Source organism: Myxocyprinus asiaticus, chromosome 1 (assembly GCF_019703515.2).
Source record: "Myxocyprinus asiaticus isolate MX2 ecotype Aquarium Trade chromosome 1, UBuf_Myxa_2, whole genome shotgun sequence".
Lineage (NCBI taxonomy): Eukaryota > Metazoa > Chordata > Actinopteri > Cypriniformes > Catostomidae > Myxocyprinus > Myxocyprinus asiaticus.
Window position 1 is genome coordinate 5,683,348 of NC_059344.1, and position 144,179 is coordinate 5,827,526.

At 40.1% G+C, this 144,179-nt stretch overlaps 4 protein-coding genes and 1 pseudogene across 8 annotated transcripts; 4 read left to right on the plus strand and 1 right to left on the minus strand.

Annotated features, from left to right (window-relative positions):
• Window positions 1-790: 790 nt before the first annotated feature.
• Window positions 791-11,171, minus strand: LOC127445721 (uncharacterized; annotated as a pseudogene).
• An 11,180-nt stretch (window positions 11,172-22,351) lies between these two features.
• Window positions 22,352-42,381, plus strand: LOC127441586 (coagulation factor XIII A chain-like). 2 transcript variants are annotated; one of them, XM_051699168.1, is made up of 15 exons: window positions 22,352-22,516; window positions 26,401-26,616; window positions 28,182-28,370; window positions 30,855-31,103; window positions 32,220-32,338; window positions 32,729-32,836; window positions 35,399-35,576; window positions 35,688-35,826; window positions 36,659-36,762; window positions 37,102-37,190; window positions 37,312-37,468; window positions 38,720-38,995; window positions 39,091-39,251; window positions 40,842-40,978; window positions 41,811-42,381. In XM_051699168.1, exons 2-15 carry the CDS (start codon window positions 26,436-26,438, stop codon window positions 41,974-41,976), a joined length of 2,253 nt encoding a protein of 750 aa, XP_051555128.1. In that variant the 5' UTR covers window positions 22,352-22,516; window positions 26,401-26,435; the 3' UTR covers window positions 41,977-42,381. The 2 variants fall into 2 exon arrangements, with proteins under 2 accessions (XP_051555128.1, XP_051555136.1); XM_051699176.1 differs by having other exon boundaries at window positions 22,360-22,516; window positions 26,377-26,616.
• A 764-nt stretch (window positions 42,382-43,145) lies between these two features.
• Window positions 43,146-61,980, plus strand: LOC127441512 (protein mono-ADP-ribosyltransferase PARP14-like). 4 transcript variants are annotated; one of them, XM_051699033.1, is made up of 15 exons: window positions 43,146-44,247; window positions 44,430-44,557; window positions 46,874-48,397; window positions 48,505-48,741; window positions 50,528-50,749; window positions 50,914-50,971; window positions 51,197-51,340; window positions 51,455-51,514; window positions 54,493-54,669; window positions 55,094-55,276; window positions 55,395-55,825; window positions 56,720-56,957; window positions 57,083-57,219; window positions 60,436-60,616; window positions 60,731-61,980. In XM_051699033.1, exons 1-15 carry the CDS (start codon window positions 44,079-44,081, stop codon window positions 61,009-61,011), a joined length of 4,170 nt encoding a protein of 1,389 aa, XP_051554993.1. In that variant the 5' UTR covers window positions 43,146-44,078; the 3' UTR covers window positions 61,012-61,980. The 4 variants fall into 4 exon arrangements, with proteins under 4 accessions (XP_051554993.1, XP_051555002.1, XP_051555010.1 ...); XM_051699042.1 differs by having other exon boundaries at window positions 44,478-44,557; XM_051699057.1 differs by lacking the exon at window positions 43,146-44,247 and adding an exon at window positions 46,640-46,686 and having other exon boundaries at window positions 44,491-44,557.
• Window positions 61,981-81,485: 19,505 nt separating this feature from the next.
• Window positions 81,486-94,079, plus strand: LOC127420828 (uncharacterized). Its single transcript, XM_051663425.1, has 5 exons — window positions 81,486-82,131; window positions 82,236-82,332; window positions 82,571-82,679; window positions 90,720-90,821; window positions 91,688-94,079. Exon 5 carries the CDS (start codon window positions 92,057-92,059, stop codon window positions 93,680-93,682), a length of 1,626 nt encoding a protein of 541 aa, XP_051519385.1. The 5' UTR covers window positions 81,486-82,131; window positions 82,236-82,332; window positions 82,571-82,679; window positions 90,720-90,821; window positions 91,688-92,056; the 3' UTR covers window positions 93,683-94,079.
• A 15,139-nt stretch (window positions 94,080-109,218) lies between these two features.
• LOC127421218 (permeability factor 2-like) lies at window positions 109,219-112,868 on the plus strand. The gene is made up of 4 exons (XM_051664121.1): window positions 109,219-109,357; window positions 109,513-109,639; window positions 112,152-112,220; window positions 112,679-112,868. Exons 1-4 carry the CDS (start codon window positions 109,291-109,293, stop codon window positions 112,731-112,733), a joined length of 318 nt encoding a protein of 105 aa, XP_051520081.1. The 5' UTR covers window positions 109,219-109,290; the 3' UTR covers window positions 112,734-112,868.
• The last annotated feature ends 31,311 nt before the right edge of the window (window positions 112,869-144,179 follow it).

Below are 144,179 nucleotides of genomic sequence, written 5' to 3' on the forward strand. Positions count from 1 at the left end.
TCTCTGAACATTTCTATTTCTGTCTGTTTTTCACTAATATTTTGCTCAATGTGTTCATTTATTTCTCTTTCACCAGATCTGTTTGGCTTAATTTGCCTATTTCATCTTCTTTTACCTTGAATTCATCCTGTAACTGTTTCATTTGAGATGCACTTTCCTCAATAATTGCCTGAATGCTCTCTTTCAACGTTTCTATGTCTTTCTGTTTTTCACTAATGTTTTGCTGCAGGGTGTCTATTTCTCTCTCTTTCTCCTGGTCTCTTTGTTTTAATTTGGCTATTTCCTCTTCTTTTCGATTCTTCCTCTGAATGTTGCAAGTAAGCTGCACTTTCTTCAATATTTGCCTCAATACTACCTTTCAAATTTTCGGTGTTTTTTCTCAATGAGTCCATTTCTCTTTCTTTCTCCAAGTCTCTTTGTCTTAACTTGGCTATTTCTTCTTCCTTTTCCTGTAGTTTCTCTTGTGTTTCAACATTTCAATGCAGCTCCTTTTCTTTCTCTGTTTTTGTTTGCTCGTGCTCCTGCCTCATGGCAGCTATTTCTTTATCTTTCCCTATGAGTTTATCCATGAGTGTGTTGTATTTCTCCACAACATCTCCATGCAATTCTTTCTCCACTTCTGTTATTTTCGCTTGCTCTTGGTATGATATCCGTAGCTGTTCCATCTCTTTTGTCATCATCTCTATCATGTCTCTCAGTTTGTCCATCTCTTTCTCTCTCTTCATCTCTTTCCTTCCATCTCTCACATTGTTCTCTTTCCCTGCTCTCAGCCTGCTGAATTTCTATTAGAATGTTTTCTATTTTATTGTCCTTATCTTTCAGTTTGCTCTCTGTGTCTTTCTTTTCTGTTCGGCCAGTTCTTCATACTTGTGTTGCGATGCATCCACCTCTTTCTGCATTTCTTCAGCTTTTCTTTTTATCATATCTTTCTCATTTTCTGCATCCACCAGTTTGTTTCTTAATTTATTTGTCTCATCCTGGTGCACTCGTTGCAATTCTTCCCCTCGCTCCTTTCATTCTTGCTCTTTTAAAACACCCATACGTTCCACTTCCAGCAGTTTTATTTGAAGTTCATCCACTTTTTCTTTAATTTCTTACCCCTCTCTGTCTCTTTCCTCTAATCGCATTACCAGTTGCTCTTATTCTCTAAGTCCCTGATTGAAAGCCGCAATGACTTTGCTTATTTCAATGGTCAACTCTTGTATCTCCCTCTCCCTGTTTTCTGTCAACCACGCCATCCACTCCTCCAATTCACCCATCATGCTTTTCCTATCATCTTCACCCTTGTATGGCGCCTCTTCCCTTTCGGTCTTCCCAGGGGATTGTACTTTGTCTTTTTTCGTCTTTCAAAAAACCACCTAATGCTCCTCACCTCTCTCTCCTTCATTTTCTTTAGTTCTCCTTCCTGCCGTTGAAGCTTCTCGTTTAACTCCTTCACCTTCAGTTGGAATTTCTCATTCTTTTGTCTCCCTAACTACTGAGTCTCATGTACTAGTGGCGACAAGGCCTCGCACCCCTGCCTGAGTCCCTCCTCAACCACCACCCCTCAGCTGTTCTGTTAAAGGCAAGACTGATAGGTAATGGGATTGATATGTAATCATGTAATCCCTAAAAAATTAAGTATCTGATTACACACCTTAAATTTTTTTATATAATCTAAATACAAGTACTTGATTTTTGCAATCTGATTACATCATCCAGATTACATGTAGTGCATTACTTTTCAACACTGATTTCTAAGGCACATTTACCAAAAGTATTGTTATCTAAGTAGCACATTAAAAACTGTTTTCTAAATTAATAAGGGCCTCTGACCCCTTGTATATTAATTTTTTGCTATTTGAATGTATCTTTCTTGCATTTTTCACGGTTTATCAGAGACAAAAGGACATTTAATAAATACTGTAATGTCAACATATTTTGATCATTGGAAAGTCATTGTACATTATTACTGAGGATAAAAAAAGTGTAAAAGAAATGGTATTTAAAACAATAGGCAGCATGATAATCCTAAATTTACAGTATGGTATACTATTATGTTGGCCTTCTTTGATAAAAAAAAAAAATACTATAATGACAATAGAGATATGATATGTTCTTATAAATCATATACAGTAGATTTCACAAGAAGACATATGTGACCCTGTGGTTTAAAACAAATAAATAGACCTAAATAAATAAATGAAATATCTGTAACAGAGGACATTAGAGTAAGAGTGTGCAATGAGCGCTTTTCTCTCTCTCTTCCTCCCTTGTCCTCCTCTTTTACCTTCCTCCAATGGCTGGTTTTAAATCTGCTCAAAAATGTCACAAATTGCATGTTGCATAATGGCTGTGTGCATCTGTTAAGTTTCCATCTAAAAGAACAAAGCTATAGGCTAAGTGAGAGCCCCTGATTCACATCATGCGCAATCACATTATATTAATCTTCTTGGGACACTTTCATTAATCTCTATAAAGCTGAGCATCAGTACATCTGAAACCCCGTCTTACCAGAACCATCTGTATTTCTTTTAGTAAATTTATTAATAGTTAATAATTTTCAGTACCTCTGCAAGATTACATACAATTTTGGCAGTATTTTGTCAACAGTTTGGCAGTATTTCCACACTACAACTCCTGTAACGAAGCACTTAAAGGAGACCTATTATTGTTCTTTTTACAAGATGTAATATAAGTCTCAGGTGTCCCCAGAATGTGTCTGTGAATTTTCAGATCAAAATACCCCATGGATCATTTATTATACCATGTTGTAAATGCCTCTTTTTGGGTGGAATCAAAAACACGCTGTTTTCGTGTGTGTCTCTTTAAATGCAAATGAGCTGCTGCTCCCCGCCCCCTTTCTGGAAGAGGGCTGTGCCTTTACAGCTCGTGCTTCGGATACTACAGCAACAACAAATCAGAACCAATATGACTGACACTGTAAATACCGGAGTTCAGCCATATATGTAAAAATAACAACATAGCTCTGTTCTCCGTGAATACAATCAGAGACAATGGTAACTTTAGCTGCATTAGCCGTTGAATCAGCTAACAAGCACATTCGGAAAGGTGATTTGCAAAACATTCACAAAATATAAAGTGCGATACTTACATCTTCAGGATATAAAGCTGGAACACGAACAGTTGGTACTGATCCATGCTTGAGAATCAAATTTGTGGAAAATCCTGCTTTATATTGACCCTCATTCACAAAGCAGTCCGGTGTAAAATGATTTGCACAAACATACACGAATTTTGGTATGTTTTGAGGCACATTTGCTTAAAAAAAAAAAAAAATGAAGATGCTTATGTTCACTTTTACAGCCAACAACAGAACACTTATGATGCTTACGAAGCGGAGACATTATTCTTCTTTTCACCGTAGCTGCTCCAGTCTGAAAAAAATGGCGGACCGTGTGTAGATCACTCAGGGGAGGATCTATGATAATAGGGTGGAGTCCATCACCAGTCATGGGCGAGGCCTGCTCTAATGTGATGTCAGGTTAGAGCAGAAACGAAAACCAATCATTTTGAGCCACTGTTTTAGATGAATAGAAATATAAGAAAGAGGAGTGGGTTGACTTTTAACATTGTAGGGTGGTTATGTACACACACTGCCGACTCACATTTATGTTCAAACACCATGTAAAAGTGAATTTTGCATAATAGGTCCACTTTAAGTTGTACTGAATAATGAGTGATCTATCTACGTACTGGATTGGGAAACAAGCATTACTCCAATAACATACAACATTAATTAAGATGATCTTAAAAGCACAAGTTGCAACATTATTGGGAAACTCAGCCTCATTCTGCTTTCTAAAGTCTGGTTGGTATGAAAGTTATTTTAATCTCTAGACAGCCATAAAAAAATAATATTTTATTTATGTCAAAGTGTTCATCTCTTTTAGTGTTATTTTAGCTTTATCTCACTGTTCCGCTTTGGATCAAAATTTAATTTAATGTGCTTCTCTTCAGGTTTATACGTTCAACATAACCTAAATAGGTGGTAGAAAATAAAAACAGTCAACTTTTCAAGATTTCCCAGGTAATATTTTAATAATTTCTTTGGCTTCAGTACAATGAAATTATTAGATAATCTATTTTAACATGTTGAGTTTATAATATCACACCATTTTACTCACAGTAGAAATGGTTCTTCATACATGAAAATATAAAGCTGCCTTTATAATTTAGGAAAAATGTCGCTTGCAAAAGGATCATCATACAGTATTTGGGAGTCCTTGGCATTAAAAAGTTTGAAAACCCCTGGAAGAGACATATCTAGTATGGAAGCAGGCCGCTTTCTCTCCACAGAGTATTTAGTTATTCGGCCGGGGCCATTTAAATGCTCAATATATGCGCCGGGGAAGGTGTTCTTTTCCTATCCTAATCTTTCAGATGGAAAAGACCCCGCAGAGACCACATCCTGCCCGGAGGGGAGGTAACATGGGGCAAGCAAGTCATGTGGGCTTAGAGCCACACATGGAAGAGGCGCGGTGGTAGGTCCTGCCTGAAAGGGGAGGAGCTCTACAAACACGGCGACTGGGACAGAGAGGGCTCTGTCAAAGGGAGATGCAGGTCTGCCAACAGGGAGACCATACTGTGGAAAATACATCACAGGGGGTTACCTGAGTAACCGGCACCTGTGGAGCACCTACCTCAGTAAGGGCATATTAGCACACATACTGGTTCAGCCGGTGAAATCCTCATGGGAAAAGAAGCACACATCTTCACCTCTTTGGAGGAGAAAGGCACTATACGCAAGCGATACACTCAGCCAGCTGTCCATATTCCCGAACTTACCTGTTCATACCTGACAGAACACGGGACGAAACTGGCTCAACCAGGAGATTGTAAAATCTCACGAAGGTGTTGGGTGTCGCCCAGCCCGCTGCCCTGCAGATGTCTGCTAGAGAGGTGCCACAAGCCAGTGCCCATGAGGATGCCAGACTCCTTGTGGAGTGTGCTCGTATTCCCGAAGGGGCGGGCACGGCCTGGGCCTGGTATGCCATAGCGATGGCATCCACGATCCAGTGGTCAAGCCTCTGTTTGGAGACAGCATTCCCTTTCCGCTGTCCGCCAAAGCAGACAAAGAGCTGCTCAGAGCGCCTAAAGCTCTGCATGCGATCCAAGTAGATGTGCAAAGTACGCACCGGACACAGCAACGACAGAGCTGGGTCTGCCTCCTCCTGGGGCAGCACTTGCAGGTGCGATGTGTGCCGTGGCACCATGCCCATCTTGGGACTCGAGTCTGAAGCCAGTGCTGAAGCGGTCTCATATGCATCAACCCTAGTGGTGTGACCGGCGCCGAGGATGCCATATGCCCCAGGAGCCTCTGAAAGTGTTTCAGTGGGACCGCTGTTCTCTCCTTGAACGACTTCAGGCAGTTCAGCATCGACTGTGTGCACTCACTCGTGAGGTGTGCTATCATCGAGACTGAGTCTAACTCCATGCCAAGAAAAGAGATGCTCTGAACCGGGGAGAGCTTGCTCTTTTCCCAGTTGACCCGAAGCCCTAGCCGGCTGATGTGCCTGATCACGAGGTCCCAGTATGCACATAGCAACTCTCGAGAGTGAGCTAGAATCAGCCAGTCATCGAGGTAGTTGAGTATGCGGACACCCACTTCCCTTAACGGGGCAAGAGCTGTCTCTGTGACTTTCGTGAAGATGCGAGGGGACAGGGACAGGCCAAAGGGGAGGACTTTGTACTGATATGCACAGCCGTCAAAAGCAAACCGTAGGAAGGGTCTGTGTCGAGGTAGAACCGAGATGTGAAAGTACGCGTCCTTCAGGTCTACTGCCGCGAACCAATCTTGACGCCGGACACATGCCAAAATGTGCTTTGGCATCAGCATCTTGAACGGGAGTCTGTGCAAGGCCCGGTTCAGAACTCGCCGGTCCAAGATTGGCCGCAACCCACCGCCTTTCTTCGGTACGATGAAGTAAGGGCTGTAAAACCCTTTCTTCATCTCGGCTGGAGGGACAGGCTCTATCGCACCCTTGCGCAGAAGGGTCGCGATCTCCGCATGCAAGGTGGCGGCGTTCTTGCCCCTCACCGAAGTGAAGTGGATGTCGCTGAACCGGGGCAGGCACCTGACGAACTGAATCGGGTTGAACCACCGCGACAGGTTGGAAAGCGCTAGCCACGCATCCAAGCTCCGGGCAAGGGGCACTAAGGGGACGATCATGTTTAACGTACCTGTGGGTGGGGCCTCGCAGTGAGAGGGAGCAGGGGATGCCACGTCAAGGAGCCTCGCTTCACCTCGAACTCGTGGCTGCGCTGAGTGGACCCTCGAAGCACTTACCTTGCTCCATGTACCCGCCGTCGGGGGGGTCGGTGATGGGGGAGGAGGGACATTTTGACCGTCCTTGTAGTCCGTCACAACCACCTGGCCATGGGTGTGAGTGTGGTGCGACCAGACGTGTGAAGGTCCACGTTCACGGCGTCTAAGTCACAGGTGCGTAGTGCCCGGTTGCCATGATAATGGCGGTCGTAAACACTGGCTATGTGACCCAGGGAGTGAGGAAACCGCTCTTTTGAGAACGTGGGTACTGCAGCCCATTCGGGGTAGAAAAGGAAACTAAGGATTTACCTCCCGGCCCTCCACCGGGGGATGGAGTGGTCTGGATACCAGCTCAGGGTTTGCAGCAGACATCTCGCTCCCTGCGTCATCTGTCTCAGGGGCGCTTAGGAGCCTTCCTGGTCCTCGTGCCGGCCCGTGAGGCGGGGGCGTTAGCTTCCTGCGGGGGGCTCTATGCTGGGGCCGAGAACTGGGCTCGGGCTGAGGCGGAGCCGCCTGGGCTTTTGTTGCCGCAAGGGGATGCTGGCGAGCAGACGGGATACGGGATCTTGAGCCGCGCTGGGGCAAGATGTGTTGTATAGCCTCCATCTGCTTCCTTACTGGCGAGAACTGCTGGGCGAAGTCCTCGACGGTGTCGCCGAATAGGCCGATCTGGGAGATGGGGGCGTTGAGAAAGCGAACCTTGTCCGCGTCCCTCATCTCGACCAGATTCAGCCACAGGTGGCATTCCTGGACCACGAGGGTGGACATCGCCTGACCGAGTGCTCGCACCGTGACCTTCGTCGCCCGGAAGGCAAGGTCAGTCGCTGAGCACGGCTCCTGCATCACATCGGGATCAGGACTACCCACGTGCAGTTCCTTTAGTGCCTTGGCCTAGTGTACTTACAGGAGGGCCATGGCATGCAGGACAGAGGTGGCCTGACCAGCGGCGATGTAGGCTTTGGCCGTCAAAGACGACGTCGTCCTACAGGCCTTGGAAGGGAGTGCCGGGCGATCCCGCCAGGTGGCTGCACTTTGCGGAGGCTGCACTTTGCCTTATCCACCTGAGGGACCTCCGTATACCCGTGGGCCACCTTGCCATCGAGGGTAGTGAGAGCGGACGAGCTGGGAGGTCTGTTTCGGTTAGAAAAAGGTGACCTCGTCAGCTCGTTGTGCCCTTCCGGGAAGAAAGGGACCGGGGGGCGTGGCTGTGAGCAGCGCCCTGAACCCAGGAACCAATCATCTAGCCGTGAGGGCTCAGGGGAGGGTGGAAGGTTCCACTCCAACCCGACACATGCGGCGGCCCAGGCAAGCATGGCGGTCATCTCACTGTCAGCGTCAGACTGGGCAGGCTGACCCGAAGGTGGCAGCCCAGTCGAGTCCTCAGCATCTGACATCGCCAGTACGTGCTCCGATGCAGTGATCGAGCACTCATCCCACTCCAGAGCTCCGAAAGGGATACTAAGCTGGCCCTGGGTCGAGCTGGTCTCCTCTCGGAACTCACCGGGGGCAAACGAGTGTGCTGGGGAATGGGAGGTCCGCAGGGATTTACCCAGCGGAGCCACGCCCATTGAAGCTCCCAAATCGCCTCCAGTGCCAGCAGGGCCGGCCTCGTACCCAGAGGTAAAAGGCGAGGTGCAGGGGGCGGCTAGAGTGGCTTTCCTCCGCAACGTTGCCATGGTCATATTCTTGCAATGAGAACATGAACCATCCACGAACACTGCCTCAGTGTGATCGCTGTCCAGACACGTGAGGCAGCACCCGTGGCTGTCGGAAGCGGAGAGATAGCGACCGCATCCAGGAATCACACAAAGACAGAAAGGCATCTTTAGTGACAGAAGGGGAACCAAACACACCCAACATCAATAACTAAGCAAGCTTAAACTGTGCAAACAAACAAGTCAATTTATTTTAAAGGATAAAGCTTTAAAATGCAAGTTTACTAGCACAGCTTAACTGCTTCAGAAGCACAAAAATAAAAGAATATAATTTTTTTTTAACTAACCAAACACACCAGTCACATGCACAAATTAATAATTAACTTTAATGAAATTTCATTTCTCATTCAAATGAATAAGAAAGAATTAAATTACCAAATTAAGGTGTTATTTACATTTCTTGAGAATAGTGGTGATGAAACGCACCTGAATTGTCGCCTGATGGTGCCTAGTCACTCCTGTCATTAAATGCTGAGCGCAGCTCTAGAGAGAGTGACAAATCTCTTCCCTGTGCAGGCATCACGACCCTTGCTCTCCACCGACCCGATGCCGAGCCGCTGAAGAAAGCCCCCACCCATGCGCCCTACTTCAACCAAACCCTTCACTGTGCAACCCAACGTTTAGTGAGCCCCCTGATCGCCGTGAGGACATCGTGTTTACTTTCAGTTCATATCACCTAACACTTAGATTTTAACATTTTTTATTTAAATGATTGATTAAATGATGATTATATAATATATTTATAGTTTTGACAGGTTCTATTGAACTTTTGACATGCATATAGCCGGGCTGTGTGGCCAGTGCTTTATACACTTTAGTGCAAATAATTATTTGGCCACACTGAAGCCGTGGTAAGGGGCCCTCTGGTGGTCGCGGGGGCCCTATGCAGCCGCTTATGTTGCTTAATAGGCAAGACCAGCACTGCTCGTGTACTACATTTCAAGTCTTCTGAAGCCATACAATAGCACCAATGTGTGATCCCACACTGCCTTGCCCAAAAGCTCCAGGTGCTCTTCAGTCTGCTGATGGTAGTCCGCTGTCACTGAGGTATAGGATTATACCACTAGAAGGACAACATAGGGGCCTGGTGGACACAAGGACATACTCCACATCGTCTCTCTCCTTACCCAGCCAGGAGTACCATTAACGGGGTAGTACCATTCCCAACCAGGGTCATCCACAACTGTAACGCGTCTTCCTGCTACATCGGCATGTCTCTTCACACATTCCTCGGTTGGTTTAACTCAAACACCCGGTCAGGCCTATAATAATGGTATTGCCAACAGAGCTCTTCCCAGCACCTTTGCGGCCTAGTATAACCAAGCGGATTTCTGGAAGAGGTGTAGGCCAGTGACTAAGGCTTTCTCCAGTGCCATCAACCTCCTGTTGTCTCCTCCCTGTGAAAGATAATCAGCGTTTGAATACATTTATGGAGATCTACAGATTTGCAGTTGTTTCTTTCCTTGCGCATAGAATTGTCTTCATGCTTTCATCATCTTTAAGTCATGTTAAAATATTTCAAGATTGGACACAGTGCACTAAGCTGCGTTTTCATCAGTGGCGAATTCTCAGGGCCAGCAAAGCCTTCTCTGCTGGCCTAACATGCCAAATAAATAAATATTTTTCATCCTTTCATTCTCAATCACCCTTTTGCCTATGTATTTTTAATCGCTTTGAACTCTTAATTAATCTACAAACAAATAGAGAAAAACGTATTCCTTAAATGTATTCCTTGATGCTTACAAGCAAAGTGTGACAACTGTTTCACAAATTGCATGCCCGAAGCTGAAGCAGCGTGTGAGTTTGTGCTCCACCCCCTCAGGCCTTCAGAATTTCTTCAGAATCCCTCAACAGTGCAAATGAATGGGCAACTAAAGTCAGACTGACAGATTCATCAGCCAATCAGATTGATTTATTTGTTCTTGGTGGGTGTGATCTTTAGGATGTGTCCCGGTCGAGGCCTACTAGCTGGTCTTGAGTGACGTAAATACGCTTCAAGTGATGTACATAATTCAAGGGCGAAAAGCATAAGATCAAGCTGTTTGAGTCCGCTGTCATCACTGCTGGTATCGCCATTGAGAAAGAGATCCTTATGGATTTAAAAACACGAGATGTTCTGCATGACCGTGTGATTGCTTAATTTATTAAACAGGAAAGGACTGATTTTCACTTCAAGTAAATTGGTATGTGCTTTTTGCATTGTTATAGCAGTTAAAATTAGGCTTGCTTGAGCATTAAGTGTCATTTCAAGTTCTGGCTTTCGTGTGTGGATGTGTTTTTAAAATGTCTTATTCATTGTGAAACTGTTTTCTTAAAGGCCTAGACTTTAAATGCACGGCCCGCCACTGGTTTTCATCATCTTGTGAGATGTGGCCTGATCAGAGGCCCCTAAAAGTGTCTGCACACATAATCCACACCTAAAAATACATGAATATGTTTGCATTACATAACAAAAATATCATACAAAATGTCATTTATTTTAAAGATAGAACAAGCACACTTTTCAAGCACACAAAAATAAGTTCAATAAACTCAAACTGCATAATCGCTATGGGACACGTCTGAGTGTCACGTGGTCTGAAGCCCTTATACAATCACGGCAATTTATTGTGATGGCTCTTAAGCGGCGCCTCTAGGGAGCTATGTCACGGGCTCCACAAAGGCACTCGCTTTTGCGCCATCGAGTCATATTTTCAGTTTTTCAGTGCATGATCTCGTCTGGCCCATGTTGAACTAGCGACTCAAGTCGAAGCAAGGATCATTATTATTCTCCCTTTTGAGTGGCAACACAGGATGGAATTTAAAAAGTGCTTACCTACATGCACACAGTTTATCATCGATTCAAATGACGTGTGTTGCTTGTCTGGGGTTTCGCCATGCGGAGACCGCATTGGAGGGTTTGGATTGCCCGCAGTGCGATTTAATGGACGTCAGGATGCTCCACGAAAGACTTGCCTCCTTTGGAATTTCGGTGAAGCCGTGTGCTGGTGCGGGCCACTTGACCCGTGGGAGGCTGACGCGGATGCCGAGGTGATGGGAGCTGAGCAGCAGGTCGACCTACGGTTCTCTCTGTCGCTCTTGCCGGATTCGGCTCGATGTTCTCCTATGGAATTTGCATGCGGGTACTTGCGTCCTAGCCATGAGGCCCGCACAATAGTTTCCTTCGGCGCTGAGGATGAGGACACCATGCCTAAGGCTGAAGCCTTGCCTCCTAGCGGTCAGATTTCCAGACCTTTGGTAACCATTTGACCCTGCACTCTGACCCCAGCCTAGCTGGGATATGTGAAAAAAGAAGAATTTCACTGTATATGTGCAAAATGTATAATGTGTGATGAATAAAGATAAATTAATTATAAATTATTATATGGAGTTGCTGGAGGTTATTACACGTGCAGTGGAGAAATAGCACCTGGACTGGCTGGATGAAACGCAGTTGGAGGATCGTAAATTGATCTTGGATGACTGTTTTTTAGCGAGCCAACACACAGCTATGACTTGTAGGCACTTCCTTTTTCCTTGCAACAAAATGCATGGATGTGGCTTTGATGCCCTTGAGGCTTCAAGGTATCCGCGTTTTGAATTATCTTGACAGTTGATTGGCTGCCCAACATCGAGATGTCGTTCTCAGCCATTTGAGCAATCTAGAGCTGCGTGTAAACCTAGACAAGAGTGTTCTGTTGCCAGTGGAACGGACTCTGTTTCTAGGGGTGGAGCTGGATTTGCGGGCAATGCAGGTGCATCTGTCTCCAGCTCACGTTCTGTCTTTTTGCCATTGTCTAGCAATGTTGCATGCGAGACCTTTTCAGTGCTGGATGAACTCCACAAAGGGACTTCAAAGTGACACATGGGTGCTACCAAACTCTGTTACCATGGAAATGGACCCAACTTCTGATATCGGGCATTCCGTTAGGACAGGTGTGTTGCCACAAGATTATCACAACAGACGCCTCCTCCACGGGTTGGGGCGCTGTGTACGAGGGTCATCCAGCCTATGGGGTTTGGACAGGCCAGCTGCAATATTGGCACATAAATTGTCTGGAGATGTTCAACGTACTGCTGGCATTAAATTTTTCTTCCTGGAAACTCAGGATAGCCATGTCCTCGTCTGGTTGGGCAACAGGACGGTGGTGTCCTGCATCAATCGCCAGGGAGAAATGCGCTGTCATGCCATGCTGAGAATGGCAATTTGCATTCTTCTCTTGGCACGGGACAATGTGCTGTCTCTACAAACCAAGTTTTTGATTCAAAACGGCCCTGCTAGTGATAGTTTGTGATTTGCATGCCCTGTAGATCAATCCTTTATGTATGGATTTTGCACCAGGGTGTTCAAGGGTTGTGTTAAGACCTCATTTGGGCTTCTTGCCCAAGGTTATTTTGACGCCATTTTGCTTGCAGACCATTCATTTTCAGTCTTTCTATCCTCCCACATTTGATTTGGTGGAGCATGAAAGGTTACATATGCTTTGTCCAGTTCGAGCACTGCGAGTTTATGTTGACCATACTAGCCAGTGGCGTAAGTCAGAGCAGTTGTTTGTGTGCTTTGGTGGCCACAACAGGGGTGTTTCGGTGTCCAAGCAAAGACTGTCTCACTGGCTTATTGATGCAATTTCAAGTGCCTACAAAGCATGCAGTTTACCTTCGCCTTTGGGTATTCGAGCCCATTCTATGAGGAGTAAGGCATTCTCATGGGCTTTGGGTAGAGATGTGTTCTTGGAAACATTTGTATGGCAGCAGGGTAGTCCTCTCGCATACATTTGTTAGATTTTATAATCTTGGCGAGGGTTTGGCTCCTGCTTACCAGATTCGCTCTGTTGGAACAGAAGTAAAAAATTATAATTCCTTATTTTTATTCAGATGCTTTAGCTCACTTGTGCACCACTATATGCTTTCCACATGGGCTTGGACAGTTCGCATTGCGTGAATGTATATCATTCCCATAGCGATTACGCAGCTAAAGTTCCCACAAAAGGGAACGTCTTGGTTAAGTGGAACGTAACCCTGGTTCCCTGAGTGGGAACGAGATGCTGCGTAGCTGGCCATACTCTCTAGCAACTGCAAAGGCTTGTGCCTTCCTGCAGAAAATCTGACTCAATGGTGCGATAGCGAGGGCCTTTATGGAGCTTGTGACGTAGCTCCCTAGGGGCATCACTTAAGCACCAATCAATTAATTGGAGTGATTGTATAAGGGCTTCAGATCACGTGACACTCAGATGTGTCCCATAGCGATTACGTAGCATCTCGTTCCCCCTCCATGTAATCAATACTTTTTTTAGGTTTTAAATGGTAAAACAATACAGTATATATCAGTGCGGCTGGTGGGTAAGCACAAACTATAGACAAAATAGCCGGGCCTCCAGGTGGGACAAAAATACATTTGATATTTTCCTCTTGATAAACAGGTCATCATGCTAAGACGTTTGAAAACCACGTCTTAGTGCAAAGTTTAAATTCAGTTCCTGTATTTGCTGTTTGGAGATTCCACCAGAAGGTGGCAATAAATGTAATGTCAACATCAAATTATGTCCCTGACGATCAGAGTTGTAGCCGTCTTACGAAACAAAAAGATTTGTGAGATTTGTGTTAAACTATCTGTAGGTCATGATTTATTTTTCAATTAGTATTATTATGTTTAAATTTACAATTGTATTTATGATCTAATTTGTAATGGTATTTTCCACCTGTTGTCATATAGAGTGATTTTTATTTATTTATTTTCCCTTTTTAATGCCCAATTCCCAATGCGCTCTAAGTCCCCATGTGACTCTACCCTCCCTATCAACTGGGCCAATTTGGTTGCTTAGGAGACCTGGCTGGAGTCATTCAGCATGCCCTGGATTTCACCTCACGAATCCAGGAGTGCGAGGGTGATTTCGTCAAACTTACTTGCGCCCAGACTTAGCTCATGCTTGCACGAAAATACCTAAACTTCATGGCAATGCCCACTGACTTTGCGCTTATGACTTATGGCATAGTGCTGCGCTTAGTGTTAATGCTCTTAAAATAGGGCCTGATGACTGAAAGCCCAATGTCCACTATGCAATCAGATGCCGATCCAATGCAAATAACGCTCATGATGGCGAAGTACGGTGTCTGGGCATTTAAAGCCTCTATTCCAATGAACATCAATCAATTGCACCTAAATTGGAAAGGTAAAGGTATCAGACTTAGACTCCCCATAGGGCTCTAGTTCTGCATTTCCTATGAAATTGTATGGGGTGACTGGCACCATGTACATATGCAGCTGCTGTCAACCAGCTGCTTTAAGATTGTGGTTCCTCTACAATCACAATCAAATGCAGCTTACCCAAGAAGGAGGAATTTTCTCTCTGTGTTTCCATCTCTGTCTTTCTGCCTTTCGCACAAACTTTGTTCCTCTTCCTCTTGTTTTCCTTGAGTTATACTTTTGATTACAGCATCGTTTTACCCTTCAGTAACTCCTAAAAGTAATCTGTTCACTTCCTACCAATGCACGGAGCAACAGTAGAGCGGAACAAGGTGCTGAATGTGGAAGCTTGTTCACGTGACTAGCCTGTGGTTTTTTTGGGGATCTCGCAGAGGAAACAGCATGTACTCTTGTGTCTTATTTGCATGGGTATGTCGGAAATCAAAAGGGAGTTTGTGGTCAGAGTTTTGCTCTTTTCATATCGCCGCCAGTATCGGAGAGTATCACTATCATCATTGTATTGGTGATCATTGTTTATTTTTGTCTAACACATATCTTCATGTAAGGGAAATCAGCTGTCTTGTTCAGATAGAATAAAATGCTCATCTCAGATCTCAGGTCTGTTAGCATGAAATTCACAACCCATTTTACTTTGGTAATTTAATGTATGTCTGAGTGAAACAGGATATTCAATGAGAAAACTTGATTTTACCCATGAAGAATTGATTGAATAGTGAAAAGTGCCATCATGCCAGAATGACTACTTCATTTGTTTCTGTCCACAATGTGGCTGAAAAAGGCTAAAGGGAGACAAAGTGAAATTTGCATCCTTCTGCATAAATTCAGTCATTATAAGATTATCATATTTCCCTGCAATAAGTTTTGCTTTCCCTCGTAATAGTTTGTATTCCCTTGCAATAAATTAACTGTTTTTACTACAGTAACCATAGCTGAACTATGGTATTTGTAGTAAAACCATAGTTACCACAAAATGTACTAGTCATGGTTACTATAATATTATTATAGCAAAACTATGGGTAATTATGTCCAAATTATGGTTTCTGCCTAAAAAAACCCCCCAAAAAACATGGTTACTACTAGGGGTTGTACGACTACTGATTTTTAATAGTCGACTAGTTGAACCCATTAGTCGAGCCAAATTCGACTAGTCGTATAGTCATCCCAAACCGCCACCACCCATGTAATGGGTTTAGTTAGTTATATGTAATGAAAAAATAGCAACGTATCTACATGTTATCTAGCAATAGTGCCTGGGTTCCTATAGGTTCTGGGAAAAATTATGATTGACGGTCTGAGAAACGTTTTGTATATGACCGGATCTGATGGAATAAACTTCAACCATAATGTTATATCCTCGTATAAGCACCTTTTTACTAGAAATATGCAACCTATAGGACCCCAGCAAACATTGAGCTGTAAAGTTATAGAGTTAACATAAGTATCGAAACATATTTTAGTGTAGCCTGGACTACCTGTAGCTGCAGGCAGTTCCCCCTCCTCTTGCAGTCACATGTTCAGATGATTACGGATGGGCACAGGATCTAGCAAGCAGGATGGGGATGCATGCTGTTATGTCATCATACTCCAACTTGAATTGCTTTTCTAATTGTCGCCAAATCGCATTCTTGAAGGAGCAAACAGCAACCAGATCAGATGTCCAAACACACAAAGTTGTGCTGATCATGTTGAAAATCACTAACTAGCGGTAGCGGGTGCCTTTTTAAATGATAATGCATAACCTAGTATTTCTAAGTCACTTTGCATATATTGCAGGTTACTGTAGCATTTTTGTCATCTTCAGCAAAGTACATTTGAGCCACTTCACTTTTTCAGTGCAGAGCCATCAGCCTTGACACCTGCTGGCAAGTTTCTGAAATGAAGGATGGCAAGCGATAACTAATTCAAAGATTCAGTATGGTAATATTCAACAGGAAAGCACTACCTGATTAGTCAGAGAAACGCTAACCCAACCCCTAAACCAAACCCTAACCAATCAGGTATCCTCATTAATATGAATGAGTCTTTCCTTGCCTTCCTAAGTTTCGGAAATCCGCCACACGCGGAAAAAAAAATCTCTCCCTGTCCTCCAAGGGGATCCGTTGGCTTGTGATTAAGGCTATGTCCACACTAATGCTTTTCGTTTGAAAACGTGTCTTTTTCTCTACGTATTGGCTTTTCTTCCACACTGAGACAGCGTTTCTGACAGCTTTTATTTTGAGCTTTTAGAAAACACTCTCCCAAGATAAATTTAAAAATGCTGTCTTGTCGTTGTAGTGTGGACTGGAAAAACAGAGCCATTGGAAAACGATGATGTATTTGTTGTCATGTGATGCAGTCGTTTGATGCATTCAACCCAAAACAATTAAGATGGCGGCACGTGTTGAAGCGGCATTGTTTTGCCTGATATACACTTTGATAGCATTTTGGCAATAGCAGAGGTGTCTTGGGCTCCCAAGAGTGACCCCTAGTGTCACTACATCGACACAACGTCGAGTGAGTGACAGATAGGGAACAATAATTTTTTTCCTACTATGAAAAGACACTAAATTTTGTGGGATCATATCTCCCAATCAGAATAGCATGGGAAGCTCAGTAAGGGAACTTTTCATATGTTTCAGTGTGGTTGAGCAACTTTTCGAAAACATTTGAAAACAGCAGTGTGTACGGCAGGGTTGTGCACCATTCAGAATTGAATGAAGAATGCCAATTCAACTCCAGAATTTATACAGAATTTGAACTGAGGTAGAAAAAAGTATGTAGAATTGCAATTCGAATTTGAATTTAAGGAAGTAGAAATTAATTTGACTTAAGTTTTTTTTTTTTTTTTTTTTTTTTTTATAATACGTTTGATTTTTCAGTATAACATGTAACATTGAAACAACAACATTGAAAGGTTTAGTAGAATATGAAAACATTGAAAGGTTTAGTAGATTATTGTAGTTTTTGCTTGGCAACTTTCAGGAATGCATAGCAGGGAGTTGGATCAATGCATTTTTTAAGTTCAGATTGGTCAACACAAAACGTTTATATGGTTCAGTCCCAATTTGTTGATTGTTACCCTTGTCATGTTTAACATACCAGGTTTTGAGTTCTGTGTGTGCCATTTTAAAAATACTTTATATGTTTTTTATTTCTCATAAGTGTTTGTGTGATGAGTAAAGATGTGATATTATTGTTTTAAGACAGCAAGCACATTACTTTTATACCATGTAAATAAAGGAAGTAATTTTCACAGGACTTAGCTGAGTTTAAGAAATCTACTTAAAGTTACTTAATATAATCTCACATACTTATTATTATTCTTCTGTACACTTTTTCGGCACCTAACTCCTCCCACATCATTTGTCATAGACCCACAAATGAGGTGTCAAATTGACCGGCCTATTTACGACACATGTGCTATGACTTTTCTAAGGGATGGGGGGTATGGTGCACCCATAGGGGGCAAAAAGCATCCTGAAAAATCCCATAGACTTTGCATTGTGACGAACTTTGACGGACCATATCTCCGGATCAGAATCTCGTAGAGACATGTGGGTGGACTCATTTCATACGGCCTAGCAAGCCATTTTGGAGTATTACATGAGATTGGTGGTAAAATGTGTCCCTGTGGGGTAAAACCAGCCCAAAACGGCCACATAGGCATACTATGGCAAGGGTCTCGCCCATGAAAACTTCCTAGTTACTTGCGTAACCTCCGTTACCTGATGGAGGGAACGAGACGTTGTGTCGATGTAGTGACACTAGGGGTCACTCTTGGGAGCCCGAGACACCTCTGGTCTTTGATAAAAGGCCTCGTAGCCAGCACACCAGGCCGACACATAACCTCCCCCAACATAGTTATGAGTGTCGAACAGCCCTTTGGGGGCAAGTCGACTACCCAAAAGATAGAGACAGGCTAACCCATTCATGGCCTCTTTTCCCCTTCTTTTTTTCCACTCCCTAAAAAAGAAATGGGATTATCCGACTGGGCCGCCAAGTCTTGTCGGGGGGTGTCCCTCCCAAGGGGAGGACACCGCGGAGACCACACCTCACCCAAAGAGAGGGGGGGATATTTAAGTGGAAAAAAATACGTCACATGGTCTTGACGACCATGTGGAGAGTCTCAAGGTAGATCCTACCCAACGGGGGAGGAGTTACTACAAACATGGAGACTGGGGCAGAGGGGCTCTGCCCAAGGAAGACGCAGTTTGCCAACAGGGAAATGAATTAGCGGAAGATATCTATCGCATGGGGTTACCTTACAGGGACACTCATAAATATGTTGGGGGAGGTTACGTGTCGGCCTGGTGTGCTGGCTACGAGGCACACAGAGGTCTGCCTGTCACACACTGCCAGTTCGCGTAACACAGTTCAGCCAGTTGTGGCGTTTCGTATAGGGACCCCTAGTGTCACTACATCGACACAACCTCGAGTAAGTGACAGATTAGGAATGTCCTGGCTACTTGCGTAACCTCTGTTCCCTGATGGAGGGAATGAGACATTGTGTCCCTTCTGCCACAACGCTGAACTACCCACTGAAATGGCCAGACCTTGGCTCGGCTCCTCAGCATAAAACCTGAATACCAGCTCCTTTTATACCCGTATGTCCGGGGGAGTGGCATGCAAATACCACTCGCCAATTATCATTGGCCTTTTATCAAAGACCAGAGGTGTCTTGGGCTCCCAAGAGTGACCCCTAGTGTCACTACATCGACACAACGTCGAGTGAGTGACAGATAGGGAACAATAATTTTTTTCCTACTATGAAAAGACACTAAATTTTGTGGGATCATATCTCCCAATCAGAATGCCGTAGAGACATGGGGATGGGCTCATTTCACTCGGGCTACCAATCAGTCTTTAAGTATCATCTTGGAAATGGCATACCCATGCCCTAGAAACCATTTACGGCACCCAAGCAACCTCCCTCATAGACTTCAATTCAAAATGGCTCAGAAGGATATCTTCAGAACAGAATGTCGTAGACACTTGGGGATTGGCTCTTGAGTCAGGTTAGTAATCAGCCAATAAGAATCACTCTGGTCACTGGCTAGCCACGCCCTAGCAATTATTTAGAGAACCCTAGCAACCAGCCCTATTAACTTCCATTCAAAATGGCTGAGAGTGATACCTTCTGATCAAAATGTCCTAGAGACATGACAGTTGGCTTGTTTTACTTGGGTGAGCTATCAGTCTTCAAGTATCATCATGGAAACCCCATTGACTTCCATTCAAAATCGCTTAGATCGGTATGTCTGCACCAGAACTTAGTAGAAACTTCCTGTTCGGCTCGTTTGACTCAGTCTAGCAAGGAGCCTTTTAAGTATCACCCTGGTAACTGCCTAGCAACCAGATGGGGTTACCCTAGCAACCAAGTAGCAAAACATATACACTATATTGCCAGAAGTATTCGCTCACCCATCCAAATAATTGAATTCAGGTGTTCCAATCACTTCCATGGCCACAGGTGTATAAAATGAAGCACCTAGGCATGCAGACTGCTTCTACAAACATTTGTGAAAGAATGGGCCGCTCTCAGGAGCTCAGTGAATTCCAGCGTGGTACTGTGATAGGATGCCACCTGTGCAACAAGTCCAGTCGTGAAATTTCCTCGATACTAAATATTCCACAGTCAACTGTCAGTGGTATTATAACAAAGTGGAAGCGATTGGGAATGACAGCAACTCAGCCACAAAGTGGTAGGCCACGTAAAACGACAGAGCGGGGTCAGCGGATGCTGAGGCGCATAGTGCGCAGAGGTCGCCAACTTTCTGCAGAGTCAATCACTACAGACCTCCAAAGTTCATGTGGCCTTCAGATTAGCTCAAGAACAGTGCATAGAGAGCTTCATGGAATGGGTTTCCATGGCTGAGCAGCTGCATCCATGCCATACATCACCAAGTGCAATGCAAAGCGTCGGATGCAGTGGTGTAAAGCACGCCGCCACTGGACTCTAGAGCAGTGGAGACGCGTTCTCTGGAGTGATGAATCACGCTTCTCCATCTGGCAATCTGATGGACGAGTCTGGGTTTGGCGGTTGCCAGGAGAACGGTACTTGTCTGACTGCATTGTGCCAACTGTGAAGTTTGGTGGAGGGGGATTATGGTGTGGGGTTGTTTTTCAGGAGCTGGGCTTGGCCCGTTAGTTCCAGTGAAAGGAACTCTGAATGCTTCAGCATACCAAGAGATTTTGGACAATTCCATGCTCCCAACTTTGTGGGAACAGTTTGGGGATAGCCCCTTCCTGTTCCAACATGACTGCACACCAGTGCACAAAGCAAGGTCCATAAAGACATGGATGAGCGAGTTTGGTGTGGAAGAACTTGACTGGCCTGCACAGAGTCCTGACCTCAACCCGACAGAGCACCTTTGGGATGAATTAGAGCGAAGACTGTGAGCCAGGCCTTCTCGTCCAACATCAGTGTCTTACCTCACAAATGTGCTTCTGGAAGAATGGTCAAAAATTCCCATAAACACACTCCTAAACCTTGTGGAAAGCCTTCCCAGAAGAGTTGAAGCTCTTATAGCTGCAAAGGGTGGACCGATGTCATATTAAACCCTATGGATTAAGAATGGGATGTCACTTAAGTTCATATGCGTCTAAAGGCAGATGAGCGAATACTTTTGGCAATATAGTGTATCTGCACCAGAACATGGTTGACACTTCCGGGTTGGCTCATTTGACTTAGGCTGGCAAGGAGCCTTTTAAGTATCACACTGGTAACTCCCTAACAACCAGATGGGGTTAACCTAGCAACCATAGAACAACACCAATATCTTTGCACCAGAACATCCTACTGTCATGGGGGTGGCATCTTTCAACTTGGGGCAGTTGGTGGGATATCGTGGTGACAAATATTGCCATGGCAGGCACCACTCACATTTTCTTCTAGTTTAAATATGTTATTGTTAAATATGTAAAATGAATATGTAATATGTAAGGCTAATTTGTAAAAGTCATGGCAGGTTGAAATTTAAAGTTCAGTTAATTTTATTTATTTAAAAGCAATGCAAACGTAATTTAAGTTTTACAAATACATCACTGTTTATACCATTTATAATGAATAATAAATATAATAAAGCGTAATACTGTTTAAAATGCCACCTATAGAAATTTGGATTGCTTTTATATTTAATACATTTTCATTTTATAGAAAAACAATTCATTTCCAGTGTGCTAATTTGCTCAATATATTAAACAATCAATAGATCCAAATTTGAAATTATTTTTATGAAGTTATCTGAAAACAACTTGGTGGACCATTTCTGGTGCTGTACAGCCAAAACAAAATCTTTTCATGGCTATGTTTGTTTGTTTTTGTTTATTTATTTATTTATTTTTAAAGAGAAATTGCATGTCTATAAGTAATAAAAATAAAATAATTCTACCTATTAGGGAATAAATAGGTATACTTGGTCAAAAATTATAATGTAGTTATCTGTCACAAAATGTGTCTTGGACTAATAAAATTGTGTAGTATGACTGTGCTGAATTTGTTTTAATTGCAGTTCAGTAAATTCCACTTCCGATTCAACTTCCTGAGGGGCGTGGCCAATTCAATTCAAAATTCCAACTCATGAGTTGAAAGGGTGTTAATTCTAAAATTCTGAATTTTGCATAACCCTGGCGTACAGAGAGCGTTTTTAAAACTAAAATGCTATGTAAAAGGATCTTAAAATGAGTAAAAAACTGAATGACAGTGTCATTTATAGGGGTGAATGTGGGCAAAGTGGGACACTTTTGAAATTGTACTTTTCCTGGCACTTTATGATCCAAATGCCAGTGAGCTGACATTATACCTTTATAGAAAGCCTATGATGTAATGCCGGTTAAAGCTGTCTATTTCAGCAGAGATGCTGAACTGCTTAGCTCTCGACTGCCAGACAGAAAATATGGACATGGCACATTCCACACTTGAACAGAAATGTGACTAAATAATCAACACAAGCCTCCTGTTTTACAGATACACACTCACACAGATATGCACTACTAGTTTGCACTTCCACTCTAATCTCACACATACACACCCAAGCATACACTCACTAGAATTGTAGGCGGGGTGCATTCTGTGGACACGCCCATTTGCTTTCATTCTAATCTGCATATATGGTTACGCCCACCTTGATGCATCACATGCATGATGTTACTCTTAAACACAAAAACACTTTATTTTTAACTGTCACATGTGTGCACGTGCACACACACACACACACACGCACACGCACACACACACACACACACACACTGGTTTATTCCTACCCCATATATAGGGGAACGCAGAAGGCAGAGGCACGCCTGAAGTGATCCTAGACTCCAGGTTCCAGTCTCTGCAAACAAGTGAAGCCTTTCTACCTAATAATAAACCAGGTTAGTGCACAATGACATGTTTAATATTAAAAGTTCACCCTAGAAAACAGTATAGCTAACTGTATAAGGCATTTTTATTTATTTTTATTTTACTGAATTCATAATGGTAACACTTTACATTAATGTTCCCTTTGTTAAGGTTTATAAAGGGGTTCATTACTGACTAATAAGTCATTTAAAGTACATTATAAATCACTGATATGCAGTTATAACAACATAAATAAAGAGCAACTTTGATGCAATATTTGCAAAATAGTACGTATTTTAACTTACAGGTTATCATTTCTAATGAATACACTTTTTTATATTTTATACTTATTTTAGTCAAAAACATAAAATGCCCTATTTAATGATTTATGTCACAATGGAGCAAAAGTATTTTAGTGAGATGAAAATGAGGCACTGTCATTTTGTTACAGTCCGCTTTGTATTTTTGCTCATTTCTGTAATGACTTGACTTGTTTTGTCACTTTCCTTTTCACTTTGATGTCAAAACAATAGTGCTACGCCGAGTGCTGTTGTCTTAGTTTCCTAAAGTCCTCTGCAAAAACACTTTTCAGCTCTTTGTGTTCAATCACAGCATATAATAAAGTCTGATGACAATTAAACCATATTTAACTTTATGTAAATGGGTTACAAATGTTGGCAACTTCTTAATAAATACTTCATATGTGTCCACTTTACATTAAGGTACATTTTCATAGGTTGTTAATGTTCAATAGATGTTAAGCATTTATAACATGTGAGGTAAATTGACTCTATGGCTATTTTGCAGGAATGAAAGTTGTCCTGTTTGTGCATGTTGTCACAAACACATGTTAATGATGTATAATGCATTTAAAAATGAATTATTAGTCATAAATGAACCCCTTTAAAAACCTTTAACAAAGGACACATTAATCTATAGTCGTATCTACATAATATACCGTTACTGCGCTCTTTGCAAAAAGGTTTCAGCCAAATGCAGTTGACGCACTTGATGCTTCTGAAGAAATTGCCATTGGCAATAGCTGTTTAGTTGTAGGAGTGTTTAAAATCATTATTTTACATTCAGAATAACTTTTTCAATGTGTTGCACTTCCATTGTATATTAGGATTTATTTTAAGTTATTGTTTACTTGCGATGTTGCATATAGTGTGAATTTGAGTGTTTGAGAGTGTGTTTGAGAGAGTATGGTTCGTAGTGGTACATTACATGTGGAGCCAACTTACTAAAATGTGGGACCATCTGTTTTACATCCATTTGGTATCCACAGCCACAGAAAAAAAATCTATAAAAAAAAAACTGTGGCAATGTGTGTTCAACTTGCCAAGATAAAGTGTGGAAAATGTGTGAACAGCAGTGGTTGGCAATCTTTAAATGGTAAGGAAACAGAGGCTTCACTGTGTTCATGATATTACTCACAAGTCCAGTGGGACTCATTGGGCCAACATCACCCAAAACTTTACATCTTATTTTAGGAGACGCCCATTATGTAATCCATCAGGCAGTTGTTTGTGTGTCTGTGGTGATGTATTTTTTACCATATTTGGAGAAACCAAACAAGGAAAACATTTATCCAAACAGGGAACAACACACAAGAGGAGCAGACCGACTGAAGCACGAATGAAAACGAACAAGCAAAGAAACTAGCCAGACAAAATGAATAAAAAATGGAGAAAATCAGGCCTGATAATAAGGGAGACAGGTGGAAATTATTAACAGAGAACAAGGCAAAGGAGGAGAGCATAAGGAGCAAATAGAACAGAAGTTCAGGACAACAGTGTCAGGATCCTGCCACTAAAGTACAGCGAAGATGATCCTGACAATTGAGTGGAAAAATGTCCGCTGCCAATTCCCTTCAAGTTGCTTTAACAGGGACTGACAGAGGTGTTATTTAAATACTCAAGGTATACCTAGTCATAAATTTGTATGTTTCTTGTTTAAAATATAGGAAACTTTTATATTGCGCAAATTATTTTTGACTATTTTTGCAATTAAAATATTTTAAAAGTGGCAAGTAATAATGATCACATCCTTGGTATTTAATTAGAATTCTAAGTGATACTCAGGTGAGTAATTAACTAAAAACAGAACTGGAGCCTAGAAGGCATATTTCCTAATAATTGACTAATTTAATTTAGTTAGCTAATTGTTATATGCACCGTTACAGGGTTATCAATCCATACAAAAAAATAATTAATTAATTACATGACATGTCACTTAATTAATCGAATTAATCGCATATATCATTATTTGCTGAAAGGCCCCCAAATAAAGGTAGTTCAATATAAATAATACATAATTAAATACATACTGAAATAGAATAAATGGGCCTATAATAAAAATAACTATTCATTATTGTGGCAGATGATTAAAGCATTGATTAAACAATACAAAAAGTGTCATTAACAGTCAATAAACTGTTTGTTTAATTCCCATATCATTGAACAGCGCGCAGCCCGGACAAACCCTTCATACGACCACTGCCCATCACGAGCCACTCAATGCGTGACACACATCAGGTTTAGCAGTGCTGCAGTGGAGGGTCGCATGAGTAAACTCATCTGTTTTGAGTTGGTCGCGCTGTGTGGTTGAGCAGATGACAGCCTGCTTCCAGAACAATAGCTTACTTGCCTGGTTTAAATAAATAGTTACCTCCTGAGATTATCAAGCTGGCATACACGGTCCTTACCGTTCCACACACACAAGACGGTGACTCTCAAATCAACCTAATTCAAGGCACACTTAGTCATTGTTTTCCTCATTACACATTTTTACTCTATGAAATCAACAGTAATTTTAAAATATATGTATAAAATTGATCACTCACTTGAGATGAAGACTCCATTTTAGTAACCTTATAAAAGTTGTTTTATTCTGCATGGACAGGGTCTGTCTGTCTGTCTGTCTGTCTGTCTATCTGTCTGTCTGTCTTTTTCTTTCTTTTTGGAGGAGGTTTGGCACAGGGATTAACAGGGGAAATTCAAAATGTCACTTCATGTCAAAAATGTTGCAGACCCCTGCTGAAAAGACCAGCTAAAACCAGCCTAAGCTGGTTGGCTGGTTTTAGCTGGTCGCCCAGCCTAGCCAGTTAGCTGGTTACAGAGGTTGTTTGAACACCTTTTCGCTGGTCAGGCTGGGAGACCAGCCTGACCAGCCAAGACCACCCTGACCAGCTAAGATCAGCATTACCAGCCTGACCAGCTAAAAAAAGTGTTCAAAACCCCTTTAAAACCAGCCTAACCAGCTATGTCCAGGCTGGGCGACCAGCTAAAACCAGCCAACCAGCTTATGCTGGTTTTAGCTGGTCTTTTCACCAGGGCAGCATTTAATGATTATTTCAATGGCTTTGCAATGGAAACATCATGAAGTACGTTCATACAATAATATGGTAGCCTACCATACACATTTTTATAGGCATAAAATGCAACACTCAATTTTATACTATATGTAACAGGGGTCCCGGCTCTGTCTCTCTACCCACCAAGGGGTCCTTGGCCTGAAAATGATTGAAGACCCCTGGTCTAACTGATTGAGTTGTCTGTCAGTGGCAAAAAGTCAACTTTTCATTTGAAAATAAATTAGATTATGGGTATAATTTATTAAAAGACTGTCAACACAATCTACTATTCATAACTAAAAAGATTCTTGATCAGAGGTCAACACTGAAAAAGAAAGCAAACAAGAAAGTGGTGCATACTCATTCTAGCCTTGCAAGCATACTGTAGCTTTGTTTTATGTTTTGGACTCTTCAAATGATGCAATACATTAATGGTAGAAAGGCAAAACACAGAACACCACATCCTGCAATAAAACAGCACTGCACCACATGCATTGGATTTGTCTTTATGAATCTGACATCATCAATATAAAACAGATGCCACTGGTGTATCATATGCAGAAGCGGTGAAAGTGATCAGCCCTCTGGTAACTGCAATGGATGATCAAGAGACTCGAGAGAACCCGACTCCTGCCGCAACACCTGCCGTACGCCCTAAGCGAGTGTCCTACCATGGACGCACTGCGGGAGCCAAAGCCCTTTCTAATAAAGAAGAGGTGAAAGTAGAAGAGTTTGAACCCTTTATGTTGCTTCCCAGAGGACCCCCACCACTTACTGGTGAGCAGATTGTGTGTATGTGCTTGCATGTGAGTCTTTAGGTGGTATACAAGGACATTTTTTTTTAGGTTACAAACTGGTAATTAAAGGGTATTATGCTATAAATGTGGTTTATGAGGACATTTCTAGTGTCCCCATAATTCAAATCGCTTAAACATACTAAACAATGTTTTTTTTTGAAAATGTATAAATGCAGAAAGTTTTTTGTGAGGGTTAGGTTTAGGGTTAGGGTTAAGGGATAGAATCTATAGTTCGTACAGTATAAAAATCATTATGTCTATGTAGGGTTCTCATAAGGATAGCTGCACCAACGTGTGTGTGTGTGGATGCATGAGTGTGTGTATTTAGCAATTTATGCTAAAATGGAGGGGATTTATTTTTGTTAAGTTTACTGCTGAATTTTCAAGAAATCATATTTTCCCAACTTGAGCCTTGGGGGACCAGCACAGGGTGATGCATCCTCCCCAATATTCAGGGGTTGAATGTTACAGGTTATTAAAAAGTGCAATAATGCCCAATAACAACCTTAGCTAGAACATGTATTTGTACCAAAACACATTATTTAGTCAATATTCTTGAGCTTTGTGCCAAGAACAATATTTTTTTCTGTTAAAAAATTGGTAGAAGAAAATTAGGTAGAAATAACTTTATTTTTCTATGTAACCCATTAAAATATTATCAAGTCAATTATTTGTATAGTACTTTTCAGGACATATATGTCAAAGCAGTTTTGCAGATAGTAATGCCCCCAGTAATCAAGCCAAAGATGACTGTTGCCTGGTGGAAAAAACTCCCCATGTTGTTTACAAATGGAATATTACAATAAATGTTTACATGCCAAATATATGTAGTTACACAGTATGTGAAATACTAGATAAGTTTTGGCAAATATTTATTTATTTTTGCAGTGCACACTAAACAAAGTAAAATCTAAGTCATAGCACACACACATGCCATTGATTCCTGAGAGTGACCCATGTGTTTGTGTGCGTGGGGTTGCAGTAGTGAGGGGAAGCTTTGTTTACAAAAAAATTTGCTTACTAGGCTTTATTCAAACAAAGCTCTTTACTAAAATGTTAAGGTCAAAGGTGATATAATGTTCATTGCAGGAATCCTCTTTCTTCCAGAAAATAAACTATTAATGTGAAGAAAGTGAGAGATTAGTTTCCTTTGGCACAAGCCCTGTCCTACGGTTCAGATGATGACAGCAGGGGAGAGGAGCTTACCCCTTAGAGCAGAGCAGAAGCCAAACCGGTGGTAATGGGGAGGTGGTGGGAGAAAACAATGGCGGCATAACAAAGCGATTAAGGATCGCTTTAAAAAGCAGAACTATCCATATACTGTAACTATGAATGAATGGCAGAACTATCGCTTTAGCTTCCATTTCCTTCAAACCCTCGAAGATAAAGAGAGGAAAGACATATTTTGTGAGACAGGGTCATGGCGCCGTTTTTGTAGATCTCAACTGCATTGAGAGTTGTTGACTGGGAGGTCTTATTCATAATTGAGCCTTTAATGTCTTTAGTAAATTGTACCATGTTGACAGTCATAATTCTGTTCCTCAGAATTCCTTGATATCCATGATGTTGATGTGCTCAAACAACCTCAAGAGATCAATAAACAGCAGCACCACACACACCTGTATTCCAGTGACTTTCTCATTGTGCGTCGGGCTCAAGAGTTCCAGATCAAGATAACATTTAATCGCCCCTACAAACCGGCTGAAGACAAGTTTGCTGTTCTTTTTTTCATTGGTGAGTTGTCTTGATACAGACAATTATTATAACTCATTATCTGGACCTCAAGGTCTCTTATTCAGTAGCACTTGTGTCTGGTACCACAAATGAGTGTAGAGTTTGGCCTGACAATAATAATAATTTAAAAAAAAAGGTAGACATGTTCAAGTCCAAGTCAAGTCTTGAGTCCAAGTCAAGTCTTTAAAGGAAAAGTCAATGATGTCATGCAACAAGAACCCATGAGGTTTGGATTACAGTACTTTATTAATTATTTGATTTGATTTAATGCTTTTAATTTGACTCAAGTCTGAGTCGAATTGCCATTTCTACATATTACAGATGGATTTGATATGGTACTGTGTATATGGTTACCACCAGGGGTGTCACTAGGGCAAATCATTTGCCGTGTACGTTGTTCTAAATGTTTTGGAGTGAAACTGAAGCGGGAGTTACAAAGTAAATGTTGGTTATTTTTACTCAGCAAGTTGTTATTTCAAAAAGACAGATTGTTGACTGGCTATCATAATTATCATAAAATAATTTCTATCGCCTGTTTAGAATGAGAACTAGCGATGCCCAATTCATGAAGGAATCACTCTTTTCAGTTGGTTCTTTTCAATTAATTGCTCAAGTGGGTGCAAAGTGGTCTGAATCATTTGGACGCCTCCAGCACAGACTGAATCATTTGGAGTGGTTTCTATGTAACACAGTAATGGGATGATTTAGAGCATTAAATACCAATATTATTTTGCCCCTGATGTTTTCAAATCCCAGTTCCCAAATCCCCTATTAGTGCAGTGAAACCTTTCTCAAATTGGTAAACCAGATGCTGCCCTGTTTTATTTTGAAGCATGTTTGCGGAAGGCTATCTTTCCCCTTTTGCAGTTTCTAGGAGTTATTTCATGAGGCAAATTACCTAGCACAGCAATATAAGTAATTCAATGTGCATTTTCAGCACATATTTGATACTGAAATTTCACAAGAGATGCCAGTCTTTTGCAACTTCAGGGCACCATAATCACTTTCCCTTCTCTTTGACTCACTTCCCTTCATTGCCATTACTTCCTTCTGCACTTCCTTTTTTCTGATAATATATTAGACATCCAGTTTTAACACAGGCATTAAATAATTTAAGGAAACTAAGCACATGATTTACTTGACTTCTTTGATGAATGAGAACCAGTTGTTGCATAAGTTGCTTTTGGAAAAGTACACGATTCTTACTTAAACAGTCAAGACCAGCCTCATCTCCATACATTATTTGACCATGGCAAAATTTTTGCAAAACGAAATTACGTGTTTCTGTAACCGGTACTGCTCGACCCGGCATGGGAAGTGGGCACGCTAACGAGGAGGCTTAAGGCTACAGCCTCAAGCGTCAGTTGCTAGTGTGCCTCTTGAGGCCATGGAGTGAGGTTTACACACTGCACAGCTATCACGTACCAGCTGTCAACCGTTACACTCACCCCCCTAAACCTCACTCCCATCCGGGTCACGGCACCACTGTAACTGGTACTGCTCGAACCGTCATCAGCCAGCCTGGGAGGCGGGCACACTAATGAGGACGTTAAAGGCTACAGCCTCTAACGTCAGTCGCTAGTGCGCCTCTTGAGGCCAGGGAAGTGAGGTTTTACACACTGCAAATTTATTACATACCAGCTGGCTACCGTTACTCTTCATTTCACATTTTCACACAGTTCCCTAGTGAAATGTCCAGTGGGGGGTGCCAAAAGTGAGTGAAATGGTGTCGTAATTGGACAAGGTTTTAAAGGTGAATGTTAGATAAAGGTTTTAATGAGTAAGACATACCTCCCTAGCCTAAAACTTCAACCTAATCTTAACCAATAGTGATCTAAAATAAAAACAAGAGGTGAACAAAACAGACATCCTTACACTAAACAACACCTAAACCTAACCGATAATGTCCTAAAAGCGCAACACGAAAAGCAAATTTTCGGAAGAAATCAGGTACTTTTGTGTCGCTTCTAAAACACTTTTGTCTCACGTGTCAGCTTGCGTGCTTGGCTGGGCTCAAACTGCAATCCAAAGTCCAACACTCTATCAGGTGAAGCTAAACGCATTGGAATAAGTGTGTAAATGTGGGTCTGTAATACAAGCATTACAATATGTTGTTTTTTGTAAAAGTGTTTCAAAATCACAAGATAGCAGTTTGCGAGTAATAGTGCGAAAAGTAAATGCTTATAAAGTCACAATCAGCCATTGTTCCGGTGATTTGTGTGAAAGTGAATAAAACGCACAGTTGTTGTAACGCGTCGTCTAGTGTTCATTTGACCAGGAAACTGCAGTAAAAAGTAGAATGCGGCATATAAAAATCATTATGCAAAAATATAGTTATAGTAACGTTAATTCTTTGAGACTAGGTTGGTCAAGACATTCGTTGCGAGAAAACCAAGCTGGTCAGGATACACATTGGTATACATCTGTAACAATTATGCAGTTCTGAATACAACATGTTGATGTGTAATTGGTTGTGTCCAACAGGGCCCAGTCCTCAGTACAGCAAGGGCACCTACATTCCTGTCTTCCCCACTGAGGACCGACAGAGTATTTGGCGAGGTCGGATCATTGAAACCAATGACAATGTTGTCACCATGGGTATCACAGCCTCACCAGAGTGCATTGTGGGAAAGTACATGATATATATTGGTGTGGAGACCCCCTACGGTGTCCGCAGGACCAAAAGGAATCCTAGCACTGATATCTATATCCTCTTCAACCCATGGTCAGCAGGTCTGAACTTTCTTCTTTTGTCCATTTCATTCATTTTATGTTCAATATTAAGTATTAAGCAAGGCAAGCAACGAAGCAATGCCTTTTTTATGTCTTGTAAAGGCATATCAACTCTCATTGCACAATGGTGGAATCATCAAACCTATGCATCCTACAAATTGCATCATAAATTTGGTCCAGTGACACTCTAGAGGAAACAATGAAATGTTATTTGAATGTTTCTCTTATTCTAATAGCCTCTCAAGCAGGGCCTTTGTCAGGGAGGACAGCCAAACATTTATTGCTGGACTATTGCTTGATGAGGTGTAGGGCAAATGGCTTTAGTAAGGGATAATGTACAGTCAGCGGGTCATTATCATAAAACCCCAACAGGGTGATCAGACTCCGTTGCGAAGTGGTTTATTTTGCAATAATGACCAGCTTGCTGTACATTAACACACTTTTTACACGGCTACATACCATGCAAATACACTGTAAAAAAAACAAAAAAACATCTTGTTTCAACTTTTAAAAAAAAGTATGTGTTTGTGCTGCCATGAAATTTTACGTTTTGTCAACTCGAGATGGTATGTTGTTTAAACAGAGCATAAAATTGGCTCGATGGTATATAATGTGTTAAATGAACATAATAATGTTGTTTTAAGTTAACTTGATTTTCTTAGATATATCAATTTTATCCTAAATCTGTTCAAAACTGATTATTGAAGTTCAATTATTTTTACCATTAATTCATTGCATTTATTGCATAATGTATTCATGCCACAGTGCATGCTGAGAATCTGAATACGTAAGCAAGATGTCCGTAGTTCTTTTGAGTGATATTTTTTATTTCAGTGAAATTCGTAGAAAGTTTTTCTACGTTTGATAACTTAAACTCGAATAGTTACATCAACAACATCAATCCAGGGCAGTTATTCTAACTCATTTTAAGTTATGATTACATTTTAAGTTATGATTACTAAGTGTGTGGACCCCTCAATGTCTAAGGTGTCAGTCTTAGTCGATCCTGTAGTATAGCTCACTTTTTCCGCATATGAGACATTCCAGTACACCTTCAAATTTTGTGAAATGAAAGAAGGTTCAAGCCTCGACACCTAACTGCTATACCTCTTGAAGCTGATCCTGTGTTCTTGGATGATGATAAGGAACGCGAAGAGTATGTTATGAATGAGCTGGGTATCATCTACCATGGATCATATGACGATGTGTCTGAACGGGCATGGAACTTTGGACAGGTACAATAAGGAGATTGCATTTTTGTTACAAAATGTGTCCGATTTTTGACATTAGTGTGTTTAAAAACATACACATGACATTTGCTGTGGATTCTTTATGTTCTTTAAATCTGTTATGGTCCCATGTTAATTTCTAAGTTTTGTGTAGATGATTTGTTATGCATGGCATTAAAGTAGAAACTTTTTACAGTTTAAAAATATATGGTTTGATATGATTTAATTGCATATTTTTCGAATTTGTGGAACACAGTTCAAGAATAACAGCATGACTTCCTGCAAAAAGAATTTGTTTTGCATAACTCATGAATGAACTCCATTGTGGAAAATAGTATTTTAATGAGTAGAAATTTTGTAGTTTGCTGTACTTTTGTTTCTGTTTGTTACTTCCAGTTTGAATATGGTGTCCTGGATGCCTGTTTGTTCATTTTGGATAAAGCAGAAATGCCACTGTCCAACCGTGGCGATGTTATCAAAGTTACCCGCATAGCCTCTGCCATGGTAAGATACTGAAATACTGACACAGTAACCAGAGACTGCAAACCAGAATTTTGTTGGTAGATGGGTGGCCCCACACACATTGAGATCTCATTGGTCTCTCGCGTCACAAAACATGATGTTAAACATCAGATATGTTTTAAATTGCCTGCGATTTTGTCACTACATGCAGAATTTGCGCTTTCAGTGAGGACATTTACGCATTTGGTAGATGCTTTTATTTGAAGCAAGTATATACATTCAAGGTGTACATTTTATAAGTATGTGTGTTCCCTGAGAATAAAACCTGTGTCCTTGGCATTGCTAATGCCATGATCTACCAGTTAAGTTGCAGGAACTTTACAGGACTGAAAATGTTGATGCTAGTAATTTGTTGCACTGATTAAGGCACTGTGTGGTAACACTTTACATTAATGTTCCCTTTGTTAAAGAGAAAGTTCACCCTCATGATATCCCAGATGTGTATGGCTTTCTTTCTTCTGTTGAACACTCAGCTCTGTCTCAGCTCTGTAGGTCCATACAATGCAAGTGGATGGTGATCAGCATTTTTTATATATATATATATATATATAAGATATATTTTATAGATTTACATTAAGAGAAATATGTGCTTATTAGTCTACATTGGGAACTTAGATATTTTCATAACAATTTAATAATTTTGTGATTGTTACCTGCTCTATCATTTTGAGTTGCTTTGACCCAGAAACACATTTTGAGCTTTATGCACTGAATTAAAAAGAAAGTCTCAGCTTTTTGATTATATAATTATTATGTTTCTAATCATTATCTATATTTAATTATTTAAATAGTGCCATCATAAAAACTTGTTTTTGAGGAAAAGGAAATTTTTTTTGACATTTGACAGAATTAGGAGATTTATTCAAACATAGGTTACATTGAATAATGTATAGGCATCAATCACAGGTAAGTAAAAATATTATGCATATATACAGTATATTATTCGGCATATATTAATAATGTATTTGAAATTTTAGCTAAATGCTCCTCTATAGAGTTCATTTTTCTTGCAAACTAATCAGCTTAGGACATTATAGGCCTACCTTTGTAAATGTAACGTTAGGTGACAGGTTGTTCACAAGCTTTTTTTATTGACGTCTTCTCACAGTTGAAACGCAGATTGGGCGATTACACGAGAGACAATAAATTAATGTCAGTTGTACTGTATCTTTCAATATACCCTCCGATGTTCATTCATGTTTTATTTTGTGTTATAACTTGTATTAAAGAGCAGAAATTTGTATGCCTTAACTAATGCATTTTTTATGTAATGTTTTGTTTTGAAAATTATTACAATATGACAAATTATAAAAATTGTAAATACGTTTTTGGTGAGTTCATAATGTAATACATTTCTCATATTGTAATTACCTATTACATTTGGGGGAAAAAAAAGTTATTGCATTATGTGCTCTTACATAATGTAATAATTATTACTTTTTGAGAAAATTATTACATTATGAACATTTATTACATTTAACATGTTACATTATATGCAGTTATTATGTTATGAGTTGCTACAGGGTGAGAAACAGATCAATACTTAAGTCCTTTTCACTATAATTGTTTATTTCTGGTCGCTCTCCTGTGCGCGTTCATGAGGGGATGCAGTTCACGCAGCCTCTTGCGTGATGTAAGCGCGTTGGCATGTTCAACTGAAAGCAAAACCAATGAAGCTTGTGAACAAATGATTAGAGAATTTCCATTTATGGGTGAAGTATCCCTTTTAAGTGTTTTTAAAAGGGTTCATTAATGACTAATAAATGCAATACAAACGCATTATAAATCACTGATGTTGATATGCAGTTAAAAACATGAAAAAGGGCTGTTTTCATGCAGTACTTGGCAAACAGTGAGCATTTTGACTTACATGTTATAAATGCTTATAAATGCACTAGTCATACTTATAATCAAAAACAGAAATGATCTAATTCATGATTTGTCACAATGCATAAAAAATATTATTATAGATGAAAAGGAAGGAGTATTTATTTTTACTGTCTGCTGTGTTTATATTATTAACTATATTGGTGTCCCAGCTTACCTAGTCCTACAGGCCTTCATGCACATTCACAGCATATATCATATAATAAATCCTGATGACTGTTTAACCACACTGAACTTTATGCACACAATGTACTAAATAACTGTGATAAATGTGTCATATGTGTCTACATTAAGGTACATTGTCATGGGTAACTAATGTTGAATAAGTTAAGCGTTTATAAAATGTAAGGTAAAAAGGCTCACTTTTTGGCAGGTATTGCATAAATGTCATCTTGTAAGTTATAAATAATGCATTTGTAAATAAAATATTAGTCATTAATTAACCCTTTTATAAACCCTAAACAAAGGGAACATTGATGTAAAGTGTTACCCACTGTCTTATACTCAATGACGAAGCATTTCTTATCACATTTTGAAAGAACTCCAACACAGTTTTTAAACATCCAATTCACATTTTTGTTCTTGCATGTGTGCTATTGGCGAATAGTAGCTTTTTCAACTTTTTGTTGAATCCACCTCTGTTCTGGGCTTATACAGCTGAACTCCCGTGATGATGATGGTGTGTTGGTGGGAAACTGGAGTGGAGACTACACACACGGTGTTCCTCCAACATCTTGGACTGGCAGTGTGGAGATCTTCCTGGACTACGCGGGGAGCAAAGGCCAGCCGGTCGGCTATGCTCAGTGCTGGGTCTATGCTGCCGTCTTCAACACCTGTGAAATATTTTACCAGGACAATTCTTAATAAATAATACTGTAGGTCAAATGACCATTGATCATCTGATTAATTAATGTCAACCCCACCCCATCCCTCTTCGTCTCCACAGTCTTGCGTTGTCTGGGAATCCCTAGCAGGGTCGTTACAAACTTCTTCTCAGCCCACGATAATGATGGTAACTTGAAGATGGACGTTATTCTGGATGAAAATGGAAAAGTAGACAGAGACCGCACCAAGGATTCCATCTGGTTAGTGCCATTTTATGGAAACAACACAAATGAGACAATGGAAGTGCAATTGTGCCATTATAATTCTAGAGTTTGAACATGCCCTTTCATTGCTCCTGCTGGTGGAAATCCCAAACTGCAAATACACGGACTGAGTTCAGACTTTGCACTGAGAATGGATGTGGTCCTGGGATGTCTTACTTGTTTCTCACAAAAATAGCAGATTAGGCTTTACGCCACTTCGTTTACATGGACCTCCCATATGCCGACATATAGTGCGAACACTCCACCCACACCCAGTTGCACATTGCCCATGCACAAAAACTGCACTTCGATTTAGTGCTCTCAAGAAAATTGGATAAGATAGCACACGGTAATTGCGCAGAACGTTTCGCCTAACACGGGTAAGAAAATAGAACCCTAAAGCCCCATTCAAACCGCCAGCGGCATTGCGCAACATAGCGACATGATCCCATTAATTTGTGTGTGTGTGTGTGTGTGTGTGTGTATGTATGTGTAAGAGTTACAGAGATAGTGACACTCTTGACTCAAGAGAATCTTCACAGCTGCATTGAAAACCAGCAGTATTTACCTCGGGTCAGATTTGACCCGAACATAATAGGTGTAGGCGAAAAGTTTTACATTCCATAAATATAAACAAATATTATAAAAACCTAAAAGAAAAATTCTTTCAACTTATTCATTTAGTCAGTGTTGAGGATAACTCAAAAGCATTTTGACCAAATACTGGTATCGCCAGCATTTCCCAATAATCTACCCTTTGCAGATTATTGTTACGTAGTATCAGATTCCTTAGTGACTTGCTTTAACTTCATTATCTTCAATGTTTCAGGAATTATCATTGCTGGAACGAGTGTTACATGGCAAGGCCTGATCTCCCTCCTGGCTTTGGAGGGTGGCAGGTTGTGGACGCTACTCCACAGGAGACAAGTGATGGTAGGCTTACATGATGCTCCTTTTAAACTAGTTGACTTGTCTAGAAAAGCATTCAATATTTACCTTACAGTATGTACTGAAGATGACTCAACATATGGCATGCAAAATCAGCATGTTAATTGAGAGAATGCACTTCAAAAATATTTTCTTATACAGTTTTTTGGACTTGTCAGTTTAGTTGAGATACAATAAAGATAATACGACTTGTTTCCAGAGATTTTTACTTGAAAGAAGTTCATTTTACTTACCCCATTGGCAATGTTTTTTTCTTGTTTTAAGCACAAACCTCACATAATTTTGTTTGATTTTGGCCTGTTAGTGAGGATTGTCTTCTGTCAGGTATGTACAGGTGCGGACCTGCATCGGTAAATGCTATAAAACATGGCCAGATCTGCTACCCATTTGATGCCCCTTTTGTGTTCGCTGAGGTATTTTGCAATGTCTTTTGGCTTTTAAAAAATATTGTTTTCATTTCTAATATAAGAAATAAATGAATATACATGTAAAGCAATTGCCTGTACACCTCTTTCTATCTATCTGTTACTACAGGTGAACAGTGATGTGGTCTTCTATCGTAGACGTATTGTAGATGGCACTTATGAACCGGTGAGGGTGAATACCAGTCATGTGGGCCGCATGGTGCTGACTAAAAATGTGTTGAACGATGGACGCCAGGACATCATCAGTCAGTACAAGTTTCCTGAGGGTAGGAGATATTAAAATCTATTGCTCGCTGGAAGGAGTTTTTAGATCTCTTTATTTAAAGGGATAGTTCAACCAAAAATACAAATCTTCTCATCATTTACTCACCCTCATGCCATCCCAGATGTGTATGACTTTCTTTTTTCAGCAGAACACAAATGAAGGTTTTTAACATAATATTTCAGCTCTATAGGTCCACACAATGCAAGTGAATGGTGACCAGAAGTTTGAATTGCCAAAAAGCACACAAAGGCAGCATAAAAGTAATCCATATGACTCCAGTGGTTAAATCCATGTCTTCAGAAGTGAAAAGATAGATGTGGGTGAAAAACCAATCAATATTTAAGTCCTTTTTTTTTTTCATAAATCTCCACCTTTGACCAGCCCCTATCAGTAGGTGGTGATACGCACGAAGAATGCAATCGCCAAAAAACAAAAGAAGAATGTGAAAGTGAAAGTGGAGATTTATAGTGAAAAATAACTTAAATATTCAACTGTTTCTCACCCACACCAATCATATTGCTTCTGAAGATATGGATTTCACCACTAGAGTCTTATGGATTACTTTTATGCTGCCTTTAGGTGATTTTTGGACCTTCAAAGTTCTAGTCACTCACTTGCATTGTATGGAACTACAGAGCTGAAATATTCTTCAAAAAATCTTCATTTGTGTTCAGCAGAAGAAAGAAAGTCATACACATCTGGGATGGCATGAGGGTGAGTAAATTATGAGAAAATGTTCATTTTTGGGTGAACTATCCAGCATCAGTCCTGCTCATTCAAGATTAAAAAAGTTGGCACACATTTGCTCCCATATACTGTACTTTTAGTTTTACTGATATTTTAATCTCACCATATGTGATATTTTAACCCGAGAACTTTCATCATTCATTTGGCTCAGAACATCACACCTGCGGTGAGATTAAAATTCCAATTTTACCATTGAAAACACTGTGCTGGCTTTTTATGATTTAATTAATTTCAGTCTTAGTAAAGCGGACAATTGCGTGGATTTCACATGGGCGTGCATTACATTCATTTCTAAGTAGAGGCACCAGATGACCTGAAGAGTTACTGACATCACATGAAAAGTTTTTTGAAAAGTAATTTGTAAAGTGATTTCTTGTCCATGAAGTAATGAGTATTGTAATCGAATTACAATTTTTAAAGTAGTAATTAGTCATTTGGATTGGATTACTTTGTTGAGTAACTTACCCAAAACTGCGCATTGTCTCATGAATTTCTCTTTTCTCAGGGAGTCCAGAGGAACGGCGGGTGCTGGAGAAGGCAGAGGAGTTTGGCTGTCAGAGGGAAAAAGCCTCTCTCCCTGAGGATGATGTGGATGTGGAGATCCCTAGTCAGGAAGTTCTAGTGGGGGACACATTCGACCTGATAGTGCAGTTTAACAACCGCAGTGACAAGCGCCGCACTGTGAATGCGTACATCACTGGGAGTGTGGTGTATTACACTGGGGTATCCAGAGCTGAGGTTGTGTTTAAAACTCAAAAAGTGAAATTAGAGCCTCTGCAGGGTGAGGAAATGTATGGGAGAGTGTATGCATGTGTAATTATGTTTTTGCATTGCAGTGTTTGAGTAGGTCTGTCTTTCTGTCCCTGCTGGTGATAGGTAAGGAGGAGAAAGTGGTGGTGCACGGTGAGGACTACATACATAAACTGGTGGAACAGGGAAGCATCCACTTCATCACTACAGGGAAGGTTAAGGAGACAGGACAGATCATCACTGCAATGAAAGTCATCACAATGCGCAACCCCAAACTGATCGTGAAGGTCTGACATTCATCTTTACTGTTAGATCTCTCACTACAAAATACATAATAACATAGTACCATTATAGTTTAACATTAGTAGAACTTTTGAAAAATTGAATGCCAGAAATATACACATTTATTCCATTATCTATTTACCTTATTTTTCAACTAAATTTGGGTGCGGCTATTTTCCAACTTGAGTTTCTAATTTCTAGTTATTAATTCATTCATTAATAATGGCATATCGGACGTGTCACAGATCAATTTGAATGGAGGTTCACTTGGAGACACTCAAATACTGCATCGTTGTGCTCTCCTTGAGTTTTAAAGTTAGAAGCAAGTTTTATTGTATCCGGTGAGTTGAAAAGAATCAACACGGTTATACAAAACTATATTTGGGGGGTTTAATCTGATGGCTGTTTAAACAACAACAACAAAAACAGCGGTTGGTGGGGCCATATTGTATTAAAAAAAAAGAAAGAAAATACAAAAAAATGAAATACGGTACAATGAAATACGGTAGAGGCTAATATTAAATGAAAACGCATACAGGGCATTAGCCTACACATAGATCACCTTAATACATGCATTTTATGCATTTAAGTACTTGCTTAAATCACTCAAAGCATTTTATGCATTTTTAACCAGGCTTTAAGAACGTGTATGACAGTTTCAACAATACCACTCATATTTTCACATATAACACATATTACACTTATTCACTAAACTGGAAAACACTCTGGGCAATAAATCATTAAATAAGATATGAATAATTATAAATGTACATACCCAGTCCTCGCATGTGCACAAAACGTGGTCAAACTCCACACATGCAATCCATATGCATCCTTCAAAAATGATCCATTACAAACACTAAATTTTAACATATGACTGTTCTGAACACATATTTAATGCAATTTATATGCATTTTGTGTAAACTTTGATATTTACCCAATAATTCTCAACCGATGAACAAAACTGGGAGCTCTCTTGCCCAATACACATTCTCACGTTTCTAACCAGCACACAGGCGCAACATAAAAGAGTGCCGGAAAGCGGGTGTCGCAAAACTCCGGTTCTTAAAGGGGCCACGTCCAATTTATGTCTAGAGTTACATTTCATGAAATTTCTCCACTTGGCGAAATTATTATCATCTCTGTTGTCTCTTGCTTTAACACCGTAGAGCCATGTACAATTCTGTACATGCAACACAGGGCAATAAGGAAATTATTTAATTACTTTAATAGCCTTGTATAAATGCAGTCACTTGAAAATCATCCTATATTAAGATTCATGCTAACATTTTATTCTGCTGCACATTCTGTGGTTGTGTGACTGTTTATAGCCCCACACCAATACATTAGGGTATCATTCTCTTTGTAGTTATTTACCTTGCGGCTAATGATAACTGAACTTTCTCAGACTCGCCAGAAATTCAACCACTTTCTTTATTCCGCATTGCAAAATAAGGTAAATACAAGAAAAGCACGGCAGTGTTGTGGCATTTGATATCTACTGCTGCCCTTTTCTGTGATTTTCGAGACTTATCCAGTCTTTTAGACTTCATTGTTTCTATCTCTTGTCTCTTTCCGACTCTCTCTTTCTGTAGGTGACAGGTTCTCCAAGAGTGAGCGAAGAGATGCTTGTGTCTGTTGAGTTCACCAACCCATTTAAATTCAACCTGGAGAATGTGGTTCTGCGTATGGAGGGTCCTGGAATCATGCCCTTAAAACGCCATGAATCTAGGTGAACTCCGTCAGACACTTTTATGCTAAAATTTATAAAAGACTTGCTCTGTATTGCACTGATTTTAAAGGAATAATTAGCCCAAAAAAGACAATTCTATTATTATTTACTCAGCCTCATGTTGTTTCAAGCCTGCATGAAAACACAAATAAATTGTAAAGACGAATGTCCAAACTGCTCTACCTTAAGTCTGAATGATAGTTGCGAGCAATGGCAGAGGGCAATATTTATGATTTGCGAATAACGATGAATTTTGTGAACATTTGTGGGAGCAAAACATACAAACATACAGCTGTCAAGAACGCATCCTGTGTGACCTGCTCTTATTCCGTGTCTGTGCTGCTTGCGAGGTTTGTTGAGGCGCACTGACTGCCCCCTGCTGACGCGGCTCGTGAAACACAAAGTTTCATGTACTTCAAGCTGATAGGAAAATACTTTTAATAGGGATTTACATTTGGGTCAGGAGGTATGACTAATTGCATAAGTTTTTCAACAGGTTATTTTCTATATAATAAATCAGACAAAATAAACACATTAAATCGACAGCCTAGTGTTTATGTGTTATTTCAGTATTTGTTGTATTTCCTTTAATATATGATGATTTATATTCCTCAAAAGTAAAACATGTGGATGCATTACAGTAATGGGGGGGGGGGGGGGGGTTGAGATTCACCCTCCTCAGTTGCCTCAGCTCAATTGGTACACTTGTGCAATGCATTTGCATTTTCATTGTCTTGATCACACCTAAAAATGTACTTACATTATAAGAGTCTTCCAGCTGTACACGGTTTGTGTCATACTGATTTGTGTGTGTGCATGTGCTGTTTTTCAGTCTGATTTCTCCAGGCAAGACTTTAATATGGACAGAGGCATTCAGACCACAGCGGGCCGGCTCTACTAGACTGATGGCCAGTCTGGACTGTGCTGCACTCAGACATGTTTATGGAGAAGCAGAGCTCATCATCCAACCAGAGAGTGACACGAGAGTAGGAAGTTAAGAAACAGATCTCTATAAATTTAAGACATAAAAGATCCCATGTAAACTTCAGCACATCATATATACTCTAGAAAGATATAATAAAGCTTGTTACCTTTGTGTTAGAGTTCACTACTATTACAACCTGACATGATTTATCTGCCAGTGGTAGCAGAAATGCATGACATTGTTTAGTCAGAATTATTGATTACTGTTTCTTCTATCCAAGTTTCTACAATCCATGTTTTTCTTCAATGTAAAAGAAGTGTAGTATGTCCCAAAGAAATAAACAAACAATTTCTTTTTTTCAAATTTTTTTATTTTTGTTGTTGATCGTAAGCAAATGTTTAAGAGAGCAAAGAACATATCTTTAATGGAAAGTCAATTCCACAACACCAGTTGTGGAAAAAAAAAAAAAAAAAAAGAATACTTTCAAGATGTGCTGTTTTTTTTTTCTTTTCTTTTTTCTAATGTGCTGTATTTTTTTGGTTTTTCTTATGAATTAAAATTCACTTTGTGAAAAGTTAAGAAATTTTGTCAAATCAAATACAAACAAGTGATGTTTAAAAGGTTGTCACCAGGATTTACATTTCAAATGAATTTTGTATGCCATGTATCATCTGAGAAAAAAAAAAAAAAACACTAGAGGATTGCACAGCTAATAGTTCAGCCAACAGAATAGTTCATCTAAAAATAAAAATTCTCTCATAATTTACTCACCCTCATGCCATCCCAGATGTGTATAACTTTCTTTCTTCTGCAAAACACAAATTAAGATTTTGAAGAATATTTTTGCTCTGTAATTCACAATCCAAGTGAACAGTGATCAGACCTTTGTAGTTCCAAAAATCACATAGGAAACAAAAAAGTAATCCATAAAACTCCAGTGGTTTAATCCATGTCTTCAGAAGTGATATGATGGTGTGGGTGAGAAACAGATCAATATTTAAGTCCTTTTATTTTTATTTTTTTTATTTTTTATTTTTTATCTAAATCTCCACTTCACTTTTACATCTGAAAGTCACATGTGGTGTCTATTTAGTTTCACTTTCACATCTTAAAGTGAAATTTAAAGTGGAGATTTAGAGTAAAAAAGGACTTAAATATTGATCTGTTTCTCACCCACACCTATCGTACCACTTCTGAAGACATAGACTTAAACACTGGAATTGTATGGATTACTTTTGTTTCTTTATGTGATTTTTATGTTTTTTTTTTTTTTGAGCTCCAAAGGTCTGGTCATCATTCACTTACATTATATGGACCCACTGAGCTGAGATATTTTTCTAAAAATCTTCAGTTATGTTCTGCTGATGAAAGTAAGTCACACATCTGGGATGGCATGAGGGTGAGTAAATGATGAAAGAATTTTCACATTTGGGAGAACTATCCATTTAAGTGATTTTATCACACTAAAATCATGTTAAACGTATATTGTTTATGACTTGTGGCTATAATTTCAGAACAGTGAATATTTTAACATTTGCAAATTGGCCCCATTCACTTCCACTGTACAGTAAGTGCCTCACTGTAACCCAGATTTTTTGTATTTTTTTTTGTATTTTTTTTTTAAAGGAGGGACAAGTCAAAATTAATTTCTGTGGTAATCAACATTATGCCACAAATTTACAAACTTGTACAATTCAAAACTTGTATTGAACACAGAATATTCATTTAAATATTAATATGATTCTTTATACTGTAAATATTTTAGGGATTTGCACAACAGCAGTAGTAAAATCATATTTTCACATTTGTATTATTTTGTTTCACAATGCAGAATATTTTAAACACAATAGTTCAGTGATAATTATTAGGTAGTGTTCCCTGTCAAAAAAGAAGTGTGCGCAATGTGTCTGCTTTCAAATGCTTCTGGGGAGCGCCATTAAAATAAGTTAAATATCATTAAAGTTTCAAAACATCTCACCAGGTATCTCACAGTCAGCTTTTGCAGTTGGTAGTCCATAGTTGAGAATGATCTCTTTGAGTTATGGTAATGGTATAGATAAATGTTTTTGTGCCACAGCACTATTTTACAGAATCAGGAGTAAGTGGGAGGTGTGGCCAAAGAAACTGGTATGAACTAAAAGTGAAAGTAACTCAGGGACTGTATTCAGATTGAAGATGGAAAACTACCAGCATGCTCTGTTTTTTGAAGCAAAGAATCTTTCAGATGCTTCACTTAAACAAATAAAACTGCACTTTCAAATCAGGAGAAAATCTGGAGGGGGTGAGTGTGAAGTCCAAAAAGTGGGTGACAGTATCTACAAGATATGTTTTAGGAAGAAAGAAGGTGAGCAGCTTTATATTTATTTTATTTAGTGTACTTTCATCTTTCTTTCAACCAGGTCATAATTGTTGGCATATTGACATACAGTAGTTTGCATAATCTCAATCTGTAGGATTAGTACTGTAATATTATTAAACTTATTATTATGACAATTCGTACTCATCAAAATGCATTTGAATTCAAAGCCCAGGAAAGAGTACTAAGCCAAAAAGATCACTTCATCCTTCTACCAGGACAAGAGGAAATTTGTGTTTCGTTAAGCCGTGATAATGTTGCTGAAAGCAACAAACAACCCAAAGCATCTGATCAACAGGTTCGTTGCACAGTTGTAAAACAACAATTATATTTAGATTTGCTTACTGTGATAATTCATTAGCACTGCTATACTTGGTGATGATACAATGTGGACAAACCTGTTTCCCCAGAGGGCATGAGAGAAAGAGACTTGCTATGTGTTTAAAGTAAATGGCTTCAACATTTCTCGGAAACCACACATATGGAGCAGAATGCCACATTTAAATGCAGTCATTACAGAGGAACTATGTTAAATTCAATAAACTCAAAACATTGATTTTCCTTAACAACTTGTGGAAATTGTGTCACAATAAAAAGCACAATTATTCTGTATTTTTATACAGAATACATCTTCACTGAAAAACATTCAGTGGGGATATTTAAAGAATAAAATGCTGAATTTATGCCAGAATGCAAAATGTATTCCACACAGCTGTATTGCATTCTATTGAGTGACACTTTACACTATTTGGAAAGTTAAATGTTAAAGGGATAGTTCACCCAAAAATTATAATTCTCTCATCATTAACTCACCCTCATGCCATCCCAGATGTGTATGACTTACATTCTTCTGCAGAACACAAATGAAGATTTTTAGAAAAATATCTCAGCTCTGTAGGTCCATACAATGCAAGTGAATGGTGATCAGAGCTTTGTAGCTCCTAAATTCACATAAAGGAAACATAAAAGTAATCCATTAGACTCCAGTGGTAAAATCATGTGTTCAGAAGTGATATGATAGAATTGAGTGAGAAACAGATTAATATTTAAGTTCTTTTTTTACTATAAATCTCCACTTTAACTTACAGATGTGAAAGTGAAAATAAACAGGCACTACATGTGAATTTCAGATGTAAAAGTGAAAGATAAAGTTGAGATTTAGAGTTAAAAAGGACTTTAGTTTTGATCTGTTTCTCATCTACACCTACTGTATCATATCACTTTTGAAGACATAGATTTAACCACTGGAGTTGTATGGATTCATTTTATGTTTCCTTTATGTGATTATTGGAGTTACAAAGGTCTGATCGCCATTCACTTGCATTGTATGGACTTACAGATCTGAGATATTCATGCTGAAGAAAGAACGTCAAACACATCTGGGATGGCATGAGGGTGAGTAAATGATGAGAGAATTATCATTTTGGGGTAAACTATCCCTTTAACTTCAGGTGCGCCTCATCACACGTTGCCCAGCAAGGATCGTTTTTGCACCCCTCTTCACTCATATTCGCTCCAGTTGGGAATCTATCTTGCCTAAAGGAATAGTTCACCCCAAAATTAAAATTCTCTCATCATTTACTCACCCTCCTGCCATCCCAGATGTTTGACTTTCTTTAGTCTGCAGAACACAAATTAAGATTTTTAGAAGAATATTTCAGCTCTGTAGGTCCATACAATACAAGTGAATGGTGGCCAGAATTCTGAAGGTCCAAATATAACATAAAGGCGCATAAAAGTAATCCATTCATCTCCAATGGTTTATTCAATGTCTTCTGAAGCAATCCAATCAGTTTTGGGTGAGAACAGACCAAAATGTAACTCCTTTTTTACTATAAATCTTGACAGCAGTCTCCTTGGCGATCGTGATTTCAAGCTTGATTACACTTCCTATAGCGTCATCTAGTGCTCTGTGCATGCAACAATGCTAGTGTAATCGAGCTTGAAATCATGATTGTGCTTAGAGACTGTAATGGCAAGATGTACAGTGAAAAAGATGTTATATTTTAGTTTGTTCTCACCCAAAACCGATTGGATCGCTTCAGAAGACATTAATTAAACCACTGAAGATGTATTGATTACTTTTATGATGCCTTTATTTAATATTTGGACCTTCAGAATTCTGGCCACCATTCACTTGCATTGTATGGACCAACAGAGTTGAAATATTATTCTAAAAATCTTCATCTGGGATGGCATGAGGGTGAGTAAATGATAGGAGAATTTTCATTTTTGGGTGAACTATTCCTTTAAGATGAGCATTAGAAGAGATGGACCGATGCTGATGCGAGAGAGAGGCGTTCGTTCCATTACACTATCAATACTTTGCATCTTGCAATTTTTTTACTGAAATATGAATCATCCTATGACATTACACCAGATGGTTGAAAATCTTCAATGGGGTTCCAACATCCCTCACCGATTTCAGTAAGTGATTACCTCTGACTAGTTGTTTTGAGTGTATTGTATTTAACATTATTAATTTTAACACGGCATGAATTCTGTTCCATACACACGCTATGAACTGCTGTGACAGAATTGTCCTGCTTATTCATTATGAAGCATTATGTACATACCATTCATAAATGTCACCATCATTTGTTCCTTCATTTAGACACATGCAAGTGCTAAAAATGTGGAGAAAGTTTTTAAACTGGAGCATTATCTTCTACGCTACCTCATTGAATGCACAAAGGTGTCTTCAGACTTGGAGCAACGACTCTCTTTGCTCTCCAGCACCTTCCAGATCCACACTGACTCTGAAGAGATAGTGGTAGTAAGGGACCAGACAGCTCAAGACAATTGTCCCCTTAAAAAATGGGAGTTTTCAGTGGAGCAAGTGCTTGAGGAGCTACAAAACCGATACACTATCTACTTTGAGGTTGAAACAGACAGATTGGCAATTTTACAAGAAAACTCTTTCCTCTTCAATGAGACCCTAAAAATCTATCATGAAGAAGAAGCGTGTTTAGCTGTTGTGGTTGGAGAGCGTGACCAGGTGGAAAAGATTTTAAAATTTGTAGATGCCTTGCAGGCCAAACAGCAGGTTCAAACAGAGTGTGCCATATCTGAGAAACAATTTGCCCTTGTGAGAGAACCGTTTGAAGAGATCAGAAAGTCTAATTTCCCTGCGATTATGATCAAACAAGAAAGGCCAGGCATTCTGACTTTGGAGGGTCCAGAGAAAGAGGTCCATGCTGGAAAAAAGGATCTTTTAAACTTAGCAAGAGGAGTTAAAGAAAAGAGAATCCTGTTGCATCACAAACAAATTAACTTCTTGGCATCAAGTGATGGAGTACAGCACTTCCAAAACCGATTTCAGCAGAGCCTCCGCAGCCCAGTTATGCTTGAGACCGCAGGTTCAGATCTCCTTCTGTTGAGTTTGTCAGACGGAGCGCTACAGGAGGCAGCTGCTGCCATGCAGACAGAACTGTGTTTTGAGACTGTATCTCTGGAGCAGACTGATAAGCAGTCATCTGGATTTACTACACTGAAGGAGGCTTTGAGCGAAGCCGTCCAACAAGCCAATCGTGGAGGTGTTAAAGTGGAGCTTAGCTATCAGCGCAGCTCGATTTCTGACCCCAGAATCGATGCGCAACTAGTGGGCTACACTACTGAAGTTCGTAGGCTGAAGAACATCTTGTTAGAATACAAACAAAACCATGAGAACACCCATCACTGCCTGCCTCTTCCCATGACAGAGATGGTAAAACACTTCTCTGAGATTCTGTCGCTAGTCGGAGTGAAGAAGAGTACTGTGGAAATCAATCCAACATGTACACCTTCCCCATGTGTCCACCTCACAGGACCTCGTTGTGAAGTTGAATGTTTGAAGGAAAACCTTGAGTCAGGCCTACAGAAACTTTTCACTAAACGATTTGTGGTAAATGGACCTGGAGTTCAACCATTTTTTCAAGGGGAAGGTATGGAGACCTTGAAACTAGCACAGGCTTCTTTTATGGTTCGGATACTGCCCATTGATGAGGAACAAGAAGGTGGTAAAGTGACGAAAGACACAAGTTTTACCAGTCTCCAGAACTTACCAAATACTGCATCTATACCACAACCAACGCAGACCAATTACTCTGACAAAGCGATCCACATTAAACTGGTGATTGGTGGTCTTGAGGAACAGCAGGTAAGACTTATGAAGACCAGGTACTAATTTCAAATGAATTAGCCTGAGTAAATAACCTCCCAAGCACCCATTCTAAATAAATTGTTTTATTTCCATCATTAATATAGGCTGATGTGTTTGTTGCTCCAATGGTACAAATGAACTTAACCTCAACCATGGTTGGATCTTGCCTATTGCAAAAAGCAGGACAACAGCTTCAGAGTAATTTCAATAGTGCCAAGGGACAGCGTACACTTAGACCTGGAGATGTGCTGGAGGTTGATGGGACACCAACGTTGGGATGCTCTAAGATTTTCTTCATGGAATGTGTGCCCAAAGGTGGAAAAAAGTACAACAGTGGACAAGTAAGAGACAGTGGGCTCTATTTTCATACCCACTTTAATAAACATGACATTATGTGTTATGACAGTGTGCTATGTCTTATCCACTTTTCGTGAGAACGCTTAATCTAAGTAAAATGTTTGTGCCTAAGCAATGCGCTACTGGGCGTCAGTAGGAGTGATCGCGCTATCTGTGGGGGTGTGTGTGCAAACAGTGGGGAGATTTGTGAAAATATATGCGAGGACCATGTTAATTTAGTGCCACAAAGTTTTACTTGCTATTTTTTGAGAAATAGGTAATTGCGCTTAAGACATCTAAGAACCATGTCTACTCTCAGCGCAAAGTCTAAACACAGTCTGTGCATTAGCATGTTGGGGATGTTCCTGACAGTTAATGCCAGCCATGGTGTTCTATGTCAGTAGATCAATATGATTAACCAGGTAGGTAAAGTTTTTCAAGAAAGAACAAACTTTGATGTTGGTTTGACAAAGCCTTGTCCGAAAGTTTAAAATAGTTTAAAACTATTTTTAAATTTAAAGGTAATACAGGCCTTGCAGTCAGATTTTTGGGAAAACTCCAATCAGTTAGAAAAGATACAGTATAGAACACAAAGTCAGAACAGTCTGAAGATCTGTGCCGAGTTTTGTGGATGTAGAACGTTCTAGGAGGAGTTACAATTAATTATTTTGGTTTTGGTTTAGGGATTTTATTAAAAAGCCTGAACAATGTCTTAGAATAACAGTATGTTGGTTATACTTACATTCTCTATAATGTAGGAGTCCACATCCAATTAGCCTTGATGCACACCACCTCTTCCACACCTAAAGAGCATGTCTTGATGTAGAATTATAACGTAAGACACAAACGGTCTATATTTGTGTTGTTCACTTGCTCCAACGTCTTATGAATGGACTGCCTTTATTTATATCACATGTGCTTTGCGTGTACAATTTCACCAACCCACTTATGCCTATAGTTAGCAAATGCATGAAAATACCAAAACTTCATGGCCATGCCCCCATACGTAGAGTGGCCTTAGAACAGGGCCCATAGAATGGTATTAAGAAAGAATCAAGGATGTGTTGTGGTAAAACTGTTACAAACCACCCGGCTCAAGGCAGAGTAACATGAAGGGGAGGCCACACGTGGATAAGAGTTAAACAAAAAATATGATTTATTTTAAAGTAAAAAAATATATATCTAAATATGTAATAAGAAAAGGAAACAAAAAGAAAAACAAAATAAAGAATCAGAAAAAATCAACAGAAAAAAATCAAGGTGCTGATGAGGGGAGGCAAACACACTGAGGAGAAGGGCCTTTTTATAAGCCTGCTCAATCCAGGACTCATCAGGTAACTCATTGCACCTGTTCCTTGCACCTGCATCCATACCCAGGGATGTAACAATACAAAGTTCTACAAAAAGATTAAAGGGATAGTTCACCCCAAAATGAAAATTCTCTCATCATTTACTCACCCTCATGCCATCCCAGACTTTCCTCCACACAACACAAATTATGATTTTTAAAAGAATATTTCAGCTCTGTAGGTTCATACAATGTAAATGAATGGGTGCCAAAAATGTTAAACACCAAAAAGCACATAAAGGCATCATAAAAGTAATCGATACGACTCCAGTGTTTTAATCCAGATTTTCAGAAGTGATATGATAAGTGTGGGTGAGAAACAGATCGATAAGTCTTTTTTTTTTTTTTTTTTTGCTTGAAATTCTTCTCCCTGCCAGTAGGGAGGTATTTTGGCAGTTGAATTGATAGGCTAATGTACTTTTGATGTCATGAACTTGTCATAGGCACTACAATCTGGACTTTGCCAAGTTCTGGCGCTATGTGAACAGCACTCCTGGGGTTCTGTTGCATTGCCAATAATTGGACCTGGTTTAGTGCTGTCAATACCTGTCAAAGATGCCATTAAAATTCTCACTGACGAGATCGAAAAGTTTCTATATGGATCCACTGGTTCCCTCCACACCATTTGCATCCCCATAATGCCTAGGTACACTCATTCTGAGGAGGTAAACAACCTTAATCCAACTATCTTTACCTGAACGTGTGATTGGTTATGGCTATTTGACTGTTAAGCAATTAAAGATAACATATACTTGTAATTATACACATGTAATTATGTTTTCTACAGGCTATGCAATGATGTTTACAATATTTTGGAAATATTTTGCAGATGTTCCAGACAGTCTGTAACACTCTGAATGCAAAAATGGTGGACAACACAGGGCAAGGCAAGAGTGTCTGATTAAAAATTTATAAATATAATCTCGTTATCAATATATAGATAAAATGTATCAAGCACAAATAAAAGAATAACATTTTGAACATCCAATTACCAATTTTACAATATTTAAACCCTGTTATGCTAGGAAAGTATGTTCTGTATGTAAATATTACATAAATGCAGCCCTGGAAAGTATTTCATACATTTGCTTGTCTTTTGCTGGTTGCCACAGCTCTTTTCCACTCATTGACAACTGACCTTGATGAGGTCATCATGGCAGTAGATGGGATTCAGCTCCATCTAGTGTTTGGTGACATCACCAATGAGACTACTGATGCCATTGTCAACACTACTGATTTTAAGGACTTTCAAACAGGTTAAGTTCTCACAATTGTCTTAACCAAAACTATATCAGATATGATAAACAGTTTAGACATATTTAATTAATTAATTTATTATTTGGGATCTGATCAAATCTCTCATTTTATAGGAGTGTGTAAAGACATCCTTACTAAGGCAGGATCACAAGTCCAGGCTAATCTGACTGGGGGTAAGCAAAATTAATCACCAATTCTTTTATAAAATTAGCCATGGATTTAAATCCAAATATGAATTGACTCTTGTCAAATATGTTCCAAAGAATGTTATAGACTGGTTAAATATGATGAAATTATTGTGTGTGCAAGTATTGAAGGTGTTGTTTTTACAAATCCTGCAGTATACCCAACATGCCTTTTTGATAACTTGATTTTTACCTTGAGAGGCTGAAGAAACATTTCCAGTCTTTATAGACACTGTGTGTTTTTACTTTGCAAAATAGCAGAAAAGATTAAGCAAAGGTAAGTTGAAGCATGAACCTGAAAATATGAAGTCAATTCACACTTGAACAATTAATGAGCTTGCATGGTTTCACTGTTTTCAACTATATTTAAACCGTTTTTTTATTGTTGATTTTGCTGTTATGTTTGGAAACTTTTTGTTTTGTGAAGTCTGCAGTTCATTTTCTACTCAGAATTACATGTTCGTGATATAAATAATAATAAAAAAAAATAAATTGTTACCATCATTGTGTTTTGCGTGTGTTCAGGTCTGCATGCGCAGCCCTGTAACATGTTTCTTTCACCTGTAGTACAAGGTGATGTTGTCCGATAGACTAAAAAGCATACATTAAGCATCCCTGTGGAAGCCTTTCATATGTCAAGTCGTACATGTTAATTGTGTTTATAAGGAAAGTTTAAATGACTAAATGTAAATCAGAAAAAGTTAAAGTTACAGAATTAACTGAAATTTAAGATAAATATACTCACTGTCATGACAGTGACAGTTAAGTACTGTAGATTTTACTTAATTTTATACCATTCAAAATTACTTAGAAAAACTGTGTGCAAAAACTTGAGAAACTAAATCTTAATAGCCATTTTTTTTCAGTGTATATTATTGGATTGTACTATAAATGTTAACAACATGGCTGCTTCAGAGGCATTCAGCATAATTGTATTATTTTAGCATTAAAAACTACAATTTAAACTTAAAGTTTCAAATAAAAGAAGATTAGATTGCCTTTTGAACTATTCAATAATACTGAAAGCTCCACTGTAAAACAAAATCGTTTTTACTGTTAGCTGTTTACTTGACAACTAGTGTTATTATGTCAACCTACGGGAAATACAATAAGCCATATTTGTACTTTTAAATGTACTGTTAACCACCATAGTAAAAGAGGTGGTAAAACAGAAAGCCACATAATGATTTAAAGTTTATCAAGAGTGGCCCTTCCAGAAGAACTGGTCAATAAACAAGTTTTAGGCCTAGTGAGGATTTCTTCAAAAATAATGCCATGAATAGTTTTCATTTATAAATTAACGTCATACAAAGACCAGTAAACAACAACAACAAAAAAAGCTAAATCAATATTTCGTGTGACCACTTTTGCCTTCAAAACAGCACCAATTCTCCTAGGTACACCTGGACACAGTTTTTCGTGGTTGTTGGCAGATAGGATGTTCCAAGCTTCTTGGAGAATTCACCAGAGTTCTTCTATCTATTTATGCTGTCTCAATTGCTTCTGCCTCTTCATGTAATCCCAGACTCGATGTTCAGTGGGGGGCTTTGTGGGGGTCATGCAATCTATTGCAGGGCTCCCTGTTCTTCTATTCTATTCTATTATATTCTATTCTATTCTATTCTATTCTATTTGCAAAAGGAATGTTTGGGAGTCTAAAATGTATATTTCATTTTGATTCAATAAAGCTGAAGATATAAATAACCATCTTAAGACAAATGTTTTTGTGAAATATCTTAAGTGCCTAAAACTTTTGCCCAGTACTGTATATATATATATATATATATATATATATACACTATGTAGTTGAGACCATATTTTGTCTCATAAGTTTTCACACCTCTTTCAGAATAATAAAATATATAATCAATAAAAGAAAAGAAAATATAAAATAATCAAATGTGATGGTCATGCTGGGACCTCTAGGTATGCTCGATTGTTGTTTTTTACTGCGATTTTAACATTAGTTTACCATAGAAGTAAAACTATTGTCTGGTTAAACCCAATATACAGTAAATTCTCACTGTGAACTATTAGGTAATTCAATCTTTTTGCCTTTAAAAAACATCTTTTTTAAAAATAATGTAAAATAACATGTTATGTCTTGTTAAATATAATATAATTGTTTCACTGTATTTGGTAAGCTAATTACCAGATGTCATGTTTATGTGTTTTGTTCTTGTTTTCATGTCTTTTATTTTCAAGTTTAGTTCCTGTTCCTGTCATGTCATGTGATTTCCTGTTCCCTCATGTGATCTTGTCATGTGTTTCCCCTGTTCATGTGTCTTGTATTCATTGGTTCATTGTTTAATTACTTTGTTATTAGTCTTGTCTTTTCATTGGTTTAATTTAATTTAGTCTTGTTATCTTGTTTAGAGTTTAGTCTTGTGATTGGTTGTCTTGTTTACCTGTTACACATGTCCTTGTATTTAGCCCTCATGTTTGCCATTGTCTAGGGTCAGGTACTGTGTATGTAACTTTGTTGTCGAGTCGAGTCGAGTCGAGTCGTTTTGTTCACGTTAGGAGTCAGGGTTTTTTGGATCATGTTTGGAAACGAACTGCACTTGGGTTCTTCACTTCACCATCGTCTCTTCATCTGCCTGTTTCCAGCATTGTTACACCAGATTACTAATGTTTTTTTACCGTCAAAATTACAAATATTTTTTACAGTGTAGTGTGTTCATCTTTTGTACTGAGTATTACAAAAGGAGAAATACAGATGTGATCTCCAAATTCGGCCATAAATAAAGAAATAAACAACAGAATAAAAACTTATTACACTGAAGTTGCCAATATGTTTTATTTTTCAGTTGTTCACTATACTAATACAATCAGGACACTACAAAATAAATTCGGCGTCCTGCAGAGGATATCCATTTAACAACTAAAACAAGTACAAAGCAGCAATGATATGCAACATGCCATGCACTAACACCATCCTTGTATATACTGTATATGATCTTCAGTTCAGGTACAGCGTGGACAGATCTTCACGACCCAGCCAGGAGGATTCCCTTGTAAGCTGATCATACATGTGTGTGGAGAGAGGGATCCAAGTGTCATCAAAACCTTGGCTAAAGACATAGTGGTTCACTGTGAGGGTAGAAGCTACAAGTCAGTGGCCATTCCTGCTATCTGCGCTGGTCAGTATAGCTACATTATTACTTTATAACATAAATAGCAAAATAATAAACTGGACACTGGCAGTCTAACCCTTATTTGTCTTTGGGGCAGTTTTATTATGGGTTTCCATATTTTATTTTTTAGTATTTATTTTTTATTTATTTAAACGACCGCTGTTCTTTTGAAGATCTTAAAACAAAAACAAAACAAAACAAAAAAAAATCTATATATATATATATATATATATATATAGTAGCCTAATTTTAAGATTTACGCATTTAAATTTCATAACAGAATTCCGTCAAAATTAAATCAAACTTAAATTTAGTCAAGTTTTAAATTCAAAAATATTTATTTTAATTTAGTATAATGGAACAGACACTTTGGCACTGGGAATGGACATTTGCCCACTCCCATGTCCATTTAAACTTTTGGGCTGTGCAGGAAAAGGAGGTTTGGATCCAAGTGTGGTGGCCAAGTCCATTCTAGAGGGAGTAAAAGATGCTGTTCAAGGAGCTTACTTTCATTACCTCAAAACTGTTCGCATCATTCTACTGAAGATCAACGTTTTTCTGGAGTTTAAAGCAATGGCACAGCAAATATTCAGTGTTAATACACAGCTGACAGGTGAGGACAAATATGAGCCATGCAGAGGCAATAACATTTATTTGTCAGATACATTTTTATTTATCTTTTTTATCTCACAAGACAGTCACTGTCAATATGGCACTTGCACATTTTTCAGCTCCTGCACCTCATGTAGCTTTCCATGCAACCACCAGAGGACACAGTGCACTCACTACAGGGGCCAGTGTATCAATAAGAGAGCGTCAATCACAGTCTTTACCATCATCTCTCAACTTTAGTTCTATTGTGACGTCTTTGCCTGTCACTCAGTCCACAGCTGCATTTCTAGTCATTGGATTTACCAATGATGATGTGTCTCATGCCTGCCGAGAACTTAAACGGGCATATGACAACCAGTGTTCTACACACTCTTTCTCCTCTGAGGATTTTGGATGCCTCACTGATGATGAGGTGGACCAGCTGTGCTCAAAACTAAATTCATTGCACCTGCAGATGCAACAGAGCAACGCAGATAATTGGGTAGTGTCAGGGCTGAAGGATGGAGTGAATGAAGTGGTTAGACTGATACAAAGTGCACTTCGTAGGCAGGTGAGAAATAGAATGGAACAACATGATATGGTTAAATGTGATATTTTGTATATACGTATGTATATATATGTACCCATTTAATAAACTGTACTTAGTAATAATACGATAAAAAGAAATCAATGAAAACATTATTTTATTTATCCATCACTTTAATAATTGCTGACTAACCATCCTGTTGGGTAGGCTATCACATTCTTAAAAGGAACAGTTCACCCAAAAATGAAAATTCTCTCGTCATTTATTCACCCTCCTGCCATCCCAGATGTATATGACTTTCTTTCTTCTGCAGAACATAAATTAAGATTTTTTTTAAATAATATCTCATCTCTCTAGGTCCATACAGTGCAAGTGAATGGTGGTCAGAACTTTGAACCTCAAACAGACTCATAAAAGAAACATAAAATTTTCCATACGACTGCAGTGGTTAAATCCTTGTGTTCAGAAGCGATATGAGAGGTGTGGGTGAGAAACAGATCAACATTTAAGTTATTGTTTTACTATAAATCTCCACTTTCTCTTTTACATTCTTCTTCTTTTGGGGCTGGCCAAAGGTGGAGATTTATAGTAAAAAAATGACTTAAATATTGATCAGTTTCTTTCTCACACCTATCATACCACTTCTGAAGAAATGGATTTAAACATTGTCATATGGATTACTTTTATGCTGCCCTTATGTCCTTTTTAAAGATCCAAAGTTCTGGCTATCATTCACTACAGAGCTGAGATATTTTTCTAAAAATTTTCATTTGTGTTCGGCAGAAGAAAGTCATGCACATCTGGGATGGGATGAGGGTGAGTAAATGAGAGAATTTTCTATTTTGCGTGAACTATCCCTTAAAATAAATAAATGCCCATTTTTTGCATGGCCTAATTTACAGTTTTTCTAACTCAAAGGTAAGGGAACGGGATCAGGAAAACCTCTTCACCAAAGTCACATGGTGCATTCTGGGAAAACATGGCGTTTGGCAGAAGGTAGCCAAAGAGATGAATCTTAAGCTTGAGAGGCAGGATGTAAAAGAGGGAATTGTGGATGCACAGGGTGTGAAATGGACTGTGAATTTGAGAAATATGGTGGCCACAGCATGTGGGACAGGACAGGTGACCAAACTCAAACGACTGGAGAACCCTCCAGGTGAGGCGTCTTTCATGATATCATTTCGATGGAATCTAGGCTTACAATGTAAAATGAAACTTGCTTGATTATAATGAACCATAAATAAACATAAGACACTAACTTGACTCTGATCTACATTTCAGATTTTTCTTTGCCTATCTACTGGGACAACATGAGTCAAAGTGAGGTCACAAAGGTGATTAACCTAGATCAGTCATCTAAAGAGTATGAGAGGGTGAAAATGGACTTCAAGAAGACAGTCAAAAAAACAGTGCTCAAGGTACATAAATTGTATTTGTGTTGTATGAAAGGAAAACTCCCAGTTAAATACAAATAAAGCTACAGTCTCATGCTAACACATATAATTAAACGTTATGGTTGTACCTTTGAAACAATGTGATAATCATAGGTGTCATTTATGGATTGGACGGGTGGAACATGTCCCCACCACTTTTTGAAAAAGCTTTCGTCAGGGATGTGTCTAATACTGGGAAAACATCTCCAGTTCTTGAGCAGGAGTTTCCATTTTGTTTGTAATACACACAATACACGTGCATAAGATACTCGCTTCACTGCTAACAAATGTGTCCCCACTCATGGTATACATGCACCGTCTACAGAATACAATCTTGTTTTATTTGAATCAAAAGTTATGTTAGGATAGACACAGATTTGAACCCAGAACCCCATGTACTTGAAGGAAAAATGTTACCACAAGACCATTCAGTCATGCTTTTAAGTGCTTTTTTTGATCCATGTAAATATCCACTGACTAATAAAATTCCAGGATCAATTGTAGCAAAGTTTTCAAATTAAATATGTTTATAAATTGATATTTATTTTAATTTTTACCATTTATTCTGGTGCTCATCACCCCATTAACTTTCGTTGTAAGTGCATTAATGTAAACACATTTTCCATGTTTATGGTAATAGACAGTATGCCACAGATGGAAAGAGTTTGTTGTATTTAACATGGAATATTCCTTTATATAAACATATGTACAATAAATAGGGCTGTCAATCGAATCAATTACATAAGTGTCGATTAATTATTCGCAATTAATCGCATATCAGTGTTTACTGAGAAATAAAGAATTTAGTATATAATAATTAAAATAATTATATATAATATAATAAATATTATAATTCAGATCATTCAAATACATACATCATATACATAATACTGTATACTGTGGCAACACACAAGCATTTAGACAAAACAAAAAGTGGCTTTTAAAGTAAACATTTTGTTTAGTTTATTTCCAAATCATTGAACGTAACCCTATTATTGCTCTACTTCCCTCTGTGCTTTTTTTTAATTGTTGATCTATGCTTCAGATGAACGCTTTTGAAACATCTCACTTTGGTTGCGTCTCTAGTCATAAGCGCTGTGTTTTTAGAACTCTGTGTCAAGTTAAATGTAAAATGTGTCTCGAGACCCCTGTGTTATATTGTGCTCTGTCCAGCTGTCTTTGAGCTCAAAAGAGCATCATCTGTGGCTGTGCTGCCTGTTACTCTGGTTGGTTTGACGAGGGGTGTTGCCTGTACAACTGGAGTGCTGACTGCCCCCTACTGCCACAGATTTCTCCAAAACATGGAGTTAAATCAAGCTTCAATTGCACCTTATTACAGAATATACGTACGGGTCGGGGAATTATGTAATTTTTTTTTAGATGTTTTTCATATAATTGATCACACCAAATGAACACGTTAAATCAACAGCCCTGATAATACATTTAAAAATGATATCATAAAAGTTAATTGAATGATAATGAGACTGTGGGAACCCTCACCTATAGTAATTATAATCTGTGTATATTAAAGGAATATTTAATTTTTTCATTATTATAATACAGTATAATCATTATTTACTTGAACTGAATCTTTACTGTCATTCTCATGGAAATCTGTCTATACATTTTTCTTGTATATACAGTATGTACTGTAAACAATTTTTTCCATTTTTCCTTTATCACAAATAATAGCCTATTCTGTTATATTTCTCATAAAAAGCACCATGGAAATGCACTTATTTATTTTTTTCAGACATGGTCTGTGATAACCCCATGTTTATGACACGTGCCATAGTAAAACCATGGTATTTTTTAAAGTACCTTGGAGTACCATGACAGTATCATGAAATATGAAGATGATCAATCATTCAGTACCATGGCATTACCCTGGTATCATGCATGGTGTGAAGGCGCGATGAGAAAGTGTGAGCGCGAGGCGATCGACTGTGTTCCGCGAATGCTACAGGGTCCTTGAATAACATATAATATAATGTGAGTAAGGGCAGCCGGTGGAGTTTCTGGTGCCCCCCTAGGGAATTGGTGCCCTACACAGACTGCGTAATATGCGTATAGGGAGCGGCGGTATTGTGGTAGCCTAATGGTATTTTTCTGAAAGTGATTAGTCTAATGGCTATTAAAAAAAATAAAAAAATAAAATGGCTTTGGCTGAATCTGACAGCTCCTTCAGTTTATGTCAATATTCTATTAAAGAGTAATTTATATCACTAAAAGCGGCGTGACCGCTCCCATTACAATGAATAAATCTGTCTACACTAGTGGTACGCGATGTCGGAAATGCTGTAGCAATCGATTATTATTCTTTTGATGAATTTACAGCACAATACATGGAGTGGACTTTTTTATCTGACCTGTTTCTCATCTGAGGTAATTTGAGGAACACTTCAATGTTCCGGGGTGAATGCAAAACTGCATTTTTTGCTTCCTTGAAGGGCACTCCTGCAGGAGGGGATGCCTCTCGAAAGCTCGTTCAAAACGAAAGTGAAAAAATTAATCTTTTCTTGGAGGGCCCTTCCACAAGACACTTAGTGAAGTGTACATTCATACAGTAATGCCATGTTTCCTTCAGAGTACCCCCTTCAAGGGCTCTGTACTTTGAAGTGAGTATAGGGCATAGGGAGGATCACTTATGATTGGAATCTGCCCCCAATCTGATTTATAAAGAAATCTCATAATAACACATTATTACTGTTATTGTGAGATTATGACAAGATTTCAATTTTATTTTATTTAACTATTTTAATTTATTACAATTTCTCCCCTTTTTCTGGATGACCAAAAGGGCACCTTTAGATTTGTGAATGAAAGGGGCAGGGGCTTGCCCCTTTCTGTGCACGTCAGTGCACACTTATGCCATCTGAAACTTGAAATATGACTTGAGTCGTATAGATTACCTTTTTTGCTGCCTTTATGTCCTTTTTGGAGCTTGAATGTTTTGGACCCCATTGACATGTATTGTATGGATATATTGACATCATATCACCTTCAAAATTTCATTGTTTGTCTTCCACAAAAGAAAGAAAGTCATACAAGTTTGAGACGGCATTAAAGTAATTCAATTTAAGAACTGTCATTTTTGGGTGAACTATCTCTTTAAGAACCATAGATGTGAGTGGGAAGTCCTACAAGGTTTTATTTATATACAAAAGTTGTTTGTGTGTGTGTGTGAACTTCTATTAATAGATTAAGCGTATCCAGAATGTGCATCTCCGGCGGTTATACGAGGCACGCAAAAAAGAGCTGGAGATCAGGAATGGTCCCATGGTAAGATCAGGAGAGAAGATCCTTTATCACGGCACAACGGAGGCAGCCTGCAAATCCATCATTAATTCTAACTTTAACCGCAATTTTGCTGGACAAAATGGTAATTTCTGTTTTTGAAAGTTTAAAATGTTGTTTGTTTTTTGTTGTGTCTGATTGTTTGGCTTGTTGTGTCTGACTCGATTAACTTATGGCCCTTTATTTATACACTTCTCAGCAACTTTATTTGGTGTTGGAACATACTTTGCTGTGAATGCTAGCTACTCTGCCAACCCTGTCTATGCGGTTCCTGCCACAGATGGCGCCCAACTCATGTTTGTGGCCCGTGTGCTTACGGGTTATTACGACCAAGGTCAGAAGGACATGAGGACACCTCCCATTCGCCTGCTCCCCAACCATCCCTTTGACAGCGTGGTGGATAACATGCAGAACCCCACCATGTTTGTGGTTTTCCACGACTGTCAGGCCTACCCAGACTACCTTATCACATTCAAATGAACTTGGCTGGCTCTCTGTTAAATTGTACTTCTCAGCACTGAATGAGTAAAAAGCATCTACTGAAAAATATGTAAGAGAGAAAGCTTGTTAGTTCCTTTATCATTATCATTTATCCAAAGTAATTAGCTAGTTATAATTCACCCAAAAATGAAAATTCTCATCGTTTACTCACCCTCATGCCATCCCAGATGTGTATGACTTTCTTTCTTCTGCTGAACACAAATGAAGATTTTTAGAAGAATATCTCGGCTCTGTTGATCCATAAAATGCAAGTGAACTGTGACTAAAAAGCAAATAAAGTTAGCATAAAATTAATCCAGTGGTTAAATCCATGTCTTCAGAAGTGATATGATAGGTGTGGGTGAGAAACAGATCAATATTTAAGAAATTATTTACTGTATACTCCACTTTCAACCAGCTTTCCGTTGTTTGTTCACGAAATACAGAGTTCTTATTTCTTTTTTTATTATTATTATTTTTTTTTGTTTTTCTTTTTGGCAATTCACATTCTTTGTGCATATCACCACCTACTGGGCAGGGAGAAGAAGGAAAAGAAAGATGTGAGAGCTGAAGGAAAGGAAAATAATAAATAAATCATATTTGCACAACAGCCCAGTAGGTGGCTCCTGAACATGCAAAGGAGGGTTGTTTGAAAGGAGGGTTGGGTGTCACCCACACCTATCATATCACTTCTGCAGATATGGATTAAACCACTGGGGTCATACAGATTATGGATTTTATGCTACCTTTATATGCTTTTTGGAGCTTCAAAGCTTTGGATCCTGTTGATTGCATTGTATGGACCTACAGAGCTGAAATATTTTTCTAAAAATCTTAATTTGTGTTCATCAGAAGAAAGTCACACATCTGGGATGGCATGAGAGTTAGTAAATGATGAAAGAATTTTAAAACATTTTCTAAATATTTACTCAATTCACTAAAACATATGACAACAAAAGAAAATAAAAAGTGCATATCAGTGGAACTGTTACACAAGTTCAATATCACTTCTGTTAATAGTTATTGGCAAATGCAGATAATTTCGCAATGCTTGGCTAACATCACTTGTGTAAACACAGCTCAAACAGAATGATGTGGGCATTGGAATGCATTTTGGTGATACTCCAGCACTGCCTTCTGAGTTCCCATGTCAAATTGCATCACTCTTGCTGGATATTAATCTGGTTTGCATAATTCTAAAGTTACAGTTGTGCTGATCAAGCAGTGGAAGGTCTGGACTTGATTAGATGGAATGTAATATGTAACCTTTGGATGAAAAGTTTATTTGGGATTGTGGATGAACCTCATGAAAAAAGACTGTATTGTAATAAAAGTTACACATAAATTCTTTGTATTGTTTAGTCTTATAATGTTTGAGTCACATCTCCTTTCCAATTGTTTTAATGAGTCTATACAACTTAAACAAGCAGTTTTAGGAAAAAATATATTCTATTAAAATGTTATTACCTCATTGTATTCATGAATTATCTACCTGTCCTGACAGCACATATACCACAAAAAAATTTGAGACACAATTTGTCAAGTGTGAGTCTTCTTTGGATAAATTCACCTATGTACAATACCAATCAAATGCTTCGACACACCTACTCATTCTTTATTATTACTATTTTTCACGTTTCCTTTTAATAGGAAAGAAAGTATGCAGTGACAAAAAACAGGCACACTTTTGAGTGCACAAATGTAATAAATAGTCCTAAATGTAAACATATTTGTCCTTGAATATAATTAAGGGTCTAAATGGAGTAATGGTAACACTTTACATTAAAGTTCCCTTTGTTAAAAGGTTATGAAAAGGTTTATTGATAACTATTCATTTTCAAATGCATTAGAAATGATATGCAGTTACACCAGGAGGCGTAATTAGGCTGACTGGCATGCATAACTTGGCAAATAGTGGTAGATTTTTAACTCAGATGTTATTAATGTTTAATAAACAATTATTCATACCTATTTTAACCAAAAACAAAAACATGTCGTGTCATTTTTCATGTTTTATTTATTTATATATTTCCATTCTTAATGTAATTATCCAGTAAAATGTGCAAGAAGGGTGTTTGGTATATTTTAGTTAAGTTAATTTAAGTTTGAGCCTGCATAGTATTTTTAAGTTAATAATTATGATTGGTACTCTTTATTTACTTTACAAATAGGCAAGAGTCTTCAGTAAAGAAATTCATCATCACCTATTTCCTCTGTTTAATTGAGATAAATATATGGGGTTATATATAGACTATTTCAAAGTTAAACTATTCATTATTTGTTCATATTTACTAAGTACACAGATGTAATCTTAAGTAGTTACTCTCATTAATGATTGGCCTGTAGGAGCTGTAGACTCATTACTCATTCATACATTCGTGTACACTGGTGGCCAAAAGTTTGGAATAATGTACAGATTTTGCTCTTATGGAAAGAAATTGGTACTTTTATTCACCAAAGTGGCATTCATCTGATCAGAAAGTATAGTCAGGACATTAATAATGTGAAAAATTACTATTACTATTAAAAAAAAAAAAAAAACTACTTCAAAGAGTTCTCATCAAAAAATGCTCCATGTGCAGCGATGACAGCTTGACAGATCCTTGGCATTCTAGCTGTCAGTTTGTTCAGATACTCAGGTGACATTTCACCCCATGCTTCCTGTAGCACTTGCCTATGGCTGTCTTGTCTGGCACATAGTAACAGATTTATGTGAGAAAGTCGGAAAAAGATTTTATATGTTATTTTAATGGATTTCACATGCCCTGAAACCTGATACCAGTCTGTAAGAAGAGACAAGCAGTGTGTTTATAAGCAATGTGAATAAAAAAAAAAAAATTTTTTTAAATATTACGAAATTTCAAGAGTCATTTGTCTTTCTGGTTTCACAAGTGTTCAACAACATTAGAATTTGGATGTGCGGGAAAACGTTTTGGCCTCCACAACTTAAATATCTGCAAAATGATAAAGAATCATGATGCTTAAATAAATCGTGAGCTTGGAAGCAGAATGTGCATCATCAGCTTCATTGCATATATACAGAATGGGTCTATAAGTTTATAAACTATAATATATATATATATATAATGTATTATGCCTTTTAACAATGTACTTTAAAAAAAATACTGAATGTTTTAAATGAGCTAACCTCAAGTCAGTACAATGCATTTCAATAATAACATTAATTTTATGAATTTACTTCCATTGGCTCACGAGTAAACAAATTGATATACAAAGTGGAAACTATACTTTTAATTTCCTTTCTGCAAAAGAGTCTGCAAAAGACGAGAGCGAGAACCACATTATAGTGACCATGAGAAGGTTAACCCAACATGACCCTACCCACCCTAGCAACCAGGGTAATTGGATGCTTAGGAAGCATGACTGGATTCACTCAGCACGCCCTGGCAGCACAGGATTTATCATGTATTTAAGCTGGTCAGATGGCGTCACCGCAAAATTGTGTCAAGAGTGACCACTCCAGCAGGGTAAGGTTAAATTAACATTGATATTCATAAGAAATTTGCTGAAAACTCCAGACATTGTGCTAAAATGTGCAAGAACTCATAAAACATCATCATTCTCCCTACCATCCTACCATCCAAAACACTTCACTTCAAGTCTCTCTTTAGGTTGGTGCCTAAAGGTTTTCGTTCTGTCCAGTGCCATCTATGCTCTTTTCAGGCCTTGTGTCTTTCTTTGGTTCTTTGTCGAGGCAATGATGTAAAAGCAAGAGGTAGACTGTACCATGATAGGCTGTCACCTCCTTGTAAAAGTAATTTTTGTCTCATGTGACTGTGAGTATGATCAATCAATCGAAACCCATAATCCAGTATATATTAAGGCTCACCTGCGAGCGTGTCACAGTCACGTGGTTGCCCCTTCTGTGGCAGGACTGCATCACCTGGGAGCCATGTGCAACATCAGTCTACCTTTTGTAGTGGGATTGGAAGACATTTTTTGGCACACCAATTACTCCCAGGAATGTCTGATCTTTGTTAATTCACTGGCTCTGCTCCAAGGCCATATTGGTGCATGGAAGTTCATGTTTTATGTTTTGTGTACCAGTTAGCTTGCATCCCCATGTTTTCCAATCAACTTGTAGCTACTTGTTTGTTCCTCTACTGATTGCATCAGCATGGTTAAACGAATTATCGTATCCTCGGTTTGTAAACTCATTCGACCTGTGGGGTGGCCTGGATCTATTGTGTTTAAATATTTTTTGTGATTTTACTCTTTAATTTTTTAGGTAGACCTATTGGTCTGGGATTGTGTACCAGTTAGCTTGCATCCCCTTGTTTTCCAATCAACTTGTAGCTACTTGTTCCCTATCTGTCACTCACTCGACATTGTGTCGATGTAGTGACACTAGGGGTCACTCTTGGGAGCCCGAGACACCTCTGGTCTTTGATAAAAGGCCAATGAAAATTGGCAAGTGGTATTTGCATGCCACTCCCCCGGACATACGGGTATAAAAGGAGCTAGAATGTAACCACACATTCATATTTTCTCTTCGGAGCCGAATGGAGCTGAATTTCTACTGTTCATTCACCTCTGCTGGATCTGATGGCACATTTCAGCGTCTTCTCCCTCCTCTGCACTGGTGCACTGCAGAGAACGCCCCTGGGCGCTTCAGCAGAAAAAAGAGTATATTTTCTGAAAGAGTTTATTTCTCTAAAAGAGTATATTTCTCTAAAAGAGCGGCACGCACGGAACATCTTTTTAGAGATGTCTTTCTGATTGTGTGTTATTCCTGGTTGCGGTCGTTATCTTTCAAATTCGGATGGTCATGATCACTGTCTTTCTTGTCTGGGCATGACCCTCACGGAGGCAGCGTTTGTGGATGGTTCATGTTCTCATTGCGAGAACATGACCATGGCAATGTTGCAGTCGTGGCTTGCTTTCGTAATAAAGCAAGGAATGATCCGCCTCATTCCTTCTACCTACGGGTTTGAGGCCAGCGTGGCTAGCACTGGGGGCGATTTGGGGACCCCAAAGGGATCGCCTCCGCCAGGTATCCCACCGCGGACCTCCCATTCCCCAGCACGCTCGTCTGCCCCAGTCGGGCTTCCGGATGAGTCCACCGGCTCATCTCACAGCGAGTCTGGCCTCTTATTCGGAGCCCACGAAGGCTTCTTGTCCAGTCGGACACAGAAGCCTCAGCTGGGCTCCCACCTTCGGGGATGATTGCCCAGTCACAGGCTGATGCAGAGATGACAGACATGCTTTCCCGGGCGGCCGCGAATGTTGGGCTAGAGTGGAACCCTCTGCTCTCCCCTGAACCCTCGTGGCTCGTTGATTGGTTCCTGGGCTCGCGGCGCCGCGCAAAGCAGCCACGCCCCGCTCAGGTGCCTTTCTTCCCGGAAGTGCACGAGGAGCTGACGAAATCGTGGGGGGCACCGATTCCTCAGTTCCCCCGCCCTCACTACCCTCGATTGCGGGGCGGCCAGGGGCTATACGGCAATTCCCCCGGTGGATAAGGTGCTCGCGGTGCACCTATGCCCGCAGAGTGCCACCACCTGGCGCGGACGCCCAAAGCTCCCGTCCAAGCCCTGTAGGTTCACGTCGTCCCTGATGGCTAAAGCCTACATTGCTGCTCAACAAGCCACCTCTGCCCTGCATGCCATGGCTCTCCTGCAGGTCCACCAAGCCAAGGCGCTAAAAGAACTGCACGAGGGTAGTTCCGCCCCAGATCTGATGCAAGAACTGCGCTCATCGTGGTCTCTCGGGCAGACGATGTCCACATTAGTGGTCCAGGAGTGCCACCTTTGGTTCAACCTGGTCGAGATGGGTGAGGCCGACAAGACACGGTTCCTTGCTGCCCCCATTTCCCAGGCTGTCCTATTTGGTGACACCGTTGAGGACTTTGCCCAGCAGTTCTCGACGGTGAAGCAGCAGACGGAGGCTATCCGGCATATCCTGCCCCGGCACAGCTCAAATCACGCACCCTGTCTGCTCGTCGCCAAGCGCATCGCCCTGCGGTGACTGCACCGGCTCTGTCGCAGCCCACCCCTTCGGCCCGGCATGGAGCCCACCGCAGGAAGCAGACGCCACCCGTCTCCAGTTGGCCGCTAAGAACCCACGGAGGTCGTCAAAGCGCCCCTGAGACAGGCGACCCAGGGTCGAAGAAACCCACTCATCTGGAGCTGGTAAGAAGACCACTCCATCCCCTGGTGGAGGGCCGGGTGGAGAAGCTTTTGTTGCCTTTTTGTTTGATTTCGCCGCATGCCCAAGTGGCTGTGGTACCTAACAGTTCAGCAAAAGAGCGGTTTCCTTCTTCCCTGGGTCACATACCCAGTGTGCACAGTCGTCATCACGACTACCGTCCACAGGTTTTTCCTTGCAGGATTGGCACTCCAGTGGTGGTCTTCCCACCCCCGAGCGCCCAGCTGTGGCACACATCCGCCCCCGATGTGACAGTTTCCACGGGTCACGAGGACAGGCCTCTTCCTCCCCCGTCCCGGGCTGTTCCAGGGGTGATCACAAGGAGCCAGGTAAGTGCTTCGATGTCCCTAGGCTCAGCACAGCCACGACGTGGCGTGACACCTTGAGCTCCGCCCCGCCGCGAGGCCCCACCTGCCGGTACGTCCGACAACGTTGTCCCCTTCGTCCCCCTTGCGCGGGACTTGGATGCGTGGCTTGCGCTTTCCAATCTGTCTCGATGGCTGGTCCGGACCGTCCGACTAGGCTACGTGATTTAGTTTGCCAGGTGCCCGCCCAGGTTCAGCGGTATCCACTTCACCTTGATGAAGGACGAAAACGCTGCTACCTTGCGCGCGGAGATCGCTACCCTCCTACGGAAGGGCACAATGGAACCTGTCCCTTTGCCCGAGATAAAGAAGGGGTTTTACAGCCCCTACTTCATCGTATCGAAAAAAGGCGGTGGGTTGCGGCCAATCTTGTACCTGCGAGTACTGAACCGGGCTTTACACAGACTCCCGTTCAAGATGCTGATGCAAAAACGCATTCTGGCGAGCATCCGGCATCAAGATTGGTTTGCGGCGGTTGACCTGAAGGACGTGTACTTCCACGTCTCAATTCTACCTCGACACAGACCCTTCCTGCAGTTTGCATTCGAGGGTCAGGCGTATCAGTACAAGGTCCGCCCTTTCGGCCTGTTCTTGTCTCCTTGCATCTTCACGAAGGTCACAGAGGCAGCCCTTGCCCCGTTAAAGGAAGTGGGCATTCACATTCTCAACTATCTCGATGACTGGCTAATCCTAGCTCACTCTCGGGACATGTTGAGCGCACACAGGGACTTGGTGCTCTCACACCTCAGCCGACTAGGGCTTCGGGTCAACTGGGAAAAGAGCAAGCTCCTCCCGGTTCAGAGCATCTCTTTCCTCGGTTTGGAGTTGGACTCAGTCTCTTTGAAAGCGTGCCTCATGAACAAGTGTGCCCAGTCGGTGCTGGCCTGTTTGAAGGCGTTCAAACAGAAAACAGCGGTTCCACTGAAACTTTTTCAGAGGCTCCTGGGGCATATGGCATCCTCAGCGGTGGCCACCCACGAGTGGGGTTGATGCATATGAGACTGCTTCAGCACTGGCTTCAGACTCGAGTCCCAAGATGGGCATGGCGCTGTGGGACACATCACGTGGTCTTCATGCCGGTCTGTCACCGTCTTTTCAGCCCTTGGACCGACCTCTCTTTTCTACGGGCAGGTGTTCCCCTAGAACAGGTCTCCAGGCGCGTCATGGTCACGACAGATGCCTCCAAAACGGGCTTGGGCGCTGTTTGCAACGGGCACACAGCCGCCGGCTTGTGGACGGGCCCGCGACTGCATTGACACATCAACTGCCTCGAGTTGTTGGCAATTCTGCTCGCCCTGCAGAGGTTTCGGCCATTGATCCAGGGCAAGCACATGTTAGTTCGGACAGACAACACGGCAACGGTAGCATATGTCAACCACCAAGGCAGTCTGCGCTCTCATTGTATGTCACAACTCACCCGCTGTCTCCTCCTCTGGAGCCAGCAGCACTTCAAGTCGCTGCAAGCCACTCACATCCCGGGCAACCTCAACACTACAGCGGACGCGCTGTCAAGGCAGGTTACCCTCAGGGGAGAGTGGAGACTCCACCCTCAGGTGGTCCAGCTGATTTGGAGTCAATTCTGACAGGCACAGGTGGACCTGTTTGCCTTCCAAGAATCCTCCCACTGCCCACTTTGGTACGCCCTGACCGAGGCCCCCATCAGCATAGATGTGCTGGCACACAGCTGGCCTCCTGGTCAGCGCAAATATGCGTTTCCCCCAGTGAGCCTACTTGCACAGACTCTGTGCAAGGTCAGGGAGAACGAGGAGCATGTTGTCCTGGTAGCACCCTACTGGCCCACCCAGACATGGTTCTCGGACCTCACGCTCCTCACGACAGCTGCCCCCCCGGTGAATTCCCCTGAGGAAGGACCTTCTTTCTCAGGGACAGGGCACCATCTGGCACCCGCGACCAGACCTCTGGAATCTCCATGCCTCGTTCCCTCATGGGACCTCTCTGTAGTTCTTCAGGATTTACAGAGAGCCCCCTTTGAGCCTTTGCAGCCAGCTGAGTTTAAGGCACTCTCTTTGAAGACTGCCCTCCTGACTGCGCTCACTTCCATCAAGAGGGTAGGAGACCTGCAAGCGTTCTCTGTCAGCGAAACGTACCTGGAGTTCTGTCCGGGCTACTCTCACGTTATCCTGAGACCCCGACCGGGCTATGTGCCCAAGGTTCCCACGATCCCTTGTAGGGACCAGGTGGTGAACCTGCGAGCGCTGCCCCAGGAGGAGGCAGACCCAGCCCTGTTGTTGCTGTGTCCGGTGCACGCTTTACGCATCTATTTGTATCGCACACAGAGCTTTAGGATCTCTGAGCAGCTCTTTGTTTGCTTTGGTGCACAGCGGAAAGGAAGCACTGTCTCCAAGCAAAGGATCGCCCACTGGCTCATTGATGCCATAGCTATGGCATATCATGCCCAGGACGTGCTGCCCCCAGTAGGGCTACGAGCCCATTCTACCAGGGGTATAGCGGCCTCCTGGGCCCTGGCCAGGGGTGCCTCTCTAACAGACATTTGCAGAGCAGCGGGCTGGGCAACACCCAACACCTTTGCAAGGTTCTACAACCAAGTGGCACGCAATACAAGTGGATAAGCCCGGGATAGCTGGCCGGGTGTATCGATTGCACATAGCGCCTTTCACCTCTACTGAGCTGAAGACGTGCACCATTAATTCCCAGTAGTGTTCACAAACTATGTTCCCTGGTTGACTTCCTCTGAGCCCTGTGGCAGTCGAGTGCTAACTAAGAGCCCTGTTCTGGGGTAGGTGCTCCACATGTGGCAGTTCCCTGTAAGGTAACCCCATGTGATGTATATCTTCCACTAATTAGTTTCCCTGTTGGCAAACCGCGTCTTCCTTCGGCAGAGCCCCCTCTGCCACAGTCTCCATGTTTGTAGTAACTCCTCCCCCGTTGGGTAGGATCTACCTTGAGACTCTCCACATGGTCAGCCAGACCATGTGATGTATTTTTCAACTTAAATATCCCCGCCTCTCTTTGGGCGAGGTGTGGTCTCCGTGGTGTCCTCCCCTTGGGAGGGACACCCCCCGACTAGACCTGGCGGCCCAGTCAGATAATCCCCCTTCTTTTTTAGAGAGTGGAAAAAAAGAAGGGGAAAAGAGGCCTGGTGACGAGTGTTTGTGCCTCTAGACATGGAGGGGGAGTTGCAAAAACTGCATTATCAGGTAGCACGTTTGAATGAGGGATTGCGTCAAGCACAACCTCCAGTGATGTTACCAGACCCCAGTGTAGCTCCCTTTAGGGTAAGTTAATAGGATGAGGAGGTTAATGCCTATGTGTGGGCTCCTCATCTGGTTAGTGCTGACCGAGCACTTCTTGATCACTTTGTGGGGGGTGTGCAAGGGGAGATCAGGTATGGTTAGAGTGTTGAGAAGGGGGAACCAGATAAGATTTTGCCCTTCATGTGTGTACTCTGGTAGATGTAGCCCTGTCGCAGAGTTAAAGTTTGCCTCCTACAGTTTCGGAAAGACTTGTTCTCACTTGGCTGTAGAGTCCTAGTTTGGGTGGGAAGCCCATCGGATGAGAAGTTTGTTTGGTCTGTTTTTATGCCTTTACACATCTTGTTTTTTTTTTCTTGCTTTTTATTGGGGATGGTTCAAGTGCCCTACATTGGTAATTAAGGAATTAATCACTTGCGTGTACTACCCAGAGCAGAGTCAGGCTACACTTTCTGGTTATGGCATTTTTTTTTCTTTTTTTTTCTTCTTGTTATTTAGAAGCCTTCTGTGTCTGTTTCACAACATGGCAGGTAAGCCTAGGTGTTATGACCAAAGACCCTAGTAGTAAAATGTTTGTCTAGAGATACACTCTAGTTATGGCTTCAGCTCATTAACCGAGTATATCTATACATCTATATATATCGCTACATAGTGCAATATAACGTGGGAGTCAGTCCTAGCCAGGATGTATATGTTAACATATGTTAATTCCATCAGCTCTAAATAGTTCATTGGAATCCTATAATAATGGCTTATGCATATGTAAGTCAAAAAACACTTTTACACCATTTGGCCAAACAGTTTTGAGGACAGTGAGTTCCACTTCCAGTAGCATTTCCAGTTGAACACAGTTCCACTTGAACATCCATTCCCCGCATGGATTTCTCAGCACAGTTAAATAACCTAACTCAGGACTGAGACCGACTGGTGAAATGCTGAAGTGGCGAACCCCAATTGGTCTCTTGCCCAGTCACTCCATTCTAATCCTGATTTCACAACAACATAATGGAAAAAGAAAAATAACTGTGCTAACGAGTATGGAACGGCACGAGAATCATTCGGCACGATGGTGAAAAAGCAGCTAAAGGTATACATAACTTTCTAATGGTTACAAACAGTGTTGGGGAGTTGCTAACTACAAGTAGCGACACTACTAGCTTAACTACATTTTTCAGTAGCTTGACAGTAGCTCAGCTGCTTTTAAAACAGAGTAGCTTTTCTAGTAGCGAGCTACTTTTTCCAGCAAGTAGCGGTGCTGCATGACCAAACGCTACATCATGTTTTGGTCAGAAAATAATTAATAGCCTTCTTTATTGCAAAGAAGCCAAACTTCTACAGGCAAAACATCTAACTAAACAGCATATTCTGGCTGTTGCTCAGAATCAGGCAGCATCTCTCTTCTTCTTTTGTTCTTTTGTAACGGCAGATCACAAACTATAACAGTGCATTACTGTCATCTACTGGCAGCTTATTACAGCTCACTTGGATAAGAAGAGACTGTGGTGATGATGTAAAGCGAGCAACCATAATTTGTTTACTTATACAAGACGTACAGGGTCTGAAAATGATAAAAGAACACCATTATATTCTTCTGTGAAACAAAGAATGTTTCAGGCATTTTATTGTTAATAGACAACACAACAGCATATTTACCTTTACTTTTTAAAATAAAATAAGTTATTGCCTTTTGAGAGATTTATTTTCTGTTCAGAATATTTTTATTTTGCTTCTCATTATCTGTGCTTTATTGGGAGCTGCGAGATAATTCATGTCATGTATAACTATTTGATACATTTTTTCTACATTTCTTAGCATTTATTAACAATTATTTTCATGTTAAATAGATACAATTACTGGTAAAATAAATCACTTATTATGGCATTTATTACTGTGTGACTATCTGCTATGGGGTTGACCATACGTCCTCTTTTTCCTGGATATGTCCTGTTTTTTGGACATGAAAACAAAGCATCCGGCCGGGATTTCAAAATTGCCTCTAAATGTCCGGGATTTGGCTTTGTCTTCACATTGATGTGCTCTCTACAGTTAGGACAAAGCCTATCTTACATTCTGTGTATCTGATACTGCACATCAGTTTTAATTTTTTATCTTGACTATTTCGAGACATCAAATAGCCTAAACTACACATAAGGGATATTTAAACTAATATGACAGATGAAAATAAACCATGATGGAAATTTTACAACTTCACCTGATATTTGTTGTGCAACCTTTGTATGTAACCTGCAAATCTGACTTGCGTGTCAATGGCAAAAAAGTCAGAAAATATAAAGAACAAGAACACAAGTGAGGGGAGAAACAAGCACAGAGTCTCTGTTAACATATTATCCATACTAAATATTATGTGACAAGCACAAAACAGGAGAGTTTGTCAAAAAAAAAAAAAAAAAAAAAAAAACACAGCTCTTTAGGGAAGTATGCTACACTTGTGCACAGCAGGAGGACTGAAAAGTGTGAAGTATAATATCAAAATATATTTTTTTAATGGCGTCTGATCTTTTCTGTTTTTATTTGGTTGTATTTTATATTATGGCCATTATTAAATGTATTAATGTTACTTGTCATTAAATGTATTAAATACATACATTTTAAGTACATACATTAGATGTATTTAATACATTTATTAATTAATAAATGTTATTAGTGTAAATTTTGTTTTTAATATTATTGGTTTGATAGCAACATTGTAAGAAAATATTGCCTCATTAAGTAGCTTCAATGTAGCAAGCTACTTTTTGAAAGTAGCTTGTAATGTAGCTAACTTTTTCAAAATGGTAGCTTGACTGTAGCTTAACTACTTTAAAGTATGAGTGGCTTGTAGCTTGTCAAACTACAGTTTCAAAGTAGCTTCCCCAACACTTGTTACAAATAAGAAGTTTTCTATACCTGCAGTATGCTATCCATTAGCATTCACATTCAGGAGCATGCAGCCCTGAAAGTACATGAGCCGCAATGCCTAGAACTCCTTAGCACCTCTCACTGGCCACCCTCTACTTGAATTGCCGTAAGTGTGCTTTTTGTCCACATAATGATGTAGTTATTGCATCTACTAGCAGGATCTTACCACTGAAGAAGGGCAGTCTCAACATTTTCTTGCACCATGAAAACATCACAGACAGAATGGTCTATCCTCAGTTTGGACGATTCCGTCAGAGGCTTGGATATCTTCAGATATAAAATGCTATTATAGTTACATTTATACCATCATATCGGTATTTTAGTTCACCTAACCCAACCCAATTCCTAAACCTAACCAATTATCTACAATATAAATCATGTAACAGACAGGTCAGTGCAGTGGCATGCAGTCAGTCCCTTCAAACACTTCAGCGAAGGGGGTTCCATAAATGGAGATGAAAAAAATATTTCTAAACCCGGTTTATGCACTGAATGCCACAGCATTACACTATTATATAAATATTTTTGAGCACCTAACCCCTACGCCTAAACCTAACCAATTCTCAGTAAAATTAAGTAAAAATTAACACATAGAAGTACAGTCACAATAGTTTATTCCACAAAATGGCCAAAAAACAAAACAAAAACAAAAACACTATAAAAGTACTCAAAACTTCTCATCCTCCGAAGTCACGCTGAAAGGAGTGAAATTAAAAGGTTTTAATCCACTGGTGTAGACATAGGTGGGCAGGGCTGGGCTGGTGCCACCCATTGGACATTCAGGCCCACCCAATCATTGTTTCTAAATTCGTAGATGCTTTGCCAAATAAATGTTGCATGAAATTCAGAAATGTGCATTATTAGCTAAATTGAGGGGCGGAGTAATGACTTGCAACTAAAGCCACACCCCCTCCTTTCAACCACTGTTTAGTGTTCCTCATGCTTTAGTTTTGATTTTCAAATTGAGTTTTGAATAGGTAATAGCTTTGGCTAGCTAGCAATCAAATTATTTGGAAAATTGAAAAAAAAAGTTCATTATCAAATTTTATAAATCAAATTCTGACCAACTCTGAGGATGCATCTGAACCTGCAAAGACATCTTTCATTAGCTCCTGCTAGTGATACATGGGCATTGATTGCCATTACCTTGTCCTCAGCTCCTGCTAGTCCCGGCCTTGCCACATGTGCAGTGTTCACTCCAGTGTCAGTCTCCTGTTCAACCCAATCCAACCCCAGGTTGGCCCAGTCCACTGAGCCCAGGAGCAGCATCAGTCCCAGCCCAACCTTGGTGTCAGCTCCACCCCAAGTAGCGGACCTGTCCGAGACAGATGAGCCTCCACTACAGCCTATCATCCGCTCCTTCCCGACCACAGAGTGTTTCTCCTCAATGGTACAATGCATTCACCTGGCTTGAAGTCACCACAGATGCAGTGTTTTATAAACTGTTCAGCCACTTTGCAACTGCCAGTGGAGATCAGTTCACCAAACTTGCTGTAAAGATTGAAAACATTTCCCCAATTCAAAACATGCCAGCAGTATTCAGTGGGTTTGTTCCAAAACCTAGTGAGCTTCCTCGCTGTCTCCTGCCTACATAGGCAGCTGTCTTCTATGGCAGCATCCTACCTGAAATGGAGCCTCTTAAGAAAACGATTTGGAATACTCTACATAGGCGGCAGCTCCGCACATCTTTTAAATAGTGCTCCTCACGGGTAAACTCGACTCGCAACTTATTTCAGTATAGTTGACATAAAAGAAACGATGCGATCCTCCGAGCATAAATACACACAGCACACACATTTTGGTAAAATAGTTGGTTTTGTATTATATTAAACTTATTTATCTATACTTTTCAGTATTTAATAGATAAGTATATTTATAATTTAAATTTCTCTTGCTTTATCCACCATCTTGGATTTATTATTCTGCCGAGCTCATCACGGTGCATTCTGAGATTTCCTACCTGGGAAAGGATACATACAATGCTACTGTATAATTTGGCCAAAATTAGATATCTTAAGAATTAAGATACCAACATTTTGGAACAGCCTTCGCATTGGGAGCACACCTATGATGTCTTAAAATGCTGCCTCCGGAAAACGCTCTCTAGGTTTGGAACAGACCCAACATCTTGATGCTGTACCTAGTTTGCACAATTTCAAACTTATCCAACAGCCACATGGACCAGGCAATATAATCAGACAGGCTAATCAGTCTGTCAGTGAGAGAAACCATGAGCACCTTTAAGTCGAAATCAACCTTGTTTTTATTGTGCAAAAAAAGATATACATAGACACCATGAAAGCAAAGAGGAATTGAACTGGGGGAACCTTTTAAAGTACTATGTCATTATGACTCAGAGATAAAAGAGCAGTTTCAATACATTACCTAAAAACAATGCATTTCCTTTACTAATGAGGTACCTGACTCCTGTTCCTCAGACATCTTCACCAGCATTAACAACCTCCTAAATGCCCTCGTCATGTTGCCAATGAAGAGTTGTATGGTAGAAAGACTTTTTTGACAGTCAACAGGGTCAAGATCAGGGCCAGTGCATCTATGCTCACAGGCAGCCTGAACAATTTGTCTGTTATCTTTTTTTAAAGAAAACTTGCAGATTTACTGGATTATAATGGCATAAATTAACACGTTTAACGCCAAGGTTGTCATTTCCTACTCTAGGTAGGACAACACTTTAAAAAAAACACTATGGGCTAGGCCTGTTGTATTGCACTATTTTTCACTTGTGTGACGAATGGTTCTGTGTTGAATGTGTAAGATGGATTTCAAAGTTGCAGTGTGGTAAATGTGAATAGAAGTTGCACGAATGTGAATGGATGAATGTGAATGAATTTAATCCATTGATGAGATACAGAATGGACTGGAAATTTGTAAAGTTTAGTGAGAATTTATTATAAAGTTCACTGGTTGAAAGCCTACAGTGTTAAATACAGAATACTGTATGATGTAATGGATGCATACATACATGTGTTTGCAAATCATTGTGTTTTCACAAACTGTAGTAAAGTTACAAGAATTAAAAAAACCATTCAGATAGCATCATTTGAGTTTACAAGTACAAAGAAATACTAACATTAGCCATCTACATTACATAAGGTTGTCACAATATGAAAATATCAGTAGTTGGCTGTGAAATTTGACGACCCTCGATAGCAATTTCAAATACTAAAACAAATAACACTAACACTAAATTGTTAATTATGTACAGTAAGTACTGTTTCATGTTCTCAAGTAATATTCAAGACAAGAAAAAAAAATAGCAATGAATAGAAAGAAATGAAAAACAATGGACCAAGAAAAACAAAATTTAAGAAATCTGTGCATTTTAACAGCAGTATCAAGTATTCAAATAAACATTCAGAATGAAATGTGACATTAAACTACCACTGGTCTTCACTGTATGATTATTATACATTAATACTTTTATATTAATATAAAATAGGTTTGAGGAGAGACACATGGAAAGTAGGAGAGATGCGGTAGTGAGGAGGCAGTTGAAGTTTGTAACATACAGGATTAATTTGTTTGATCCTGAACGGGCCAACATACCTTGAGGAGAGTTTCTTGCAGTTTCTCCGCAGGTGGAGGTCTCGGGTGGACAGCCACACTCGTTGGCCTGGACAGAGAGTTGGGAAGGGTCGACGATGTCGGTCAGCATGTATCTTCTGCTGACAGATGGCTCTCTGCTGGTAAACATGGGCAGACTCCCAGACTTGGTTGCTGCGCTGCATCCAGTGACTAACCGCAGGTAACTCCGATGGTTCTCCCGACCAGGGAAAGAGCGGAGGTTGATATCCCAGGATACACTGAAAAGGGGTAAAACAAGTAAAGGAACTGCGAAGGGAGTTTCTTGCATACTCTGCCCAAGGGAGAAATCAACACCAATCATATTGGTTAGAGAGAGAGAAGGTGCAGAGATAGCGACCTACTTCTTGATTGATGCATTCAGTCTGGCCATTCGACGGAGGATGATAACTGGAAGTCAGGATGACGTTGACATTAGGTTTGCAGAATTCTTTCCAGATCCGCAAGGTGAATTGAGGTCCTCTGTCCTCATGGACATGTCCCGATGTCATCAGGCAAACCGTAGAGCCAAAATATTTGGAAGATGGTCTCAGCCGTCTCTAGAGCAGAAGGCAGATTCTTGAGAGGGACGAGACGGCAGGCTTTGGAGAACCTATCCACCACCACCATGATAGTTGTGTTACCCTGAGACACAGGTAAGTCAGTGAGGAAATCTACGGCAATGTGAGACCAGGGACATTGTGGGATGGGTAAGTGGTGGAGGAGTCTTGCTGGAAGAAGTCTGGAAGATTTAGCTTGGGCACAAATAGAACACTCCTTTACATGCAACATCTCGGGATAGGGAAGGCCACCAGAATTTATTCTGACCTAGTTGTGTGGTGCGGTTCTCACCTGGGTGACCAGAGCTCAAGGAGGTTTGGACCCATTGCATGATTTGAAGACTGAGCTTGGCAGGAAAGTAGACATGGTCTCTAGAGCAACTGGGCAGGGGTTGTTCCATCAACGTGGCTTGTTTGATGTCCTTCATGATGTCCCACTGGACAGGAGCAGCGATAACTGATTTGGGCAGGATGGTCAGAGGGGATTCAGGAGATTCAGGGAAATAAATCCAAGAGAGGGCATCAGCTTTAGTGTTCATTGACCCAGGATGATACGTCACCGAGAAGTTGAATCTGGTGAAGAACAGAGCCCAACGAGCTTGTCTAGGGTTGAGCCGTTTGGCAGAGCATAAATACTCCAGATTGCGATGATCAGTGAGGATGGTGAACGGGTGTTGGGAACCCTCTAACCAATGGTGCCATTCCTCAAGCGCATCCTTCATGGCCAGAAACTCATGGTTCCCTATGTCATAGTTCTGCAGAATTGAGTTTGCAAGAGAAGCACAGGGATACATCTTAGCAGGGTTACAATGTCATTGGGAGAGAATTGCTCCGATCCCAATGTTAGAGGCATCCACTTCCATGATGAAAGTCTGGGAAGGATCAGGATGATGAAGTACAGGTGCAGTGGTGAATCTTACTTTATGATCCTGGAAGGCCCTTATGGCTGGAGTAATCCACTGGAGAGTTTTAGATTTTCCTTTGAGAAGAGAAGTGAGAGGGACTGCTATGGTGCTGAAGTTGCGAATGAATCACCTGTAGAAGTTAGCAAAGCCCAGGAAGCGTTGGAGTTCTTTGGTAGAACCCAGACGAGGCCAGTTCTTGACGGTGTCTACTTTGAGACTATCCATGTGAGCCCCCTCAGGGCTGATCACATAACCCAGAAAGGATGTTGTGGAGACATGAAACACCTCTCAGCTTTCACGAAGAGGTGATTATCCTGGAGGCGTTGGAGAACCTGGCGTGCGTGCAGAATGTGAGCTTCTAGGGAAGGTGAGAAAACCAAGATGTCGATGTAAACTACGACGCTTCGGTGCAGAAGGTCTCGAAAGATCTCATTCATGAAGGATTGGAAGGTGAGTTGGCAAGGCCAAAAGGCATGACCCGATATTCGTAGTGCCCCAAATGGGTGATGAAGGCAGTCTTACACTCGTCCCCCTCCTTGATGCAAATAAGGTTGTAAGCATGACGCAAATCGAGTTTGGTAAAGACCTTGGCATCCTGTAGTTGTTCGAGTGCCGCGGGCACTAGTGAAAGAGGATAGGGAAACTTGACGGTAATGGTGTTTAAGCCTCTATAGTCTATACAGGGACAGAGTCTGCCATCTTTCTTAGCCACTAAGAAGAAGCCAGCTGCCGCAGGTGAAGTGGAGGGTTGGATGAAACCCATCTGAAGTGCTTCTTCGATGTAATCCTCCATGGTCTGTGTCTTGGGGATCCACAGGGGATAGATACAGCTCTTAGGGGGTTGTGTGCCTGGAAGGGGGTCAATAGCACAATCAGTAGAGCAGTGAGGAGGTAACTGAGTAGCCTTAGCTTTACTAAACATGGGCAGGAAGTCTTAGTAGACTATTGGGATGGTGGGTTGCACAGAGGCCTCAGCGGGGCTGATGTGAGTGGTCTGAATGGAAACGGATTCCACTGAACGTAGGCAAGAGGTAAAACAAGAGGTCCCCCACTGAATGATCTCTCCATCAGTCCAAGAAATGTGAGGATTGTGTTTACCGAGCCAGGGGTATCCAAAGATGAGAGGGTTCTTGGGAGTGTTGGTGACGAGTAGTTGTAGTGTTTCATGATGAGGAGCTCCCACTTGCACAGAGACGGGTTGAGTGACGTGAAGCCCTGTGCCAGCATGAAAAGGGCAGCCATCTAGTGCTGCAACAGAGAGAAAAGGCACACAAGGGGCAGTATCCAAAGATAACAGACTGCAGAGATCAGAGTCAATAAAATTGCCTGCAGACCCGGAGTCGATAAGAGCTTTGACTAATGGAATTCTGACTGGAACAGAGTTTTACCTCAACTAGTAAATTTCTATTTTCCAACAAATAAGACTCATCAGTACTCACCGAAGTATCAGTGGGTAGAGAGGAACGTGAGGGACAGGAGGAGAGAAAATGGCTGGGTTCTCCACAGTACAGGCACAGTTTGTTTTGGATGCGTCTTTGACGTTCCTCTCACAACAGACGATAGCGACCCAACTGCATGGGCTCGTGTTGAGGTGTAGTTATGGCAGGTAGTTGAGGAGGTGAAGACAGGGTAGCTGGAGTGCAGCTCAGCTTCAAATTGTCCAGTTTGATGGAGAGAGTAATAAACTGGTCGAGAGAGAGTTTGTCTCAGTTGGCCATCTCCACATGAAGTTGAAATGTGAGTCCGTTGCGGTATGGTGTTAGGGCTGGATTTGCGGCTGGTGCAGGAGACCTGGCTGGGGAAGCGGTGCGCAAATAACATAACACCTCTTCCATGGCAGAGGAAAGTTATCCCAGTTGACAGTGTTGAACTGCCAGCTGTTCAGCTTGAAACGTGAAAGCAGCTTGAAGAGAGGAAAACTCCGCTGGATCTGACATTGGCGAAGTCTTCTGTGACGAGTCAAGAGGCAGACACAGAGTGAAGATCCATGTGCAGAGTTTAATAACAATCGTAGTTAAACAGGCAGTGGTCAAAACCAGGTAAGCAGTCATAAATAAAGTAAACAAATCAAAGACAGTAAACAAAGGGGTAATCCTAGGGACAGGCAATAATCAACACAGGCAGGAAGTAGATAAAGATAATGCTCAGATATGCAAGACAACAGGTGAATTGGCAAGACTTCACAGTGAAGTGACGTTTGAGCGGGAATTATATACACAGGGAGTTGATGCATGAATGGCAATCAGGTGTGAGAGTCAATCTTCTTAGAAATAATCATTTTAATAAATGTTAGAATAATTGAACATCAAAAAATCAAGACATTGTTTATTGATATAAGTCTTTCGTAAGCCACCTGCATGACCCATGTGTGTATATATTTATTTTTTCCCATCACATTTGTTAAATATTGAAAATGTTTGATATTTATTAAAAATAGGTCAAGGTTGGTCAAGATTACATTCAAAAACAAATTTAAAATCAGCAGTAATATCTGACTACAAAGTTATTATAAATGTAGCTTCTTTAGTTCAGATAACATAAAAAAAAAAAAAAAAATTCTGACTGGTTCAGCTAAAGCGCAGGCGCATACACGAGTTGACTGACAGGCAATGTCTGAATCTAAAATGTGATTGGATCTCATACCTTTAAGGCAGGACTTTCTTTTCTACACCCAGACCATTGGCAGTTGGGTGTTTAAATTTGAACTGCTGTTCCCGCCGAATGTGAATCAAAACCACACAGGCATGTGTACATCAGTGATTTTTAATGTATATCTTTCATTTTCCTTCCCTGCAGGGGCTGTTTTTGGGGTCAGTGAAATTTGGAATTGAGACAAATTGACTTCAATATTGAGAGTAACTGAACTTCTAATAACAGGAGCAACATGAGCTGACAAGCATTAAACAAAGTTTAATGTAATGTACAAATGAATGTACTGTATGTGTCCACCAAACAAAATAGATGTCGGCAAGGCAATAAAAATGTTATGAAGAATATGGCGAAGGATGGACCCCACACCATGCTAGAATAGTGCAATTTTGTAGATTTTGTTTATGTTGAGCGAATCAAGTGAATCAATCTGTATTCATTAGTAAACATGCCATGTCCCACACATGTAGAATAATATCTTACCTTGACATATCAGAAAGCCATACTGTATAATTTCATGTTATTTCAGAGTTCTATCAAACTGATTAATCTGAAACATTGCCGGTGCAAAACAATGGACTGTATGGGGACAGTCCTTTTTTTGTAGTTGTGTCAGGGCGGAGGGCGGGGCTGGGCCATGACGCTGCACTCCCGGCCCCTAATCAGGCTGATCAAGCTCAAGAGGGATAAAGGTGACTGGAGGTGGCAGTTTGAGAGAAAGAGAACTACATGTAGCTGCACTGTATGTGTTTGTCTTTTTGTTTAAGTTGACCATTAAATATTATTTATATCGTGAAGCCGGTTCTCGCCTCCTCCTTTCCCAACTTTTATCCTTTGTTACAGTAGTTAATTACAAAGAAGCAAGGTTAAAGCTACCAGAAGATGTTGAACACATAGACCCTGGGACAGAGGATTCTCCAATAGAAGTCAAACGAAGAAGAATGTAAGTTATCTTTATTATTTCTGTGTGAGAAAATGTATGATATCCAACCAAAATTTAATAAAGTGCTTCATTAGGCCAAAGAACATCCTTTTTCCTGTGGAGGATGAAGTCGAAAATTACTTCTCAAAAGCTAATCAAAGTAAAATGTAGGTTTCTGTAGCTTTTCTGGGTTAAATATTCTGTAAACCATATAAAAACATCGATATTATATTTGCTTATCTCTCTCTTTCTCGTTTAGTGTGCGGACTAGAAGAACTGCACAGTGGACAGCAGATTTTTCGCTCATCCCTTCCTAACTCTTAAGTGGCGTTCACTGAGTAGAACATCTTGGCAAGACCAAGGAAAATGTAAGAATTTGTTAATTTGTGATTTTAATTATTTATTCAGCTTGTAAAATGTTCTGATATGCTTATTTCTGCAAACCACTCTAGTCACATTTATTTATTACAGTGAAATAACTTTAGATAATGTCGATTTGTCTGTCATTAACTTGCGACTCGATTCTTTTGAATATTTTCACAAAAAGACTGATTCACTGATACATTAAGTGACTGTCCTTAAAGGAATGGTTACCCAAAAATTAAAATTCACTCATTTACTCACGCTCATGCCATCCCAGATGTGTATGTCTTTCTGTAGGTCCATTCAATGCATGTGAATGGTGATGAGAACCTTGAAGGTCAAAGGACATAGAGGCAGCATAAAAGTAATCCATATGACTCCAGTGGTTAAATCCATGTCTTCAGAAGTGATATGATATGTGTGGGTGAGAAACAGATCAATATTTAAGTCCATTTTTACTGTAAATCTACACTTCCACATACTGGTCGGGGCTGGTCAAAGCTGGTCAAGTGGGAGCTCTTGTTCTGGTCACCATTGTCAATGTCACTTTTATTTATAGAGCACTATTATAAACAACAACAATTGACCAATGTGCTGTACATAATATCATAAAAATATAATAGAACAACCTACGGTACATGATGTACATAATATGGTACACAATGATGGAATGTTATGAAACACAATACAAACAATACATAACATGTAAGACAGCAGAAAACATCATTGGTTAAAAGCTATATAAAAAAAAGATATGTTTTGAGCTTTGATTTAAACTCGTATACAGTTGTGGCTGTTGAAATAAAAACAGGCAGGCTACTCCAAAGCTCTTAATTTTAGTCTAGTTCTTGGGACTGTTAATAACCTCTGGTTTGAGGACCTCAGAGATCGTGATGCTCAGAAAGGAGATCAGTGAGGTAAGATTGTGCTAGACCATTTAAGGATTTATAAATGAGTAGGACTTTGAAATCAATTCTGTAGTGAACTGGAAGTCAGTGACTAAAACAGGGGTGATATGTTCATGTTTCCTGACACCATTCAGAAGCCTAGCAGCTGCATTCTGTACAATTTGCAACCAGGAAAGAGATGATTGACTAATACCCATATAAAGTGCATTGCAATAGTCAAGCCATGGTGTAATAAAAGCATGAATTGCCATTTCAGAATTCTTAATAAAAAGAAAGGTCATCATCTTGGCCAATGCTCATGAACGGAAAAACTAGATTTGACTTGTTGAAATTTAAGAGCATTATCAAAGAACACACACATTTTTCACACACAATTTAACATGCAGAGACAGATAGCTGAAATTAAGATCTGAGTTTCCAAGGGCTTCACTGGGCCCAAACACAATGATCTCAGTCTTGCTTTCATTCATTCATTTTTATTTTTTTTTTTTCTCCCCAATTTGGAATGCCCAATTCCCAATGCACTCTAAGTCCTCGTGGTAGTGTAGTGACTTGTCTCAATCCAGGTGGTGGAGGATGAATCTCAGTTGCCTCCACGTCTGAGACCATCAGCCTGCGCATCTTATTACACGGCATGTTGTGTGCATTACCGCGGAGACATAATGCATGTGGAGGCTTCACGCCATCCACCGCAGCATCCACGCACAACTCACCATGCGCCCCACTGAGAACGAACCACATTATAGTGACCATGATGAGGTTACCCCATGTGACTCTAACCTCCCTAGCAACCGGGCCAATTTGGTTGCTTAGGAGACCTGGCTGGAGTCACTCAGCATGCCCTGGATTCGAACTCGCAAACTCCAGGGGTGGTAGTCAGTGTCTTTACTCGCTGAGCTACCCAGGCCCCCCTGCTTTCATTCAAGTTTAAAAAATGTAAGGACATCCAAGCATTTAAGTTAGAGAAGCAGGCCAGAAGCGAGTCAATACAATTATTATGTTTCAAAGGCAGATAGATTTGAATGTCATCTGCGTAGCAGTGAAAAGAAATATTGTATTTCTTAAAAATAGACCCTAAAGGAAGCATATAGAGAGAAAATAAAATAGGAGCAAGAATAGAGCCTTGGGTGACACTACAGATAAATGGAGCCGAACCAGAGGAAAATTCACCGATATTAACTGAGAAACTCCTATAATTAAAATAGGACTGAAACCACTTCAGAGCCTTCCCTTGAAAACCTACACATTGCTCTAAATTGGAGATCAGGACAGAATGGTCATCTGTAACAAAGGCAGCACTTACATTTAAAAGCACAAGCACTACAGAATTACCAGAATCAGTAGATAAAAATCATAATTTAAAACTTTTACTAGTGCTGTCTCAGTAGAGTGGTATTTTCTAAAACCCAGAGGTGGGTAGTAACACGCTACATTTACTCCAAAAGTGGGTACTTTTTACTCTCACTCAAGTAAATTTCTAATGTTCCTGTCATTACATCACTGTGTTTAATTTTAGTTAATGTGTAATTTATTGAGAGATTATTGAATGGGACTTTTATGACAGCGGAAGTTCACACAGATTCGTCATGCAATGCCTTCATTAAACACCAAGACAAGCGGATATTTCAAGATTAAAATCACAGCTCCAATTTAAGGCAGCACACTAAGGTAAGTTTTGGCTCTAATCCTAACAGGGCCCACTGTGTAATGAGATGGTCATTTTCAGGGTGATAATGTTACTGGGCTCTTATGACATCAGTTTTTAAGTGTACATTTTTAAATCAGTGCAGCAATATATCAGTGCGCTTTGTCCCGCGTCCCGCATGTCATGAACAGTATTAACTCATTTACCCTGCGCCCTCACGGGGGTACTGGAAATTATCGCAGCTACTTCAGGTGGATTAACTGTATAAATCCATGTAAACATCCAAGTTGAGTGTAAATAAATTCATTTTGTTCTGCCATTCGCGTGAACGACAACTGGAGTGTGAACAGACAGCATTTCTGCGCATGCACAGCGAGGTGTGCAGGGCGCGCGCAGATGTGCGGGCGTGAGGCGATCGTATGGTGAAGAGAGTGGCTGTGTCCGAAATCGTTCACTCATTCACTGTTTCCTATATATTGAATGGCAGTTAGTGTACTATATCTCAGCAGTGAGTAAACAAAATGAGTGAGTGATTCGGATGCTGAGGTATACCCCGAGTGTCGGACCTCTGGGGCTATTGCAGAAACGTCACATATGAAATTTTAAAATACTTGGGCCTTACTTGTTATTCTTATTAAATAATATATGAATACAATAAATCTTCATTCTGGTTGCCATTTTTAATATATACTGTGTGTTAATATAAAGAGTAAACACATTTTATCAAATAAAGAGTACATAAAAATGTATCTGCATGTTTTGCCTCTCTATATGTTATTATATTATTTTAATCAAGTAATGATTTGTCAAAAAGTAATTTTACTACATTCAGCATGAAAGAAAACATTGCAGGAGTAAAGGAAGCAGTAAACTCCCAGCTGGTACGTCTTCCCCATGGTGGATTATGGGCAATTAACCGTTGTCGAGTGTCCATCAAATGTACACTCGAAATTAGAGTGCATTGTGGGTAATAATAGGTGAACAAAAGTAGGGAACGAGTGGCTCACTCAGAATTCGGACACTCCTACAAAATGGCAGACACCCGAAATAGTGCACTATATAGTGGAGGGGGGCGGTTTCAGACACAGTGTTTCACGACCTGGGTTGGTACCCTACGCTGTGTACTTTGCATTAGAGAGCGGCAGTACTGCTGTACAGAACTAATGATCTAAATTCTTTCAAAACTGAAAACTGTAACTACACTGAAATAAGAATCCACACAGGACTTTAGAAGCAATGAAATAGCTAAAGTAGGCATTAATAAAACATGATCTTGCCTTGATTTATATTTCAGCATTATATATAATGTCCTTGTGGGACATTTTCACATTTTCACTGTAATAATTACTAGAAATGCTTCCAAACCTCTCTTGTTGACAAATTCATCCAGCTATGACAAGAGCCCTTAAAGGGATTGTTCACCAGAAATTACAATTCTCATTATTTACTCACCCTCAAGTCAGCATAAAAGTAATCCATAAGACTCCAGTGTTTAAATTAGTATCTTCAGAATCGATGTGATAGGTGTGGATGAGAAACAGAGAAACAGATTCTTCTTCTTGTGTTTTTGGTGATTCACATTCTTCTCTGCATATCGCCCCTTGCTGTCTAGCAAAAAATGACAAATATTGATCTGTTTCTCACCCACACCTATCATATCACGTCTGAAGACATGGATTTAACCACTGGAGTCTTATGGATTACTTTTATACTGCCTTTATGTGCTTTTTGGAGCATCAAAATTTTGGCCTACAGAGCTAAAATATTCTTCTAAAAATCTTAATTTGTGTTCTACAGAAGAAAGAAAGTCATACACATCTGGGATGGAATGAGGGTGAGTACACTGGAAAAAAGGCCATTTCAAAAACAAGTAAAAAAATAATGAATACAAGGTGTTTTTTGCTTGTAATAAGTAAAAAGATCTGCCAATGGAACAAGTGAAAACTGGCTTGTCAAGATTTATTGAAATAAGATGTGATATTTAGGACTTTTGAGATAAAACTGAACTTGAAATTATCTAGGAAAACTCATTTTGAGCTATATTTTACTAGTATTAGGAAGTGTTGGATTTCATAAGTCTGTAATGCTCAAAAGTAGCTTTTTGTTTTTCACTGTTCATGTCATCCTCTTTATTTCAAGCGTATTTAACTTACTGGTAAGTGACACCATTCTAGATTTAAGCCTATCACCAACTTAAAATAAGATTAGAAAGTGATATTTAAGCATTTTAGGATAAAATATGTCTTGAAGTTAGCTGGAAATACTCATTATGCATTTCTTACTCGTGTAGTACCATAGAAGTGCCATATCATTCTGGTCATCCTCTTCATTTCAATTCAAGTGTATTTCACTTATTGTAAGCTCTACAATAGTGATACTGTTCTAGATTTAAGACAATCACCTACTTCAATGAAAACAAGTATTGCATTAAACAAACAAATGTTTTATTTTCTCTTCATATTTATTTTTTATTTTTTTTTACCTCTTTCTACCTCTGTGGAATTCAGGAGTAAACATACAGTTCTGACAGTCTAGTGCATTACATGGAGACTGGAGCACCAGTCAATATGTTTTGGCTCACAAAATAAATTTTTTTAAAATAAAAACAGAACATGCCAAATATGTGTAACATTGTGGGTTAAAGTCAGACACAGTCATCTGACATGTGTTCCCTCAGTACACTTACAAAGTGCTTATTATGGTAACTTTCAAATTACGGGTCTTGGGCTAACATTAACATTGGGCTAACTTGGTTAAATAGCAACATAGAGCATCTGAACAATGTGTCTCAATACACCTACAAAGTGCTTATTATTGCAATATTCAAATTAAGGGTTTTTGGCTAACATTAACATCTGACCAATGTCCCTCAATACATCAACAAAGTGCTTATTATTGCAACATTAACATTGGGCTACCTTGGCTAAATTCCAAACAAGAATCAATGGCAATGGCTTTATTTGCCAACAAAAGCTTTCCAATCAGTCATGCCCTTCTTGAAAGATGGTGTGAGGTCTCGCTCATGGATTGTGTCCAAGAGGACCTCCGTTTGTATAACAAAGCAAAGTGGCTACACACTTGGGGTAAGTAAGGTGTAGGGCATAATAGTAGGCCATAAGGTATAAAGCACCCTCTGTAACCTTGTCTTTTGGGAATGTAGTTATCGGCACATCTCCTACAGCCAGGAGGCAGTTGGACGAACTCACAATCAGGACTGGACAGGAGAGAGGGCGCTTCTTCAAGTAGGCATTGGGTTCTTCGTTTTCCTTAAACGCATAACACAGACATCCTTCTATCAGGATAAAGCACTTTTGTTTAATGATCCATTTCGGTATTTTTCAACTTAAGCCATTCAGAAGTTTGTTTACAATCAAATAACTTTCCAAAACAAAATTTTGACAAAAGGCGCAGTACTGAGAAAGTTACAGCTGAAGTTGCTGCTTTTGACTGTCCCCAATGTTCCTGTTCACAAACGATCTAAACCTTCCAAAACACTGAAATCATATAAAGAATATCAAAATGTGTATGTGGATCTGCTGTACAAAATTGTATTGCTAAACACACTGTATTTGAATTTATAGAAATGTATTTAGATTTGTTGGGCTAGCCAATACTAGGCTAGTCTTGTTAGGTCTTCACTAGTTCTATACAACCTGATATTAACCATGTAGTGCATCCATTTTTGTACATACTGTAATATTGAGAGCTACACACATCTTACCATTTAAAATCCTGTTTCCAAAAACAAATGTTTGGGGTATCTCTGAAGGCTTAGAACATTTGTGACTAGGAAATACATTGGGAGCAATTAAAACCAGCATCTTAAGCTATAACTTTGGACAGTCTAAATTATTCTGTAACATTTTACACAGCTCACCTCGAGGACATGCACCAGAGACTCACTCGCATCTCGTATCTTCTTAGGAGGAGTAGATGAAGAGGGGAACAGTGATGGTAGCACACGTAGGATCCCGAGAGCCTGTTCAACTGTTGAGGAAAATATTCATTACTTTTACACTTAGATAACACAAGGTCAAATCTGATCAACGGTCAACAACAGATATGCTTTAAAATACAGAAACATTAAACAAATGATGGGATAGCCACCACAGATGAAAAAGGAGGAAGACAAGACACTAGCACATTGACAATTAACATGCCCTAATGTCCACCCTGACCAGTAATAACATCAAAACATCATTGCTTACCTTTGTCCATTCCCATTGGGGTTTTCAGCATCTTTTACCATACACCAAAAAACTGCACCTTCTGGCAGAAGTTGTCCCATCTTCCCCTCAGTTCATCAATGTAGTGGCTGTTATCCTTGTCCAGAATGCATCGAAGCTCCCCCATCACCTATCCAATATACAAATACAGACATTTGACTGCATTAGGTAGAAGGAAATTGGTATATAAGACATTGTTCTGTGTGGTACCATGTTTTGAATTATGCTCAGTCAATAATAACTTACATGGCCAATGTCCTTGAAACAAGGATACGCCTCTAGAATTTTCTCATATCTGTCCTCCTAGCGAACAGAATCGGAATCTATGAATGCTCTTCTGGCTGCAAATTCCAAATCCAGGAGCTGAGAGACAGATTCATGGTTTGGATTTTTCTTTTTACACAAAGCCTGTAGGGTTCTATAGTGCTTGGCCATAGTTGCTGGACTGTCAGTGTCTGAAGTGTCAATGTCTGTGGGCTTGTTAGCTAAAAGACACAAACATAACTACATAACTGAATACATGACATTAATTGATGAATGAATGAGTTATTCTTATAGGAAGTAGGCAGTAGTAGTAATTAGGTTGAATGCTTCTAGTCAATATTTTGACACAAGTCACAAAAGAATGCATGTACCATGCACATATATGCCAATATCACATTGACTGACACTTGGTAAATCTTATTTTATGAGGGCAAGGAAACCAAAATGTTGAAAATGTGACATATCAAGAACTAGTTCCATAAGTATTTTATATTGTTTTAAAGATCCAATAATGTGGGTTTATTAGACTTGTGAACATCAGAAGTGTAAAAGAAATATGAACACCACACCATGTTAAATTTGTAAATGCAAAGTTGGAACTCACGTCTTCCGTTGCTGCCCGAGTCTGGGGTGCTACTCCCTTGTGAGGAGCGATCTAGAATGATTGTCGAGTCACTTGAATCAAATTCATCTGGGTCACTTGGCTGCTCAAAACGGCGCCTCTTTGAATGTCTCCCATCCGGAATGGTCTTTTGGGGGATCTCACGTTTTGCAATCTTTTGGATAGCTGTGAGTACACAGTAACCTGTGACAAAACAATTTAAATAAATATTTCAAATATCAAACAAATTCTTCAAACAAATGCTATTAACAAAAGCCAATATGAAACACTTGGGTCATCAACTGGCTGCATTTCACTTACCCATGTATTCTTTGTCTGGTGGTGCTAGCTACCAATGCCAACATTTTCCCTTTTTTAATAGAGATGTTAATCTGTTTCAGAGTGGATTTCAAGAAGGTGGAGAGGGTCGTGTGAACGTTGACCTTTTCAAACATGCAACTGCATTTCTTCTTCAAGCCAGAGAAACCCATCGAATGACACAGGTAATTTATCCCATTGTTTTCCAATGAATGGTATTTCATTGTTAGTAGCAAGCTTAATAGCAATAAGCTTATAATGTAAAAAATGACTTAAAGGGGTCATACTATGCAAAATCCACTTTTTCCTGTCTTCAACAGAACTATGTGTCCCTGGTGTGTCTAGAGACCCTCAAAATATGAGAAAAAACAGTCCTCTCTTTATCTCCTGCTCCATCTTTCAGTAAATGTGTATGTAAACATGACATTTACATTTGGCTCCCCTTATTACATCACATGCAGGAACAGTAACTGTAGCAACCATAGTAGACTCCCAGAATGCTCTGTCTAAAACGACTTGTTTCAGACAGAGGATGAACTGAGGGGCTGCATAAAGGGCCAGCATAAGATAAATAAGGATTTTTTTGGAATTGTCAATCATCCAAAGCTACTATAGTTGAGTCCCAGAATAAAAATATAGAGGTGGAAATGAGCATAATGAGGCCTGCATATGTGAGTATGTTGTAGCAGTTGGAATTGAGCTGAATGGAATGTTAGAACAGAATGATTAGATGATAGTTTTGCTGATTCCTAGGATGGTTGATGTAGTCAGTTTAAGCACAGAATTAGAAGTCTATACATTTTAATTTCTTTGGTCTTTACTGATGTATCACAACAGTGAAGACCAAAGAAATTAAACTAGACTAGATTTTGAATTTGGTGGAGAAGACCAAATACTTAAACCACCTAAGGTATCAGCAGACATATAGCATTATATACTAACATTCCATTCAACCTCAATTCCAACTGTTGCATAGCCTTGTTCATATTCCTCTCATTAGTTTGTCATTTGTTTGTTTATTTGTATTTTTGTTGTTTTCCCCCCTCTCCAGAGAGCTGTTAACCAGATGGTCAGTGGAGTCCAGCAATACCAGGCGGCATTACTGCAGCACCTAAAACATCAAATGAGTAACATGATTGAGACATATTCTGGAGATCTGGATCAGCTGAAGAGTGATGCAATGGGAATATTTGATCAGTTTACTGACCCTTTCAGTCAAATTGCTACAACTCATTTGCAGGATAAGACAATCAAAGAACTGTTACAACCAATTGAACCAGAGCTTAGTATATCAAAAAATACAGTATGTTATGTGTAAAGTGGAGACTCCAGAGTCCTTACCATTAAAAACCATTACTTTTATTATATACCATTGGTGAAAAGTTTGGAGCAGCTGTTATTCCATCCAAGAATTCTTGCAATGATTGAAGAGGGGCCACAGCCATGCAAAAATGGATTTTTTCATGATTTAATTGGAGACATTTTTAAATCGCACCCACTGTTTTTGAAAGTTCCCACAGCATTGCAATTAATTTTATATACAGACGAATTGTGCAATCCTCTTGGATCTCGGGCAAACAAAAACAAGTTGTTATTGATTTATTACACCTTAGGTAACATCAAACCAAAATACAGATCTAGACTTGCTGCCATTCATCTGCTTGCCCTGGTAAAATCAAAAGATCTTTCAGATTGTGGTATTGATAAGATATTTGAGAGGATTAACCGTGACTTAATTGAGCTGTATGATGGTGTTAAAGTTGTCACTGCAAACGGTGAGAAGACAGTTTGTGGGACGCTTATGTCTGTGTGTGGAGACACTCTAGCTCTGCATGAAGTGGCAGGATTTAAGGAAGGAGTAGGGTTTGCCTACAGTAAATGCAGACACTGCGAATGCAACTTTGAAGACATGCAGGAACAATTTAATGAAGATTTGTTTGTTAAAAGGACCATGGCAAGTCATATCAGGCAATGTAGTGACATTGAAAAGGCAAGCACTGACTTTCTGAAAGAAAATCTAAAAACGACATATGGTATTAATAGGAGAAGCAAATTAACAGAATTTCCTCAATTTGATGTAATCAATCAAACCCCACAAGACATCATGCATGTTATTCTTGAAGGTGTTGCCCCATATGAAATCAAATGTGTTTTAAAGTATCTTGTGCTTTCAGGGCATATGGAGCTAGACACATTCAACAGTGCAATTATTGGTTTCCCTTATTCTCCTGTGGATGCGAGGGATAAGCCTTGCCCCATATCTGTCAATACACTGTCATCAAATGACAATAAACTGAAACAGTCAGCTGGGCAGATGCTGGTTTTGTTAAAGATCCTGCCATTTCTCATTGACACAATTGAAGAAAATGATTACACACAAATGCTGCTTAAGTTGTTAGAGATAGTCAAAATTCTGTTTTCACCTATTATTGCTCTCCCAACTCTTTCAAGGCTGAAGCTTTTAGTAGAGCAACATTTGAAAGATTTCAAACAACTGTTTCCAGATACAAATATCATATCTAAACAGCATTACCTTCTGCATCTTCCTTCTCAGATTAAGGCACTTGGTCCTATGGTGAGGCATATGTGTATGCGCTTTGAGTCAAAGCATTGCTTTTTCAAGCAGTGGGCTTTGAAAAGTAGTTTTAAGAATATTTGTAAATCTCTTGTGAAGCACAATCAACTATATGAATGTGGTCAGAATGTGCATGAGAAACATCCAATTTTTTCAAGTGAAGTTGAAATGGGCCCAGTCTCTGAGGTTAAAAATGTTCACTATATAGAAGGAAAGATGAAAGACTTCTTAGGAATAGAGCAAGTTCAACATGTAGTTTCTGTAAAGTGGATTATGCAACATGGAAATAAGTATACATGTGAGAAAACTTTGGTTATTTCTAATGTCATCAATAGTACTCCAGAGTTTGGACTTGTGAAAAACATCTACATAGTAAATTCGTCAGTGTATAGTTTTGAATGCCAACCTCTCTCTATAACTGAGTGGAATGATCATTATTTAGCTTATGAGGTAGAAGAGTTCCCTACCTAGCTCAAGCCAATATTTTTGTGGATGCTGAAATCTTGTTGATTATACACCATACTACTATTTGACCTTCAATAATAGCAAGTACATTCCAATGAAGTATGATCTCACAGACATCAATGAACATCACTCCCTTTGATTTTCTAGGGAGCATTTCATAGTACTTTTATTTTTTCTCCTCTCACCACTGAATCATTTAGATAAGGCCAGTGTGTATGAGATACTTTAATAAGGAACTGATTTATTAATGTATGTGTTCATGGGGTTCCAGTGTATTAAGGCCATTATGGTATTCAGTGAATACTTTTGAATAATGCTCAAAAAGAGTGGCTGTTAAATATAATTTAAGCAATGACATTTTACTGTTTAAGTCATATATACAGTTTATTTAGCCTTTCAAATGTGGAGATTGGTTTTTATGTAACTGAACATTGAAAACTTTGCTGGCCTTTTGGCTGTTTTTGCTTTTGCCTCTATGTGCATTATTGTATTTTTGATATTTTATTCCATTTTGTTGGAATTCTATTTTGGTTAAAGGAATAGTTCAACGTTCTGGGAATCCATAGAGTCTTGTGAACACTGTGAGGTTGACAGGCAAGCAGCAGAGACTCCAAAAAGTCACAATATGATGTATGAGTTTTGGGCAAAATCTTTTGAACTTGAGGGTTTCCAATAAAGCAAATTTATTTTCTTAAATCAAGTAAGTCTAATTCTTGAAACAAGATGATTCATCTTTTACAAATAACACAGCAGCTAAAAAACCTCATGGAATGTCAAAAAAGCTTGTTTCAGCTGACATACAACTCAAAATAAGATGTTTTCAAGACTCTCTCACTTAACAAGATATTCAAGATGCATTGCCTTAAAACAAGTCCCTATATCTCACTGAAATGTTACTTGTTAGGCAATTGTGTCTTATATTAAGTGTAATGAGATATTTTGACTAGAAATAAGACAAATATACTTGGTAGGATTTTGAGTTTTTGCAGTGTAAATTAGGAGAGAATTTTCATTTTTGGGTAAACTATCTCTTTAAAGTGATAGCTCAGCCATAATTTAATATTCTGTCATCATTTCTCTACCCTCATGTTGTTCCAAACCAGTGTGACGCTTTTTATTTTGTGGAACACAAAATATGTTAGACAGAATGTTAGGGACTGACAGTCTAGGTCACCATTCACTTTCAAAATATGGAGAAAAAAAACATTAACTGAAAGTAAATAGTGACTCAGTGACAAAGATTTTCTTTTCTTTGAAGAAACCGTGTAGCTACTGAAGAACTGTTTTCTCTAAAAAATAAACAATAAATTAAATAAAAATTAGATAAAACTGTAGGATCTAAATTTGGCTTTTTAAGAAGGGGTTTACCAGAGGCATGCTTCAAATAATTGGGTACAATTCCTGTTTCAAGGCACTTATTTATAAAAATTAAAATATTGGGCCCAATCTCATCAAAAACTTGTTTAAAAAGATGTTGGGGAATAACATTGAAAGAAGAACCAGTGGGCTTCTTCACAATTTCTTGTAAAAGAGGAAGTTAAATAGTTTCAAATGTGTTAAGAACAGCAGTGCAAGTAGAGGGGATGATCTGATGTTACTAATCTTGTCAACAAAAAAGAACTGCAAAAAACTTACACACATAGCTGAAGTCTCAGCTGGATATATACTGACAGAAGGATTTACAGCAGCGTTTATAATAGTGAAGAGGGTTCTAGGTCTGGGACAGTTCTTTTCAATGAGGTCAGAAAAGTACTTTGCTTTAGCTGATCTCACAGCTCTCTGGAATTGAGAAAGAGAGGGAGCTTGTCTTTCTTCCACTTTGTCTCAGCTCTTCTGCAGACGTGTCTAAGACCACAGGTGGTGTCATTCAGCCAGGGCTCAGACTTAAGTTTATGATGTTTGGGCTTTAGAGGAGCCACTGCATCTAGTATAGTAGCGAATACCGAGTTAAACCAGCTGAGGTGCTCATCGGCACTCAGGTCGAGGGTAGAGAGAACACAGGATTGAGAAACCCCCTTAAACACTGCTGAAAAATCACCACTGGTGGTAGATGTAAATATCCGAGTCCAACGCACAGATTTAGCAGGCTTGTCAGTATGAGGTACGAGGGGAACAGTGAACAGAATAGGTCTGTGATCGGAAATAACATAATCACATAAATCAATGTTACCAATAGATAAGCCATGCGATAATACAAGATCAAGTGTATGACCATGTATATGAGTGGGGCCTTTCACCAGTTGTGTTAAATCAAAAGAATTTTGGCTGATAAACTAATTTGCCAATGAGTTTGATGGACAACACAAATGAACATTAAAAGCCCAGAGAATTAACAGTCTGTCAAAATTCGGAATGATACCCCCAAGAAAGTCTGCAAACTCACTGATAAAATCAGTTTTTGGTGGTCGATATATCACTGCGATCACCAGCAGAGTGTCATTTTCCAGTACCAACAGTTGGAGTTCAAAGCAACTACATACATCAGTCATGAAGAATATTAGATGCAGAAGAACGAACAATTGCTGCAATATGATTTGAATCTAGAAAACCCAAACTTTTAATCCTGGAATTCCTCAGTGTCATAAATTAAAAGATTCTGCTCAACTAGGCACCAAGAAGCTTAGCTGAAGCTCACATCTGGCCAACAAAACGAACAAAAGGGACTTGTCAAGATAACACATGACTTGAGAACTTCATGTTTCTGAAGAACCCCCCACTGCTTCAAGGGCAGAGGTTAAACAAGCTTCCCTTGTGAGATCCTCCTGAATTACAAAGAACAAAACAATGCCAATTCTATGACTCTTTATTCTGGACAATAACTAATTTTCTAGGCTCCAAATTAGTCATGAGATCCTCATGATCATTATTCTGCAAATAGCAGCTAAATAGGAATCCAAGTCACTGTACTTCACCGAGTTAACCCTCTAAAATTTATAGAATGCATTTGGACCCAAAATTTACACAATACCTAGCCTTGCTAGATAATTCTGAAAATTACTGTGAACTGTGATTACTTTTATAACTGACAAATTAATGATTATAGCCTGATGTACCTTTTAAAATGACAGGCAGACGATGACGATGAAGTGAAGAACCCAGTTGCAGTTTATTTACATGAAGTGTGAAAACCAAAAATGTGACTACAAAACATAAACATGAACTAAACTAGACTTGACATAACTTGACATAACATAACTTGACATAATGTCTCGGTTACTGTTGTAACCTCCATTCCCTGAAGGAGGGAACGAGACATTGTGTCGATGTAGTGACACTAGGGGTCGCTCTTGGGAGCCCCAAACAACTCTAAACTTTAAGAAAAGGCCAATGAGAATTGGCGAGTGGAATTTGCATACCACTCCCCCGGACATATGGGTATAAGAGGAGCTGGATCACAACCACTCATTCAGGTTTTGTGCTGAGGAGCCAAGACATGGTCCCGGCCATTTCAGCGGATAGTACATCATTGTGGCATGACAGAGCTGGGTCTGCCTTCTCCCAGGGAGTGCCACTATGGTGGCCACATACACCTTCAAGGTGGAGGGGGACAGCTGCCGCTCCAGCCTCTCCTGCAGGAAGGAAAGCACTGACCCGACTGTGCATCTCTTAGGGTCTTCACCTTGGGAAGAACACCAACTCATGAACAAACGCCACTTCAGGGCATAAAGCTGCCTTGTAGAGGGAGCCCTGGCCTGAGTGATCATGTCTACCACTGCTGGTGGCAGGCCACTTAGGTCTTCCACGTCCTGTCCAAGGGCCAGATGTGGAGGTTCCAGAGGCCAGATAATGCCCCATCCCTGAGAGAGGTGTAGGTGCTACTGGTTGTTTAAATCAGTTCTACTATCAGAAATAATCGATAATTAATTGTTATTAATTATGGAATAATCAAATAACAATTAAATAACTAAATAGAATTTAACAAACTATTCTCCAGAAATGATCAATAATTAATTGTTATTAATTATGGAATAATCAAATAGCTAAATAGTAATTAAATAGAATTTAATTCATTAAACTCTATTCTCGGGGCACCATTCTTTGAAAAGAGAAAAATGATAGCAAGTTACTGACTGAGTCTCATAGAATAAAATCTACCCTGTAGGTTGAGTATCTTAATTGTTAATCAAAATAATCAAAGGGGAAACCTAGTTCAATTATTTTGATACACAAATCCAACAGTAATCTAGTTACAGTTAGTTTCTAATACCAACAACATAATAGTACTCTGAGGTAACTTGGGAGTTCTTCACGTGGCAGAGGTTGGCTTCAACACAACATTCAAACAAAAACAAACAGGAGTACTTATAACAAGATTTATTATAAACAAGCAGTAGTGAACACAGCCAATACTATCCGAATATAATCCAGTTAAAATCAATGATATCCTAAGATAACAGTGGAGCTATATGATAGTGTGTGTGTGTGTGTGTGTGTGTGTGTGTCCAGGTGTGGTAACAAAGGAATAAAAAAATGGAGGATCAGGTTCAGAATGGAGGGTTAAGTCCAAAATGGAGCTGATCCCATGTGCGAATGGAAATGAGCGGACACACAAAGGAACTGACGAAACAGGCGGGAGAATTTGGTTCACCAGCCTGAGTCGAACACGAACTGAGGCGCCGCTCACTCAATGAATATCAATGAGAGAGAGAGAGAGAGAGAGAGAGAGAGAGAGAGCGAGCGGGAGCGAGGAAGAATCCATGCAGTTTAGTTAAGGGTAACCGCTCGTAACAGCGGGACTGAATTACTAGTTCAAATCACTCAACAAAACAAACGTAACCCCAAAAGAAACTAAAACAAATATCCCCACTTGAAACAGCGAGCAGAGTTTAACATACAAATATATATATATATTCAAAACATCAGCATTTAGAATCAAAAATACGATTTAGATTCACAAGAAAAATCACAGTTTCTAAACTAAATCTGCCCAGATATCAAGCCTTACTTGGGAAATCCTGTGTGATTTCAGTAGGTTTGTCCGTTGGAATTCCTGTTGCATTGAGCGGTCAGGAGAAACGGTCTGGATGGTTCCTTGTCTTACGCTCGTCAGCGGAAAGACGCGTCTCTGCTTTATTCTTCGGATCCAGCGGTGGGGAAGAATGCAGATAGTCAACGTTGAATGAAAAAGAGGGAGAAGGGAAACTGGTCACCTTTCCATTTTTTCAAAATAAATTCACTGTTGCTTTACAGTGAAACTGAACCGGTTGATATAAGTATACTATAAGACTTGAACAAAGCTAAGTTAATCTTACTCTACCGTGGCCGAATGGCAAGGTTAGAAAAACGTGGTCTCTTTGTTCTCAGTCCAAACGGAGGGAAAACTCCTTCAGTACGTGCACAGTACAGATGTCCCTTTAGAGCCAGGCAGAGCTTAGCACAGAGAGAGCGAAATTCATCTGTCTGTGGGTTTTGTTGACGAGATGATGTCATCGGTCGTAGGCCACTCGACCAATGGCGTTTAAGCCTGGGTCCATGGGCGGGACTTCGCATCCAGTTGTGAATTTGTGAAGGACCTTGGGAAACTGAGTTCAATGTCTCTCCTTTTGACCATAGAACAAAGGGCCATGCGGTCTCTGCTGCCATTTTAAGTGGGCCAAGGCCCTACAGAGGAGGTCCTTCCTCAGAGGAATCTGCCAGAGAGGTGCTGTCACGAAGAGCACGAGGTCCGAGAACCAGGTCTGGGTGGGCCAGAATGGGGCCACGAGGGTGACTTGTTCCTCGTCCTCCCTGATCTTGCACAGGGTCTGTGCAAGTAGGCTCACTGGGGGGAATGCTTATTTGTGCAGCCCCTGGGGCCAGCTGTGTGCCAGCATGTCTGTCCCGATGGGGGCTTGTGTCAGGGAATACCAGAGCGGGCAGTGGGAGGATTCCCGGGAAGCGAACAGGTCTACCTGTGCTTTGCTGAATTGACCCCAAATCAGCTGGACCGCCTGGGGGTGGAGTCTCCACTCTCCACTGAGTGTCGCCTTCCACAACAGAGTGTCCGCTGTGGCGTTGAGGCTGCCCAGGATGTGAGTGGCCCACAGCAATCTCAGCCACCGCTGACTCCAGAGGAGGAGATGGCGGGCGAGTTGCGACATGCAACAAGAGTGTAAGCCGCTTTGGCGATTTATATATGCTACTGTTGCTGTGTTGTCCGACCGGACCAACACATGCTTGCCCGGATCAATGGCAATAGCCTCCGCAGGGTGAGTAGTACAGCCAACAACTCGAGGCAGTTGATGTGCCAACACCACCATGGTCCTGTCCTGGAGCCAGCAGTTGTGTGCCCGTTGCACACGGCGCCCCAGCCCAACTTGGAGGTGTCTGTGGTGACATGTCTGGACACTTGCTGTAGGGGCACTCCTGCCCGCAGAAACACAAGGTCTGTCCAAGGACTGAATAAATGGTGGCAGACGCGATGTGTGCCGCGACATCATGCCCATCTTGGGACTCGAGTCTGAAGCCATTGCTGAAGTGGTCTCTTATGCATGACCGCCGCCAAAGATGCCATATGGCCCAGGAGCCTCTGAAAGTGTTTCAGTGGAACCGCTGTCCTCCACCTGAATGACTTCAGGCAGTTCAGCACCGACTGCACGTGCTCGCTTGTGAGGCACACTATCATCGAGACCGAGTCTAACTCCATGCTGAGAAAAGAGATGCTCTGAACCGGGGAAAGCTTGCTCTTTTTCCAGTTGACCCGAAGCCTTAGACAGCTGTGTGTGCACAGCAACTCTCGAGAGTGTGCTAGAATCAGCCGTCATCGAGGAAGTTGATTATTCGGACGCCCACTTCCCTTAACGGGGCAAGAGCTTCCTCTGCGACCTTCGTGAAGACACAAGGGGACAGGGACAGGCTGAAGGGGAGGAACTTGTACTGATACGCCCGGCCGTCGAAAGCAAACCGTAGGAAGGGTCTGTGACGAGGTAAAACCGAGACGTGAAAGTATGCATCCTTCAGGTCTACCGCCGCGAACCAATCTTGATGCCAGAAGCACGCCAAAATGTGCTTCTGTGGCCTGGGTACCAGTTCCATGGTAGCAGCGGATTTCTCCCTCCCTGGGACGTCCATCTCAGGGGTGCTTAGGAGCCTTCCGGGTCCTTGCGCCAGGTCATGAGGTGGGGGCGTCAGCTTCCGGCGGGGGACTCTACGCTGCAGTCGAGAACTGGGCTCGGGCTGTGGCGGAGCCACCTGGGTTTTCGCCGCTGCAGGGGGACGCCCTCGGCGAGCAGACGGGGTATGGGATCTTGAGCCACGCCGGGGCAAGATGTGCTGTATCGCCTCCATCTGCTTCTTCACTGACAAGAACTGCTGGGCAAAGTCCTCGATGGTGTGGCCGAATAGGCCGATCTGGGAAATGGGAGCATTGAGAAAGCAAACCTTGTCGGCGTCCCTCATCTCGAGCAGATTCAGCCACAGATGGCTCTCCTGGATCACCAAGGTGGACATTGCCTGCCCGAGTGCTCATGCCATGACCTTCATCACCCGGAGGGCAAGGTCGGTCGCCGAGCGCAGCTCTGCATCACATCGGGATCAGGACTACCCACGTGCATCTCTTTCAGTGCCTTGGCCTGGTGTACTTGCAGGAGGGCCATGGCATGCAGGGCGGAGGCGGCCTGTCCAGCGGCACTGTAGGCTTTAGTCGCCAGAGACGACGTAGTCCTACAGGCCCTGGAGGGGAGCGCCGTATGATCCCGCCAGGTGGCGGTGTTTTGCGGGCAGAGATGCACCGCCACCACCTTATCCACCTGAGGGATCTCCGCGTACCCGTGGGCCGCCCTGCCATCGAGGGTAGTGAGAGCAGACGAACTGAGAAGTCGGGTTCGGGCAGAAAAATGTGCCCTCCATGACCTCGTCAGTTCGTTGTACACTTCAGGAAGAAAGGGAGGGGGGTGGACGCGGCTGTGAGCGGTGCCCCGAGCCCAGGAACCAGTCATCTAGCCATGAGGGCTCAGGGGATGGTTCCAGTCCAACCCGACATTCGCGGTGGCCCGGACAAGCATGGCGGTCAGCTCTGCGTCGGCCTCAGACTGGGCGGGCAGACCCGAAGGTGGTAGCCCAGTCGAGTCCTCGGCATCCAACATCGTCAGCGTGCTCTCCGACACAGCGATCAAGGACTCATCCGTGAGGCGAGCTGGTCATCTCAGAACTCGACGGGGGCAAATGAGCGTGCTGGGGAACGGGAGGTCCACGGGGAATTACCCGGTGAGACCGCGCCCATTTAAATCCCCAAATCACCTACAGCGCCAGCCGGGCTGGCCTCGTACCTGTAGGTAGAAGGCGCAGCATGGGGGGCGGATGGAGTGGCTTTCCCCCGGAGGAAGGAAAGCCACGACCGCAACATTGCCATGGTCATGTTCTCGCAATGAGAACACGAACCATCCACGAACGCTGCCTCAGTGTAATCGCGGCCCAGACACGTGAGGCAGCACCCGTGGCCGTCGGAGATGACGACATAATGACCGCATCAAGAAATCACACAAAGACGGAAAGGAATCTTTAAAAAGAGACGTCTTTAAAAAGACGTTCACATCAATGTGTTATAACATATATACTTTGTAGAAATATATACTCTCTTAGTAGCGCTGTCGAAGCGCCCAGGGGCGTAGTCTGCACTAAGCATGCAGAAGGAGAGTAAGCCGCTGAAATGCGCCGTATATCCAACAGCATACGCTTCTTTCTGAGGTGAATGGGCCGACAGTGGAATTCAGCTCACTGACACACAACCGCTCGGCTCTGAAGAAAAAAATCTGAATGAGTGGATATGAGCCAGCTCCTTTTATTCCCGTATGTCCAGGGGAGTGGCATGCAAATTCCACTCGCCAATTCTCATTGACATTTTCTCAAAGATTAGCAGCATTTGGGGCTCCCAAGAGCGACCCCTAGTGTCACTACATCGACACAACATCGAGTGAGTGACAGAAGGGGAACATAACTTGTCTTGAATTGAATTCCAAACAACGTTACATAAACACAATACCTACAATACTAAAAAGATGAACAAAAACACATAAAACCATGACACTTGCACCGTTTTCAAGATATAAAAGTTAATGATCAAACATTAAGTATGAGCAGGAAGTTTGGAGGAATCCTCCACACAAAGGATTCTAAATCAACTTTGAAAAGGACAAACCAGTCGACCATGTGACTCTGAAAAACCACTTCTGATTGGCTAAGGACACCTTTGAGGTGTAGCCAATTTCAGTTCAAAAATTTCCTACCAAGGAAGAACTCTCTCGGTCTTCTCCCTTTTTCGGCACACTTGCTCTTCACTTCCTCTGTAGCTCCTCATTCGCAGCCTCTGTGCCATGTAGAGTCCAAGGAAACTCGAGACCCGAAGTCCTGAGGAAGCCTCTCACTCTCTTCTCTATGGGTCACACACACGTAACAGGAGTCGTGTGTCCTTCTTGTGGAAGGCCTCGCTTCAAAGCCCACCTTAACATCCACTGACACAACAGATATCCCGATCTAACAGAGGTCCAAGACATCGACAGAACAAACTTTTTACAAAGAGCCAAAGAACCAAACCATAGCAAGGAAACGCAACGCAAGGAAACGCCATGACACGCAAGTACATCTCCAGATTTTTGCTCAAAGAATGAGAAATCAGAATGAGCTTTATTATCAAGTATGTTTACACATACAAGGAATTTGTCTTGGTGACAGAAGCTTCCAGTGTACAACAATACAAAAACAGCAGCAAGACATAGATAAAAAAAATATATATATATTATACACATACGTACATACACACACAGACACACACATACATACATACACACATACGTAGTGCAAATCTAATACACATCTGTTATCTGTTATGTACAAATACAATCTGTTATGTACATTGCAAATGTTTTTTTTAGAGGAATAAAATGGCAGAAGAGGTTGGATGTGTTGGATAAATATAAAAAAGACTAAACTGTGTATTGCACATACAGCAGTTTGTGGCAGCGGGGGCGTGGTCAAGCATCTCTCCAGAGAGAGAGAAAGCAGTAAGGGCGCTTACACCTGAGCTAAATTATGTCTAACACCTGTCTCTAATTTCAGTGAGCACGGGGAGAGCGGCATAAAAGAGCCACACCGGCAGTAGATGGGGAGAGAGAGACCGGCACAAGAAAATCCATATTGCCACGGAAGTTATTGTGAAGTAGATCATGGCAGGTGGCGTAGACATGCAGGTAAGGAAACCAGGAGAGGAGGTGGAGCATGCTGCAAGCCTCGCTGAGCTCAATTAAGAATTCCTCAGTGGTAAATTTAATGTTCAAAAGTGATTGGAGGCCTGGGTAGCTCAGTGGTAAAGACACTGGCTACCACCCCTGGAGTTCGCTAGTTCGAATCCCAGGGTGTGATGAATGACTCCAGCCAGCTCTCCTAAGCAACCAAATTGGCCCAGTTGCTAGGAAGGGTAAAGTCACATGGGGTAACCTCCTCGTGGTCGCTATAATGTGGTTCGTTCTCAGTGGGGCGCATAGTGAGTTGAGCGTGGATGCCGCGGTGGATGGTGTGAAGCCTCCACACGGGCTATGTCTCCATGGCAACGCACTCAACAAGCCACGTGATAAGATGCGTGGGTTGACGGTCTCGGGCGCGGAGGCAGCTGGGATTCGTCCTCCGCCTCCCGGATTGAGGCGAATCACTACGTGACCACGAAGACTTAAAAGCACATTGGGAATTTGGCATTCCAAATTGGAAGAAAAAAAAAAAAAATTTTCAAAAGTGATTGCTTAATACAAACATAAATCACAATAAAACAAACAAACTAAGGACCAAGCCAGGTAGCTGACAGCATACTACACACAACAGCGCCATCTTGAAACCAGATCAATCACTTGCATTGTATGGACCTACAGAGATGAAATATTCTTCCAAAAACCTTCATTTGTGTTCTGCAGAAGAAAGAAAATCATGCACATCTGGGATGGCATGAGGGTGAGTAAATGATGTTTTCATTTTTCTAACCAACTATCCATTTAAACCATTGACAATGTACTGAGTTGTTCATGACCGAAACAAGTGTAATTATACTTCATTAATATTTGCGTCTACAAATCTACCAAGAGAATTTAGCAGTGTTTAAGCATTATAAGAGTTTTTCCCACAAATCAAAACAAAGAATATTCTTCATTTTGTGAACTGCTGTGCATGACTATACAAAAAAGACAACAATATGGCCCAAAAATGAAAGTTCAATCATGTCCTGATGTCATTGTAATGTCATAAGTTACTTTTACTAATTTATAATTTATCCAGCCCCTTTCTCTTGTTAAACAAGATTGCTGAACTAAAAGAATGATAAGCCGCCTCCTCTCGTTCAGTCGTCCCTCGACCCTGCTGAAGCACCCCAAAATAGTATCTAGCAACGCCTGTGTTTTAATGATTTGTATTTAATGATTTATTTATACATTTTGTGTCCTTAGCTGCTGTGAGGGAAAAAAAAATTCGCCTGGCATGCAACACCACCGACTAGGAGACTGAAGTTAATGTAAAGAGATGGCTTCAATTTGCCCCTGAAAGAGATTGAGGAAGGAGGTCCTTACACTCATAAGGACACTTTTAACTTAATTGTTTAGGACAATTCTGACTAGACTCGCTCTCTCTCTCTCTCTTTCTCTCTCTCTCTCTCTCTCACACACACACACACACACACACACACACACACACACACACAGAGAGAAACAAATGCAGCTATTATGGTGGGCAATAAAATAACTACTGTGATCATACAAATGTACTGTTTTTATGTTGTTTGAACCCTTTAATTTGTTTAGAATGTGCATGCATATTCCTTTTGTTCCCTCTGCAAACTGTGATAATTGAAAACATTGAATTACATTTTACCTGTTGCAGATGTGAATTTTATTTATTTTAGTTCAGTTTAGCTGGTTTATTTTACTATTAGTTAAGATCAGTATGTGCACTGAACAAAAACACACAAAATTATCACAATTTAATTTGTCTAAAGGACCTGATTTTTTATATATACAAAAATAAAAACTTTTCATGCAATAGTTGCTTTGTGGTTGTAACAGACTTCACAGAAGGAGGACACAGGGAACCGGGTTTCTCCAGTCACAGGTAAGGCCTTTTAATGGTCAACTTTTCTGGGCTTACAGCTTCACAATAAATCATTAGCTTTACAATGACTCCTCAGCTACTCAGCGGGACTCTTGATCTTTGACTCTCTCTCCCCCTAGGCTGGTGGTGTGGCCGTTTATATGCCGCTCTCCCCATGCCCACTGGAATTAGAGACAGGTGTTAGATATAATCTAGCTCAGGTGTAAGCGCACTTACCACTTTCTGTCTCTCCGGACAGACGCTCGACCATGCCCCCGCTGCCACAGTTTTTTATTCTACATGTATATGATTTGGGGATATTATGGCTGAGAAGAGATTCTGTGCAGACATTGATTTAGATGAGGCTTGGGTGTGGCTCAGTTATGGGGTTTCTGGTTAAAGGCTGGTGTTGATATGGTATACATAAGGCTGAGATTCAGTACTGATATTATACATGTTCTGGCCCAGTGCAGGGCCGGTTATGGGCTACTGATCGACTGAGACAGGGCCGGTTATGGGCTACTTGTCTGAAAATACAGATCTGGGCCACTAGAGGGCCATAATTCATTGCTGTATGTGGGCCGAGGGAAAACAAATTATGTGGACCGGAGCTGGGCCAGACAAAAATTGCTATGTGGGAAGCAAAGCAAACAAAACCAAACTCGGAGCACACCTGTTACTCTGAGCACGAGAATTAATGAAACACTGTATTAATGCACTAACATACTGCAATACAGACAGGACAGAACAACGCACATAAACGTTGACGCGAGTAGACCATTTATGTATTTAATTAAATCGAAGCCCTTTGTAGTTTAATAATCGCACAAGGTCATGTCGTGATTTCGATTTTATTTCGATTAACCATGCAGCCCTGATTATAATGCCATAATCGGTCACTTGACACACCAGAGCAAATGACACTTGTCATAACTGATGTCAAAGCTGTTGTAACACTTGTTGAGGCAGCAATTTTAGAATGTTTAAATGAGTGCTGGTTGTGATCTGACTGCTATGGCTGCAACATGATCACACGGGAAGTCGGCATGCTGTTCCGGTACCCTAGGATCGGCAAAAGTATGCAGAGTCACTGACATACCCCATCTCCCATTGGACATATTTGCAATGGCTCCACAACAGACACTTTTCCTACTGGTAGTGTTGCCACTTTTGAAGTTTTAAAATAAATGGTGGGGAATCACGGCCCCTAACCACATCCTCCACAGTTTTAGCAATAAATATGTTGAGTTAATATGCGTTATTAATAGAAGTTGCATATCCTTTCTTATATGCTAAAATTAGAACTTTCCTGACCCATGACTTACACATTTAAAAAAAACAAATACATCATTTACATGTTAAAAATATATTTGTTTTATTTTATTTATTAATTTTTTATTATTTGTCTTCTTTATCTTGTTTATGTATACATTTTGGATGGTTCATACATATTTTTTAATTTTTTTATAATTTTTATTTGTTTATTTTTTTCCTTCACTTGTACTTGTCTTTATGATTGTATTCATACATTGTTTGATTTTATTGAACATTTATATAGATAAAAACTCCACAGTTTTACCACCACCAAAAATTAAATAAAATAAGCATTTCTCTTCACTGTTTTACACCTTGTACAGCTGAAAACAATTATCTTTACAACAGACTTCTGGCGACCTCTCCTGGATATAAATGGATGTCACACACTTGTTTATATGCTCTAAAACACTTACTGCTTTAGCCTCTGGGGGCAGTGTTTTAAAATATGGTCAACGTATACTGATTTCGGCTAAAGAAAAATCGGCACATACTTAACGATTTTTATGTGAGATCAGGCTGATGGCGGATCAGAAAGCGGATAATTAAATAAAGATTTCAATTTAGATCTGTTCATCACACAAAGCAATCGCACGTCATTGGAAAAGAGGATAGAGGATTACTTTAATGATAATTTTTATGGTTCTTTTCTCATAATATTGGTGCTTTTCTCATTTGTTGTAATATTTCAATCTGCAGTTATACAGAGAACAAACCAAACTCACCGACAGCCGACAAAATAAAATGAGAACACGTTCTTGCGTTCAAACACAGCTTGATGGAGCGCAAATACGAACGCAGGGATCTCAAGACATGTTTTTCCAAGTTTCAAACTATGTTTAACTTGACACAGCTACCTAAAAACTGTATGTTTATAACGCGAAGCAAATGAGATGCTCCAAAAGCATCTGACGCAGGTGTACATTGAAGAGTCCTTAGAATAGCCCTCATAATAAATCCATCTTGGACTGTTTGACAAATTCAGCTGCAAAATGGATTGTGTGAAGATGACATAAGTTCAATAATATGGAAACAAAGAAAATATTGCATACTTAAGCCACTTTTTTAATTGTCTTTTTGGTAACACTTTACAATAACATTCTATTCATTAACATTAGTTAATGCATTAGGTTTCATGAACAAACAGTAAACAATATATTGCTTGCAGCATTTATTAATCTTTGTTAATATTAGTTAATAAAAATACAATTGTTGAATGTAAGTTGATGTTAGTTCATAATGCATTTACTAATGTTAACAAATACAACTTTTGATTTGAGAAATGCATTAGTATATGTTGAAATTAACATTAACTAAGATTAATAAAAGCTGTAAAATTATTGCACATTGTTAGTTCATGTTAACTAATGTTATTAACTAATGTTAACAAATGGAACCTTATTGTAAAGTGTTACCGTCTTTTTAATGCTTTACTGGTGTGCCACGATGATGTAATGCATTATTATTTTTTATAATATGTATTTTATTTATAATGAATTAAATCTAAGTATTTAATCATTATTTATTGAAATAGTCATTTGAGGGGCTTCGATTAATTCGATTAATTAATCAGCATACCATGTAATTGATTCGTTTAAAAATTTTAATCGATTGACAGCCCTTATATATATATATATATATATATATATATATATATATATATATATATATATATATATATATATATATATAATTTTATACACACACTGTATATATTATAATTTAAATTACTATGTATTATTTATATTTAATTATTAAATTCTTTCTTAGCAAATATAGATATATACAGTTAATTCAATTAATTAATTAATCAGCATATCATATAATTAATTTGATAAAAATGTTAATTGACTGACAGCCGTAGTTCATACATAAAACAATTTATTTACCATAAGCACAAGTCTTTAGATCAAAAGGTTTTTAAGTTAAGTAATGAGTATGTCCAAACTTACGACTGGTAGTGTAATGTACGTAATGTTAACTAAATTCTTGGTACTACTTTATAATCACTTTCTTTACTTTCATGTTGTTAATTAAAGGTATTATAACTAAGATTTCAGGTTGATACACAAAAATACTGGAAGCTCTTTGGAAGAGAATATTATTGAGAAATCTTTGTGCAATAAACACTCAGAAATTGTGTGGGAGGCCTTCTTTAAAAGGGAGAGTGTAGGTCAGTGCTAGACACACAAACAACTGACTACAGTAGACGGTCCAGCAGACTACTCGATACTGCTGGCATTGCATAATATTAATTTGAAATGATGAAATTCACTGTGGCAGCCTTCACGTTTCTGAACTGCATGATGCTACTGTCCACAACCGAAAGTAAGTGCACTAAGATTCATTACATTGTTTGATGATGTGTTGTTTACAAGATGCATTGGATTTGATCACGGTTTAACTATTAGCTTGTTTGGCTGTCTGTCTGTCTCTAAATGGTATAATTTTCAATTCCCTCTCTCTGATCGCTGCACTTGCAGGTAGACCCCTACAACAACTACGTTGCAACTGTATTAATACATATTCAGGAAAACCAATCCCTATCCAGAAAATACAAGCACTGAAGGTCATTCCTGCTGGTGCACATTGCAAAAATATGGCGATCATGTGAGTATGAAACTAACCAAAGCAAGACTTCTGATTGATATAATGCACATGTCAGAACACATGATGTACAGTTTATATTTGTCTGCAAAACTAATTTCAAGCATTTAATCGTAGGGGAGACCAGGGACAGTTTTACTGTAACAGGGGTTAGTTGTAACGTTGCTATTTTCTCCAATCAGAAACAAGCTACAACTGCACTTGCATATCCACAATAAGACCCCCCCTTCTTCATGCTGAAGATCAGCAGTCTCTTCACACCAATGCATTTTATACCAAAAAACATTTTTTGGGGTACGAAAGAAAATTGTAAAATCTGCAGAAAATTTTTTATTGAGTCATCAGTTTAAACAGAATTTAAAAAGTAGCCTTGTTTTGATCACTGTTTCATTGGCTATCAGTTGGCATGCCTGGCATGTGTTAGTGCTGAAGTGTGTATTTTAACTTTCATTATGGCTGACAAGCTGGGCTTAGTTATAACAGTATGACAATTGACCCCATTCATCTGTTAAAAAACTGTCATGACTGTCAAATTTAGTTATGAGTGTAAATAAATACTGACTAAACTCTGAATTAAGCTGATAAGCTTTACTTATTATGTATATTATTTTGTGTGCCAAGAAAGCCAGACTCACCCCTGTGAGCAGTGTTGGTGTTACAAAGAATGTACACACAAAGTTTACACTAATGCCACTGATGCTGACTGAAAAAAAAAATATATTATATATATATATATATATATATATATACATTCAAAACTATATTTTGTAAAGTAATAACTGATTATTGATGTGCCCATATGTGTCTCATATAATTTTATAAAATAATCTAAAAAAGAATTAAGTTCTACTATTCTACATACAGTGCATCCGGAAAGTATTCACAGCGCTTCACTTTTTCCACATTTTGTTATGTTACAGCCTTATTCCAAAATGGATTAAATTCATTATTTTCCTCAAAATTCTACAAACAATACCCCATAATGACAACGTGAAAGAAGTTTGTTTGAAATCTTTGCAAATTTATTAAAAATAAAAAAATTAAAAAAATCACATGTACATAAGTATTCACAGCCTTTGCCATGATGCTCAAAATTGAGCTCAGGTGCATCCTGTTTCCACTGATCATCCTTGAGATGTTTCTACAACTTGATTGGAGTCCACCTGTGGTAAATTCAGTTGATTGGACATGATTTGAAAAGGCACACACCTGTCTATATAAGGTCCCACAGTTAACAGTGCATGTCAGAGCACAAACCAAGCCATGAAGTCCAAGGAATTGTCTGTAGACCTCCGAGACAGGATTGTATCGAGGCACAGATCTGGGGAAGGGTACAGAAAAATTTCTGCAGCACTGAAGGTCCCAATGAGCACAGTGGCCTCCATCATCCATAAATGGAAGAAGTTTGGAACCACCAGGACTCTTACTAGAGCTGGCCGCCTGGCCAAACTGAACGATCGGGGGAGAAGGGCCTTAGTCAGGGAGGTGACCAAGAACCCGATGGTCACTCTGACAGAGCTCCAGCATTTCTCTGTGGAGAGAGGAGAACCTTCCAGAAGAACAACCATCTCTGCAGCACTCCACCAATCAGGCCTGTATGTTAGAGTGGCCAGACGGAAGCCACTCCTCAGTAAAAGGCACATGACAGCCCACCTGGAGTTTGCCAAAAGGCACCTGAAGGACTCTCAGACCATGAGAAACAAAGATTGAACTCTTTGGCCTGAATGGCAAGCGTCATGTCTGGAGGAAACCAGGCACCACTCATCACCTGGCCAATACCATCCCTACAGTGAAGCATGGTGGTGGCAGTATCATGCTGTGGGGATGTTTTTCAGTGGCAGGAACTGGGAGACTAGTCAGGATCGAGGGAAAGATGAATGCAGCAATGTACAGAGACATCCTTGATAAAAACCTGCTCCAGAGCACTCTGGACCTCAGACTGGGGCGAAGGTTCATCTTCCAACAGGACAATGACCCTAAGCACACAGCCAAGATAACAAAGGAGTGGCTCCAGGACAACTCTGTGAATGTCCTTGAGTGGCCCAGCCAGAGCCCAGACTTGAACCCAATTGAACATCTCTGGAGAGATCTGAAAATGGCTGTGCACCGACACTCCCCATCCAACCTGATGGAGCTTGAGAGGTCCTGCAAAGAAGAATGGGAGAAACTGCCCAAAAATATGTGTGCCAAGCTTGTAGCATCCTACTCAAAAAGACTAGAGGCTGTAATTGGTGCCATAGGTGCTTCAACAAAATATTGAGCAAAGGCTGTGAATACTTATGTACATGTGATTTTTTTCGTTTTTTATTTTTAATAAATTTGCAAAGATTTCAAACGAACTTCTTTCATGTTGTCATTATGGGGTATTGTTTGTAGAATTTTGAGGAAAATAATGAATTTAATCCATTTTGGAATAAGGCTGTGACATAACAAGATGTTGAAAAAGTGAAGCGCTGTGAATACTTTCCGGATGCACTGTACAGTATTTTAAAGAAGTACATTTGTTTTTGAATAGTGCCACGATGAAGAAAGGAGCAACTTGTCTCAATCCCACAGATAAATGGGTGGAAACTCTCAAGGAAGAGTAAGTTCTCATCTGTGTTTACATGTTGTTCTGCATTAGCATTATCTGATTTAACACACACACACACACACACACACACAAAATAGTATGCTTTTATTTTATTATGTGGAACACAAAAGGAGAACTTCTGAAGAATCTTTATGTGGCTCTATACAGAATGCTGAAGATTTGTAGAATCCTATACACGGTTTATAGTGACCTGGGGCCTGATGTAAAAATGCTGCATATGAACAATATGGGTATTGAAAAGTGTGTACACAAAATCGGACTTTTGTGTGTATACGCACACTTTTAGTATGAAAGCTATGCCAAGTTTTACACATGAGGCTCCACATCTCACAAGCTCCACAAAGGCAACCACTTTTAAACGCTGACACTGCAGAAAATGTTATAGTTTTGAGGCACTAGCATTAATCCTTCAGACACTAATATAAACTGTTTATCTCCTCTGTTTGCAGAATGGACAAGAAGAATATCAAGAGTCACAAATTAATGAATGTCACAGTTCTTTGACTAAAGAGCACAAAGACAAATGTTGTGTAACTGAAGGAAAAGCATCTGTTGTTTATAAGATGCAACAGATTACTGTATTAGACTTTTACTGCTGGAACTTTGTTATATTTTTATGTAATTGTCATCTGAAGATAATATATACACACACACACTACTGGTCAAAAGTTTTGAAATACACTCATTCTTTATTATAATTTTTCTTCACATTTTAGAATAATAGTAAAGTCATCAAAACTATGGAATAACAAGTGGAACTATGGGAATTATGTTGTGACTAAACAAAATCCAAAATAAATCAAAACTGTGTTATATTTTAGCATCTTCAAAGTGGCCACACTTTGCCTAGATTTTGCAGAAATGTACTCTTGACATTTTATCAACCAACTTCTTGAGGTATCACCCTGGGATGCTTTTTAAACAGTATTGAAGGAGTTCCCATCTATGTTGGGCACTTAGTGGCTGCTTTAATTTATTATTTGGTCCAAGTCATCCATTTCAAAAACTTTTTTTTTTAATTAAATTTTAGATTTATAATGAAATAAATGAATATGGTGGCACAATTATATTTTTGTCTACAAAACTAATTTCAAACATTTAAGCATACGCCTTCAGATCAAAAGATTTTTAAGATCATGAGAAATCAGGTGTTTCAAAACTTTTGACTGGTAGAGTATGTGTGTGTGTGTGTGTGTGTGTGATATATATATATATATATATATATATATATATATATATATATATATATATATATATATATATATATAAAATGTATGTATATATAAATGTATTTGTATACTGTTTTCTTTTAAGTATTATTTTGAACAATGGCATACAAATGTTAATAATAAAAGCTTTTTTACTTGCCATAATTGGCCTTTTTGTTGATCTTTATCGAGCCATATTAAATGCTACAATAAAATACAATTTAAATTTTATTCCCAGCCCTGGACATAGCTGTAACAGATGTGCTTTCCATCTCTCATTCTTATTCCTCATGTCATTTCTCTATACCTCAGAGTACTCTCCATTCCGGTGAAATCTCAAAATAACACATACACTATATGCAGTAGGCTATAGGGGCATCACTGCTATGTGTTTATTTAGAGTCCCACAGACACTCTACAACAACCCCTACCCCTAAACCTAATCTTCCCTTACAAAAATATAACCATGGTTTACTACAGTAACCATAATATCACCATGGTATTTGGTAGTAAAATCATAGTAACCACAAAAGTAAACATGGTTACTATATTAACACCATATTACTGTAGTAACACCATGGTTAATCGCATTAAAACTGAGGCATCCACCAAAAAGCATGGTAATTACAATATTGCAATAGTAAATCCATGGTTAATTTTACTTGGATCAAACCTTTCTCTAAACTCGCCGACTTTCACCGTAACCAAATCACTGCAAGGAAATCAATCTTATTATTCATTTTTATTTCTTACTATAAGTAGTAGGAAATATAAAGAGTGGAGACAAACCATTTTTTTCTTTTTTCTTTTCGTTTTAAAGCCAACAAGTTAGTCACTTGTTTGCTCTTTATTATCTTTGTATAATCATCTCTGAAAGTTTATTTTTAGTTCAGTTTGGGCTTGCACAAAAACCTGACAATCTGAATGAAATATCCAACTCTATAACAGCAATTCTCTTCATTTGCCACATTAGCCCTTCATTGAAATCAACTGAAGCATCCATTCATTTCAAGTTCAGAATAACCTCCAATCACTTAACTTTACACTTTTACAATTTCAACATACTGTACAAACTGTGTCAACAATTGCATTGGAAGACTTGACAAGATTTTAAATTGTACAGCTAATATAAACATGTTTGCTGTTTCTCAACCTTGAAAAATCTGGTTCCAGACATTTTCAAAAAAAAACATTGTGCACTTGTATCACAGATGTCATCTGGTGGCTTTATCTTTGGCAAAAAGAGACATCGCCCACTCTCACTTCAAAGAAATTGTAGATAACTTCAGCTTTTAACATTTTTTTTTTTTTTTTTTTTACATTTCTTCTTAAGAACTTTTCAGTTATTCCAGCAATGAGAAGATTGTTTCTCATAATGTAAAAATGTCAGATGTATGTCATTCTGTGAATGTGCAATCATTACTGATGATATACTCAGAATCCATGACCCATCAAATATTTATTTTATTTTTTTTAGCTTTGTTCCAGTGACGTAGATTTTTGAACATTTAAAGGAAGAACACCTCCCCCACCCCAAAAACCACCACATAGATAAATATGTGGCTCAGATAAAATCATTTCAACCATAGGAGAGTGGAGTGTATAAAACTGATGTATTTCAGCGAACCATGCAAACCAAAAAAAAGTAAGAACATGTTTAAGGAGCAGCATGGTGTGATAATGGGACCTCCCCTAGCAGCCAGTAGAGGTTTCTAGTTATTTTTCAGTTATTCCAGCAATGAGAAGATTATTTCTCATGATGTAAAAATATCAGATGTATGTCTTTCTGTGAAAGTGCAACCATTATTGATGATATACTCATCTAATTTTTTTGTTTGTTTTGTTCCAGTGACTTCGATTTTGTAAGAGGTTGTGCACCCGCCTGCTCCTGCTAGTTTCTAACCCGCACCCGAAAGCTTCCTATTTTACTCAATGTTCACCCGCATTTGTCTTCTACACAGGGCAAAAGCCATAAAAATAGATAGTAAGTGTACACGAAACGTTTTATTTACCGTTTTACACATCCTTTGATGACACGGTGTACCCATGCTTTGCTCTGCCATTCTTCTAAAGTCCTGTTGATGACCTGCCTGCTCTAAATATTGGATAATTTGATGCAAGTGCTGTGTGCACATTTATGTTACATTGTATTTTTTTTTTATTATTATTAATTATTTAATAAAGTAAAAACAGATTTCCACATCAGGCAATTTTTCAGGCAATTCTCCAACCGCCCGCTCCCGTCCGCATCTCATGAAAGTACCATCTGCTCCTCCAACTCGGAAATTTAATCCCACACCACAAGAAATCTAATCGGGTCCCGCACGTCCTGCGGCAGTTCCATGGGAATGCAGACCTTGTGACTTTTATTTTGAAATACAGTACTGTGCAAAAGTTTCAGGCACTTGTGAAAAATGTTGCATAGTGAGGATGTCTTCAAAAATAATGCCATAAATAGCTTACATTTATCAATTAACATCATACAAAGTCGAGTAAACATAAAGCTAAATCAATATTCGGTGTGACCACTTTTGCCTTTAAAACAGCCCCAATTCTCCTAGGTACACCTGGACACAGTTTTTCTTGGTTGTTGGCAGATACGATGTTCCAAGCTTCTTGGAGAATTCACCACAGTTCTTCTATCTATTTAGGCTGTCTCAATTGCTTCTGTCTCTTCATTTAATCCCAGACTGACTCGATGTTCAGTGGGGTCTCTGTGGGGGCAATGCCATCTCTTGCAGGGCTCCCTGTTCTTCTATTCTAATCTTTTCCATTTGTAAAAGGAATATTTGGGAGTCTAAAATGTATTTTTCCTATTGACATACTAAAGCTGAAGATATAAAAAACCATCTTAAGATAAATGTTTTTGTGAAACATCTTAAGTGCCTAAAACCTTTGCCCAGTACTGTATATTTTGGGGGTCTTTTGTTTTGTTAGAGTTCCAACAATCTTCGCATCTCCAGACTCTGCAAACATTACACACGCATTATGCATTGAGTTGTTATAAGACTTTGTTTTATGAGTCACACAAGTGCTATTAGAGAAGCTTCCACATGTCGTTACAGGTTTGGAAAGACAGGAGGAAGAGGAAATTATGAAAGAATTTGCATTTTTGAATTACATTTTCCTTTTTTTTTTTTTTTTTTTTGTAGTCTGAACAGCAAAAAACAGACCAGCTCCAAACCACCCCTATATTTGGTTTAAAATCCAGATCTTCTGGAAGGAGTTTCAGGCATTTATGTATTGGATTATGTAGTAATTTATAGTCCCTTTTTTACTTTAAATCTTCACTTTTAAACAGCCCTCCTAAGCGCTTCTCTCCTAAGAGTTCTTTTTTGTTTTTGTCAATTCACATTTTCCATGTATATCGCCACCTACTGAGCAGAGAGGAGAATATATAGTAAAAAAGGACTTAAATATTGATCTGTTATTATATTGCTACTGAAGACATGGATTTAAGCACTGGAATCGCACGGATTGCTTTTATGCTGCCTTTATGTGCTTTTTGAGCTTCAAAGTTTTGGACCCTTTTGACTTGCATTGTATGGACCTACAGAGCTGAACTATTCTCCAAAAAATCTTTGTTTGTGTTCAGCCGAGCAAAGAAAGTAATACACATCTGAAATGGCATGATGGTGAGTAAATGGGTGAAATATTCCTTTAAATGTTTACCAGTGAGAAAAATCTATCGAAACGACCACAATATTGCTACACAAAGGTTTATTACCAACAACAACACATTGTAGCACACACTAAATAATAAAGCTAAATGTTTCTTCTTTTCCACATTTTCCTGTTTTCAGTTTCCGGTCTCCAGTATTTTCACTCTCTTCAGCGTATATTTTTACCAGATAATGTGATGTTTAGCATATTAACTGTGTAAATAAAAAATAAAAAAAGAATGTGGCCGAGGGAGTGCATGACGTGATGCTATGTCAGTTGATATATCATACTTTATGTTGTTGTGACAGCTGAGCTAATCATTGCACAAGTTGAGCCTGAACTTGTTTTCACTCCAAGTAAAACTTAAAATGTTTGTTGTTCTCTGTCTGGAATGCTCATATTGGTAGTTTTTATTGCTTCTTATGGAGACCAGAACCAAATAGAGCTGCAAGCAGCAATGATGGGCCTAAGCACCATGGGTTTTCATGGCAGATTCCCCATAACAGCCATCGAAGCACAGTCGAGTCAAAGATTTCTCGGAGGCGCAAAGTTCTGATTCCAAAAATATACTTTTATTACAGAGTAACAAAGGCGAGGTGTTCCATGGAGCATCTAAAATTACACTTCACAATCATGCATTTTTTTATACAGTTTCTGTTTCCCCTTATCTCTTTGAGTGATGGCCTCTTCATCCAATGAAATCATCTTATGCCTCCCTAGTTTCATCATCACCATCTCCCTTCTAGCTGGTCATCCTGACCCAACTTGCTTCAATAGTGGCAAAAGCATAACTATTTCTTTTTATCTGTATAAAACACACTGTAATCGCTTCATATGGTTACATATTTTATATTAACTAACAATCATTACTTTCTGCATTAATTTGATTAGTATATTAAAAGATTTACCTTATTACAGTCATTGGATACACACATTCCTGTAAGATGGGAAATGTTCACACACTCATACACATTCGTGTCATCTCGTTTCTAGCACTAATTAACTCACATATATCATCTGCCTCTTTCAGGCAGGTTCCAGACAGTGCCTGGCTCTGATCTTATTGAAACATTAGATCATCCCTTTAGTATCAACACACACATATTTTTTGGGTCATTCACAGAAAGGGTCATACAGAGAGATGCAGAGAGAGACTGTAATTCTCCATAGAGAAGTCAAGCTGCATTTTCTCATTGATTTGCACTTTGATTATTAAACTGAGAAAATGATAATGAAATCAATAAATGAATGATTAAATATCTAACATATTGAATAACATTCCTAATGCAGTTATTCATTGTACATTGATTACACATTGTTATTTTTAGATCATTGCATATTGCATACATATTAATTCAATTATCAAAAATGGATTAACTGAATGATTAAATACAAATATTCCATAGGGTCCATTTCCACCCGGTGGCTTTCGGAAAAAAATGCAAGGTGGACACATGCATTTGGCATTTGACATTATTCTAAACAATTTTGAAGAAATTTGGGTAAACACAAGAGGGCTATTTCAAAATGTGTTAAAATTGCCATACTTCCTGTTGCCAGTTGGTGGCGCTATGACCGTGACCCATAATAACCGCATATATGTGATCAGCCCCCATTTCCAAACATACAGCTGAATTTTCATCAAAATCATACAATGCACATAGAAGATATAAGGAACTTCCTGGAACTGCCTCGCCATGGCAACACCATTCGATATATAAAACATCTGTTGGTAATTTAGCATCTTCAATGTCTTGGCATAAGGTTGCCTAAATTTGGTGACAGTCACATGAATCCACAAGGAGGAGTATTCAAAAGTTCAGGGCCTGCAATTTTCAAAAAATGCACTTTCAATTCAAAATGGCCGACTTCCTGTTGGGCGGAGCTAATGACTGTAATTTTGAAAGTTGTCCGGCTTGATGAGAACAATATATGTAGCAAGTTTGGTGACTGTATAAGAAACTGACTCCCCGGCCATGCACATATGTTAACTTTTGCCCAGGACTAATGGCCAACAACTCTAATGTGTGTGCAAAATATCATAAAAATTCAACCATGCCAAGTACCTTAAAAACAATTGAATATCCATAAAAAGGAATAATGACAGATAATGCGTTACCATGGCAACACTATTTGGTAATTAACATTTTTATTGATTCATGTGCATATGACAGTGAAAAAAACTCAACACATATATAATGAATCAACATTTTACATTTAAACCCTACTAATACAATCCCACCCTGACCCCTAACGAACACCCCTGTGGTCCCACATAACATACACACAATCCAAAAAAAATAAAAAAAAAAATAAATAAATATATATATATATATATATATATATATATATATATATATATATATATATATATATATATATATATACACACACACACACAAATAAATAAAATAATAAACATACATGATTAAACTACACTCTCCACATCCCCTCCCCGAGATTCCCCCCAAAAAACTAAATATTTGCCCCATTTTATTAAATAAATAAATTAAATAAGTCCCTCAACCCCAGCCTTCTACTTACCGCCTCTTCAAATGCTGCTACCCTCCCCATTTCCACACACCACTCCGAAAAAGAGGGTGCTCCATTTGACTTCCAACCCCTTAAAATTACTTGCCTGCTGATCATGAGACTGGTCATAACCCAGTTTTTTATATGATTGTCCCCTAAATGCGTGACCGCCCCATTACCCAAAATACAGAGTCTGGGACAAAGCAAAACCTGAGCGTTCAAAACGTCGCACAAATACCTCTGAACCCTCAACCAAAACTCCTGGATCTTAACACACCCCCAAAAGACATGGGTAGTGTTTCCAAATTCTGACTGGCATCGCCAGCAAGTGGGTGTGTCTTTAAGACCAAGCCTATATAATCTAGAGGGGGTCCAATAAAATCTATGTAAAATCTTAAATTGCATAAGGCGAACCCTTGCATCTCTAGATACAAACTTGACATTTTTAAGAAACTTAGTCCACACTCCATCCTCCAATACCAAATTCAAATCTTTTTCCCATACTCTCTTGAGAGAAGTCAAGGCTCCATCCCCCAGACTCTGAATTAGTAGGGAGTAATACACTGATGCTTCATGGCCTTTTCCAAAAGCAGCAATCACCTCTCCCAAAGCACCTGCCGCTTTAGGGGGGTGCGTGCCACTCCCAAAAATAGTGCAAAGTAGGTGGCGAAGCTGTAAATACTTATAAAACTGAGATCTGGGAATGCCAATATTTTGAACCAAATTTTCAAAAGATCTCAATACTCCACCCTCATATAGGTCACCAAGTGCATTAACCCCCTCACAATCCAATCTAACCAACAAAAATGGGACTTATTAATACATAGTTTAGGGTTCTGCCATATGCTCGAGGCAACATTTAAATAAATATCAGAATTAAACACTCTGGACACTTTTGTCCATATCGAGTGCAAATGCAAAATAACGGGATGCGACTTAACCTCTCAGGCTAGTTTAATCGAAAGGCTTTGCAGTGGCGAGATAGGGGCAAGAACTTCCTTTTCAATACAAAACTAGGGAGGGGCTCTCTCAGGTGGAAGCGACCAATGAGCCAAATGTCTAAGACCGAACGCATAATAATAAAACAAAATCTTGTGTAGGCCTAGCCCTCGTTTGTCAATTGGCCTATGTAACTTATTGAAATTTAACCTGGGGTGCTTACCATTCCAAATAAAGGACTTCGCTATGCTATCAAATTGCTTGAAATAAGAGAGGGGGACATCTACAGGGAGAGACTGAAGCAGGTAGTTGAATTTTGGAATACAATTCATTTTAATAACATTAACCTTCCCAATCATCGATAAATGTAATGAAGCCCACCTGCTGACATCGCTCGAAAACCTTTTTATTAAAGGGTGAACATTAACTAAATCAGACAAATTTGCTGGGAATAAAATCCCCAAATACTTAATGCCCTGTTTGGGCCACTGGAAGACGCCCGGCTGGAAAGCCGTTTCTGGGCAGTACGCTGTCAGCGCCAAAGCTTCGGATTTAGACCAATTGATTTTGTATCCTGAGAACTTGGAAAAGGAATTAATAATTCTGTGGAGGCAAGGCATAGATCTAGTAGGTTCAGAGACAAATAATAAAATATCATCTGCGTAAAGCAGAAGCTTATGCGCTGCATCTCCCGCTGTCACCCCTGGAAAATCCTCCTCCTTTCTTATCGCACCTGCTAATGGTTCCAGGGCAGACAGAACAATAACGGGGAAAGAGGGCAACCCTGTCGAGTGCCCCTATCCAGAGTAAAATAATCTGAAATTAATCCATTTGTTTGTACCGCTGCTACAGGGTGTCTATAAAGTAACTTAAATCCAACCAATAAATGTACTCCCGAACCCATACATTTCCAAAATCTTAAAAAGATAATCCCATTCTACCATATCAAATGCCTTTTCGGCGTCAAGTGAGATGGCAGCGACCGGAGTCTGATCATTCGCCACTGACCACATGATATTGATGAGACGCCTGATGTTATCAGAAGAGCTGCGGCCCTGAATAAACCCCACCTGATCTATATGTATAAGAGATGTCATAACCTTACTTAATCGGTTAGCAAAATTTTTGACAATATTTTTACATCTAGTTGGATCAGGGAGATTGGACGGTAACTTTTACACTCACTTGGATCTTTGTCCTTTTTAAGAATCAGATTGATCTGGGCTTGTGTCATGGTTGGAGGAAGTTTTCCCTTCTTTAATGATTCAGTATAAACTTCTAACAAAAGTGGGGCCAGTTCTGTAGCATAGGATCTAAAAAATTCTGCAGCAAAACCATCTGGCCCCAGAGCCTTGCCAGTAGGTAGGGACTTAATTACCTCGTTAAGCTCCTCCAAGGTTATCTCAGAATCAAGAGAGTTTTTTTGATCAGTCGTCAGTTTAGGAAGATCTAATGGTTCCACAAAGTTTCTAATATCTTCATCAGTAGATGAAGACGTGGAACTATAAAGATCAATATAGAATTCTTTAAAAGCATTATTAATATCAATGGCTGAGGTAAATATTTCACCACCAGCAGATTTCACTGAGGGAATGATAGAAAGAGACTCTCTCTGCTTTATATATCTAGCCAAAAGATTCCCTGCTTTGTCACCCGACTCAAAGTATGACTGTCTTGCCCTGAATAACCAAAACTCCACTTTCCGCGACAAAATAGTATTATATCTATATTTCAATCGGGTCAATTCTCTGAGCCCATCAGCTGACATACGGCACTTCAGCTCTGCCTCTGCACTTTTAATATTTCCTTCCAACTCCACAAGTTCTCGTGCATTGGATTTTTTGATGAATGAGGCATACTGTATGATCCGGCCCCTAAGAACCGCTTTAAGTGCCTCCCAAGCCACACTCACAGATGAAATTAGGGATTTGGATATAAAAAAAAATCTATTCTTGAATAAATCTTATGGACTGATGAAAAAAATGTATAGTCCCTACCGGATGGGTTCAAAAGTCTCCAAATATCTGAAAGACCAAGATTTTTACACATCCTGTGAAGCGTCAATGTTGCTCTAGGGGGTTTACACACTTTAGCTTTACTATGATCAAGGACTGAATCCGTCAAAAGATTAAAGTCTCCTCCCAATATTATATCATGAGGGGTGCCAGCGGCTTGTAGTATCCCTTCAAGATCTATAGAAAAGCACTGATCATCAACGTTAGGTGCGTAAATATTAGCCAAAATCAGACTTTGCCCTTGAATTTCAGCTAAAACAGTAATTATTCTTCCTAATTTATCTTTAATCTGTTTGAGAAATTTGAATTGTAAATATTTATTAATCAATATAATGACTCCCCTGCTCTTACTTGAGCCAACACTAAAGAAAACATGTCCACCCCATATCTTTCCAAATCTTTCAGCTTCCTGCGGGGAGAGATGTGTTTCTTGAAGAAACACTATATCATATTTCTTATGTTTAAGAAAAGAAATAACCTTCCTTCTTTTTATGGGGTGCCCCAACTCATTCACATTCCATGTGGAGAGAGACAACATATTCATATTAACATTTTACATTTTGATATAATAAAAATAAAAAATTGTGTGTGAAAAACAAAATTATGAAGACCACATTCCCCATTAGTGAAACAATCAACCCCCGAACATCCCCCGGAACAAAATAAACAGAAAAAAGAAAAACGTGCGCATTAACCCCGCGCACGACAGTGCCAACTGGCGACAATCCTTTTAAACTCAAAAGGTCCATGAACGCCTACGAGTCCCCACGACAACTTTGCCATCGGATTGCTCAATTTTGCCTCACAAATTTGTGAGGCAAAATTACATAACAGAAAATGCTTTGTAAAATAAACCCAGTTAATAGGAAGAATGAACACAAAAAATGTGTAGATTCATTCACAAAACTGTCTCAAGGATGTGATCTTCCACAAAACAAATTCCAGCTGATATAAAAACCATTCTGATTCCTCGGACAGACAAACGAATGTTCTGTGAGCCGGCTGTTATGAGTTCAGCGGATGACGTAATCATTCCAATGTCCCGTAAAAAAAAAAAAAAAAACTCAAAACAAACTACAGCCAGCAGGAGGAATAAGCACGAAGAACGAACAGATTAATCCACAGCTGTTCCAAAGGAGTGTTATTCAACAGAACAAGCTCCAGCCGCTAGGCAGAACCAGTACAAAAAGAAACAAAACCGGCATCCCGGATCCCCGGATGGTCGAGTCAATTCACTCGGAGACTGCATAAAAGTAAATACCATGACTTACACAATCTGTCAGCTTTATAAAAGACATCCTTTGTGTGAGCATGTAAATATTTTGCGGTCATCCGTAGTGTCCACTCTCAAACTGGCCGGGAACTTCAATGCAAATGTAATCTTCCATCAATGCAAAAGTTTCTTTAAGGAAAAGTGTTATTCACAAAACAAGCGCCAGCCGCATGGCGGAGCCAATGCAAAAAACCCAAAATTTCACCCAGCTTCCTCAAGAGTTAGGTACAGCGAGTCAGGCCCACTCACATGAGAAACATCCAATGGTTTACTCAGTCATTGATTCTATAAAAGACATTGCCAGATTTGGACATTGCGACCGTTTTTCGTTTCTATTCTCAGTTTGGCAGGAAACATCAGAGCAAACGAGATCTTTTTCTGATGTAAGAGTTTCTTACATTCCTTGAACCGATCGCGTTTCTCTCTTGTCGAACTCGCAAAGTCCGGGAACAAGAAAACATTATGGTTCTTCCAAGAAAGCTTCCCTTTGCTCCTCGCCTGGCGCACCACAAAATCTTTATCGGATGATCTCAGAAATCTGGCCAGAATCGATCTGGGCCTATCTCCCTCAGCAGATCTGTGAGCTGGCACTCTGTGAGCTCGCTCGATTTCCAGCTTGTGGCCTGATATGTCGAGCAGACTCATCTAGGAGTATTCATCTAGATTAGATCTATACATGTACAAAGTTTGGTGACTGTAGCTCAAAAGGGATATGCTGCAGAGCCCCCCGAACATGGCCATCTTCTAAGTGGCGCTACAGAGACCCCTCTACACGCCCATGTATAAACTTTTGTCAAGCCCTAATGGCTGACGACTCTGATGCATTTGCAAAATCTCGTGAGTTTTTGAGCAAACGAAGTGCTCCCAAATCCCCCGAAACCTTGAAAAAATGTTTTTATAAAAATAAATATAGCCGCAAGCAGTGAGGATGGGCCCAAGCACCAGGGGTGGAAAGAGTACTGAAAAATCATACTCGAGTAGAAGTACTGTTACTTCCCAAAAAATGTAGTGTGACTAGAGTAAAACTACCAGTCCTAAAAACTACTCAAGTAAGTAGCTGATTTATAAGTACTCATAAGTAGTGAGTATTGAGTACTGAGTTTTGAAATCTATGTCCCATTATAATAAACACTGTATGCTGCAATTTCAAAATATAGCACACATACCGTAACTTAAATTCCATTTTATGGCTGTTTGCCAGAAAGAATAAAAAATATAAGTATTTTATAGGTATTTATGACTGCCAACTTTTAAAATACATAATTTATTTATGATAACACTACATGAATCTGATTCCAAAAAAAAATAACAGGGTGACATGATTACAGAAATAAAAAGATGAAAAAAGTTATTTTCAATGCATTGATCATAATTTTAAATTGTAATGTATGAAACAATTACATTAAAATCAAATTATCAAGGGTCTAAAATGGCCTTAATGCCAACAAAGCGAGTTGCTGTTGCACATAAAACATGTACAAAACAATGCAAGGAATGCAAAAAACTTTTAAAAAGCAGGGTCACGGGGCCTGGGTAACGTGCTCAACAAGATGCGCGGATTGACTGTCTCAGACACGGAGGCAACTGAGATTCGTCCCCCGCTACCTGGATTGTGGCGAGTCACTACGCCTCATGAGGACTAAGAGTGCATTGGGAATTGGGCATGACAAAAAAAAAAAAGCAGGGTCACTTGGCATCTCAAATCCTGCACAGCAGAGGAGGTAGAGCAGAGGTGGGAAAAGTTGTTTGGTACAGGGGCCACATTGGGCTTTAAAGGAATAATTCACCCAGAAATGAAAATTCTCTCATAATTTACTCACACTTATGCCATCCTGGATGTGTGTGGCTTTCTTTCTTCAGCAGAACACAAATGAAGATTTTTAGAAGAATATCTCAGCTCTTTTGGTCCATACAGTTCAAGTGAATGGGTGCCAGAAAGTCAGCATAAAAGTAGCCTAATCCATGTGACTCCAGTGGTTTAAGCTATGTCTTCAGAAGTGATATGATAGGTGTGGGTGAGAAACAGATCAATATTTAAGTCAATGTTTACTATAAATTCTCCTCCCTGCTGGATTTGATAGATCTGTTCTCACCTACATCTATCATATCACTTCTAAAATCATGGATTTAACTACTGGATTTGTAAGGATTACTTTTACGTGCTTTTTGGAGCATCAAAATTTTGACACCCATTCACTTACATTCATTTTGAGGACCTACAGAGCTGAGATATTCTTCTAAAAATCTTAATTTGTGTTCTGCTGAAGAAAGAAAATCATACACATCGGGGATGGCATGAGGGTGAGTAAATGATAAGAGAATTTTAATTTTTGGGTGAACTATCCACTTTAAGTAGTACATAGGAGACCACATTGTACTCCTTTTGAAATACAATGTTCCACATTGATTTAGTTCTTGAATCTTTTAAGCCCAGAAATAGTTGTGTTCTCATTCTAATGCATGATGTATTTGTAACTGATGGGAATATTCTGCCTAAAGTGTTGCTCTTCAAATGCTGATACTTTTTTATCAGGCATTAGAAAAAACTTGATAAAGACTGAGCATAATTCTAAATGATTTTATCATCTCTACTTCCCTGGTAATTTATTATACAAATTAACACACTCTACATCAGAGGTTGGTTTTATTAAAAAACTAACAATATTATTAAATATATTATTATTACAATTTCAATTTTATTATATTAAATTAATATTTTTAAAGCTACTAAAGTCATTCAGCCAAACGTAGTGAGTGCTTTTCTCGTTTTCTTATTACTGTTGTTTGATTAATACCCTTTTAATGACATAATAGACAGTGGTCTATTCGGTTAAACTTTGTAACAAGTTAAAGTTTCGGGTATGGAAGGAGGAGACGGGGAGCAGTGGCACACTTTGATATTTTCTGCCTTCAGTCTCTTTGAGTGCAGCCTTCTCAGGGCTTTTCTTATTTCAGACAATACAATGTCACAAAACTCTCTGTTAACAAAACTTCTCAAACACTTCAGCTTCACAGTAAAACAGTAAAATACACAATAAGGCATGCCAGATGCTGCACTCTCGTGCCGTACTCTCTCCGCTCTCTCTGGCGTGTTTTGGATGCTTTTGAAGTATCTCCCCACTATCACTGTAACAAGAAACAGCTGTCAGAAATTATGCCAACCAGATTGACGAGCCACACCACTCCCTCTCTCCCGCAAACAGACACATGACCATGCCCCCATCCCCACATACCCCCACCGCCCGGCTCAGGCCGGGGCAACATCCGGCCTGCCAACTCCCCCTGCCCCATTTCTGGAGAGAAAGTCGGCCACAGCTATCTGCGCCCCTGGTCTGTGGATCACCTCAAATTTAAATGGCTAAAGTGCCAGTCACCGACAGGTGATCTGTGCATTGGTATCCTTCATGCAGTGGAGACACTGGAATGGAGCATGATCTGAACAGAGGGTGAAGGCCTGCCCCAGTAGGTAGTAGCGGAGGGTGAGGACAGCCCACTTGATTGCCAAACACTCCTTTTCTTTTTGTAATTAACATTTTTTATTGATTCTTACAATAAATAAAAAAAAGCAAAAACAAATAAACATAGAATCAACATTTAAACCCCACATCCACCCCTCCCAATCCCCAACCCAACCCCGACCCCCAACAAACATCCCACTGGTCACACATGAGTGTATACAAAAAAAAAAGCAAACAAACACACACACACACACACACACACACACACACACACACACACACACACAAATACATACATACATACATATATATATATATATATATATATATATATATATATATATATATATATATATATATATATATATATATATAATCATACACATTTAAAACTATACTACCCTCTCCACCACCCCACCCTGAGAGCCCTTCAAAAACTCCAAATAGTTGCCCCAATTCCAACAAAAAAATCCAAGTTACCCCGTCTTCCAAATGACACCTCCTCAAAGGCCGCCACCCTCCCCATCTCCGTGTACCACTCCCGAAAAGGGGGCATTCCAGCTGACCTCCAACCCCTCAAAATAATCTGCCTGGGGATCGTCACACTGGTCAGAACCCAACTCTCTATGTGTCTATTCCCCACATCGATGACCGCCCCATCACCCAAATCACAGAGTCTGGGGCAAAATTAAACCAGAGTGTCCAACACATCACACACAAAACTCTGAACCTTCAAACAGAATTCCTGGATCTCAACACACCACCAAAAAACATGGGCCGTGTCTCCATCCTCTGATTGGCATCGCCAGCAGGTGAGTGTGTCTTTAAGACCAAGCCTATGCAATCTAGAGGGGGTCCAATAAAATCTGTTAAATCTTGAATTGCAGAAGGCGCAGCCTTGCATCTCTATATGCAGATTTGATGTTTTTTAGAATCCTAACCCACAGTCTCTCCTCCAATACCAAGTTGAAATCTTTCTCCCAAAATCTCTTGATAGAATTTAAAGCGCCGTCCCTCAGACTCTGAATTAGCAGGGAGTAATACACTGATGCCTCATGACCTATTCCAAAAGCAGTAATCACCATTCCCAGAGTATCTGCCACTTCAGGGGGTGTATGCTACTCCCAAAATAGTACAGAGCAGGTGGCGCAGTTGTAAATATCTATAAAACTAAGATCTGGGAATCCCAAAATGTTGAACCAATTTTTCAAAATATCTCAACACTCCACTCTCATATAGGTCACAGAGCATATTAACCTCCCTCACAATCCACTCAGACCAGCAGAAAGGGGACTTTTCAATACATAATTTTGCGTTCTGCCATATGCTCAATGCAACATTTAAATAAATGTCCGAATTAAACTCTCTGGACACTTTTGTCCATACCGAGTGCAAATCTGAGATAATGGGGTGTAACTTAACTTCTCCAATTAGTTTGATAGAAAGGCTTTGCAGTGGCGAAATAGGGGCAAGAAATTCCTGTTCAATACAAAACCAGGGAGGGGCTCTCTCAGGAGGAAGTGACCAATGAGCCAAATGTCTGAGACCAAATGCATAATAATAAAACAAAATCTTGGGTAGGCCTAGCCCACCTTTGTCAATCGGCCTTTGTAATTTATTGAAATGTAATCTGGGACGCTTACCATTCCAAATGAAGGAATTCACTATGCTATCAAATTGCCAGAAATAAGAGAGGGGGACATCTACAGGGAGAGATTGTAGCAGGTAGTTAAATTTTGGAATACAATTCATTTTAATAACATTGACCTTCCCAATCATAGATAAATGTAATGAAGTCCACCTGCCCACATCGCTCGAAAACCTTTTCATTAAGGGGTCAAATTAAGGGGCCGTTCAGTTTCCTCGGGCAGTCAAACGAATGTTCAGTGAGCCGGCTGTTACATGAGTGTAACACATACCGTAATCACTCTTATGATTTTCAAGAAATATTCCACAAAACAAACTCCATCCAATAGGAGGCATAAGCACAAAGAATGTGCAGATTCATCCACATACTGTCCCGAAGGAGTGTTATTCCACAAAACAAACTCCAGCCGTTAGGCAGAACCAGCACAAATAGAAATAAAAAGATGTTCAGTTTCTTCGGACAGTCAAGTGAATGTTCAGTGAGTCAGGCCCACTCAGCTGTCACACGAGAGCAACAAATGCCCTAATCACTCCAATGATTGCAAGAAATATTCCACAAAACAAACTCCATCAATAGGAGGTGTAAGCACAAAGAACGTGCGGATACATCCACAAACTGTCCCGAAGGAATGTTATTCCACAAAATAAACTCCAGCTGCTAGGTGGAACCAACACCAAAAGAAACAAAGAAGGCACCCAGTTTCCTCGGAAGGTCAAGTGAATGTTCAGTGAGTCAGGCTCACTTGGCTGCATCAAGAGCATCACACAATGACTTACTCATTCCATTGACTTTATGAAGGACATCACTTGCTGTGGGCATGTAAATATTTTGTGGCCATCCTTAGTATCTATTCTCAATTTGGCCGGGAACATCAGTGCAAAAGCGACCTTCTGTTGATGTAAGAGTTTCTTGCATTCCTTCAATCTATCACATTTCTCTCTTGTTGAATTCGCAATGTATGAGAACAAGAAAATGCTGTGGATCTTCCAAGAAAGCCTTCCTTTACTCCTCGCTTCGTGTAACACAAGATCTTCTTTATCGGATGATCTCAGAAACTTGGCCAGAATTGATCGGGGCCTGTCTCCCTCAGTGGATCTCCAAGCCGGAACTCTGTGAGCTCACTCGATTTCCAGCTTATGGCCTGTTATGTCAGACAGGCTCGGGAAGAGCTCATCTAGGAATTTCACCATATCTGTACCTTCTTCGTTCTCAGGAATTCCAACAATTCAGACGTTATTTCGCCGGTTACGATTCTCTAAGTCTTCTGACTTTTCCCAAATGTGCTCTAAGTCTGTCTTGGATGCTAGCAGGTTAGCAGCTAATTCCCTCTCCGAAGACTCCAAATAATCGATCCGTTTCTCGACGTACCCCACTCTTGTAACCAACTCAGAGAACTTCGTCTCTATGGCAGTGATCAATCGACATATTACAGCAAGATCCTCCAAGTCAGCAACGACCTTCGCCAGCATTGCCGACATGCCCAACAATTGAAGCTGAATCTCTCCCACCACACCTTCCAAACTGAGTTCCTGAGTCCACGTAAGTGTCTTTTAATGACTCCAGAGCCCAAGGATTTTGAATTCTTTGACATACTGTCTTCATAAAACAGTTAAGGAACAGGGTGTATCAAATCTCATACCATACAAAAAGTATTAAAAACTAGAAAAGTGTGCAGAGCACGCGACTCCCCCAAACACTCCTTTTCAGTGGTGCTGTACTTTGTTTCCCTCAGAGTGAGTTTACGGCTAATGTACAGCCCACCTCCTGTGAGAACACTGCTCCCAGCCCTCTGTCCGATGCATTCTTCTGCAAAATAAAGGGGAGAGAGAAGTTTGGAGCATGTAAGAACAGTCCCCCACAAAGAGCAGATTTCACTTTTAGAAAAGCCTATTGGTACGACACTGTCCACTGGACCGGATCGGGAGCACACTTTCTAGTGAGATCAGTCAGCAGGCTAGTGATGTCAGAGAAACTAGGCACAAACCTCCGGTAGTAGCCAGCCAGCCCCAGAAAGTGTCTCACCTCCTTTTTGGTATTGGGCGTTGGGCAGGCCGTGATCGCTGCGGTTTTGTCAATTTGGGGATACACATGCCCATGGCCCAAGTGGAACCCCAGATACCGAACTTTCCACCCACCCAATTGCGCACTTCTTCGGGTTGGCAGTGAGCCCCACCCGTCGCAGCGACCTCAGAACAGCTCTCAGATGTTGCATGTGCCCGCCAATCATTACTATAAATGATGATATCTTCTAGATAAGCGGCGGCATATGCCGTATGTGGCCTGAGAATTTTGTCCATGAGATGCTGGAACGTGGCAGGGGCCCTGAACAAACCAAACGGAAGGGTCACAAATTGGTGTAATCCGAACAGTGTGGAAAAAGCTGTTTTTTCTCGGGAGATTGGAGTTAAGGGGATCTGCCAATAACCCTTTGTTAAATCAAGCATTGAATAAAATTGAGCCACACCTAGCCAATCGAGCAATTCGTCAACCCGGGGCATTGGGTACGCATCAAATTTAGACACCGCATTCACTTTTCAATAGTCCACACAGAATCGGACTGTCCCGTTGCTCTTAGGTACCAGAACCTCCAGGCTGGCCCAATCACTGTGCAACTCTTCTATTACACCCATCTCAAGCATTGCCTCTATGGCGATAGGGGCAGCTATGAACCACCACCCTTGGGGTGGTCTCGATGTGATGCTCTATGAGGTTTGTGTGGCTGGGGAGAGGCGAGAACATGTCTGCAAAATCCGCTTGCAACTTGGCTTTTTTCCAGGGAATTCCCTGAAGGGGATTTGTAAATAAAGAAAAGGCTGACTAGTCTTTGTTGGTGTTGGTAGGTAGGGCAGGCAATTTAATTAGGTGGGCCACAGGCCTTGTGTAACTTCTATCTTTGACATTCACTACAACTGTACAAACCCACCCATCTAGTCCAGGAATGACTTTGGCCATAGTACCTATTTGCCATAGAGCTCGGGGTGATTGTTGATCCATAATCATCACAACTTCACCGCTCTGAAGGTTTTCAGATTCTCTTTGCCATTTTTGCCGCTGTTGCAGGTAATGTCGTATAAAACATTTCCAGAAGTTTTCAGTTAGAATCTGGCTGTGACGCCATCTCTTACGACTGAGAATTTCTGATTCTGGGTAGACAACTTGTGGTAATGCAGAAGTTGGACATCCCATGAGGAGGGAATAAGGTGTCACAGGGTCAGAATCTGCTATGTCTGAGGAAACATATCCCAGTGGTCTGGAGTGTAATATTCCCTCTATTTACACAAGTACAGTGTTCAGCACTTCCTCTGACACAGATTGAGAACCAAGAGAGGCACGCAGTGCTGTCTTGACAGACCTAACCTCTCTCTCCCACTATCCTCCAAAATGCGGTGCATTTGGTGGGTTTAGATGGAAATGAATCTGTTGAGAAGCCAGATGCTCTTTCAAGGTTGGGTGAAGTGTATTGAAGGCATTCTGAAGTTCTGTGATACCTCTTTTGAAATTTGTGCCGTGATCAGAAAGCAGTTCATATGGTTTCCCTCTGTGAGCTATGAACCTTCTTAATGACATGAGAAAGGAGTTTGTGTCAATGCTCGATAGAAGTTCAACATGAACAGCTTTGGTAGTGTTGGGCCTCATGTATTCAGATAGAAGACAAAGGCAGGCCTAACAGTCATAAAAAACATTCCTCAAGCCCCCTCCTTCTAAGTCGTAAATCTTACTGATAAAATCGCGCCAAAATCAAACAAAGGGAGTCCAAAACAGACTACAGATCCATGAAGCCTTGCCCACTAAAGGATCGAGCACTCAACTCCTATTGGATGAGGCACACAACAGAACGTCCCTCGAACATGACATCATCAGGACTTCAAATAATTCTGAAATGCTTCCAAAGTGGCTTCCGGCTACTTCGTTCACCGAATACGGACGTAGCTTTTTGCTGCTCTCCGGTGTAACCTCGTGGCATAAGGAAGTAATGTCCGACTTGAAACTGTAGCCATACAATCTCCATCTCGCTGGACGAGTTGAGATTACTCTGTGTTCAACCAAACACTCTAACGGATCCGAAGGAGACCGCCGAGCAATTCGCATCTTCATCCGTTGGCCTACAGAAGTGAAGAGATTGAAGATTTCTCTTCCATCTTCAATCAAGTCGACATTTCTGAGTTCTCCGCCAGCCCGCCGAGAATCAACAGCCGTACCGCCCGCCGACAGAGCGAGGAAACGGCTCTCGTCATCACACGAGCCTCAAGAAACCGGGTCAGAGTTAAAGGACGGAGGAAAACACATTCTACCTGTGTCCTCATGCGATTCAAGTAAGAGGTTTACGTCTGGGCAGAGATAGAATATTATAGCGTGTTATTCTTGTGTTTCAAGGTTTTTGCTTGTACAGTTTACGGACCACCATGTCCGCTAATTACTAATACTCAGGGTATTAATTATCACAAATTTGTTTTGCTGTATTGTAGTCCAACCAAATTGGACTGTTGTGCATTTTCGCCATCGCGGGTGAGACAGCAACTGAGTTCATCCATTAAAGAGTCAAATAACAAGGGACTTTTACGAGCCCCGCTCGTAAAACCGGGTCTCTGAGTGATGAACACGGCTGCTTCATCTCCAGCTATCACGAAATCAGCTTTCGGGCTGTCACTGAATAATCTCTCTCTCTCTCTCTCTCTCTCTCACTAACCACACTGACACACACACACACACACACACACACACACACCTTATGTGTTATAGGATTATTTTATTTCCATATCTAATCATATCACTGTTTAGTTTGTAGTTGTAAGTCGGAAGTTTATTGACTGCATTGTATTAATTATTAATTGATATTACTGCATAAATAAACTTTGTTTATATTACAAAGAGAAGTGTTTTGGTTTGTTTTGCATATGCCTGTGTCATGCTGACGGGATGTCAGTGCTCGGATTCAAACCTTCATTCATTGTTTTTTTATTCGAAAATCGATATTCTTCAGATGTCGATTTTCCTAAGAAAACAATCTAATATTGAGACTGTTTTAATATTCGGTTATTAGTCCCTGATTTCAGGGTGGTGCCCCGTCAATGTTAATCCTTATTAATATTCTATTGATTTTTGATAATTGATAATTATCTTTGATTGAATTAGAATGATCAATAAGCTAGTGTTAATTTTAATGTTTCTTCAATGTTAACAATTGATAAGTGTTGATTTTAAAGGATTAAAAAAAAAGCTAACATTGATTCTCATCAATGTTCTATTGATTTTAATAATTAATAATTATCTTTGATAATTATTAATTATTGCTAATAACCAAACTTGCTCCTAAACGTAGCACACTACATTTACTGGAGTCCTATATGAGGTTTTAATGAGTTAGATCCAATTAATTAATTTAAATATTGATTAATAACTACAGAAATAATTATTAATTATTTCTGATAGTAACACTGATCTAAACAACCAGTAAAGCCCTACAGTAGTAACATTTACATTTTACATTTACATAGTAAGGCATTTGTACAGTATTCCCCCTGCGTTTTTCACATCTGCGTCCAAACTTAACATGGAAGGGGCCAAAACAGTCAATGCCTGTTGAATAGAAAGCTGGATGAAACAGTCTATGGCTAGACTGGGGAAGATCCACCATCATGGGAATTTCTGGCTTCCCTCGCCATTTCTTACAGTCTTTTTACTGCCTCTCTGCCTCTTATGATCCAATATTTCTGTCTCAGTTCTGCGAACACACGCTCGGGTCCTGGATGTAACAGGAGGTTGTTGTAATGTTGAATCAGAAGCTTTGGGAGAGGGTGAGCAGTATCTAAGGCAATGGGGTGGAGCGTGTTTGAGTCTAAGTTGTTATATCTGCGGAGGCATCCACCTACTCTGACTAATTTGGCTTTGTGATCATGGGGCTAGAGTTAAATGATGACTAGAGCGCGATACAGGTTTACCTACCCAAAGCTGGGCTGTTTCTTCTGGGAAGCTTTCAATTTGAGCATGTCTCAGAAGTTCCAGTTCAGCTTGTGAATAGTCATCAGCAGAGAGTTAATTTGATTTGTCTGCCACCCCGTGTAAAGAAATAGCAGTTGCCATAATCAGATCTTGAAGTGAATTGTATTGAGTGATATCTGGGATACTAATCAGAGATTACATCTGCTCCGTATTGCCACTCAATCTTGACCCGCTGCAGTTTGCTTACCGCAACAACCGCTCCACTGATGATGCCATTGCATCTACAATACACACTGCTCTCTCCCACCTGGAAAAAAAGAACACTTATGTGAGAATGCTGTTTGTAGACTACAGCTCAGCATTCAACACCATAGTGCCCTCCAAGCTAGATGAGAAACTCCGGGCTCTGGGCTTAAACAGCTCGCTGTGCAGCTGGATCCTGGACTTCCTGTCAAGCAGACGCCAGGTGGTTAGAATAGGCGGCAACATCTCCTCATCACTGACCCTCAACACTGGAGCCCCGCAGGGCTGTGTTCTCAGCCCACTACTGTATTCCTTGTACACACATGACTGTGTGGCAACACATAGCTCCAATGCCATCATTAAGTTTGCTGATGACACGACGGTGGTAGGTCTGATCACTGACAATGATGAAACAGCCTACAGAGAGGAGGTGCACAGTCTGACACACTGGTGTCAGGAGCACAACCTCTCCCTCAACATCAGTAAGACAAAGGAGCTTGTGGTGGACTTCAGAAGAAAAGACAGAGAACACAGTCGCAGCATCAGGACCCGCACCAGCCGACTCCATGATAGCTTCTTCCCCCAAGCAATCAGACTTCTGAACTCTTGATCTCCCACGATCAAAATACATCAGCACTGCACTTTATTACCCTTACTCTTATATCACACACCGGACTGTCATAAATTATATTATTATTATTATATTATGTTCTATCTTAACAACTGACTATCAACCGACAGCCTGAATGTCAATACAGTACAATACTGTACATTCTATATATATATACTTTTTTTATATATATTTTTATTTTTAATTTTTATTGAATAATGTGTATCTATATAGTAAAAAAAAAAAAACAGCGTATTGTATACTGTACAGTGTATGTTATTATTTGTATATTGTTGAGTGTAATTATGTGTATAACAAATGTTTAAATTGTGTTGTGTTAATTTGATGTTTATTGTAAATTGGTATATGTCTCATCACTGTCACGACTGCTATGTTGATCAGAACTGCACCCAAGAATTTCACACACCGTTGCACTTGTGTATATGGCTGTGTGACAATAAAGTGATTTGATTTGATTTTGATATCAGTCTGATAGGAGGATAGAGTTCCACAAAAAGTAGAACTGCTGCGTTCTTGGATGTCATCGCATACAACATCAAGTGGCTGTTTGGGCCAATTACTAACTGGCTGAGTTAAGAACTGTGGACCTTGATTCCATCGGCTCTGCTCTAAAAGTTTAGAAAGAGTGAGTCCTCTGGTAATGTCATCTGCTGGGTTCAACTCTGAATTGACATAATGCCAGGCTTTTGGGTCTGTAAGGTCTTGTATCTCAGCCACACATGTTCCGACAAACACCTTATAGTTGCATGAGTCAGACTGAAGCCAGATCAATACAGTTGTGGAGTCAATCCAGTATAGTTCTTGATCAATCTTGACGGTCAGTTCTTTTCTCAAAGTGGCAGCCAGCTGGGCAGCAGTGAGGGCAGCACAGAGTTTGAGTCACGGTATAGATTGTTGTCGCTTGGGGGCCACTCTCGATCTTGCAGCAACAAATTAAACTTGGGTCTCACCATGTTTATCACTTATGCTGAGATATGCAACTGATCCAAATCGCACTGATGCATCACAGAATATATGAATAGTGTGTTGGCTGGCTGATAGGTCAGTATCTGCATTGGTGTAACATCTTGGGAACGTGACATAGGGTAGTTGTGACAGTTCACTCTGCCAAATCAACCAAGCCTGAAGTAAGTCTTTGGGAAGATCTGGGTCGTCCCATTCCCGTTTCTTGTCCCATAAGCGTTGGATAATGATTTTGGCTCTTGTTGTGAATGGAATCAAGAAGCCTAATGGGTCATACTGGCTTGCAAGTGTTTTGTAAATGATCTTCAATGTTGGTACAGAATTTTCCTGTTGTTTATATCTGTAACCAAGAACATCTGAAGAGCACTGCCAACATAGGCCTAGAGTCTTCTCTTGTGGGTCTGCTCCACTTTGAGTGAACCAAAGGTGACTGTTTGCAGATTTCAGCTCATCCGGGAAATGAGCGATGACTGATGGAGTGTTAGTGGCCCACTGCCTCAATTCAAAGCCACCTTCTGATAAGAGTTTCTGCATCTTAGTTACAAGAGTCTGTGCTTCATCAGCTGATGGGAAACTTTGCAGCCAGTTGTCTACATAAAATTTGTGCTCTACTGAGGCATGTACGTCCTCTTCTGGCTTACTGTGGTCATACATGTCTGCAAAGCAAAGGTTGCGCAACAGGGGCTGCAAACTATACTTCCAAAAGGCAATACCTGCCACTCATAAACAGTGGGGGCTTTTCCTTGGTCCAAGTTTCTCCATAGGAAATGGAGAAAGGGTTTTTCCTCCTGCAGCAGACCCACCTGGTGGAACATTCCTTTTACATCGCTGCTAATAGCGATGGCATGATCTCTGAAGCACAGAAGTACTTCTAAGAGGGCTGGTCCAAGTGTAGGGCCTGGGAGGAGATGGTCATTTAGGCTTATTCCTTTGTGCTTAAACGAGCAGTTGAATACAATTCTGTGCTTTTCATTGTGTTGAACAATGTGGTATGTACCATGCACAATGGCTTCTATCTGTCACCTCTGTGTCAGCTTCAAGATGTGGCCAACTTTTTCAAGTTTCTGCACTTCATTAATGTATACTGATGCAAGATCTGTGTTCTGCAAAAGGCGTTTTTCTGTGCTTCTTAAATGAGCTGTTACAGCTTCTTTAGCTGATTGCAAAGGTGGAAGATTTATTTTCCAGATGAGGGGTGTTGCATACCTTTGATTGTCTCCAACTGCCACCCTGATTGTTTTCTCCTCAAAAATTTTCACTGCTTCTGTGTCTTGCCTTGATCTTGTGATCAGTTTGTCTCTTTTTTATATGAAAGTGTGTCCATTTGCCACAATTTCTGTATATTGTTGAAGAGTTCTGCTTCTAGTGACAAAGCGGAGGTGAATAGACACTGCTGTTGTGAGAGCTGACTGGCAAGGAACTTTGAGGGGCCCTGTAAAGTCCACCCAAATCTGGTTTTCACAGCGGCAGGACCACCGGGAGGTCCGAGACGTACTGGTTCTGTGGCCGTGATTAAATGTGGGTAATCTGAGACAATAAGTAAGAGTGGTTGAGCCTGCTGCAGTTGGGGAATAGGCAGACCTTGCAGGTATCTGTATTGCTTCTGCAGCAACTTAACAGTGTAATTGTGTTTTGCAAGGCTCAGTTCTTTGGCTGTGAAAGCTCTTTCAATAGTGAAGGGTTTGTTCAGCTGAGATACAGGAACCACTGAGAATGAAACAGCCGCCCCATGAACGACCTGTATTTCTTGTCTCACAGTACGGAGGGCTATATCTTCAGGTAGTCCTTGAAGATTAAGTTGCTGTGCTGCTTCATACAGTAACATTGTCCTCTCTGAACCATCATCCAGTATGGTGTATGTGTCAAGTTCCTTCTCACCATTTCTCAAGATCACTCGGCTGACCTTCAGAAGAACTTTCCTGCTTGCAGTTGGTCTGTTCAGATACAGAGTCTCCACTTCTGAGTTCACAAGACAACTGTTCTCTGCTGAAGCTAGTGTTCCATGTTTCATTTTGGCATTGAAGTCGTGCAGTATTTCTAAATGTCTCTTGTCACATTTTTTGCATTTGGCTTTAAGATTACATTGTGAGATCTGGTGATCACGGCCACACTTAAAGCACTTCTGATTTGACTTCAGCCAGGACTCCAAATGATCTTGATTTAGCAGTTTGAAGTTAGCGCACTGGTTGAAGTAATGTTGCACAGTGTTGCAAAAGGGGCAGTACTTTTTCAGTTTCTCCTTCTTGCTGCTGTAGCACTTGTTTAACCTGCTCACCACCATGTAAGACAGTAGCAAATCGTTGAACTAGCTTTGAGTTCCTTTGCTGGTCTCTCTGTGGCTGAGAGTAGGCTCTGCTTGAATTACTAGCATACTGTGACTCATCCTCTTGTATTCTGAGCTTGTATTCGAGCCAGTCACTGAGTTTTAGCAGTGTTGGACCTGGTATTTGAATGGGGTTAACAAACCTTCTGAAGTTTTCTTTTAGGACATGAGGCAGTTTGGCAAGAAGACGTGAAACTTGACCCACATTTGAGTTCTGTCAATCCTTTAGCTCCAAGTTGGTCCAGCATTCCAACTAATATGCACACTTGAAGGGCAAACAGTCTAAAAGATTTAATGTCGCCACTCTTGATTTTTGGGCCATCCATCAATTCTGCAATTCTTTGTAGTGCGAGTTGATGTGGTTGCTCATAAAGTGCAGTTAGAGACCTCATAGTATTGGTATATGCATTTGAAGCTTTATTCAGCGTATTTTATGCTGAAATGAATGTGCAATTGAGATTACGTGCACATTGAAAACTTCAAAGGAATAAGCACCACTTCTCCAGCCATAGCATCATTCGTCACACACTGAGACATTATTTAACAGGACCCATGTGAGGCGGGAATTTACCTGGGAGGGATAGTGGAGAGAGGGAGGGTTAGCAGGGGGAAGAGATTTGGGCATGGTACCGCCTGTCTCCTGGGGGCTGGAATGGGATGGAAAGAGGATGGGCTGGGGTGGGGTTTGGGGGAAGGAAAGAGAGAGACTTTGCTTCGGTGGTTCCCAGAAATTCTGTCATGAAGTCCTCTGTCAACTGGTCTGCATCCTCCAGTGACAACGGACGGTGACACTGGATCCACTCAGACATGCCACAAGGAAGCTGGGAGATGAACTGGTCCAGTGTAACTAGATCTACGATATCCTGAGTGCTGCGGGTCCCCTCAGCCAGCAACCATTTCTGACAGGCGTCTCGGAGCTGCTATGCAAAGGCGAACGTGCGGCCGTGCCTTCCCAGTCTCAGGGAATGGAAGTATTGGCGACTCTGCTCTGGACTACGACCGACCCGTTGCATGATGGCTTTCTTTAGAATGGTGTACATGAGAAGTTAGTGGCGGGGAGTTGTTGGGCTGCTAGTTGTGCTTCCCCAGAGAGCAATGGCAGTAAGTGGGCCGCCCACTGGTCAGACGGCCATCTCCACACCTCGGCCGTCTTCTCGAACAGATCTACGTAGGCCTCTGGATCATCAGCAGGACTCATTTTAACCAGAGTAACTGGTGAGATTTTTGGTGTGGGCTCCAGGGTCACAGCCGCAGCCCCCTCGTGTATGATCAGGCTCCGAAATGCCTGCCGGTCTTCCACTTGTGCCTGGAGCAGGAGTTGAAAACGCTACTTCTGCTCCAACCGCAACTCGACGAGGGCCTGGTGTTGATTCCGTTGGATGCCGGCGAGGGTCTGGATCATTTTGGCCAGTGGTGAAGCCTCTATGACGACGTAACTCCTTCCACGGGTCCCGGGTTTCAGCACCAGTGTTACATGTTAAAGGATTGGGTATGGAAGGAGGAGACGGGGAGCAGTGGCACACTTCAGGTAGGCTTTTTATTTTCTGCCTTCAGTCTCTTTGAGTACAGCCTTCCTAGGGCTTTTCTTATTTCAGTCAGTTCAATGTCACAAAACTCTCAGTTAACAAAACTTCTCAAACTCTTCAGCTTCACAGTAAAAAAAAAAAAACAATAAGGCACACCAGTCACTGCTCATAGAGATTGTTTTATCACCCAGCCATATTGGTAACATTGCATTAATCTCTCACAGCAACCCATTAATCTCAGTGATAGATAGCTAAATTACAGGCTACGTTATAGACACATAGAATATAGCAAGCAGAAATATTATATTTACCTCGATATGTTTCTTCAAATTAGAGGCTGAATTAATGCTGATATCTGGCTTGAGTAAGCTAAACTCACATGACACGATCAAGAAATTGGCCTTTTTCACTGTGAAAAGCCTTTTCAGGTGCGGCCGTTATGTTCATGAGTTGAACTGCTGTTTGAAGTATAGTCCAAATCCATAACAGTTGGCGCCCGATCTGCAGCTGCCGTTCAAATTTTTGAAGCGTGTTTTGATTTGACAGGGGTCTCCCTAGCCAATCACGTTGATGGATAAAAATAAAATCAGGGGCCGGATTCACAAAATGTTCTTAAGAAGAAATTTCTTCATAACTACCATTTTCTTCTTAATTACTAACTTAAGAAAAAAGTTACAAATATTTTGTATTCCCAAAAAAACTTCTTAAGAAAGTTCTTATCTTTTTTCTTAAGGTTGTTCTTAAGAAAAGAAATTCTTAAAAATTGTCATAAATAACATCTTGAAGTGAGGATAACCTCACTTTGTTTAAATTCTAAAAGGTAAAGTGTTTAATGAATTAACTGGGGTTTTCATGTTGAGTCTGAAATCACAATGGGCTGTTTACATAGAAATGTGATTTTAGACCAAAAAACGTTTTTGATTGTTTTGTGTTTAATTATATTTTTATTTTCAGCTTTCATACCATGTAAATGTTATCACCAAATTCAAACAATAAATGTTGTTTTGAAGCTTATTAATGTGGTGACCAATCATGCTAATGGATGTGCTGCATATAGCGCTCTCTCTCTCCGCAATCTTTAGAGTTCATAGAAACATAATTTAGGGTGACCATACGTCTTCTTTTTCCCGGACATGTCCTCTTTTTCAGACCTTAAGCGTCCGGCCGGGATTTCTAAATTTGCGAAAATGTCCGGGATTCAGCTTTAGTTGCATTATGATGTGCATCTGGTCTAATACTTCACTGTGTGTGCACGCATATTTGCATTGTTTTAACCCCTCTTTGTAAGTCCCGCCTTCTCGCACACAAATTGGTCGATTATAAGATGCTCGCAGCAACTATTGGCCAAATTCCTGCCTGTCAATCTCTCTGCGAACGTGCGAAGCACTGTTGTGTTCAGCATCAAACAGTTGCTTGACAGTAGCAGCAAATGACAGATGAGTGGAAACAATGCCCAAACGAAAGTGCTAATTTACAGAAGATTTGCACAAAAAATTCCCATGCTTTCGTCCAGGTCGAGATCAGTGGGAAGCAGAATGTATGACATATAAAGCTTGCACTTATGTGTCAGTTGCTAATAAAGGTGCAAGTGATTTAGAAGCACACATTAGCTGTACGAAGCATAAAGGGTCAGCAAAAGGTGAAAGTTCATCAGGTAAATTAACGGACTACTTTTTGCGACCAGGTAAAATTGTTATCACATTGCTTCATTTTCCATGGCCATTCAAAATAATATTAATTGTAAATGAAGGTACACTCATGGCATCAAATATTTTATTTTAGTACATGGACATTCAAAAGAATGTTGGAAATTTTTATTTATTTACATATATTTATGTTATGCTAATAGAGTGTCTTTTTCACTGTATTCAAATTTGCATTCATAGTAACACTGTTTTGAACCCTATTATTCCACCCTACCCCAATCCCCCCAGTGGAAAAAAAACTGTCCTCTTTTTGGAAAACCAGAATATGGTCACCCTAATTATTTATATCATTAGAAAGCTGAGACTTTCTTTTACACACCCCATCCACATCAGAGTTGGCCACAGTGGAGACAGCCTCCTCAGCTCTTGTCTACTGATGTTTTTGTTTCTTTTCTTTTCCTCCATGTCAAATTAAAATTTATCAAATGGTAAGCAGCAAGTAAATTTTCCTATGACGGGTAGTGTCGTTAAACTAACACATCTCACTCACTTTACATAAAAAAAAAAAATCGCGAGGTACAAAAAAAAAAAAAAAAGGTTAATAGATAAAGGTATCATTACGATTTAGCAGTGTTGAAGTATTGAATTTGGCTGTGTGACAAGGCAAGCCCATGAGCAGGCTGATCAAGCAATGTCAAAGCCTGTCTTTTTATTTGTTAGAAAAAAATTAAGATGTTCTTAAGAAAATATTTGAGAACTTCTTAAGAATTTTTCAAGAATTGCACTTAGGAACATTCTTACAAACTTCTTATAATTTATCCTAAGAACTTTCTTAATTTTTTTCTTAAGAACATTTTCACGAATCCAGTAGCAAACACAGAGGGAGGCAAAACAGCACAGTAAAAGTACAGTTACAGCATTTAAAATGTACTCAAGTAAAAGTAAAAGTCTACCATTTTTAAACAACTTAAAGTACGATTTCTGGGAAAAACTACTTAATTACAGTAACGTGAGTATTTGTAATTTGTTACTTTACACTGCCAAGCACCATGGGTCCATTTCCACGCGGTGGCTTTCAGAAAACAATGCAAGATGGACACATGCATTTGGAATTTGACATTATTCTAAACAATTTTGAAGCAATTTGGGAATATACAAGAGGACTATTTTAAAGTCTGTTGTAAAAGCAACACTTCCTGCTGCCAGGTTGTGGCACTATGACCGTGTCGCAAAATAGTCACATCCATATGATTAGCCCCCAAGATTAAACATACATCTCAAATTTGATCTAAATCACACATTGCACACAGAAGATATGACACATTTCCTGTTTCCCATTTTTGCCATTAATTGAATGCCTCGCCATGGCAACACTGTTCGATATTAGCAACTTAATTGTCTTGGCATAATGTTGGCTAAATGAGGTGACAGTATCATAAATCCCCTAGGAGGAGTATTTAAAAGTTCAGAGGCTGCAATATTAAAAAAATCCTAAATAGCTGACTTCCTGTTGTGTGGACCTAATGACTATAATTATGAAAGTTGTCCAGCTTGATGAGAACTATATATGTACTCATTTTGGTAACTGTAGGTGAAAATGGGAGTGCTACAGAGGCCGTCTTACATGCCCATTTTAAACCTGTTAACTGTCACTGGCCAATGGGTGGGCCGTTTGAGTTTAGCTTAAAAATAAATGCTTTGTTTTATATCAAAAACTTTATCAATTTTCACATACTTGGTATGAAATTAAAGCTTAAAACTCAACTTTCATCTTCTGCAGTGTAAGACTGTCACAAGAATTATCTGCATCACTTCCGGGAAAGTCAAAGAACTCTGCGAGAACCAACGTCATAAAACTCTCACACAGAGGAGCATCTCCACCTGAGAAAACACACCCCACTGATTGGGGACCATAAACCGCAAATCACCCTCACATCTGCTC

What these genes read in the sequence shown, in the direction of transcription:
- LOC127441586 (XM_051699168.1), top strand. Translation starts at nt 26,436, where the DNA reads ATGGATGATCAAGAGACTCGAGAGAACCCGACTCCTGCCGCAACACCT. An exon ending in CTTCAACCCATGGTCAGCAG is followed by an intron (nt 31,104 to 32,219) that starts GTCTGAACTTTC and finishes TACCTCTTGAAG; the next exon opens with CTGATCCTGTGTTCTTGGAT. An exon ending in CCCGCATAGCCTCTGCCATG is followed by an intron (nt 32,837 to 35,398) that starts GTAAGATACTGA and finishes GGGCTTATACAG; the next exon opens with CTGAACTCCCGTGATGATGA.
- LOC127441512 (XM_051699033.1), top strand. Translation starts at nt 44,079, where the DNA reads ATGGAAAACTACCAGCATGCTCTGTTTTTTGAAGCAAAGAATCTTTCA. An exon ending in CCAAAGCATCTGATCAACAG is followed by an intron (nt 44,558 to 46,873) that starts GTTCGTTGCACA and finishes TCCTTCATTTAG; the next exon opens with ACACATGCAAGTGCTAAAAA. An exon ending in AAAGTGCACTTCGTAGGCAG is followed by an intron (nt 55,826 to 56,719) that starts GTGAGAAATAGA and finishes TCTAACTCAAAG; the next exon opens with GTAAGGGAACGGGATCAGGA.
- LOC127420828 (XM_051663425.1), top strand. Translation starts at nt 92,057, where the DNA reads ATGATTGAAGAGGGGCCACAGCCATGCAAAAATGGATTTTTTCATGAT.
- LOC127421218 (XM_051664121.1), top strand. Translation starts at nt 109,291, where the DNA reads ATGATGAAATTCACTGTGGCAGCCTTCACGTTTCTGAACTGCATGATG. An exon ending in GCTACTGTCCACAACCGAAA is followed by an intron (nt 109,358 to 109,512) that starts GTAAGTGCACTA and finishes CTGCACTTGCAG; the next exon opens with GTAGACCCCTACAACAACTA. An exon ending in GTGGAAACTCTCAAGGAAGA is followed by an intron (nt 112,221 to 112,678) that starts GTAAGTTCTCAT and finishes CTCTGTTTGCAG; the next exon opens with AATGGACAAGAAGAATATCA.